This window comes from Equus przewalskii, chromosome 19, assembly GCF_037783145.1.
Source record: "Equus przewalskii isolate Varuska chromosome 19, EquPr2, whole genome shotgun sequence".
Taxonomy (NCBI): Eukaryota; Metazoa; Chordata; class Mammalia; order Perissodactyla; family Equidae; genus Equus; species Equus przewalskii.
In genome coordinates, this window is record NC_091849.1 from 22,672,090 (window position 1) to 22,793,919 (window position 121,830).

Genomic DNA, 121,830 nt, shown 5'->3' on the forward strand with positions numbered 1-121,830 from the left:
CTGAAAGAGACAAATGACAAAACAAGTTAATATCAGGAATTTACTCAAGCCGGAAAGAAGAAACAAATCACATTACACTTATTCCATGATGCATATTTTTTTTCACCATCTTTAAATCTCTGAAATCAGGATGTGCCTTATAGTTAGAGAAGTCTTACACTTGGCCTTGACCAGGTGGTGAGCAAGTAAGACCCTGGCCATATTGTTCACACTGTCACCACATGAGCTAGGATATGCGCATGATTAGTAGCTCATGTGTTAAGTTTAATTGACTTTTTAAATTAATTTTTTTAAGATTATACCATGGTTTAGCATTGAAACAAAAAAGTTTTAGGAATGCCTTAACCAATGTTTTGCTTACATTTTCCCTTTTACCTAAAAGAATGTTACATGATTAAAAAAACCTATGTCTAAATAAGTCAAAAATTTTAAAATTTTTAAAATCTGTATTATAGGAAAGCATTGTGTCATCATTTATTTGAATTTTTTTTCTTTGTTAGGGGCACATAAAATAATGAGGCATCTTGTAATCACAGGTATGTTAGATTGGAAGAAGCAGTGTCATTCTAGTCCCTAGGGTTAGCACTCACAAATCTCTCCTACAGCTTTCCATGTATGGCTGGAATGCCCCACCCCTTGTTCTTCCCTGGCAAATCTATGTCCTAGTTGCCATCATCATTTCTCCACCATAGAAATCAGTTTCCCAGTAAAGGAGGAAGCAAAGCCAGCAGCTTTTTTCTCAGGATCCAGACATCATCTTTTACACTCATCAGCCAGCTTTTTTTTTTGAGGAAGATTAGCCCTGAACTAACATCTGCCACCAATCTTGCCCACCCCCCCCCCTTTTTTTTTCCTGAGGAAGACTGGCCCTGAGCTAACATCCATGCCCATCTTCCTCTACTTTATATGTGGGGCGCCTACCACAGCATGGCTTGCCATTCAGTGCCATGTCCACAGCCAGGATCCAAACTGGCAAATCCCAGGCCACCAAAGAGGAACGTGCCAACTTAACCACTGTGCCACCGGCTGGCCCGAGCCGGCTTTGATTATAAGATACTATGGAATTCAAAAGTAAATTTACCTGCTGTAAAACCTAGTGCCAGGGTATTAATCAATAAGAAATTACATTTAGTATCACGATCTAGATTACCAGATTCATTTACCATTGCAGAAAAATATAATATAGTTTAGAAATGTTCCCAATAAGAAGGGTTAAAACAAAAATGGGGTCTAGTCAACTACCCATCAGCTAACATGGAACCCATTCCCTGTACTTGCCCGTTAAGTTATGCCATCCTAAAATAATACAATTTGGATCCTATGAGACCTTTCCGTAGGCATTAAGGTTATACTAAAATGTACAGATGCATCTCTATCACTTTCAAACTCCACTTCCATGTCTAGTAAACTGGGGAATGTCCAGACCATTTCCAACCATCCGGGAAAAGTGAAATTAAATTCTTCTTACATCATCCTAGATGATTCATATCTGAACATGGCTTCTCACTGTGTTGGCAGAGGGAGTAGAAAGTACTATGGCATATTTGATGACAAGCTGGGTTTTTAAAAGAGTAAATAAAAATTTAATAAATAGCACACCATGTCATACAAGGTTTTACTCTATTTACCTCCTCCAATTAAATTACTTTCAAGTAATTTTTCATCGAATTTGCTGTATCATTTTTGGCTGTTATCTAGAACCAATTCAAGCATATTATCTATGTGTTACCTAAGTATGAAGTGTACGTACATTTATTTTTTAAAGCATACAGATGTACACTTATTAAGGCCTACTATCTTCCTAAGCCAAAATCTTAAACACTTTGACAGACGCTAAATCTTTATAAAAAGAAAAAAATCCTGCCTTATGTATAACACCTTCTCAATATACCTGTAGACAGTATATAAATTTGGAGGCTGCACCAATTCTCAGATGTCACCATATACCACGTGTGTTCTTCAAAATAGAGGATGTTAGTTTTCACACTTTGATTCTGACAAATTCTTTAAAACAGCTGTGTTGTTCAGCAATTTTTCATCTACAGGTGCTACCAGACACTACTGATTTCAAAAATCATAACTGCAAAACAAAATGCAGTGGCAGGTGGGCATGCGTTTAGATTATAAGGATGGAGATGTGGTTAGATTCTCAAAATATAATCTAGTTGTGATAGTTAATTTTGTGTCAACTTGACTGGCCACAGGGTGCCAAGATTAATCATATTTCTGGGTGTCTGTGAGGGTGTTTCTAGATAAAATTAGCATTGGAACCAGTGGACTCTGTAGATGTTCGTCCCCAGTGTGGGTAGGCATCATCCAGTCTATTGAGGGCCTGAGGAGAATAAAAAGCAAAGGAACTTGCCACTTCATCCTGCCTCACTGCTTATGTGGGTACATCCCATCTCATCTTCTCCTGCCCACAGACTGGCATTGATACCATCAGCTCCCTGGGTCTCAGGCCTCAGACTCGAACTGAATTACACCACAGGCCTTCCCGGGTCTCCAGGTTACAGACAGCAGATCATGGGACTTCTCAGCCCTCTTAATCATGGGGGCCAATTCCTCATAATAAATCTCCTTTTATCCTATTGGTTCTATTTGTCTGGAAAACCCTGACTGATATACTAGCTGTGTTTCTGATGTCTAGATTAGGAATTCCCTGCATCATTGAACTCTGTCTGACAAACATGTGTTACAATAGTTACTAAATAAATAAGCAAGCATAGGAATAGTGCTCCCTCCTGTGGCCAAATTCCTTGACAATTTTCAAACACGGGAAATCTATCCCTTGCAGACCCCAGGGAGATCACGGCCCCAGACCCCAGAGCAGCCCACCTGCCACTGTAGGTGCTGTGTGTAAGCAGGAATATGATTTTAAAAGCTGGGCTTTCAGTCTGGGGTAATGGACACAAATAAATCAGGACACATGTTTAAGTCATAAAAACATAAAGGAGAATAAGATTTAATTCAGCGCTAGAGTCTGGTAACAGAAGATTTGCACTTTTTGGATGTCTACCATATGTGAAGAAAATGTCATCAACATTTAAAGGGCTATGTCTTTTAAAGAGAAAAACGGTCTTAGGGTTTGTGGATTCTTCTTATTATAAAATGCAGTGGTTCTCGATCAGGAGAGAGTGGCAGTGCCTGCAGACATTTTTGGTCATCACAACTCAGGAGATGGATGCTACTGGAACCTAGTGAGTAGAAGTCAGGGATGCGGTTAAATAGCCTACAATGCACACGACAGACCCCAGCCTCAACAAAGAATTATCTGGTCCAAAACGTCAATAGAGCTGAAGTTGAAAAACCCTGATATAAGAATATTCTACAATCCTTTTCATTCATATGCAATACATAAACCTTCAATTTATAAATAGTATTTATTAAATGCAAACCCAAATATATTTAGCTAAAATTCCAGCAATAAAGTCAAATTCAAGAAGGATGATTCTTATGAACTCAGTCGCCTGTCTAAATCTATTCTTTTGGAATATATATGTTGTCTTATAACGTAATATATTTATAACGTTTAGCCATTGTTTTTCAAACTAGAAAATACATTTGGGTGTTTTGGTTGCTAGCCACCATGGGATATAAAATCAGATATTCTTGTCCCTTGGAGAAATACTAGAAGAGTGAAGTTTAAACTAACTCCAGGTGGGTCTGAAATATTTTTATTAGAAACACAAGCCTGCTAGCAACAGGTGTGCTGCTAGCAGGAGAAAAGAGAGAGAATGGATTGACTGTGACATAATCATCTCCCCACAACCAAGGAAAAGCAATTCTTTTAGGACCAGGATCCCCAGCCTGGGATCCCTGAATCCTTAGGCTCTAAGAAAATAAGAAGAGTCTGAAAGCTATTTTCAACATTTAGAAATGACCTAATAACAATTGAACATTTATCTACAAGAAAATTTACTAGACTCACTAAAATGAAAAACTCAGGGTGTAGACACTTATTACACACAAGTTCATTTGAGCTCATGTAATATTGTAGGAATTTCTAGATCCTCTGGGAAAAAGTAACATAAGGAGTCCTTTGTGGTTAAACAAAAAGTTGGAAACTACTGCCCTGAGGAAAACTAGCAGTTGAGATGAATAAGTATGGAAAAGTAAAACCATACTCCAATATTGCACCGACTTTTTTCCTCCAGTTTATTACTTGTGGCGCTCAGTACAGGGCTCGCTCTATAACGATAAACTCAAAAAATATTCCGGCAGGGCCAGCCCGGTGGCCCAGCAGTTAAGTTCACACGTTGCACTTCTCGGCGGCCAGCGGTTTGCCAGTTCAGATCCCAGGTGTGGACATTGCACCGCTTGGCAAAAGCCATGCTGTGGTAGGCATCCCACGTATAAAGTAGAGGAAGATGGGCATGGATGTTAGCTCAGAGCCAGTCTTCCTCGGCAAAAAGAGGAGGATTGGCAGTAGCTGGCTCAGGGCTAATCTTCCTCAAAAAAAAAAAAAAAAAATTCTGGCTTAAGCCAGAAGTTTATAAAGGAATGAACCCCCTCCAGTTCAGAATGGTGGTGACAGTGGTAAGAAAGCCCCAAGGGAAACAATAGAAGGACTGGATGATGGGCCACACTTCTAAACCCGTCTCAGAGAACCTCCTCCCACATCAAGCCTGAGGGTCTGCATTTGCTTTTATTAAAGAGATTCATAGGTTTCTTCCTTATGACGCTTAATGAAAATTAGAGTTATAGTAACTTCCAGTCCCCTCACCAACACTGCTCCACCACCATAGTCCAAAGCAGTGTGCTTTCAGGGTAGCTCCACTATTTTATTTGGGGTTAGTACTGTTTAGGCTAGTACGTGCTAAGAAGAGACTAAGGGCCCAGCCACCTCAGTTTCCTTTGCTGGCTTCTCCTCTACGCTTGGTGGGTGTGCCTTGAGGACTGTGATTTGCACCCTTTCTCCTCACTCTCTCACACTCTCCTTAGGCAATTTCCCACACTACCATAGCCTCGTTTATTATCTAGGTGCCCAAACCCCTACATTTCTATATCTAGCCTAGACTTTCTTCCCAGCTCCAGACCAATGAATCTGTTTATTCAGTTGTATATTTACTTGGCAATCTCAAACTCAACAGGCCCAAAACAGAATTCCCAGTCTTTCCTCTAAACTCTTTCTCCCTTCAGGTTTCCCAAACTCAGCACATAACACCATAATTCACTATTTTGCATCTCCCAGAATCATGGGTTTCATTCTTAGCTTATGTTATTGAATGGATTGTGTCCCAGAATTCATATTTTGAAGCCCTAACCCCCAAGTACCTCAGAATGTGACTATATTTGGAGATAGAGCTTTTAAAGAGGTAGTTAAGTTACAAATGAGACCATGAGGGTGGACACTAATCCAATCTAACAGCTGTTCTTATAAGAAGAGGAGAATAAGACACACAGAGAAGCACCAAGGATGTGCACCGTGGAGAAAAAAGACCATGTGAGGGCACAGGGAGAAGGCAGCCAGCTGCAAGCCTGGGAGAGAGGACTCAGGGGAACCCAAACCTGCCTACACCTTGATCTTGGACTTCTAGCCTCCAGAACTGTTAGAAAATAAAATTCTGTTGTTTAAGACACACAGTCCCTGGTGTTTTGTAATGGCAGCCATAACAACGAAGACATCTTCTCCCTCTGACCAATCACCAAATCCTACCCACTGTACTTCCTAAAGTCTATCTGTTAGTGCCACCTAAATAACTGAGGTAAATACAGCCAGTGGTTAACATAGGTTAGCATAAGAGAAGCCATCTTACAGAGGGAAGCCAGGTTGGAACCGTAAATGACCCTGATCCACCAGACACCCTCTACCCCCTAACTTGTCAGTAATACTTTAGTTTGCACGTGGGCTAAATAAGTAAGCACCTGCTTGTGTGCAATATGCATACTCTGCTATTTTTGTAGCCCTGGCTAATACGTAGACCTCCCTATCAGGATAAGGTGATAACTTTGTTCTTTAAGTTTTCTCAGGAATGTAACAACCTTCAGGAAAGAGCCCCGTGCTGGTATCCATCACCTGTCACAGGAGAAAGAGATGCTCTGGCATCCCAAGGACTACTATATCAGATGTCAACATTCTGAGACCTCCCCTTTTCAGCCCATTTGCCCTATACAACTGCCTCAAAATTTTGTACTTTTAAGATGGTTCTTTGGAACATTAGTCTGCCATCTTCCCCCTTGCTAGCAAGCTGTAATAAAAACCCTTTCTCTCGTCTTGGGTGCCTCTTGACTGTTGGCTTGTCTTTGCAGTGAGTGGAAGACTCCTTTTGGCAGTAACACGTCCTCTCCCTATCCATTTCACCTGCCCTTGTCCAATCTCCCATCAAGTCATTTATGGAAGCCTGTAGCAGCCTCCCAATGGTCATCTTGCTTCCACTCTCACCCCCTACAATCCAGTCTCCAAAGAGAGGCCAGAGTGATCACTTGAAAATAAAAATGGAATCCTTTCCCCTAGTTTAAAATCCTTCGATAGTTTCCCCATTTCTCAAAGAATGAAATCAAAACTCCTTAACTTGGCTGACAAAGTCCAGCACGATCTAGCCCCTGCCCACCCCTCTGGGCTCATCGAGAATTATGTGAGCTCCACATCTACCGTGCTCCAGACGCAGCCACCTCTGATAGCTCTTTCAATGAGCAAAAACATTAGTCTTCCCACACATGTTTTTCCCTTGTTGGAAGTTTTTCTCAGCCTCTTCTCTTCATTTGGCTTATGTTGATGCATCCTTCTGGTCTCAGCCAAATTGTCACTTCCTAAGAAAGGCTTTCCCTGACCTCCCATGTTGGTTCACCTCTCATAAGTCTTCACAGAACCATGCGCTGTTCTTTTATAGTCCTCTTCACAAGCAAAATTAAACAATTATCTGAATAATCATGTTTTTAATGTCTGTCTCTGATATGGAAGCTCCTTGAGGCTAAGTATCACATCTCTCTTTTTTGTATTCCCAGAACCAAATGCAGTGCCTGGCACACAGTTGTTGAAGGAATGAAGAATGACCAGAACATATGATTACTTTCAGGAAAGACAGCTGAGGCTCCAAAGGAAGAGAATTTACTTCTCTTAAAGGCCCAAAATACTTTGAGAGAAGGCTTTGATTTGAATTCTGAAGCCAGATATCACTTTCTTTTTCTTTTTTTTTTTTTTTTGAGGGAGATTAGCCCTGAGCTAACATCTGTTGCCAATCCTCCTCTTTTTGCTGAGGAAGACTGGCCCTGATCTAACATCCGTGCCCATCTTCCTATACTTTATATGTGGGATGCCTACCACAGCATGGCTTGCCAAGTGGTGCGAGGATCCGCACTCAGGATTGAACCAGAGAACCCCAGGCCACCAAAGCAGAACGTGCAAACTTAACCCCTGTACCACCAGGCCAGCCCAAGATATTGCTTTCTTTAGTTCTAGTCAGGGATGACAAGATTTCACATGTTGAGGTATATGGGGTAACTATTTGGTTTCAAAACTGATTCAGCTTGAACTAAAGAAGCCTGACTTATGGCCCATCAAACGTATGTTGTAGATCTGCTTTAACCATTAAAGGAACGAATGCACTCTCTTAAGATACGAATGCATACTTCCCCTCCCACACCTATTGGTACCACCCTATCGGTAACACTTGGGAGTTTGAGGGAGATTAGCCCTGAGCTAGCATCTGCCACCAATCCTCCTCTTTTTGCTGAGGAAGACTGGCCCTGAGCTAACATGTGGCAGGCATCCCACATATAAAGTAGAGGGAGATGGGCACGGATGTTAGCTCAGGGCCAGTCTTCCTCAGCAAAAAAGAGGAGGATTAATGGCAGATGTTAGCTCAGGGCCCCACATCAGGGTCATTTTGACCTGCTAATTTGCAACCGAATACCTCTTTGAAACTTTGATGAATATGTATCCTGGGTGTGTTTAATGTAGTTCTTTGCTCTAAAAAGGTATAAAACCCTACTGAAAACCAACCTTCTCTGGAACACTAAGGCCTTCCCAGGTTGTAATCCTCACTCTGGTTCAAGTAGAACTCACCTTATCTCTCTTATCTGTAGAGTGGTTTTTGGTTATTTTTGGTCGACAGGGAGAATCCTTCTTTGCCTCTTTAGCTTCTGGTGACTTCTGGCGTTCCTTGGCTTGTGGCAGCATGACTCCAATCCCTGCCTCCATCTTCACATGGTGTTCTTCTAGCTGGGTCTGTACGTCCATATCTCCTTCTCCTTTCTCTGATAAAGACACTAGCCATTGAATTCAGGGCACACCCTAAATTCAGGATGATTTCATCTTGACATCCTTAACTAGTTAAATCTGCAGACTATACCTCCAAATAAGGTCACATTCTGAGGTTCTGGGCAAACATAAATTTTGGGGGACTCTATTCAACTTACTACAGACAGGGACTTTGTTTCATTCATTCCTCCATCCCTATAACCTAAAATAATACTTGGCATATAGTTTGTGCTCAATAAATATTTGTGTAATAAATGACTGCATTAACAAAAATATAAAAGAAGTGCAAAAGAATCAAGGGTGCTGAGGAATGTAGGTGCTCCCAATGAGGGGCCTAGGTAGGGTATCAGCACCAAAGTCAGTTACTAGATGGAAATTCCAAAGGGAATAATCTGAGAAGCCATCATCACACAACTCTTGGACCACTCACCCAGACAGAAGATATGAAAGGATTGTAAGGCTGAAGACTTAGGGGTAGATATTGTATGGAAGATTTGGAACAAGCTGTGCTGTAGGAATCCCACACCCACCACAAACATCAGGAGAAAGGGGTAGAAAGAGTGCTTGCTCACTCCAAGTCTAGCAAGAAGAACTACTTAAGACCCCTCCAAGAGGTGACAGACTCACACCTGAGCAAGGGATAGCAGCTCTCTGCCAGGGAGTAACTACACTCCTTCTAAAAGTGCATGGATCCTGGGGTACAGACATGACAATAGGAATATCAGCCTGGGGTTGTTTTTAAAAGTATTGTGCCCCAAAGAGCAGCATGTCAGGAAGAGAGGAATCCGGTGATTTGAGGCAAGAAGAGGCAGAAGCTGAAATTGATCAGGAGGGCCACTGCCCACATCAAAGGAAGGGCAACCAGATGGTCCTGGGAGGGGGGCGGGGTTGGAGGAAGGAGGTCTTCTGGGGAACCATGAATATGCCCACAATGAAGTCAGCTTTAAAATCTGCCCTGCCTATAGAGGGCATGATGCCATCTCTCAATAAACATTTTGGTTCATTCTCACTTTGTTTCACTGCTCCAGCAGAGTCAGAAACAGCAGCTGTGGAGTAAGAAAGGCCGTGGGAAGGGGTAAGGGGAGCTGCTTGGAATCCCTACCCACAACAAAAATTCCTATTTGCCTCCAGGCCCAACAAGGAGAGAGAGACCAAGTTTTTCCTTTGAATGAAGATTGAAGTGGTGATTAGTATATTGGGTCTGACATTGCAAATCACTGAACTGGAATTAGTATATGGAGTGAATGTTTTAAATTACTGAATTGAGACTAGAGTGAACATAGGACTGAGAGACCAGAAAAGCCATGGAACCTGCCCACGTTTTCAAGAGGCAGGAGAAGGACCAGCTCCACTCAGCAGGATTAAAGGGACGAAAATAAAGAGGCTTCTATGATTACACCGCATGAGTGCCTTGTGTTCCATGTACTAGTCATAGTGGTTTCAGATGATCAGTTACATAATCTGGGTTGGGTAGAGAAGGAAGAGCAGCCTGGAAGGGTTTGATAGCAGAATATAATCGTTGTGGGTGTAAAGCCCCCAGGAGGCTATGGTTAGAGAGTGGGTTATTGGTATAACATTTCTGAGGTCAAACAGTTCTGGGTGAGAACACAATGCAGACGGTGAGGCTGGGATTGGTTAATTGACGTTCTTCGGAGCTCAAGAGGTAAGGAAAGAGATCAAGGAATGTTAAGGCCAGATTAGTATATAGGTGCAGAAATCTTCTGGGATCCTGTCATGGCTTGGAATGAAAAGGAAGATGATGATCCAGGTCCCATTCCTTCCCACCCTACTAAAATTACTCCTATCAAAATCTCCAGTGTCACGCCCAACACAGGCAATTCTCGTTTTACCTATCAGTAGCATCTGATATAACTGATCACTTTTTCATTCTTGAAACTTTCTTCTCTTGACTTCAAAGAACCCACCTTCTCCAAATTTATTCCTTCTTCCTGGCCACTCCTTTTCATGTTCTTCTGCTGGATCCGTCTCCTCTTCTTGACTATTAAAGGCTGGAGGACCCAGAGCTCAATCATAGCAACTTTGCTCTTTACTGTCTCACTTCCTAAGAGATCTTACCCAATCTTCCAGTTTTAAATACTTCTATATAGTCCGAAATGTATTTATCTAGCTCCAACACTTCCCCCGAACTCCACACTGCTTACTTGACATCTAGGCTTAAATATCTATCTAGTCGAGCTCTCAAATTTAACATGTCCAGAAACAAACACCATGCCATAACCTGCTCTCCATCTAAACCTGCTCCTCTCCAAAATTCCCCATCACAGTAGATGGTACCATCATTGCCCAGTTGTTCAGGCCAAAAATTTTGGAGTCCACTTCTATGCTTCTCTTTTTCTTACATCCCATCTGCAAATCTCGTCTATTTGGTCTTCAGATATACAGGACCAAGCCCATTCTGTCTCTTCGCTACCACCTCCACCTTAGCCCAAACCATCACCATCTCTCTGCTTTCACACTTGCCTTTCTGCAATCTCTTCCCCACACAGTCAGAAGGATCCATTTAAACATAAATTAGATCACTACCTCTCTGCTCAAAGTCCTTCAGTGGCTCCTACCCTCCTCAGATTAAATTCCAAATTCTTGCTATGAATTACAAGGCCATGTGTTGGCCACATCCCAGAGTTTTTCTAAGGCTTTGCAAAGGTCATCTTAACAGGGCTGTTTCATTGTGCTGGGGGTCAAGTTTTTAAAAAAGAGTTATCACATGTTGTCTTAAGAAATGTGTCTGAAGGCATGTAATGTTTCTGAATGATGTATTTCAATCATTGAAGCCCCTAGTAAAATGAAAAATCTACCAGCTATGCTCTCTACACCTTGGGCTCTTTCCAGACTTCAACCCTCTGGGAAGCAATGGTTGAAGTCCTCCTTTGCCCTCATTGCTCAACTCCAACCTCCTCTCCTCTGTGAAGCCTTCTCTCTGTCTGCTGGCCTCCTAATCCACTCCCAGTCCCAATACCCTGCAGAAAAAATGGTTCTCTCTTGTGCTTCCTTAGCTCTACGGTCATACATAGGGATGGAATGGAAATCTCTGAAACTCGTGTCTGCCTTACATTACTACTGCAGTCGTGACAAGTCTATTAATTCATGCTTTTAAAATATGTGTCGATGAAAACAATCCATAAACAATCTATAAATGAAAATTTGGGTGAGTTTATTCTGAGCTGAAATCTGAGGACCATGGCCCGGGGACTTTCTTCCCGAAGGAAGAAAGGGCACCAAAGAAGTGGGGTGCACAGAGTGGTTATATACCCCCAAACAGGGTGTTTCACATAGGATTGAAATGTCCCTCCCACAATAGTCACCAGATTGCCCTGTGGGCACAGCACTTGATGGACACAGCAAGTAGTGGGTCTGCCATCTTGGTGGGCGTAGCAAGAGGCAAGTCTATTGTCTCCAGCTGGGTGGTCACAGGTGAGCGCAGCAATCAGTTTCTAGCCTAAGGAAAGATGCTTAATCCTTAAGGAGACGCCAACGTTGGGAGGGGGAGGGAAGTTGCACCTTTATCTCAAGGGCCTTTGTTCTTGCCGTAGGGAATCTCTAAAGCAGATATACAATGCATGCTCAACAGCCACGGTCAGGCCCTTTTGGAAAGACAAGGTCAGGCCGAGTTAGGTTTATACCAAATGGCTTCCTCATATTCTCCAGTATATCCTATTGCTTGCCATTTTTATTTGTCATATGCATATACGTATAATAGTGTAGTTAATCAAGTCTAACGCTCATTTATTCATATTTTAAGGAATGAAATTCGGATCAGTCTTAACAATGATACAATTAGAAAGCATAGTTTATCAGCGTTTTGTTCTTTCTTGGTGGTACATAACATAATGGTACTTTGAAATTGATACTACCTTACATGTGATTAAATGTGGAATATAAATCTTGTGCGTTTGTTTCTCAATCTTCACTAGCAAAAGTTTAATATAGCATTCCATATGACAGTTAATTATTTTTGCTAATTAAACAAATATAAATTGAGTAGGGAATGGGCATAACTTCCTCACTTTCAAGTTGCAGACTCAATCACATGTATGAAAATGCTCCAGAATGCAAAGCAGTATACACGTTGGGTCGTTTTTCACATTTAAAGATTACTAGTTAATGGAAATAACACTTTACGTGTGGGCCTGACCACTCCAAGGGCCCAAGGATCAAATCCAAGTGCGACAGCTCGCCTTACGGTGGGAAGCGCGTCCCACCCACCCCTCAGTCAGTCCCTCCACACCTTACAGGTACCGTCGCAGGTACAGGACGCAAACTCCGATTGGCGGCGGACACAAGGAGCACGCCCCCAAGGCGCCTTCGGAGCATGCGCGGAAAGTAACACGCTCGCGCGGCGCGCCCCGCGCATGCCCGGTACGCAGCCGCAGTGCCTTGGGCGCTCGCTCGCGCGGGGTCGCGGAGCGCTGGTTGCGCCGCCAGTGGCCGGCATGAAGGCTTGGGGTATTGCTGCTGCCTCCTCGTCGCTCCAGCGCCATGGAATGCCTGCGGAGCCTGCCCCGGCTCCTGCCCCGCGCGGTGGGGCTGCCCCGGCGCACTCTATGTGCTCTGGCCTTGGGCCTGACCCCCGCGGCTCGGCCTGTGGGCCGCGCAGCCGGACTCCTCGGAGGGAGCCGGGCCGCGCTGCTGTGCACGCCCCGCCGGCCCCGCGTGGCAGGTACAGCCGCTCCCCCCCGCCGCTCCCCTTCCCGCAGCCCTGGGACGCCGGGGTGGCGGTGACCTCAGGTCTCTGACTCGAGCGCCAGTCGGGCGAGACTGTGCCCCGTGCCTGCCAGCGTGCGACCGGCCCGGCCCGTGCTGCACGTCTCCCCGCCTCAGTGCTCTCGTGAGAAGGGTTTTTAACAAGAGTTTCACCCTTGTTCTTCACGGTAGTTCTGAGGTCACGACTGGGTTCATCTGCCTGAAATATTCTTATGAGTCTTCCTCTCTCTTCCCTGACTTCTGTCTGTTCCTTATGGACACGTTATGCATTTGTCCGGGTGCTCAGGTAAGGGGTGGGAACGCACCTAGAAGGGAGGCCCAAGACGTTGAGACTTCGTGGTAAGAGTTGCTCTTGGCAAAGATCTGACTTTGTTTTCCAAGGACTGTGTAACCGAACAGCCAGAGGCGTCAGCAGGGGCGGGAGGGAGGGAATCTGAGTTGTTATTTATGTTTTACCAAATGATAAAGCATGATGATCTGTTAACATTTTCACAGATATGAGAATGTGAGTGCTAATATTGCTCAGAAAAAAAGTCATTAAAACGGATGTCTTCTGAAAAATACTGCCCTGTCCTGAAATAAATGTTCCCAGTTGTGCTCTCAGAAGCCTCCCAAAGTAACTGCTGGTCACCACCTCCTTCCCTGCACTCATTGGAGAGTTTCTGAATTGGGTTACATCCCATATTCCCTCCTTTAATAATGCTTGGGAACCCATTTTCAGCCCATCTGATGTTTCAGGACAAACGTTGAGATCAGAATCTCCATCCTGGTAACGCTTTATCTAACTTCTGCCTGGATAGCAAATGCTGGTTTATACCTCTGACTTTTACGTTCATTTGGCTGACCCTTGTAACATAGTTAGTATTTTGTAAAAGGGAAACAACAAACCTCAGATGCTAACACATTACATGGTCATTAAATGTATGTAATGAGAAAGAATAAGATCAGAAATGAGAATATCTACACCTTCTGTGGAGTCACTGTGATTACTTTGGAAGCATAAAATAGTTGGTAATTTTTGTACAACTTCTGCCCATCTCTCTTATGTTTAGTATTTTAAAGTGTCCTTTGTCAGTCATTAAATTCTCTTGATTATACTTCACAACTCACTTGAACTCAGTCTAATCACATGTTTGAAGTAGATATATTTTCAAATAAAGATTTGTCTTCATTCCAGTTCACTGGGTTATTTCATAAGTATTCACCATAAAGTGATCTGTGAAAAAGAAGTTAATACACAGAAGTAAAATCTGTAGGTTTTATAATTCATAGGTCAGTCAGATAATCCTGATATTGGAATGCTGAAAGTCAGACATTCCTTGGATTTATAGCTTCTGAAATATATCTACCAAGATAATTTGTAAAAGAGCCTTTTTAAATTATGGAAAATTTTAATCTCAGGATACTGTTGTACATTTGTTCATCCAAGTCTGAGATAACAGTAATAATTAGAAAGGGAAAAGGGGGGTTAGAATCCGAAAATTATTCTGATGTCTCACTTAAGCCATTGCTTTTAAAAATCATCCCCTGCCAAACCTAACATAATCACCTACAAATATTAAAATTAACAAATAAAAGTCTTGTTTCTTTTTCCTGTAGGAAAAAGTTTCCAAAAATAGTGAAATAGTCTGAAGACTGCCATATACTATGAGAGCTGTATCTTAGCTATATGTGTAAACCAATTGTATGATCACAGGGAATTCTCTCATTCATTCTTCAGGTGAGGTGCACCGGTTTAGAACTTCTGATGTCTCTCAAGCCACCTTAGCCAGTGTATCCCCTGTATTTACTGTGGTGAGTATGTCTGGTACATTTGATAATGTACAGAACATACTTCTCGTGCTTATTAACTGGGTTAGACTGGTCTGCCAAGATAATAGTTTTTGTTTTATGATGAGTCATGTTACTTATAAGTCGTGTTGTCTTTGTCTTTTGCTTAGCCAGTGACTTGAGTGTCAACTCGATTTGGTTAGTAGCACTCTTGAAACTTTGCTAATGACTGTGGAGCTCTTCTTTTAATACTAAAACAAGTCGTCCAAGTCACAGTTTCAGATCTTCCTACTTGAATACTCAACATTTCCCCATGAATCTAATTAGAAGTCCTTGAAGGCTACTAGCCATAGAGGGGCTTGAACCTGTGCCATGCAATGTAATATATGCAGAAACATGGAGCCAGCCCGGTGGCGCAGCAGGTAAGTGTTCACATTCCGCTTCGGTGGCGCAGGTGTGGACATGGCACCTGTTGTCAAGCCATGCTGTGGTACACGTCCCACATATAAAGTAGAGGGAGATGGGCACAGATCTTAGCTCAGGGCCAGTCTTCCTCAGCAAAAAGAGAAGGATTGGTGGCAGATGTTAGCTCAAGGCTAATCTTCCTAAAAAAAAAATATATATATATATATACACACACATATGCATAAGCAGTTTGAAGGCTGCATGGTGTAGTGTTCGAGTGTATGCTTTGAAGGGTCATGATCTCTCCAACTTACTCTGAAATGGTTTAGGAGAAAAAAATGAATGAATAAAATAACAAGAATTAATAATGAATTAACGAGAATAATGTATATCACACAGACATTTAGAGAGAGAGAAATAAGGCCGTTGGGGCAAAAAGTTAACAAAGGGTGACTAGGTGAAAGTTACCTAGGAATTAGGTATAACATTCTTGCAACATTTTTTAGGCTTTTAGTTTTTTCAAAGAAAAAGTTTCAAAAAATAAGTGTGCTTGCTGTCGGCCAGAGTTCCTGTATTCAGATCTCAGCTCTGCCTCTTACTATTAACTGGGTGGACCTGCACAAGTGATAATAACATCTTTGTGCCTTAGTTTTCTCATTTGTAAACTGGAGATAGTAGTACCTACCTTGTAGAATTGTTGTCAGGTTTAGATTAACTCATATATCTAAAACCTTTAAAATAGCATTCCGTATAAGCCATTATCATTATTATTTAGGCTTATTAATACAAGAACTTTTTTTTAATAAACTGCACTGAACAAGATAATCCCCAGAACTGCATGTGAAAGTTATCACAGTTATTCATTGTTCTGGAAGAGTTGGCCAGTTGAGTTAAACGAGAATACAAAATCAGGTGTTAAATATTGAAAGAAGGTTCTTTGCGGGTTAAATCATTGTCTACCAAGAACACTTAAGAAAATCGATTGATACTGTTTGAAATAATGAGAGTTTATAAAATGAGCTAGTCAGCTCACTTTATATGTAATGTGTTCCATTACAAAGTAAACATTTTTTTAAAATCATAGTTTTTATGATCTTATTTTTTAAATGAGAAAAAAATCCCATTAAAAAATGATACAGATAAATTTTGAGATACGGAAATATTCAGCATATATTGTTAAGTTGAAAGTGGAGGAGAGACTGCAAAGAAGTGTGTGTAACCTGAATATATTTAATAGGAAAAAGTCTGAAAGGACATTCAGTAAAAGATTAGCATGATTTTCAGATTTTCTGCAGCAGATATATGTATTTATGAAATAAATTTAAGGAGGAAAGCTAGTCTGTATTACACCAAAAACAAAGCTTCCTTTGATGTAAATTTTTCTTTAACAGATATTTAATGGTATTCATTAAATACTGATCTTTGCTCATGAGAAGGAAGCTAAAATATGTATTATGGGGTTTTATTGTGTTATTGTTAACACAGCATGCACGTGTTTCCATAGTAGTAACCCAGGACTTGTACCTGCAACTGTATCTTAGAGTGTGTCTTTCTGAAAATGCATCTTTAATACTAATTAGTACAGCCTGGCACATAATGATTCATTAATTTTTTTTTTTTTTTGAGGAAGATTAGCCCTGAGCTTACTACTGCCAAGCCTCCTCTTTTTGCTGAGGAAGACTGGCCCTGAGCTAACATCCATGCCCATCTTCCTCTACTTTATACGTGGGACGGCTACTACAGCATGGCTTTTGCCAAGCCGTGCCATGTCCGCACCCGGGATCTGAACCGGCGAACCTCAGGCTGCTGAAGCGGAACATGCACACTTAACCGCTGCCCCGCCAGGCCGGCCCCTGGTGCATTAAATATTATTTGACCTTTCCAAACTTGACTGTGGACAAATATTATAGAAAAATGTTCCCTCTGCTTTACAGGAAATAAGTACATTTTCTGCATCATGTCCTTTCTTCAAACTATCAGAAGAGGGCTTTTCTGTAAATCTTAATTGATTGTGCCGCACCGACCAGAGAGACTTCATAGCTTCCAGTAGATACTTAGATTCACAAGTTAAGCCACACTTGGTCCCAGTCTTTTCAGAAGGATAAAGGATAGGAAATGCAAAAGGGCAGCATCAGGTGTTTCCTCTTCAAAAGAAGTCCTTGGAGCCATCCAGGGGCTTCTCTGGGACTCTGTGTGACAGCTCAGGCACAAAGAGACAATAGTCTCAGAGGTGGGTGTAAGAGCCACTATCGCTTAGAATCCCTGCACCTTCTAGTGCCAGTGTCTCTTGTAACCATCTCACAGGCACATCCAGGGCTCCCACAAGGAACATGGCCAATTACAAGAGCCACCACATTCGGACAGGCAGACCCTGGCTTCCCACCAGCTGTCTGTAATTGGTTCACTCTTCCCAATCCAGTGCAGTCTGCCATAAGCAATATTGCCTAAGTAGCAGCACTGATACTCCTTTATCACATTTCCAGGGGAACCAAGATAGAAAGTTAATCCGGTGTCTGATTTGTCCTAGCAAAGGAAAAAGGGGTTTTTATAACCCTTAATTCATAACTGAATTTCACTGAAAAAAAAACAGTTGTGGTTTATATCTGCATTTCAGTATTTGGGAGATGTTATCATAAAACCCTATGTATAATGCCATAAATAGGATACTCATTTGGGAGAAAATAATATTTTGTTGTTATTATCTCTCCAGACAAAATTTGACAAAGAGGGAAATGTTTCTTCTTTTGGTGAGTATCTTTAATTTTCTTCTAAATCACTTTTCCTTTTTAATTAGTGAATGAGTGGTCTGATGGATATCAGGAAGTTGTAGTGTTTTGAGTAGAATATTCTTTGCTTATATGGATGTGTTGAAGGAGATCTTTCTTCAGCATTTTTCCTTCAATCCTAATTGGAACTGGCAATACCTGGACTGTGCACATTCTCCCAGAATTGATTTTTTCTGTCAGGAGCAACTTTCACTCTAACAGGATGTTAAAGGAATATTTTGGAGAACAGAGGCTGGTGTATAGCTGGAGGAGAAAGACACTGTTTTCCCTTTTGTTTCTCTTCTTTACTCTCCCTTTCACAGCACGATCCTTATATTCATCTCCTCCTGTACCATGTTTAAGGCAGAATCACGTATTACCACTGACATTGCAGTGGCAGTGGGTGACAGAAGACAGCAGGGATGGGGCGCTGGATGGCAGTCTGATGGAGTTCTGCTGATGATTGCTCTTATGGACAGTTACTTTTTAAAGTGAAACCAAGCATTCCTTTACTGTCTGACCTCAGGTGCAGGTTTCAGATCTCCTGTGCACTTCCAACCCCCTTGTCCTTGCTGTTCCTGCTAGTGCTGAAATCCCAGTGGAGTATTTTGAGTGCTTTTTGCTCACTATCTCCTTCAAAATATTGTTCTGTCAGAGCTCTGTCACAGGTGTGGTTTGATGCTACAAGTTCAGATATTGCTATAACCAGTATCATTTCTTGAGCTTCCTCTTTTGCTATGCTTTCTCTTAGGTGATAAATTTAGTTTTCAAGTGGGAGAATCTAGTATGAGAACTGACTTAATTTTCTCATTTTGTATGAGCCCAAGAACAAAGAAAATTGAACTTATCTGTTCAGAGATTTAAAATACTGAAGATGATAAAGTAGTGAGAAAAAATAGAAAATGTAGTTCTATACAATTCATATTTTAAAAAGATGACCTGTCTGTAGAGCTAGAAATTGATACCCTAAGTTCTAATGATGTATAGCTGTGGTTTTTATATTGGTCCCAAGAGGCTTCTGCATATAGAGAAATCTTATGAAGTATGGATAAGAGGGAAAAAAAAAAAAAGAGTTTGACCAGATTTAGCCTGAGTATGTTTTTGAGGTAAAAATGGGTGTTAAAGACTCATTTTAGCTTTTGTTTCTGGTAGTAGTAGAAAATTATCTTGATGTTGGTGGGATATAAAAATTTAAACTCTTCAATTTCTTGGTTGAGCCCACTCTTTTTTGAAAATATTTCTTTTATAGAAAGGAAGAAAACTGACTTATATCAAGAATTAGGTCTTCAAGCTAGAGATTTGAGGTTCCAGCATTTAATGAGCATCACAACCAGAAACAATAGGATTATCATGCGAATGGAGGTAAAGGATTTTATTTTATCTACATTTCTACTGCAGTCTTCTAAAAGTTACTTCCTAGTTATCTTGATCAATATCTAGGTTAAAAGTAATTTTATAATTAAAAAAGCTGTGTGAAACATAAGATATTTTATAACAACATTTTTATGAATAGAACTCATTTTACATGGATTATATACATATGTTCAGCAGGCATAGCACTGCTCTATTTTATGTTGGAAAACTTCTGACTGCAGTCTCCATTCTCACTGCTGGAATTTAGTCTCTCATTTCTGAAACGATAAGAGAAAGAATTTTGATTTATAGTAGACATTTTCAGTTGTATGCAGTTATGTATAGTTATAGTATAACTTTAGCTACCAAGAACATATTCTGGTTTTCTGAATAGCCCAGGAATGTTCTTTAAAGTTTATAATCTTCAAATTTTTTTTAATTTTTTTTTTTTTGCTTTTTCTCCCCAAATCCCCCAAGTACCTAGTTGTATATTTAGTTGCGGGTCCTTCTAGTTGTGGCATGTGGGACGCCGCCTCAACATGGCCTGATGAGCAGTGCCATGTCCGCCCCCAGGATCTGAACCAGCGAAACCCTGGGCCACCGAAGCGGAGCACGTGAACTTAACCACTTGGCTACAGGGCTGGCCCCTAAATTTTTATTTTTATGTAAAGCTTTCTAAACTATATTGTGTCTTCCCCTGCCTACTCAGAGCACACCGAATATAATATGACTTTCGTTAGTGATTCGGAATTAATATGGGCATAAGTTATTTTGGTGGGCTAAAGTTTATCTTTATAATTCCAAATTAGCTCAATATGTTTTGGTGATATTTGAAAAAGGAAACTTTCCCATTTTATTCAAACTAATTATGATTAAACTAAATCTTTTCTAAAAGTCTACCCGATACATACTTTTAAGAAGACTATCTTGTTTCCTTTATTCCATATTTTTCTCACGATTATGCTAGAACTCTTAATAAATACATAATTTGTTTAATTCCATTTCTGTTGAGAGTAAATTAGAGATATTAAGACTTACATATATTTTAGGCTTCCTTTCTTTTAAAAAAAGAAAATATGTTTTGGGTTTTTTTGAAAAACCAAATAAACAATGAATTGACTTAGGCTTAATCCAAAATTAATAGAATATTAAATCCTATTTTATGAATGTTTTTTTCCTACAGGTCTACAACTTGCATATACATAAATGCATGTATACGTGTATGTATATGTGTACAAACATGTGTATATATATTTTTTTACAGTATTTGAAAGCTGTGATTACTCCAGAGTGTCTTCTGATATTAGATTATCGTAATTTAAATTTAGAGCAATGGCTATTCCGGGAACTTCCTTCGCAGTTGGCTGGAGAGGGTCAACTTGTCACATACCCTTTACCGTTTGAGTTTAGAGCTATAGAAGCACTCCTGCAGTATCGGGTAAGCCTGTTTTTATTTAGCTTCTTGAATTTGTTCTGGTGTTAAATTGCTATTGAGTAGGAAGGCAAGTCAGTATTGTTTCAATGGCACTTTCCCTGACCCAAACAAAACATCTCTAAGGGTCCTGTATAGGGAAATTACTTAATTCTTAAACTTTGTGACCCAATCAGATCTACTGTCTCTCTACAAACAGTATTAATATCTCTTTGAGAGTCATGTTATGACATTCAAAGAAGCACATTTCAAGTTGGCTGTCTTTTGTACAATTTTAATAATTGTATTCAGGGGTGATAATTCAAAATACTTAAAATCCTAAATATGCTATAAATGAACATATCAAAAGAGTTTTAAATGTATTCCATTTTATTCTCTAAATTAAATTGTGTATATTGTAAAACTGCTTACATCTGATAAATTTTATAGCACAAATCATTCATCATATCATCCTAATACTTTCCAAATCATTCTCTGATTTGTTTGTGCAATCCTTTGTTTGAGGCAGCTGCATGATGCCTCTGTTTGAGGCCTAGTTTGACATAGGAACCATGTGCAGTTCTTCTAATGACTTCTCTTTAAATTGATAGTCATTGGGTGTCTGGAGATCCTGTCAGGCCCTGAATAAGGATGGTCACTGCTTTCCTGGCCCTCACAAATCTTTCATTATCTTTTCTTCCTCCTACTAGTCAGGATAGTATTGTTCAGGAACTGGCTGCATGTAAGAGTTGGTGCTAGGGGCATGCTACCCAGAGTGGGAGAAAGAGAGGAGGGTAAAGGGGCCATGAGGTGGGTGGGCATTGGGTGAACCTGGTGCCCTTCTCTTGTCTGCCTTGCTGTACTAAGGGAGTAGGAGATGGCTATATCCCAGCTCTAGTTAATTGGGCAACAGCATCAGCTGGTACCAACCAATGAGATGGTGACTAGTTGGAGCCCAGTTACGAAGCAGGGAAAAAGCAGGAGAGGGAAAGAAAAGAAGGTGCAGACGTTGGTCAGTGACAGGCTCCATAGGCTGAGTAAGCTCTTAGGAGCTCATGCTGAGCTAAACAGTATATGCTGGAATTTATGTGATTAATGAATTTTATAGCTTAATTCAGTTACTGTTATGCTGTTTACCAACTGGTATGGAAGGATTTCAATATTTCAACAACTAGTATAGCTATATCAGTGCTTAACCTGCTGAATATCAATTCTCTGTGTTAACCTGAAGAAGAAGTATGCTTTTGACTTTACACTGATTTGTTTTATTTTTTAAAGTCCAAGTTATGTTTTGGTTTTCAAAAGAGCTTTATTCATAGGAATTTTAAACTATACTTTGTTTACAAAGTACATAAGTATTGTTTACCACATGTAAAGTTTGTGTTTTAACCACAGAATGGCAGGTTTTATTTTAATTAATCAATCCCCCATTCCTTTCATAAGTGCCTGTAGGAGAAGCCTCTTATGAGAGTGAATTCCTTATCAGCCTAGTGTGAGCCTAGTAACAACATTATCCGTGATTATCTTTTAACCCAGGAGATGTAGTGTGTGAATCATCTAGAATAGGCATTCCAGCAGTGACCATGTTCTGAAATGTTCCCAGCTTTCCTAGCCATTATAGATTTCTGTATTTAATCAGAGGATTCACTGACCCTGAGTGTTCTAAAAAGATTGTTTTAATTCTTATGAAAGGTCATGTTGTTATCTAGATCAACACCCTTCAGGGGAAACTTAGCATTTTGCAGCCACTGATCCTTGAGACCTTGGAAGCTTTAGTGGATCCCAAACATTCTTCTGTAGACAGAAGCAAACTGCACATCTTACTACAAAATGGCAAAAGGTAAATATGGGGGATTTACCAAGTTGGGACTTATACGCAAATATCTTAAACTTTTCTTTCAGTAGTCTTAACAGTGAAGTGTTGAACATGAATCCAGACACAAGATTAGTGTGATTATTACCTGTTGTAAAAAATACCAACTAGTCTTGCTAGTGGTAATGACATTTTTCACTTAATGACTTACTCTCAGTGCCTTCATTGCCATGTTTAGTTTTATTTCCTGTTAAAATTCTGTGTTTTGTCACTTTTTTTAAACTAGCAAAGTAGCCTAGGTGGGAAATTAAGCTAAAAGGGGCACTCAGACAAATGTTTACTGAAAAACTATTTTGCCTAAAATGCCATATCAGGCTCTTTTCCATGTGTGATCTCCTCTCGTCTTTTCAGCAGTTGATACTGTCCTCATTTTGAAGAGGAGAAAGCTGAGGTTTAAGTAACTTGTCTAAATTCACACAGCTGATAAATGGCAAATCTAATTCTCTGTCCCCCCATATTCCTTTTTGTTGTTGTTTATTATAATGCATTCCAGAATTTGAGTAATATTTTAATTAATTTTATCATAAATTGAATAAACATTCTCTCAGGGTTTGTACCCCCTAAAATCTCTTCAAGAGTTAGTGGTTAAAATTTCTGAATCATTAGTTCTTTGTCCAGAAATGTTGGAATGTTTTTATCAACTAAAAGTAAATAGTCCTTATATTATCACTGCCATATTTATTAAGAGTAAAAATAAATTACCCAACCAAAAACCTTAAATTTGCAATGATTGTATGTTTCTGAGATAAACAATATATGCAGAAATTTATATCATTGATTATTTTTACTGGTTAATGTAGTTTTGATTTGGGAATTGATTCTTAATCTGCATGATAAATACCAAAAAATTTTTTGTACAAATTGGTGTTTTCCGTGAATGTATAAGTGGTTCTACTTGATAAGAAAAAGGCACTCTTCTTCAAGTGAAATGTTGTTTAAGTTTATGTTATTGATCATTTCTATACAACTACTCTTACAGTCTATCAGAATTAGAAACAGATATTAAAATTTTTAAAGAGTCGATTTTGGAGATCTTGGATGAAGAAGAGTTGCTAGAAGAGCTCTGTCTAACCAAGTGGAGTGACCCACAAGTCTTGTAAGTGTGTAGTCATGCTTTGTTATGTATTCTCTTAGGATCAGTCTTCTGCCTTGTCTTCTTCAGGATGTGTTTTCATAGAGAACATAACATTTTTCTGAGATACAGAATATTGGCACTTTGGTCCCAGTTGTTTCACTTTTCCCCCTGCTATGTTTCATCTAATTCAATTTAACAAGGATATATTGAAATCCTGCTGTGTACACAGCACTGTGCTGGGCTGTGGTCATATAAAGATAAACACACCACTACCTTTATCTTTGGGGGACTGACCCCTGACATGGCTAACACCTCTACCCAACTAACTTAGAGTGGAAGTGGTGAGAAGTTCACATGGGGAGGGAAGGGGTGGGAGAAGGGGGATGAGTAAGACATTGGCACAGACTCTGTAAGTTTGTTCTAACATAAAAATGCTCATCTTAGAAACCTTTTATTTAGAAACCTTTTATCTTATGAATTTAGAAATCATGTACTCTTCTTGAACCACACTCAAGTTAAATGTTTACTTTTTAAATACCCAAAATATTTCATTTTTGTTCTTTGTAGACCTGCATTAGAAATTAATACACCTTTGTAATGTGTCTAGTTTCCACAGTCTGTACAGATTTTTAAGCATTTTGGGAAATTTGTTATCTGTATTCTAATCAAACATTAGTGTAAAAAAGCTATATAACATTTGGCATTGTAGCAGATAAGTACAGTAACAGAAAAGTTAACACACTCGTAACTCTTGTTTGCTTATTACGCCAGGCCATCTCTAATATGCTTTATGATAGAACTATTTTTTATGGAATACTTCATTCCCACTTCTCCTGGTGGGGGGGAAAGGGGTGGGTATATGGAAAAGGGAACAAAATAGCTATGTATTAACATTCAAACACATTTTTTTTGTATATGAAAATGACATTACATATTTACCTTAGAAAGGAAATGCTTTTTACGCTCATTTTTAGGTCTGGTTTTGTTTTATCTCATAGTCACTCGTATTGGATTTGCACTAATTCATCAGCATTCACACATTTGGACTTTCGTGTAACTGGTGCATTAGAGTCCCTTGGATTGGGGCCATGGAATATAGTGAAGCTAACTAGGCTGTATAGGAATAGAACCTGTGCCCTCAACTTAACCTGTGTAGTGTTTGGGATCAGTTGACAAAGTCACTCAAATGGCCTCAATCATAATAATAGAAAAGGCAAAGGCTAGTTTTTTCCCATTGGTAGCCAAATATGATATACTAATTCAGGAAGTTTTTTGTTGTTACATGTATGATGCACATATTGGGGACATGTTAATTATGTTAACTTTTTAAATTGAAGTGAAAAGAGCAGTACTGGAATTGACCACGCAGAAGAGATGGAGTTGCTGTTGGAAAACTACCACCGATTAGCTGAGGATCTTTCCAATGCAGCTCACGAACTCAGGTTACTGATTGATGATTCACAAAGCATTATATTCATCAATCTGGACAGGTAAGAAAGCATTATATAAAGCAATCAGTAAGTGCTTTCTTTATAAAATAATAATTATAAAGTAATAAAGCTTTTAAGGAACTGTCATTTTAGAAGGAATTATACCATCATTATAATCTATAACTACTACATGAAAGTGTGTCTTCTTTTTTTTTTTAAGTGTGGCCTTAATCCACGTGGCCTTTAATAGATGATTTAGTGCATCTTCTGTAGATAGTCAGTGGGCCTTTCTGGTCTAAATAAGTGTTCTCCTCTCCAGCCACCGTAATGTGATGATGAGGTTGAACCTGCAGTTGACCATGGGAACCTTCTCTCTTTCGCTGTTTGGATTAATGGGAGTTGCTTTTGGAATGAATTTGGAATCTTCCCTCGAAGAGGTGAGAATACTGTGTCATGTCAATAATCTAGGGGTTATTTTTTTAATGTTTTGAAGGTCAGTTTTTCTGAGGGATTTTAAAGAGAAAGTCTTAACACGTATATTCCCCCAGTGAAATAAAAGATGTACTCTACCTCATTTAAAATTCAGCCAGTATTGTTAGACCCTGTTATAACATAGCTATAAAGATAGCCGGGGTTACCTTATGTTTCTCAAAACATGTAACTACACGTGGGAAAGGCTTGAAGAAACAGTGTTATACAGTGAGGCTGTGTTAATGAAGGATTTTATTTTTTTTAATTCTTGTATGTCAGGCAGTATTCCTGGCAGTTGGCAGGCTTCATTTGGGCCAGTCATCACAGCTCTGAAGATGGATGTATTATCCCTACTTTTTAGATGAGAAAGCTGAGGCTCAGATATCCTAAGTAACTTGCCCCAAGGGCACAGAGCTAGAAAATAACAGAGTTAGGATTTGAACCCAAAGATTAGCACCTTCCACTTTGTTCTACTGCCTTTCCATATTGATATAACACTGAACCCCCAGAGCTTCATTTCATCATAGCCTTGTGTTTTAGAAAGTGTCTTACTGTAAGATTTCTGGAAATGAGTGTGAATATGCATTCGGCACATTCTTGCACTGGATTCTGTGTCCTAATTCATCTAACAGGTCTATTCTCTGTATCTAGGCTGTTGCCCTAGTCCTACCCACGTCATCTTTCAGGACCACTATGCACTTTTTAAAAGTGGTCTTTAAAAGAAGCAAATCTGGTAGTCATTCTTCTACATAAAACTTTTGAGTGGCTTTTGATGGCCCTTAAGATAAAATTCTCAACTCCTTGATCTGTGGGGCTTTTCCTGGTCTACTGCACCTGCGTCTCCATCTTGTCTCAGCTACCTTGCCTTCATTGTCGGTTTCTCAGTTGTTTCATCAGTATTGTCATTCACACCAGCTCCACACCTCTCTCCTCAGCTCCCACCATTTTTTTGCCTAGTTTACTTCTACATATCTCTCTGTTCTCAACTTCTGTGTCACTTCCAAAGAGACTCTTCACTGATTGCACCCCAAACCCAGCCAAGTAAAGTTACTCTCCTCGTTATATGTGCCCAAACAATCCCACACTTCCCATTTGCCATCTTCCTTAAATTTGCAGTTGTTCAAAGTCTGCACAAAATCATGAGCTCCCTGAGGCAAAGTCAATGTTAGTCATTTTTAATCTTCCTTATAATAAGATGTTAAAGAAAAATAAATGCAATACATTTGTTCATTCATCTCACAAATAAATTTTTGTGTCTATTTTATACTAAATTCTCTCAGCCCTGGAGTTATGATAGTGAGTCCTTGCCCTTATGGAGGTTACATTATAGTAGAGGAGAAAGTAAACAGATAAATAGGACGTTAGGTGATCAGAGCCGTAAAGAAAAATAAAGCCAGGTAAAGGGATAGAGAACGTCAGGAAATGGTGAGACAAGGAACATTTTAGAGAGAGAGTAGTCAAGGAAAGTCTTTCTGAGGAGGTGACACTTGAGCAGGAACCTGAATGAAAAGAGCAAGTGGGAAGAGCTGAGGGGAAAGTGTTCTAAGCAGAGGGAACCACATGTGTAAAGACTGAGGCAGGAATGAGCTGAGCATGTGTAAAGAACAGCGCAAAGGCCAGAGTGGTCAGAAGAGGGTGAGTCAGGTGGAGAGGGGGAGGGAATGAGGTCAAAGGACAGACAATTGTGAGATCATGTTGATTTTGTAGAGCCTGGTAAGGATTTATTCTATGTGTGATAAGAATCTGTTGGAGGCTTTCGAGCCCAAATCTAGTCTATAAGAAAGTTTAGAAGTTACCAAAATGTCTTCTGCAGCATAGACTGACCCTTGACATTCTCAAAAGATAACTTGAAAGACCTTTGCAAATTCCCCAATTTATGACTGCAGAACTTTTTGTACGAGTTGCTTTCTCCCAAATCACTTTTGTTAAGAATCATGTTTATGTACATATACTCACTTTACAAGCTAACTCCATTTTATACTAAACTGTTTTCTCTCACTTAATGTCTGTTTTCAAAAAAAAGGATTTTTAGAAATTCCTTTCTGATACTTCTAGCATTTCAGTCCTAGCTGTGGAGCAACCCAGTTGTAATGAGATATGAGTGGAAGGCTGTGAAAAGAGATTGCTCAGTAGCTGGGTAATTGGCTCCCAGAGAACACGATTCAGATCAGTGCCTCATCAGTTACAAATTATGCATCTTTAGGTTTCCTGAAGAATAGTTGAAACATGTTCGTTAAATTGAGGATTCAAAGGTCTCTGCTCCTGTATAGTTAGCGTTAATAGTTACAATGGTGAATCTAGGATAGGAAAAACTTTTATATTTTTACTTTTTATTTTAAGATGAATAATCAAAGAATTCCCATATAGCCTTCACCCATATTCTTCAAACACCTGACATTTTATCGCATTTGCGCTATCATTCTATCTATATATATATACTTTTTTTCTGAATCATTTGAGAGTAAGCAACAAATGTGATGCCCCTTTACCACTAAATATTTCTTTATGTATCTTCTAATCTTGTATAACCCCAGTACAGTTGTCAAAATCAGGACATGAACATCGAAACAATACTATTTTCCAGTCTATAGACTCTACTCAGATGTCACCACTTGTCTCAGTAGTGCTCTTCATCTCAGAGAAAAGCTGGATCACATGTTGCCTATGGGCATCTTTCTCCTGAGTCTCCTCTAATCTAGAGCACTCCTCTCATCCTTGTCTTTCATGGCCTTGACATTCACAAAGAACACAGGTCAGTTATTTGACCCTTGATGCTCTTTCTTTATTAGATTCTGGTTATGCATTTGTTAGTGTGTTCTTTACATTGAATCCCATCAGGAGACACATGATGTCGATTTGTCCCATTACTGTTGATAGTAATCAACAAAAGGAACTTTCTTTCCTTTAAAGTTACTCTTTTCTCTTTGGAATTAAGTGTGTTATAGGGAGATACGTTGACAGTATGTGAAAATACTGTTATTCATTCATTTTCACCCTCTAGTTTAGCATCCACTAATTAATCAAAAATTGATTCATGCCTGAATCATATATTACTCTGATGGTTACCAAATGGTGATTTTTCTAATTTCATCACTCCTTCTACATTTATTAGTTGTAAAGTAGAGCATTCTGTTCTCTTGCAATTATTTATTCATTTATATCAGTATGGACTCATGGGGTCTTATTTTTGGCAATGAGCTATAATCTCTTACTGTCATTATTTGTTTATTTTTATTATTTTATTTATTTTTTCCTGAGGAAGATTCTCCCTAACCTAACATTTGTTGCCAGTCTTCCTGTATTTTGTATGTGAGTCACTGCCACAGTATGGCCACTGATGAGTGGTATAGGTCCATGCCCAGGAACCGAACCTCGGCTGCCGAAGCGGAGCACACCGAACTTAACCACTAGGCCACGGGGCCGGTCCCTATCATTATTTATTTTGATGCTCAAGTTATCCTGTTCATGCTGGCTCTTGAGTGCTTTTGACATGTCCTCATCAGTTTTTAGTGCTTTTTCAGCCTCTGACACATCAAGATGTTTCTAGGCCTCTTATTTCTAAGTGATGTGGATAGACTAAATGGTAGAGAAGATAAAAACCAAGAGTTTGAAAACTAGGTACTTAAAAACTCAATACTGCAGGGCACGCCCGAAGCCGAGGGAGCATTGTCTCCAACTCTCAGACCGACTTGTCCCTTCCCTTACTCTCCTAGAGGTCTCACAATGTGCTGTGTGTGTATTTTAATGACATGGAATTTTGAGCTTGTTTGCCTCTGACTGACTTACCTTTCAAGTCTTTGATTTATAGGGGATTACAGAACCAGTCTGCAGCAAAGAAAAACAATAACCTGTGTATGCTAAATCTTATTTAAACAGAATTTTTACTTAATAAATTAGGGCCTTCTTTTTGGATAACTGAAAATGTGTTTACCATCCAAAAACAGTTAATTCTTGTTAGCACTTGTCTTCCTAATATGTTATGTCTAACATCAAACTTCATGTTAAAAGGAGGCAGATTTCTGCTTGATATGACATGCATTTCTATCAGCGATAGCTGATCCTTGTCTAACAGGCTGCCTCGAGGGAAAATGAGCTCTTGATCACTGGTGCTAACCAAGCCATGGTTGATAACCAACTAGTGGCATAGCTGTCGATGGTATTCCTTCCCTGTGGGAGAGGAAATATCAATTCTGTACATAAAGGCATGAGCTAAAGACACTGCAAAAATATTACAGTTTTGAAAATGACAGTGAAGAAAAATGTTTACTGTAAATCAGAGGTTCCTAAACTTCGTTGGTTCATGATGCTTTTAGTGTCTTAGTAATTTTTTCACAGCATCCCTAAACCAAAAGTTTCTTTTATTATGTTACAGTTTTTTTCATGTTATGTTACCTAACAGTTAACTGTATGAAGTAGTTAGGTCAAGACAACCTAAGAACAGTACTTCTCATGGTATTCCACAGATGTCACTGTGTTTCCCTTGAAAATTTAAAATATTCTGGGGGGCTGTGATGCATAGGGCACCTTAGCTCACAGTTTGGAACTGTGGCTATAAGCAAAAAATTTAAGTTGTGTGTCCTATGTGATTATAACTATTAATTTGGCACGTAAACAGAAAGATTGGAAAGACACACACAGTTTGGCTTACAGATGATTAAAAATATTTAAACCCTTTTAAATCATGTTTCCGTTTTGACTTATTTTCTGATTCTTAGTCTCTGAGTGCTATCAAGGCATTTGTTCTTAGCTCCTTTCTGTAGGAAGGAGCTGTACAAAGGCTTCTTTTAGACTTTGGGGCAATAATAATTGAGGAAATTTCATCTGTAAGGAACCTAGCCTTTCGTGATTGAAATTAACTGTGTTCTTCTTTAGGACCATAGAGTATTTTGGCTGATTACAGGAATCATGTTCATGGGAAGTGGCCTGATCTGGAGGCGTTTGCTGTCATTCCTTGGACGACAACTTGAGGCTCCTTTGCCCCCCATGGTATGAGGGGTCTGGTTCACAGCAGTGTAGTAGGGTGGTCACAGTCTTCGGTTCTGATGTCAGACAACCTGGGCACAAGTTGTCACAGGCTTTGTGACCCTGTCATTTAATTTTTCACAGCCTCCCTCAGTTTTCCCCATCTGTCAGTTAAGTCATTACCACCTGCTTCATAGTGTTAATGGGAGAATTAAATAAGATAATGTGCATCAGGCACTTAGCACAGTGCCTGGCACAATAAAGAGCTTAGAAATAATTTATTTTGTGTGGAACACTGTGGCGAGCATTATACATTTAGAGAGATATTAGTAATTCTGGCGCAGGCTTTGTCATAACCAAAATTGAAATGTAGAAAATGTAGTGTTCTCATTAAGATAGGAAGTTTGCCTCCCTTTTCTTCTCTTTCCACTCATAGTCTGCACACTGGAATAAGTACTTCAGACACTGACACATGGCTGGCAGGCCTTCCCTCATTGATAGTTACATAATATATCATTTTATTAGTGGCTTTTCTTTTAAGAAAGACACAAACTAAAATGAATTTTCCTGCTTTACTTAGGTGGCCTCTTTACCTAAAAAGACCCTTCAGGCAGATAGGAGGATGGAAGTGAAACACAGCTTCAGGCCCGATGGACTTGCATCAAGCAGGAACCTCCTCGCAAACCGTTAGGAACAACCCCATGGAAACTGAATTGTTTTTTATGGTAGTCACAGTAAACTTGTGATACTCTTTTATTACTTTCTTTTGTAGAGTCAGAGTCTTGAAAAAAATCACTGATATGTAAATTATAATGTCTGGTGGTAAAAAATACTATGGCAGTCACAATACTGGAACTTAATTGCATTTTCAGAATTCTGAGTAAAGAAGCAAGGTGCTTGCTTTGTAAAAAGCCAAAACTCTATTTCCTACAAACTGAAAAAGCTATTTTTATAGACATAATGTGAGGCATAGAGTGATTAACTTAACAAAAGAATGGATTGTTGTATAGATTTTATTTAATTTATATGTATCAAGAAAAGTGCGATTTCATGCCGAATGAAGCCTGGAAACTTGACAAATCCACAGTTACATGATCAGGTAGGCGTAGTTTTTAGTCAGTACAGGGAATCATGTTCTTTTGAATTCCCTCACTTTCGGGTGACTGAAAAGCTAGCAAAATATATATTAACTTTAAAACGAACTCTGGAAGTTTGTGCTTTAAATCACTCCTTGATATAACCTTATTTTCTTGTATTTGCCCCCTTTTTATATAAGGTGAATGAAAAGAAGGAAATGATAATTTAACATCAGCTTTATATGGATTCCAAGTAATCAAGATTTCACTTTCTCAGCCCCTGAAACTGTTTTTCTTCGCTTGGCTATGATTAAAGGCTTTGGAAGTAGTGCTGAAAGGAAATGTTTCCATTCTACTCCTGTTCTATAGCTGCTTTGGTCATTCTCTGATTTTTAGAGAGATGGATGTGTCACCCCAGCCACCCCGCAAAAAGGAAAATGTGTGTAGTCCAGCACCTCAAAAGTTCACCACTGGACTTCCTAAAACAAGAGAGTTAGGTAAACTTCAAAATTGTGATCCTTTTTGTGTTCACAATCAGATTGGGGTTTAAGACAAATGGCTAATATTTGTAAGTCTCTAAGCTGCTATCCTACTTGACATCTTAACCACTTTTTTTTATATTTTCTGGAGGTTAAATACAGTTATGCAGTAGAACATTACAGTTATACTTGCCTCCAAAAGTAGCATACGTGAACAATTCCAGAGTTTCCAGAGCAGCTCTTGCACTACCAATGTAATAATTAAAGAACGTGCATACCCTAAGATGTCGTATGGGGAAGTTTGGGGTCTGTTTCCCAAGTGGTTTGGTGCTAGGAATAAAAATGCTATTCCAGCAGCTGATTTGAAAGGAAACAAATGCAGTTACAAGTGAAGTTTTCCCCGCTCCCGTGTGTGGTTGTGAGCAGCCATTAGAGGGAAGCTGGAGAGTAGAATGGCAGAAACAGGCCAGGCTTGTCTTGGGTACCAAATGGCCCACTTGGCACCTCTGGGTCAGGAGCACACTTCATCTGTGGCTGTCAGAATGTGAACACACAGCACTCTAGCATCATAATCTGTGTGATGATTTTCAAGATCAAGTACCTTTGATAATACTTAATTTCACAGGGCACTCTTCTTTGGCACACACACCTCAAAGCACTCTGCTATTTTTGGTCATATGTTATCACTGTAAAACAGGTAATAAATATTACTTAATTGTGACATAGGAAGAATTGGAAGCCCAGAGGGCAAAATTTTATTTGACTGAGATCAGGCCTAGGATAGACTTTTGGTCATTTTTCCTTGTAGTGGTACTGACATAGTTTATGGGCTTGAATAAAATAATTTTTTTGACGAGTCATGTCTCATCCAGAAAAGGGAAAGTAAATGCAGCTACCTCATAAGTCTGATAAAGGGAAGTTATTGATCATTTATAAAACTCTTAAAGGTGGTTAGATCAAGTATGGTCTCAAAATGTCCACCTGCTCTGCTTTGGTGATAGCAGGGTGCATCCTACATTAAGGTTCTCTTAAATGATGAAACAGACTATGCCAAAAAAATAGGAACATCAGCGGTTTTAAATAGCCTGAGCACATAAACTGTTTGAAAGTGAAGTGGTAGAATACAAACTCTCGGTTATGTGAGTAGGCAAGCATATCCCGTTTAACACGTACAAGTGAGTACAGGGAGTGGCACTCTTAACGGGCTTGGTCTTTGGAACACCTCTAAGAAAATGTGGCAGAAGAGTGTCATTTTAGGATGCTATTAACACTTGCTTTATTCTTGATAAATATAGACTGATGACCACTAAAACAATTTCATAGTAAAAAGCTGTTTATTTTGGTGAATTACTTTGAGTTGTACACAATGTTTGTTTTTTGAAATTGCAATATTAAACTCACTTTACATTTAGGATTTGCTTTCTTTCCTTTCGTTTTACCTATGGAGGTGGTCCAATGGTGGTGCGTGGAATAGGGAATAGAGACCTGAGATTATTTCCAGACTCACTGCAAATCATAATTAGTCTCTTGGGTCTGTGATACAAAGGCATAAAACAATTCTCATCTTAAAGTTTTGAAGAAAGTTTTTACATATACAGATAATTGAAAGACAAAACTTGTAAGTATGTAAATGTGTTCTGATATCTTGAAGTAAAGATGATTTTGAGTTAGACTGTATTAACTTCAGATTTGTGTTACTGAGATTGCAACCCTACACGATATTTCCATTTTTGTTATTAAGCATTTCAGAATCAGTGCTTACAACCACAGTTAATACTTAGGGGAGCGAAAATTTAATCCAGCTATGGGAATGAGACATTACACTATCATCTATTAGGGGTCTTTTGGATGCCAGAGTTTTACATATTTGCCGTATAGGTTGACTTTGAACAGTAGGAGTACAGTTTCCATCATTTTTGAATATGAGGTTAGTATGGTTAAATGTCCTGCATGTAGAGATTTTAACCTTCTCCACCTGGTGCTTGCTGTCTTGTATGTTCAAGCATTTAGAAAAATATAAATCCTCAGGTAAATAATCATCAGTTTAAACATAGGCCCTGTCGTTTAGTGAAGCACAATAACAGACAGTTTCCATAGTAATGGCAGTACGAAAGTATGCATCCTCATGAAGAGATCCGTCCTGAGAGAAACACGCCTTTACTGAAATGCAGTGTCAGTTTGTTCTATACTCTGACTTCCCAACTCATAAGTGAGTACAGCTAAGTAATTTCTGGTCCCCTAAAAATAAACATCCTGTTAGTTAAAAATAATTCTTCAAATAGCTTGAGCTGTCAATAATTACCCAAACAAGACCAAATGGTGTTTCTGTGTACTCTTTGCTGTGCCATAGGGAACTGTGCAGCTAGCATACCTCTGTAAGAAAGATGAGGCCGTCCTGGGAGTGGTCAGGGGGTGCTCACTAGGCCTGTGCCTGGTTGTTCTCCTATGTATACTCACCTTATGCTCACAGTTCTAACTCTAGTAGCTTTCTCTTGATTTCTTATTTAACCTTACTCTTCAGCTGGATTCCTGTCTCCTTTGACCAGTCTCTACTCTGCCTCTGGAGAAGCTGAGAAGGGTTCTCATTGTCTGTTATTTTCTCCTGCTTTTAGTATCATTTCACTAGTGTCAGAAGAAAGAGGTTTTTCCCCGATTGATACAGAATCAACTACGTACTGTTTCCAGATAATAATGCCTGCAGATTCTTAGTGAAGCTGAAACACTGCAGTCCATTCCTTTCCCCTATACGCCGCACTGCAGGGCTGGCAGGTGACATCCACCTCCCAGAACCAGCCCAGGAACGAGAGAAGCCGCGGCCTGCGTCACTCCTCGCGGTCCCTCCCTTACCCAGTCCCTTTGTCTTAGGCCAGATCTCTCCTTTCTGCGCTAGTTCTGTTGGCACAACATGCGCCACCCTAATGCAATGCAGGCTCCTCGTGGATGACTTAGAACTAGTGGAGAGTCACTAGGTTTGTCAGCTGTTACAACAGCCACTTCTACAAAAGCGTTGGAGGGCACAGAAAGAAAGGTGATAGGGTTTTAGTTCTTCTCTTTGCCCTTCACCATATGAAACATTGGAAATGCAATAATCCTCATTAAGCCAGGGCCATATCATTCACAACAAGGGATTTTGCAGTTGTGAGGGTATCCCTCCCATACTTTTCTCCTCACTGTACTGTTCTCCAATTTTTTTCTCCTGTGTAACATGCTTTCTATTCACTTTGATTGGAATGGATCACCAATTTTAAAAGGACATTTTTAGGAGAATTGTGTACAGAGGTTTTCCTAAGAGGTAAGCACAGTGAAGCCTCTCCAGGCATCAGAAAGACATAGGTGTTCCCGTGGGAGAGGAAGTGGTTGTACAGCAGGGCTGAGCACAGGCGGTAAGTTAGGCAAGAAGAAAGGTTTAGATGCAAAGGAAGCGAACTTGGGAAGGGGACCTGAATAATGGGCTATTTCACATACTTCTGATGTGGTCATAATTTACTGTATTTCCAGATAGTCTGGCTGTTAGCATGTGTGTCTCCACTCTCGGGAACCACCCTCTATCTAGTAGGATGGAGCAAGGCTCCACTGGATGTGTCACTTTCTCTACCAGAAGGCTCACCCTGGAGATGACTAGGCATGAGAGAGGGCAGGGCAGGTTAGGAAAGCCAAGTGAAATCTTTAATCTAAACCAAGGCTATAGATATGAAGCGCCCCCGAGAGTCTGGCTCCCAAAGAACTCCTTCCAGCAGCAATGACAACTTGGTTCTGTAGAGGACACAAAACAGACAGAATTTGTTATTCATTAATAGCATCTCTTAAGTCCCTGCTGCAGTCCAGGCAGCGTGTTTTGCTCTGGAGATAGAAACATGAATAAGACATTGGCCAGACCCCGGGGCTTGAAGTTAAATGCCTCTTTCCCTTTGTTTAAATACCACTTTCTCAGATCTATAGGTTCAGAATACCGCAGCTGAGGATGGTCACTCCAGTCCCTTCTCTAGTACATAAAGGATAAAGGAAAAGTACATCGGTGCATGTTTGTTCCCAAATTCTAGTTGTGGTACAGTGCAGACAGCATATCTGGGATAAGGAGGACTTCCACAAGGGGCTGCCTTTGTGCGTGTGTTTCCGCCACCTCCTGCCGCCTCTGCTGCTTGAAACTTTAGGAACCATCTTTCAGAATTGCCTTCAAAGCCTGCTACAGGTTTTTAAACATTTTCATTGGGGGCAAAGCTACATACTTTGAGGTTGGATTTGGTTTTCGGAAACTGCCAAAAGTTATTCTGAACCAAGGCTGGTAAACGAGATGTGGGTGACCAAACTGGCTGATGGTGTTTTGGTCAGAGCAGGGTGTGACCAGGAAACAACCAGACCTGTGAAAATAGTTCCTCAGTGACTTAATTGCGAAAACTACAGATGGAATCCAGAAATAATGGCTAGCATTTACCAACCCTTTACCATGTGTCAGCTACTGCGCTCAGCCCTTTGCTTGTATTTTTTATACCCCAGTGTCAATTAAAAGGAAAAGTCTAGTCCTGCCTCCCTCTTATTTATGGAGTTATTAATTTACTAAGTTTGCCTCTAGTTTGGCTGTGACCCAAGTCTCCTCTCCATTTCCTGGTTAAACCATATTCATTCCTAAAATCATGTCTTCCCTTGCTTCCTGCCCTCTCTCTGCGTAATCAGTGGACTCATCTTCCCAGATGCAGCTCTGGCCCCAGGGCCTCTGCGATCCTTCCTGACTCCACCAGCTTAGACTCAGCTGCAGTTGCTGTCTGAGGGCCCTTGGTTCTTCATCATCATATGTTGACCAGGGGGGTCTTAGGGTCCTGTCTTGCTTTTCCACCAAGACCATAAGCACCTGGGGGCAGGGACCATGTCTTCCTTCTCTTGTGCCCTGTAATACTGCTTATAACACACGCTCATCAGTTAACTGCCTTGTCAGAGCGCTTGAGCTGACTGAAGGCAGCCCCACAAGAGGCTTCAGAAATACACACGGTAGCAGCACCCGTCTGTTAGTATCAACTTCATTACTTAATGCTCACATATAGAAAGGAAAAGCAATCTTCAAGATCACAGCTTTTACTCAAGTCTCAGTAAAAGACCGTGATCACCTCAGATTGTGTCCATTTTTTAAATATATATGACCTCTGATTTATCTTTACACTCAGAGTGCTTCAGTGCCCCCAATCTCAGCTGTATGTTGAGAAAGTGAAATAATTTTACTGTTGACCCAAATGAATGATAATTAGGAAGGTGAATTTGCAGTTTTGTACAGAAAGGAATCAAATATAAATTACTTTTAGATGATCTATGCAACTCTCCTCAGTTGGTATAAATAATGGTTGAAATCTATAATTTATTTTATTTTTTTGGTAAAGCGGATTGGCCCTGAGCTAACATCTATTGCCAATCTTACTCTTTTTGCTTGAGAAGATTGTCACTGAGCTAACAACATCTGTGCCAATCTTCCTCTACTTTGTATGTGGTATGCCACCACAGCATGGCTTGATGAGCAGTGTGTAGGTCGGAACCTGCAAACCCAGGCTGCCAAAGTGGACTGCATGAACTTAACCACTATATCACCAGGCCAGCCCCTGAAATGAATAATTTTTGTATAATACATGGGTTCCTGATAATATCCAATTTTTGGAAAACGAATAAAATTTTAAATGCAAGCCAAGCTTATGATATAAAGCATTTCTGTGACTAGACCTTTTGAGAATCCTCCCATAAACTTAATAATCCATCTTTTTTTGTTGTGGTTAACCCTAAATTTTTGCTGTCAGGCTCGCCTATAAAATGAGTTAAAGCAAGGGCCACTTGATGTCTTCGCCACTAGAGGGCAGTTTCACCAAAGTTCTCATAAGCCGGAGCTGGGTCTGCGCAGCATCGTGTCTTACAGACCTGAGCTGTGTATACTCTAAACCATGAAGGTTTCCCCAGCCCTTCATCCCGCAGTTAATATTTAGTGTTCACACTACTCTTTAGCATTTAATGCTATACTTATTTGCATTTTATTTAACTTCTCATGTATATAAATCTTATTTTTCCTCAAGAGCAGGGACTTTGTCTTCTTGCTCATTATAACTCTCACAGCCTAGCACAGTTCTGTGATACCATATCCTAAAATGAATGAATGGAATCAGTGGCTTAGCAGTACATTTTAAGATAAAACCCTTTAACCTTCTGTATCAAAATTTAAAAGGTGCACACACTTTGATCTAGCAATCTTCCAAGAATTTCACCTACAGGAATATTTGCACAATTATATAAAGATACAGATGCAAGAATGTTCACTATGGCATTGTCTGTAATAAGAAAAAAAGTTGGAAATAACTATGAGTAAATGGCAATGGGAATGTGAACCAAGGAAATAAAATATGGTGCATCCAGACAATAAAATACTATGCAGCCATTAAAAAGAATCAGATGGCTCCATATGTATTTGTCTGGGAAGAAGCATAATATAGTACATGAGAGTGAAATAATGACAAGAGGAAATGTGTCTTTATATGTTTATCTGTCTCGAGTCAGACAAAAGCCCAGTCTGGAAGAAAACACACCGAAATATTAACAATGGTTATCTAATATGGCAAGGGTCAGCAAACTTTCTGTGAAAGAGCCAAAATAATATTTTAGGCTTTCAGAGACATCAGTCTCTGAAGTACCTAATCACTTGCCCTTGTAACAACAGCAGCCAGAAAGAAATGAACAAAGAAGTTTTATGTTCCAATAAAACTTTATTTATGGACACTGAAATTTGAACTTCATATAAAATTCCTGTGTCACACAATAGTCTCCTTTCTCTTTTATTAGCCATTTAAACATGTAATCATTTTTAGTTCATGGGCTGTTCAAAATCAGGCAGCACTCCACAGCTGTAATTTGCCAACCCCTGCTGTAGAGGATGAAGTTGGAGGGGGAGAGAGGGGAACTTTTCACCAAAAAAGTGATGGGATTGTGTGTGAATGTTACTATGTTTTTGGTGTTCCTGTATTTTCCAAATAAAAAGAAAATCTAATATAAACAAAATGAGACCATCGCCAAATCCCCAGCCTTAGGACAAATAGAAATATCAAAGGAGGACCGTCTCCCTACTCACCTTTTCCTTTGATCTCACGGTGATCACAGAGCTCCCAAACCTTGAGCCTGCCTGTAAGACACGTTCATTGTCTGTTAATGGCTCTTTGAGACATACCATAATATTTTATCAGTTTAAAATAAGGGGAAAAGGCAATTTTTGTAGTTTTTCTTCCTTCATTCCTTCAGGAGGCACTTACTTCAGGAGAAATCAATACGTATTGGGCCTGAAAGAAAGAAAATGGTGAGAAGGGGAGACTGTTAATATTATTTCCATTCATGTGAGTTTTTTTAACCAATTTTAATTACGCCCTTACATTCACATTTCTACATTTCTAGAAAAGTGCATGCCTTTTGACTCCAGAAATTTCACTTATAGGAATTTAGCTCAGAAACACAGATGTATAAAAATGTTGACATGTAAATATCATTTATAACTGAAAATTGGAAATGGACAAAGTGACTAATAATAGTCAATTAAGTAATGGTTCAGTAAACTATGGTTTATCTACAGATAAAACACTAGGCCACCAGTAAATATATTGTATAAGAATATAGGAAAGCATAGAAAGATGTTATTGGTAGGTAAAACAAAATCAGGTTACAAAATTGTGCACAAAATCATGTGCAATATGATCACAATTGTTAAAAATATATACACACACATAGTTTAATGGTTAAGAGTACGCTTTAGAATCAGCTTTTGGTTCAAGTCCCTGTTCTGCCATTTCCTTTCGCAGCGTGACCTAGAACAGCTTCCTCTGATCTTCAATTTCTTGATCAATAAACAGGCATAATACCAACTTAACAGCTTTGATGTGGAGATTATATTTATATATATATAAAGTGCTTAGCATAGTACTAGGCACAGAGTAAATGCACAATAAATGGTAGCAATTAATTTCTTAGAGAAAAACCTAGAAGGATGCACATCAAAAGGTTAACAGGCACTCTGCGGAGTGGAATTCTAGGTAGATGATTTTTTATTTTCTTCTTTGTACTGTTTTGTATTTTCTAAAATTTTTACAATAAACTTTCATTAATTTTGCAATTTAAAAATAATATTTTAATTTAAAAATAAAAACAGCCAAGTGTTCTAGGCCCAGGAAACTTAAGGAAACCCACCTGAGAAAAGGAGTAAAGCAAAGTAATAAAACAGGAAACGAGAGTAGGAGTTTTAGTGACACTCCAATGGCCATGGCCTGTTTCCTTCTGCTAGGGTTCCTAACCGAGCAGTGGCAGGCTGTGAGCAAGGACCAGTGTGACAGCAAGTCCACCTGGACTTCAGCTATGGGGACAAACGTGGCAGAACTGCAAGAATGCAGGCAGCTTGGGCCTGCAAAACACAGGTGGGTGACTGTGTCCTGACCCCAGGACTCTGAGTTCAGGTAAAAACTGTCAGAGTTCTACCGGGGACACGATTTAAAAAGGAATCAGCAAGCAGCTGACCTTTCCCAATATGGTATAGAATTTTGTATGAGAACATTTTACCTTTTCTTCTGGACATGGAGCTATCCATGACTTGCATTTGCCGGTCATGTCGCCAAAGGTGGTCTGTTTGCCATTGTATACATAAATGCGGCCATCTTCTCCCCCAATGAGTCCAGAGGTTAAATCTGCTATCCTCAGTGGGGCCGCCATGATGATTTCATCTGTGAACAATTAAAACTAGCAGAAGCGAGTGTCTAACTCTTCAATGTCATCCTTTCCATTGTTCCACTACTGGATCCAAACCCACCCTCCCACAAACATTATTAGTGCATCCTTTACCCTGATTTCATCCTGACACAGTCACCGCCGTCTCTTTCCTGTTTCATCACGCATCAATAACAATTGATGTGGATGACTCTCACGTTACCACCTGCAGGAAGTTCAACTCACTCTTGTACATCCAGCTCTGGTCTTAGCTGACTCCAAATATATCTAAATGCCCTTGGGCCACTGGGCTGTCAATTATGAGGGCAGAGCCTAGATGACCCAATTAGGGGACTAGTTAGTTTATTAGTCAAAGGGACTCATTCTTCTTGGCCAAAGGCACTTTTCCTTACCTACCTAAGCCATCATTATCCAGGTCACTCAAGTGCAGAACTCCACCAAATCGAGAGAAGCGGCGGTCTCCACTGAAGGTGCTGAGCAGAGAAGGCTGTGAGTCAAGTGTCAGCTCATACATCCGAGTGGTTCCCCCTTGGTGCAAGGTCATGGTCAGGAATGCCATTTTAGACACATCATCTGAAATAAACTGTGGTATAGTACCTGCTGCCATCGCAAGAGTGAAGATAGGATGTCAGGAACTGAACAGAGTCCTGTTCTTGCTTCTTGTTTCTACACCACCAGTGATGCAGACCACTCAGAACCCCACAGGACAGACGGTTTTAGTGCTGGTCAATTCTGGTCATTAAGAAGGTACAGCCAACTTGGGCACCAAGACCCAAATGCTGGGTAAGCTCAGTGATAGCCCATCAGACAGGTGTTCCTTCTTCTGGTCTTACTCCCTCCAATACATTCTCCACAACTATCTTGTTTTTTTTTTTTACATGCAAACTGCATCCATCACTCTCCTGACTTACAACCCTTTGGAGAACGTCCAGATTCTTTGCAAGGCCTTATATAGGCTCACAAGACCTTACAGAATTCTGACTCCTGCTTGTGGCTCTAGCATTGTTTGGGGCCACTTCTCCCTCTTCACTTGTACTTCACCCATAACGAATTTAAGCCGCAGTCCATTACATTTCTTACATTCGGGCCTTTGAACACGATGTGTTATCTGCCTGGAATGGACACCCCTTCCCCCAACCCACTCACTCTTCTGTTCACACCCCTCTGGCTGCTAACTCCTGCTCCTCCAGAAGCTGGCTCAGGTGTGCCCTCCGCTGGAAGGCCTTTCCTTACCTCGTTGGTCTAGAGTAGGTGCCGCTCACACTGCCCACTGCCTGCCTAGGACCCATTGCAGGGTAGCATCGTTTTCTGTTCACTCGTGTGTCTCCTGCATCAGGCTGTCAATTCCATAAGTGATGGGACCGTGGCTCAGTAGCACAGTGTGCTTAGTAGTGCATTGCTTGGTTTAAGTACAAGTACTACATAAGTGTTTTTTGAATCAGCAAATTTTGAACAATTAAACAACAAAGCTAGATCTTTGCCCATAGACTTAATCCTTTGGAACACAGCCTTGATATCAGAAATGGGTACCTTTTCCAAAAAATGTAATGGCATCCTTGGGTTGGGGTTGATGGTCCTCTGAGAGGCTTACTGTGAACCAGGAAGTGTGGATACAATCTCGCATCAGTGTCTGCCTATATCGTGTGTAAAACTAAGGTTACTGATTTGACTCTTTTCTTGGACGACCTTCCCCCCGTGCCCTTGGTTACAGCTGATCATCAAGTAGAAGCAACTGAGAGCTCAAAGCAGAGCCAGCAATAGTAATCAGAAATAAAAGCTAGGAAACAAGAAACAGTACTTTAAAAAGCTTGGGATTCTGAGGCTCAGTAACATAAGGATAAAGAACATCATCTAACACGACAGCCCCCAAGAGAACAATGTTTTAATAAAGCATAGTCATTAATATTCAGGGTCAAAGCCCCAAATATCAAGAGAAATTGAAATGAGAGAAAATCCTTATTCCCTTTTTCTCATGCTTCCTTGAGGGAACTTGACCTCCCTGGAGTGACCAGGAATATAGTAAAACTAGGAGCTCTCAATCCACTCCCTGTCCCCATCTTGCCCCAGGGAGGAGTGGGACGGGGGCTTCTCCCTCTGGCTCTGCCTGCCTGCAGGATGGGCTCATCGGTGCTGGTTCTGCTTCATGTGGGAGCGCACATGGGCTCCGCCAGGTCTGCTTTCCAGATGCAGGCCTGAGTCCACATCTCTCTGCCACTGCTACCGGGCCTTGACACGTGTACATGTGCCATGCAGACGCAAACTCTCCCTCAGGAAGTCACCCCGAGGTCGCGTTGGGCAAGCACTGGGAAGCCAAATGCAGCTGCCCGTCTAGACCGTGTTCTCCTGTCCAGTTTGTAAAAGACGCATATTTTGCTATCTGAATGATTCGTAAGTCTGCTTCTCAAATGGCTTCAAATGCACAAAGATGGGGAAAAGTGATTAATTATCACTCCCAAACCTCTAATATTCATCACTGTCTATTAAAGTAGGATACATAATTTAGAATAATTTCATCAAAATTTTGCTTTAAATTCTCAGTTTAAAAAGAAAGGATTAAAAGGAAATGAGTTATCAAGACATGAAGATATGAAGGAAACATAAATGCATATTACTAAGCGAAAGAAGCCAATCTGAAAAGGCCACATTCTGTATGGTTCCAACTAGATGACATTCTGGAAGAGGCAACACTACGGAGACAGTGAAAAGATCAGTGGTCACCGGGGGTTGTCGGGGAGGAAGGGATGAACAGGCAAAGCAGAGAGGATATTTAGGGCAGTGAAACTATTCTGTATGATACTCTATTGATGGATACATGTCATTGTCCATTTGTCCAAACCAACAGAATGTGGAGCACAAAAAGTGAATCCTAATGAAAACTACAGACTTTGGGTTATAGTGATGTGTCAACGTAGGTTCATTGATTGTTACAAATGCACCACTCTGGTGCAGAAGGTCTGTAGTGGGGGAGGCAGGACGTGTGTCAGGGCAAGGGGGTACGTGGGAAATCTCTATACTTTCCACGCAAGTTTGCTTTTAACCTGAAACAGCTCTAAAAAAAAGTCTCAAAAAAAAAAGGGAGGGTGCTTAAATTTCAGATGCTTAAATTTCAGCCATTCAAAACACCTCATTTCCCTGATGATGCAGATTAAACAATGGATTATCATACCCTTTGTAGACAATTAAGAAAAAAACCCCAAGTTAATGCTTTAGCATTTCTTTATCTGTTATTTGAGTAATAAAAGTAATTCAGCAGACCCTTGGTTTTTAAAAAGGCTATATCCTGAGGCCTTTACAAATTCCCAAATCCTAGAATGCACTATAACACAGAATTCCTTCCATAATGCTTATACTTTCCAGCTAAAGACCATTCTTTTAAGACCTCAACTTTGTCTTCATTTCCATCATCAGCACTAGCCTTTGCGGTTTTCTTTGGGGATTTTTTTGAACATACACATAAGAGTTTTAATTACTTCTCAAGAGTACCTGTACTTAGAGTGGCAGCAGGAACCAACAGAGCTCTTGTAAAACACAGGTGCCTCACTAGCCGGACTCCCTCCCGAGCCAAGGGAGGGAGGACACTGCCTTGCAGTGCGGTTCACACTTGCAACTCAGAAAAACTATAAACTCTAAGCTACTTAACTTTCAGGATTACTGTGTAATAGTCAAACTTAGGAATGCCAAGATTTTTCTTTTTTTTGAGGAAGATTAGCCCTGACCTAACATCTGCTGCCGATCCTCTTTTTTCTGAGGAAGACTGGCCCTGAGCTAACATCCGTGCCCATCTTTCTCTACTTTATATGTGGGACGCCTACCACAGCATGGCTTGACAAGTGGTGCCATGTCCGCACCCAGGATCTGAACTGGCAAACCCCAGGCGACCGAAGCGGAATGTGTGCACTTAACTGGCACCACTGGGCCAGCCCCAGAAATTTTTTAAATGTGATTATACAAGGTGTGGAAAATAACAAAAAAAGGAGTATTTTTTCCTGGAGAGAGAGTGATATATATATATATACATATATATACATACATACATATGTATACACACACATACTTTAAGCAAAATGGAGATTTTTGCAGATTATGAAATTGTATATTCTTCTTACATTTAGGCCATTTCTGACTTTTTGCTCATATAATACTGTGATAAATATCCTTCCCCACAGTTCTGAATATTCTATGAGAAGAGACTCCGAGAAGTGGTCCATAGAGCATCCAAGGGAATGAGTATTTTTAGGGCCCTTGCCATTTGCCAAACCTCTTTCTAGAAAAGGTTTATCAGTTTATGTTTCACAGCGATGCATGAGTGCCCACCTCACTTCACCCTTGCCATCACCGAGTACTAACTTTTTCATCCTGAAGTACTTTGCAGTTATTAGCACCCTAAAATCCCCACTAAACACTTAAACCATTGTGTATGTTGGCCATAGTCTGACCCAAAGTTTCTGAGCCAGAGACGGGGGACAGGGAGAGAGGGACGGACTGACATACTCAAACCCCAGACTGCCACCCTCAGGGGCTCCCTGAAAGTCGATCAGATTTCTCAGCTGTTGGCTAATCTGTAGCATAGAACTGTAATTCCCACATTGCACATGACGGCGCTCCAGTGAACTCACGAGGATGCTGCAGATAATTTGAATCTCAAAGGTAACACAATGACATCTGTCTGACGTCGCATGGACCACTGCTGGAGCCAGTTCACAGTGTCAACTTTGCGTCCCCACATTCCTTTCAATGATGTCATATCTTTGCAAAACTGGGGTTGGGGAGTTGTTGCGGTAAAGTGCAGGCACCACGAGAAAATCATTGCGTATTGGAAATGAGGGTCACGGTGTCTAATCTGATTTGAGAAGTTTGAGAAGTTGTACAGTGCCCAGAGGAGCTAGGATGTTAGGACATCAATACAGCATGTGCGACCAGTTCAGTTGCACAGGGCCCCGTGCTTGGCTTAATGCCCTCCTGTCACTGACTTGAGATGCAGAATAATTTTTTAACAAAATGCTCTGCATTTTGTTTTGTACTGGGCCCCACAAACTATGTGGGTTAACTACAAGCAAAATACACATAAAAATGGGAAAATTTGAACAAGATTAGTGAATTGTATCAATGTCAATAACCTGGTTGTGACACTGTTATGGTTTGCAAGATAATATCGCTGGGGAAAATTGGATAAAATGTTACATGGACTCTCTGTATTATTTCTTACAACTGTATGTGAATTTATAACTATCTCAAAAAGGTCATTTTATATATAGGTTATTATATATAAATTAACATTTTTATTTTATATTTTATATAATATTTTATAATACAGAGAAAATTCCTGACACAGTAAGGGCACCAAAACCAAGAAAGTTTGGGAAGCTCCAATTCACAGCACTCCAGTAGAAAGAATGGTGAGGCAAATAAAATCAGTAATATGTGTGGAAAGAGTTTAGAAAGCAGTACCTAGACTCTGTGAAAGCAAAAAGAAAACCTATTCTAAAGCGAAGTCAGCAAGTTCTTGATGTTATAACGCTGTGATTTCATACAATGAAAAATTTAGCCATTCCTCTGCCCAACCCACTTCTGCTTATTATGCAAAAATATTGTATGAAACAAAAATATTTCTGAAAAGTAACTTAACAATATGTAATAAGAGCCTTAAAAAAGATTAGACCCTCTTGGTCCAGAATTCCACCTGCAGGAATCTAAAAAAACTAATCAGGAAGGCAGTCAAAGATTTCTGTGCGTGGATGTTTAATGATAGCTTATTCACAATAGTGAAAAATTGGAAACAACCTAAATTTCCAGCAATAGGATGATGTTAGTAAATGTTAGCATAGGCATATGGAAAAAATGTGATACCAGTATCAAAAATCAGTTTTAGAAGAATATTTAATAACGTGAGAACATACTCAAGGCATAAAATAAAAAATCAGGTGTGAAAATTATATAGTCTGAGCTTAAGTTTTTAAATATCTGGGTAAGGGTGACTTTTTTTCCTTCTATATCCTTCCTTGTATTTTCACAAATTTCTACGATAAACATGATTCACTTTTATTATCTTGGAGGGAGTAGACTTTTGTTTGTTTGGGGTTTTTTTTTTTAACTCTTTTCCATAATCAAAATAATGGTTTAACATATGCCCTCAGAGTGGACCTAGGCCTGGTGAACTGATTTATAAACTTTGCTGAACTCTAGAGTCTCTAGCCCCAAGCTCAGTGGGATAGGAGCTTTAAAAACACACCAAGTTACTCCCACATGTGATTTGAGGTGGTTATTATAATCTGTATTTTGCAGATGATGATACTAATGTCCAGGGATGTAAGTAACTCCCCAACATCAATGAGAAAAGGAAATATACAAAGTCAGGTCTGTCTGGCTCCAGATCTCATAACTTTCCCCCCATATGACATGGTCAAGGAGCCACATGACTTAGAAGAAGGAGAGTTTCATGATGCATGACCTACCATGAGTTGGGGCTCCAACCAGCAGCACTTGTGTCCGGGTCCCATTCACCATTATGTGGCCACTTGACAGGGAAGTACCCAGTTTCCCCATTGCCTGTGAAATACAATAAATCAATATAGAACAGCTAAGAAAATTTTGTGGTGCCACTCTCCTGGGAAGGGAAGGGACTGCCATACCTTGTCTCCAGAAATGGTAAACCAGCTTTGGCAATTTGGCGGGAAATAGCCATACACCCTTCCGAGGCTCTGTTTCTCATCACGAGTGCGGAACAAATGGCCCAGACTGGAATGAAGCACACTGGGTTCAGCTGCTGGGGCACAGGATTAAGAGCTGGCCAGGTATTCAGGTCCAAGGAAAGACAACACACCTCATCCCAACCCGTGTCCCCCTCCCTGTATGCTCTTGGTCCTTGTGATCCTAGGCATAGGAGTGGGTGAGATTTCAGAGTCAATCCCAACATCAAGGTTCTCCAGATACAAGACCCACCATTCTGCCTCCCAATTGACAGCAAATACAGGGATGCCTACTGTTATGGACTGAACTCTGTCCTCCCAAATTCATACGTTGAAGTTCCAACTCCCAGTAGCTCAAAATGTGACTGTATTGGAGATAAGGTCTTTAAAGAGGTGATTATGTTAAAATGAGGTCATTAGGCTGGGCCCTAATTCCATTTGACTTGTGTCCTTAGAAGAAGAGAGAAAGATAGCTGGGAGGGACACAGAGAAAAGGCTAGTGAAGACTCAGGGAGAAGGCGGCCATCCACAAGCCAATAAGACTTCAGGAGAAACAAACACTACTGACAGCTTGATGTCAAATTTCTAGCCTCCAGAACAGTGAGAAAATAAATTCCTGATGTGTAAGCCACCCAGTCTGGTGACCTTCGTTACAGCAGCCCTGGCACACTAATACACCTATCTTTCTCATTTTCATACTTCTAAGGAGAACTTGCAACTTGTCCCAGAGCCTAAGCTTTTCCTTGAAGGGTTTAAGGATTTCTTAGCCCCTTTCTCTGAACCCCACACTTAAAGGGTTCCCACAGCAGTAGGCACCTGCCCCTTGTGCTCATTGCTCCCTGGGCCCCAACATCAGCACTCACCTGCTAGCATTCTTCCAGGTCGGGCTCCCAACCAACAGCAAAGTTTTGTTGTTCACAAGGACACCGTGAAGGGAGTACCCTAGCCAGGCAAAGTCGTCCTCACCTCTCACCATCCAATTGGCTGCCTCCACATTCAGCTGTTCTACACAAGACAACCGGTGCCTTTTACAATAGGAAGACTACTGGAGTGGAAAGAGTGGGCCCTTTATGGAGGCTAACGAGAAACGGGTTCATTCTGCTGAGTTTTTGCCAGAACTCTTCGATGCCCCAATGCTGTTCCAAGGGCCCCAACGTCAGAAATGGATCTGACACTTCACATGAGAAGTACATTTCTAGAGCTCACTTCTGTGGAGTGGAGGATGCTATTTAAAAAGAGGCCTTGTTGGACACGTTAGAGCATCCCTGGGATGTTTTAGTGTTTCTACTCCTACCCAGGGAGACTATGAGAATGACCTACGAGCCCCCTTTAGATCTGGATCTAGAGGCTGGATCCCCTTTTGTGTATTCAGTGATGTCCTAGCACTTACCAGAACATCTGTAAGAGTGAGAGACTGTTAGAAAACGTAGATGAAATGATAGGGAATGAACCCATATGTGAGAAGTCACCACAGCTGTCTAGAGCAGCAAAGGTCTCCGCCCCTCTCCCCAGCAAGCTCTACCTTTGTTGCTCTGGCTGGGGCCAGAATAAAATGCAGCCACGATTCCCTTCTGTCTCCCGCCACCTGGTGCAAAAGGGGAGCCAATCACCAGATCGGGCTCGCTGTCTCCATTCACATCTGCAGCCAGGAGTGTCCAGCCCAAGTTGCAGTAGACGTCCTTAAGAGGAAACCAGGTTTTACTCAGCCCTGGAGGCAATTAGGATGCAGGGAGTTCTAGTTTTTCTGCACCTGGCCGAGGTAGTAAACATACCTGGCAAGAGATGGTGATGTTGGGGGAAGACGACATTCTTCCTTGTTTGGAACCGAAGTAAATGTACACTGCACCCTAGGCAAGGACAAACCGCAGGGTGGTCATAAGGCTCGGGTGATGACCCGAGAACCTTAAACAGCCAGACAAAGACAACCGAGGATGAAATAAACCACCACCAGAGCCCCCTGTGGTCAGGAGCTTGGTGACTGAGAGAAACCTCTCCTGTGCATTGCTGCTGGGTGGAAACATTTTTTTTTTTTAAATCTGTCCCTTCCATCAGACTATTAGAGCCCCTAAAGCAGAAACTGTTATTTTTATCTTTGCCTCCCCAGCGTCTTGCTCAGGACTTGCCATCCCTAATTGTTCAGCATATTTGCAGAATGAATTATTTAACTCCTCCCCTCTTGAAGGCCCAGCTGGGTTTCTGGCCCAGCCCGTTACTCCTCTGAACGCTAACAGACCGTGTAGGTACATTCGTTAGCCTGGGACACATGCTGTGCTATTATTCTGTGTTATGAACCAGTTCCTATCTTGTAACTTGCCTATCTCCATCCTCATTCATTCTGTAAGCAGTTATTTTCCATCATGAGCCAAGGACTCGGTACACAATGATAAATAAGACCAATCTCTGTCTTCCCAAAAACCTGGTAAATGGGCGATTATGTCATCCCAGTGTGGAAGGGGCTGTTATCAGGTGCAAGCACAGGGTGCTATGTGGGGACATGTCACTCCTAAAGAACAAAAGGGGAGAAAGGGCTTTCCAGGCAGAGCGAGCTGGATGAACAAATGTGCTAAAGTGAGAGAGTCTGATGGGTCAAGGAGATGACAGATCCTTTGCATGTCCAGAAATAGTGAGTGAGGAGGGAGGGGCAAGAGGTGAGCCTGAGGTGGGTGGAGGGTAATGAAGGGCCTTTGACCTCACTGTCACACATGGTGTGCAGAAGCTCGTGCCCTGCTATGGTATGGAGCACACGTGGGAAGAGAGCCCTGTGGGCCAGGCCCCAGGATCTGGGGACCAGGGTGGGTTCTGTGCATGAGGGAGAGATCCAGGGAAGTCGCCTCTCTGCTGTGATGCCAGGAAGCTATGGATTGGCTGGAACTCCCCTCTCCCCTCACTATTATTCAGCATCATGTAGGGAGGAGGTGGGAGGGGGGAAGAGTAAAGTACCTGGTGGAACTGGGAAACGTAAGGCCAAACTGAAGCCAGGGAGCCAGGATCTAGGTGCTGCCAGGTAACCTGAGGTCATGTCAAGAACCTGAATGGGGGGCCTGAGATCATCTCCCCACAAACGCCCTGCCTGGCACATCTGGCTCTCTGCTAGCACTGGCCTCCCCTCCCATGGCTCCTCGCCCCCCAGTCTGTTCCCTCTCCACCCACAGCAGCAGCCTTACTTTGTACGTGAGCTTCTCGGAGCCCACCGAGGGGGCTCCCACGGCCAGGTCAGGCATGCCGTCCTGGTTAAAGTCCAACACGGCCAAGGCTGAGCCAAAACGACCTGAGGGCTGAAGAGGCACAAGTGACTTCCCCTGGGCTAAGGCACAACCTGCAGAAGAACACTCCTGACTCCCTGGGAGGAGAGAGGCCTGGGGACCCCACCTGGCACCAGAGGGCTGAGGAACAAAATTGCAGCAACCTGTAACACATCCTCTTCACGCCAGTTGAGTAGCCCCGCCCTAAGGATATCTTTGGCATGTCTGTCTGCCTTGAGGGGAAGACGAGGTGCCAGAGAGAAGAAGGTCAGTTCTTATAAATTGTAGGTTTTTAGAAAATGGTCTAGTGTTCAGTATGCCCCACATTAAGAACCAAACTCCTCTTGGAAAGTATCCGAAATAATAATCGCATAACACCAGCAACAGCTGCTAACATTCGCTGAGTACTCAGGATGTTCCAGAGTCGCACTGTCTGTGCAGTAGCCAGTAGCTAAATGTGGCTATTATGTTTAAATTTAAACTAATTAACCTTAAACAAATTAAAACTCAGCTGTTCAACTGCACTAGCCACATTTCAGATGCTCAAAAGCCAACGCCCTTAGTGGCTCCCGCATTGGACAGCACAGGTATAGAATATTCCTATCATCATAGAAAGTTCTACTGGATGACACTGCTATAGACACTGTTCTAAGCACTTGACATGGATTAACGTAGGTATTTTTATTATCCTTTCATGGTTTACAGATGGAAAACTCAGGCCATTCGGGGACAATTTTCTACCAAGGTGGATTTTCTAGATCTTTCTTCTACTGTCTAGAATCAGCCTAGACTTAAAAGTGACTTATTAAGTTCTTCTATTCTTTCACAACTTACATAATGATCAATAGTCTTGCACAAGGTGTTTGCCACATAACACACATGCCCCAGAACCCACATTTATTATTTATTGACTAATCACTCTACACCCATATGCAATGGCGTCTATGAACACTGCCCATTTCTACAAGGCAGGAACTTGATAAACAAGAAAGGATTGCTCCAGGACACAAAGGGGCAGGGTGGGGGCCAATAAGTAGGGACCCCTGCCAACTGAGGACGGGTTCATTTCATCACCATCAGCTGCACCATCAAGCCCTCCTGGGTGTTAGCCAGTCACTCCCAGAGAAACACAGAATTTGAAAGCAGACAAATGCTTGCGATATCTCTTAATCCTCCACTTTATAGACAAGGACACAGAAAGGGTGATTGCAGACCAGAGCTAGAGTGCAGGATTTCCATCCCTAGTCATGCCTTAATCTGATCATCTTCCAAATTATCAAAGATCATAAGGAGAAGAAAGCATGGAGCCACTGCCTTCCTCACCTTGAGAGAGTTATCTTCCACAGGAAGCAGCTGCCTCTTATTCCCTGTCTACAGGAGCCCAAAGGATTATTATACCTTATACAACAATCTGACAGGGGAGTGGCTTTGGGAATAAGCAGCAACAGAAATGGGTGGATTTATTCTGGAACTTTCTCATGTGGCATCAGCAGGTTCCAGGAAATGCTGTCCTTCTGTGGTTGTGTGACCTCCCACAGTGGCCAGTCCACTTATTAATACCTCTTGGACTTATGGCTCCTTTCATTGGAGCCTAAACTAGACCATAAACCACTGACCTTTTCCTTTCTTAAAGTCTGTCCGTGCAGGCCGTCTTATTCTGTCTTCACAGCATTAAGGCAGAGGGGCTTGCCTGGGACAAGAACCGTGATCTGACCCAAAATCCAAGGTTCCTTCCCCCCGTGCTTGATAGGCAGAGCATGCAGTGCCACCAAAGCGCCCACACTCATCTGTCACTAGTAGCAGTCCCTGCCTGCCTTCCTTATTGTTCTCGTAAGGACTAAGGCCAACGACGTCCTGGAGGAAAACCTTCCAGTAGTGCTCCCAAGAGGAATGAACACTCAGATTCCATGAGGAACATTTGTACAGTCGTGGCGAGGTTTTTCTGGTGATGAATAACCACTTAGAACAAAGGAATGAAATCTGAACAAAGTCTGGAGTTTCGTTAACAGCAATGTATTAATGTTGGTTTCTTAATTTTGAAAAGTATGTCATAATTACGTCAGATGTTAACATGGGGAACAGCAGGTAAAAGGCATATGGGAACACTCTGAACTGTCTTTATAACTTTTCTGTGAATCTAAAATTCTTACACAATAAAACATTTTTATTAAAAAAACAAAATAAAGTGAGATTTTGTATTTAAGAACTCACATCCTGATTGGCTAAACAAAGCAGTTCTAAATCGTATGTGTGTTTTCGGAAGGTGTTAGACTAAACACTCAAAGTTAATGATAGAATGAGATATAAAGTGAACATGGGTTTTTTTTAAAAAAGATTGGCACCTGAGCTAACATCAGTTACCAATCTTCCTTTTTTTTTCCTTCTCCTCCTCCCAAAGCCCCCCAGTACATAGTTGTATATTCTAGTTGTAGCTCCCTCTGGCTCTGCTATGTGGGACGCCACCCCAGCATGGCCTGATGAGCGATGCCATGTCTGCGCCCAGGATCCGAACCAGTGAAACCCTGGGCAGCTGAAGCAGAGCGTGCAAACTTACCCACTGGGTCATGGGGCCGGCCCCTGAACATGCTTTTAAAAATGAAAAGTGCTGCACAGATGTAGGCCACCAGCTGTTACTGTCATTCTTATTATTGGTTATTCATCCTGGAGAATTTGCCATGAAATGCAGGCAGTGGTTTATTGACCCTGGAAGGGAAAATATCGTCTGGGTGCCTCACCTCGAAGCCCTCCAGGATCCCATGGGCCTCCTGGTCCAGGTCCAGGTCGATGGGGGGCAGGCCCAGGTCGTTGCCATAGAGGAGGTACACTCGCCCGATCTGGATGTGGCCGGGGCGGCTGTAGCCTGGGGCACCCACCACCAGGTCCCCATACCCATCCTGGTTGAGGTCAGCTGAGGTCATTGCCCTGTAGGAAGAGGAGGGAACCCACTGCAGTACCTACTGAGAGCCATGGGTAAAACTGTCTCCTGTTTCTTCCCTTTCTAGAATCCAGCACTTTAATTTCCTCTCATTAAATTTTTCCATCCTGCATGACCATTGTGAATATTCACTTCTGAGGTTATTTTGTGTGATTCACAGTCTTGCTCTTCAAGAAAAAACAACAACAGGGGCTGGCCCCGTGGCCGAGTGGTTAAGTTCGCGCGCTCCGCTGCAGGCAGCCCAGTGTTTCGTTGGTTCGAATCCTGGGCGCGGACATGGCACTGCTCATCAGACCACGCTGAGGCAGCATCCCACATGCCACAACTGGAAGAACCCACAACGAAGAATACACAACTATGTACCGGGGGGCTTTGGGGAGAAAAAGGAAAAAATAAAATCTTTTAAAAAAAAAAAAACAACAACAACAAACTGGAAAAATCGAGTCTTCTGGGCATTTCTGGACCATATTAACCTGAGCAGATGAAGAGCATCCTCACAAAGCATCGTGTCCCATATGCAAACCCAGAGCAGCCAGAGCACAATCCTGGGCTCAGCCTGAGAACTGAAATTCACCTCCAGCCAATGGCACAGGCTGCTTTCTGATTGGCTCAGCTCATTTCAATCTGTTACCTGATCAAAGACAGGCTTGTGTTAAGTATACCATTTTATTTCTACCCCAGCTACATAGGGTGCCTTGCTCTGGGAAAAAAATTAAATGTCCAACATGTTTACTGGACGTTTCTAAAGGAGATTCCATGTCCTACCAGTTACAGAGATGGACAAACCAAGTCAAAGGTTCGAATGTCTCTGTTGGGGCTGGGAAGACCAAAAGTCACTGTCTGTTTTTATCCTTGTAACGTCATCAGATTCCAAAATATCTGTAACATTATAACTCCAAGAATATTAAAGCTTTACAAATATTCCATAAAATACTTGGTTGTGATTCTTTAATAAAGTGAAAGGTCCTAGTATGTAAACATATTTGGCCCAATTTTAAGGAGATAGTTTCATCTTCATGATAGCTTAACCGCTAAATTAACAATGTTTTTGTTGGTGATGAATTGATTGGAAAAATAAGTTGCTAACAGCTGGCATCTAAAACATTTGTTGAAGAGCTGAATGAAATTAAAACTGATGAAAACATTCATGAATTAGATAAACTTATACCTACCAACCAAGCCTCGCATAGGGAAGTGACAAGAAGTAAGATGCCAGCGGGCTAGAGATGTGCTTCGATGGCTGGTGAGAGCTGCCTGGAAACATTATCTGGATGTTCCTCTCCAGAGCCTGGTACATGAAGGACAGGGGGGAATCCTGAAAGGAAAAAGTCATTACAGACAAATCAAGGCACACAGGGTAATCGACAAAGCTACTGTTTCCTGTCAAAAGCCTTGGACTTTCATGAAGAAAACAAGTTTTTACAAGTGCTAAGAAATAAAACATCAATTCCTATAAACAAGTAAGGTCTGTTCAAACAGGCAATTAGAAGAGTGAAGTCCTTACCCCCAATATGCACTGAGAGAAGGCAGTTATAGCCCAAGCGGTCAGAGCTAGCATGGGAAGAAAGAGTTAGCTGGGACTCAACCCAACTAAATCAGGATGGTCTGTACCAATGTACCAACCTGTAGAACATAACTGCACAAAATAATTTTTATGGACTAAAATTTTGTAGACGGTAAGTCCATTCAATCTAGAACTATACTTCTATTTGTGTATACATATATTTTTTCTTCTTCAAACGAATGAACTAGAACATCAGGATGCCAAAACATCTTCCAAACCACACCCAAATTAAGATGCTGTTGAAAACCTGGAGCCCTTGTTCGAAAGTTAATTTTAAGGCAGTGCCAGCAGAGCGTTAAACCAAGCATGGGGTCCTTCCAAGCGTGATTAAGGGGCCCTTCTGTGTGACTGCACAGGTTGCACACGATGAAGTGGTCCCTGCGTAGGCCCCTGCCCAACTCCCAGAGGCATCATTCACAGTGTTGTCTAAACCCTTCTGACATTAACAGCCTCCCACAGTCCAATGCCTGCTTACCTCCCCCACCTTCTCAGAGTAGCTTGCATCCCTTGTCTGTGTTACAGGCAGACAAGAATACTCAGATTCCCAAACATCACGAAACTTTCCCAACCCACTGCCAGAAACACATGCTCACTGATGAATGCTATCCACTATTCAAGGCCTAACTCAAATGCCACCTCCTCCATGAAGCCTTCTCTGCTATCCTCCAAGATAAAATTTATATGCTTGCTATCTAACTACTCCCCTACTCCACCACGGTATTTGTTGCATTCTACTCACATATGGTTATTTTTATATTTATCACCCCTATTAGACTGAAATTTTCTAAAAGTCAGAGTCTATTTCTCTTTCGTCTTATATCCCCACCAGCAGAGTCTGGCCCTTAAAAGATGACCTCCTGTATGAATTTCGTATGCAGCAGTGAGCCTACAATCCTGCCAACACACTTTGCACTAAGGACAAAGCAGGACTGGCCTGGGGGCCCAGGGCCACCTTGGGCTCCACCAGACTCGCCAAAGGCCACTGAGGTCCAGACTCACATCTCAGGAAGTCTCTGGAACAATCCAGATTTGGAGGCCAGGGATATTTGCTGGCCTGGCACATGCCCAAGTGACTTTCAGTGAACGATTAAATAGCCAGTGACCCTACAAGATATCATCACAAGAAATCTCATATTCCTCTTTCTCCATTAAAAGTAGAAAATTCTCACCGAGATCCAGGAATTCACGGTGAATAACACTCCTCTTTCGGTGTAGTTGATATTTTTTCTAATATCTTTAGTGAGGGATACAGTCAAATTCCTATGAAAATAATTTTTCTGTACTTTTGAGCTGTTGAAAAAAGAGCAGTAAAATAGTTAAGACTGAGAAAACAACACTCCCCGGAAGACTGAGTTGATGGATATAGTGAGGTTAACCACAGGTTAAAAGACCACAACATTTTAACATCTGAAAATTGAAGGAACAGCAACACAAAAAACAAAACTGTAGAAAAATCTCCATGGGAGATTCCACAAAATCTTTTAGTAAATGCATTTCCACAGTTTAAAAGCCTGTCCTTATAAAAAATGATATTTCCTATCATCTCAAAGTTCTGTAGTGTGAAAGGTTTGAATTCCTTCCGGATTACTAAAAAATCAAAGATATTTCAATATTTCACACAAACAGTCAAGAAATAGGTCTCTAGCTGTTTGGGAAACCGATATGCAGATGTACTGACTTATCTTAAGGACGTGCTAGAATTGATGATACAATTAAAATACATTTTTGAATTCATATACTTTAACCAGCCTATAAACCAGATGACTAGAGGAGCCAGGCAGGCCTCAGAAGTGACTGAAGTGGAAGCCAGGCAGCAGCAAGGAATGAAGGGGGCCCTGCCTAAGACACCAGCGAGTGGAGGGCTTCTGACAATCTAGAGATTGCAAGCCCTGTCTAAAGGCATTCAATCCAATTAAGACAAAAACTTAACTAATTCAAATAAAGCAAGCAGTGAGGGCTTAACTGAACACTTTCTGCATATTTTCAATTCTTGTGAAGCTCCAGACTCTCTCACCTTGGGATCTTTCGTTGCACTGCCCTCTTTCTGAGTATCTAACTCTTGTGCACCCAGCTGAAACATCACTTCTTCCTGGAAAGCTCTCCTGTGACTGGGTAGGACACTCTGTGGTACGTCCCCAGGGCACCCCCTACTTTTCCTTCCTAGCTCTTAAGAGTACAATCATCCCTCAGTATCTGTGGGGGATTGGTTCCAGAACCCCCCCATGCCAAAATCCACGATGTTCAAGTCCCTTTATAAAGTGGCGTTGTATTTGCTTATAACCTACGCACATCCTCCCGTATGTTTTAAATCATCTCTAGATAACTTATAACACCTAATACAATGCAAACGCTATGTAAATTGTTGTTATACTGTATTGTTTAGGGAATGACAAGGAAAAAAAGTCTATGTCTGGTCAGTACAGATGCAACCATCATAGGCCTTTGGATCCACAGTTGGTTGAATGCACCGATGCAGAACCTGCGGATACTGAGGGCCAAGTGTGTTTACAAGAAGTTATTCAGAGTCCATCCACTCGCCAGCCCATACGTCCTGAGAGCAGGAGCTGTTTCTGTCTTGTTCACAATGAGGTCTGTAAAACCTAAAGTAGTTCCTGGATGATGAGGAAATACTATTTTATCATCTGTATTATGTTATTGTTATATTTTATTAATAAGTATTTATAATATTAATACAGTTATTAAGTGCATGAATGAATGGTTGGTGGTTGGTACCTGACTCCCGCAGGGAATACCACCTCTTAGAATACAAATCAGGCCCTCCGGCCCTCTTCCTCAGAAATTACCAGAGAGGTCTTCCCCCCACCCTATCTCTTTGATAAATACTCTTTCAGGGTGAAGTTTAGGTAAAGTTTATAAGCAATAACAACAACAATGAAAGTGATGACACTATTAACTACCATTTAATATTTAGTGAGCAATTTCCTAATGTGCTAATTGCCTGACATCCATTCTTGCACATACTAAGCAACTGGTTTAAAATCACATAGCTGTCAATGGCAGAGCTGGAATCTGAACCTCTATCTGTCAGTCTATAAGTCCCATGCTTTCAGTGTCTACTGAGCACCCCTCCGGGTGAGACGTTCTTTTTCTGTGAACAGTTTTGGAATGCACTTACCCCCGGGTGCTGGATCGCCGGCCACCGCACACAATGAACAGAGGGTTCTCAGGGAGGTTGCAGTCACTGGGGAAATAGTCAGATGAGTCAGGCATCTTTCTACCTTCCTCTCAAGGCTGAATTTTACTGAGCACTGATGGTGCACTTCAAGCACCTCCAAAAGTCTAAGTGTAGGGTGTTCATTACTTAGCCAGACAGGACCGGGAAGAGGCCCCAGTCCTTCTCGATGAGGGTGGCTGAGCTGACCACAGGTGGTATTATGGCAAGGAGGACTAGTTGCTGGAAAAAGGAATTCAGAAAAGGAGCTGGGAGGAAACTGAAGGCAAACTGCTCCTATCAAAGTCATTCTTAGTGGCAACTTTAAGCAAAGGAAAAGGTTTTTTCTTGAATTCTCTTTTCTCCACCACCAAGATTCAGGTGGCAGCCTTACAACATTAGCACTACAGTTACAAATATTTTGGGAGTCATGTAGAGTTCTGGCTGGGAATATACCATTATTTCACTATTTTGTTAGGAAAATATACTATGAGTTTCAAGTAACATAAGTTTGCTTTGGAAGAGAACCTATTATGAGTAAATTAAGAAATACTATAATATGAAAATATATTGTTCTTTCTGCCATGAATTTATTTGTGTTGTCTTTCTTTGAAACCTGCTCTAAATTTACCATAAATTCTGATGAATCTTTCTTTGTATGTGCATGTAAACACACAACAATTCATGGAATTTTCTACCACGGTAAATTAGGACAGAGGTCAAGAGACAAGGAATATGCTCCTTCTCAATTATTTCCTCCTAATTAAAGAATAAAGTACAGCTCACATCTTCTTTCCTTAGCTATTTGGACAACGTAGCCAAAAACAAACACCAAAACTGTTTCCCACTTTAAGGATCATTACACATGGACTTTATAAAACAAATTCAGGTCATTCACTCTAACATGGTCCCTCCAATGTCAACTTAACTTCCTTCTAATAAGAATTATAATACTAATAGCCAACATTTGTTAAGTGCTTACTCCATGCTAAACCCTTTACATAAGTGACCTCATTTACTTCTTAAAATAACCCTTTGATAAAGATGGAATTATTACTGTCCCCATTTTACAGCTGGGAAAACAAAACTTGGGGAGGTTTAGCAACTTGCTTGGGATAACTCAGTAGTGAGTGGCAAGTCTCTTAAATTTCAAAGTCCATCCTCTCTAAATTCATATGCACCTAAAAACCATGGCTATAAAAGGGGAGCTTAGGGATTTTACTTGAAGTTTATCTCATTATTAAAAATGACATTTAGGGGGCTGGCCCCATGGCTGAGTGGTTAAAGTTCTGCGTGCTCCACTTTGGCGGGCTGGGTTCACGGGTTTGGATCCTGGGTTCATAGGTGCAGACCTACTCCACTTGTTGGCCATGCTGTGGAGGTATCCCACACACAAAGTAGATGAAGATGGTACCGATTTTAGCTCAGGGCTAGTCTTCTTCAAGCAAAAAAAAGAAAAAAAAAGGGAGGAGGATTGACCACAGATGTTAGTTAGCTCAAGGTGAATCTTCCTCACCAAATAAATAAATAAATAAAAGTGACATTTAGGGGACGGCCCCATGGCCTAGTGGTTAAGTTCGGTGTGCTCCACTTTGGCAGCCCGGGTTTGCAGGTTTGGTTCCCAGGCACAGACCTACACCATTCATCAGCCGTGCTGTGGTGGCAACCCACACACAAAATAGAGGAAGATTGGCACAGATGTTAGCTCAGGGCAGATTGTCCTCAGCAAAAAGAAAAAGACTAATGTAAATGTGTTTTTAATCTCTGCCAAATTGTTACTCACTGAGTCATTAAAACAAGTTTAACATTTACTAGGCAAATATCAAATTTATCGAAGGAAATTTTGTTGAAATCAACACCATATACAATTATGGTTAATATTATTTGAATACTAACAAATATTTTTAATGGCAAAGGAACATCATCTGGTGTATAATATCCCAGAGCTATGCCTATATAGGCCACTGAACTTATAAACCCCAACCCTCCTATGATCCTTACCTGGAACAGACACCTCCTACCATAGAACCCTCTCTCCCACTGCTGTGGCTGCTACGTAAGTTTCCCACCCCGCCCTTTCCCTGCCTCAGGTGCTGCCTCCAGTGCTCCCTCTCTGGACCCCATCCCTACCCTGCTCAGCCCAGCAGTGTGGGAGGGGCTGCGTACTCACTGGTACTGTTGGAAACAGGTTTTGAGGGGAACTATGGCTCTGTCAGACCATCAAGTAGATTCTGTGAGAGCGGAAAGGTCTATTACAGCTGGAATTGGGGACGATCCCACTCTACCCTGGCCTTCTCGCCAGCTGAGTCTCTGATCATTGTCCTAGGCATGCTGGCAAGGAGCAGCAAAGGAGCTGGAGGTTGAGCAGCTGTCCCATCTGGATTAGACGTCAAATTCCAACAGAAGGCTGTGCTTTACAAACGCATTCATTTCTGATTTTATTTGGGGGATGGGGGGCAGGTTAGGTAAAGTCCCCTTTGAAACCCTCGAACTCAGAGGTCAGTCGGGATGGAGAGGAGGATCGCCATGGCCGTGGTGGAGCCTGTGGAGAGCTAGCACCTCGCTCGGCACACAGCATGGGTTCTCCCAAAAGAAACAGATGGAGCAAAGCAGGGGAAGCTGATTCCCTCCCACCTGAGCCATTTCTCACAGACCACAGATTTTGCAATAACTGTCTCTCTACCCTTAAAACATGAGAGACATCAGCAAATCTAACCAGATGGGTGCTAATCAGAGTTTTGAGATGACTGGTTTTCCATCCTTTTCCCTCTTGAAGATAGGACAGAACTTCAAGAGACATTGTTTTCATTTGATCAGTTGAAAACCCTGAGATTTATGTCGGGGATGGGGGTAGCAAGGCAGGGAGTGGTTGGTAGAAGAAATAGAGTAATTCACCTGGTCCCATTCTCTAACATGAAGCTCGTGAGATGGTAAATTTTAGTGGACCAAAACGCCATATCATCCAGTCCTCCAAGGAAATATTCTTGGAATTGTTCCACCAAAAATGGTGACTTTCTAGAATAAGTGGGATAAAGCTATGGCAAAGGGAAAGAAAAATAAGTACACAAATTAATAAGGCGCTTCTCCTGCTACCTTTATAACTAAGATTTTGAAGAATGAAGCTTTTACCTTGGAAATAGCTAGCATCTCACCATACCTGCAACGTAAACAATAATTTGGACTGTGAGTTGTGGTTTCCACAAAGAAGTGAAGCAAATAAAGAAGAAAAAGCTCCACCCACACGCATCCACTATCATATAACTGCCTTTTTGAATAAGCAAAGTCCATAAAGCCAAAATCCACTCACAGGAAACGAAAACATCGAAAAGCGTGTTAAGGAAGTCACAATAAAATCAGCTGCAAATTTTCCTGCGGGTTACACTTACATTTCCAGGAACTGAAGGTATGAACAGTCAACAATTGCATTTTTCGTGATGACTTCTCGGCCATAGAGTTTCTTATAAATTTCCAGTAGATCTTCAGTGGGCACATACCTGAGAAAAGCACCGGAATAAGAGTTGTTTTGATTCTGAAGATGAAGATAAATAGCATATATATATATATAAAAGCATATATATAGCAAACTTTAACAGTAGCTACCAGTTATTCCATGATTATTGTGCCAGACACCATGCAAAGGGCTTTACGTGGACCATTTTTTTAATCCTACCAACCCCAGGTGGTTGGCACTATCATATTCCCAATTTGCACAGAGGACGCTAAGGCACAGAAAAGTTAAATAATTTGCCCAATGCTGCAGAGCAAACAAGTGGTATCTTTAAATATTTATGAAGGTAGGCTCAAAGATAGGAAACTAACTACAAGGTATAAAAGGGATGTTTAGCTTTGTCAATTCAGAGTTCAAGGAGCAATATATTTTTATTCTTTTTAATTTAATTATTCTCAAGAATCATTATTTTAAAAACCCCAAAAATGGCTCTGCACCCCAAGCGTCTGCTTTTAGAGTACACAGTGTAAGGTAATGAAAAGAATTCTAAGTCAGGCTTTTGCTTCACAGATATTAGTTATTTCAGTTGGAAGAAGAGCAGCATCTTAAAATTAGATTTACAGAAAATCATCTTTTATCTTCATTTCAAAAACTTTAGAATATACCAGACAAATCGTAATCAATAAAACCTGATTTTAGTATATTTACAACAAAGAATCTACTGAGATGTCCACTGGAATGGTCCTCCCAACAAAAAGTTTAAAAGGTTTGACAAAAATAACAAAAATATTTTATTAGATGAATCACCAAGCTAGCAAGAAAGTGAAAATTTTCCAAAGGCCAAAACAAACTGAAACTGGAAACTTCAGGAGGAAAGTGAGTAGAAAAGTCAGCTTTTGCCCTGAGTACATCTGCCAAAGCCTGGGAGGCCAGAGGTTTTTTGATGGCTGCGTGCTATAGCAGGAGACAGGAGAGAAAGCACAGGAACCACCCAAAGTGGACCATCTCTGGGGAAACTACATTAAAAGCTACACTTTCTGGATGAGTGTTAGTGAGAAGTAAATCCAACATACAAAAAGCTACAGCAATGTCTTCATCTTGGCAATGGATGGGCGGGGAGAGGTATCTCTCCCCCTGAGCTGGTAACCACTACCCAGCCCCATGAATGTTTTGTCCTGCATTGGTGTTATCTGTGTAGTTAGAAAAACTTCAAGGGTTGAAGGAAACTTAAAGTGGTCCCAGGTTAATAGTGCCTCAAGGTGTGACCGTGGGTCCTCCAGGACCAGTTCAACTGACCCCATCTTATCAACAGAGTAAGAGTGATTTTTCAGGAACTGAGACCCCTTTGTCCAGATCAGGCTGGTTGAGGCCACCAACCCATCAACAGGTCCTGCGCAAATGCTTGATAAAAAAATAAGTGATGTTTGGACGTCAAGGAGTTAAAAACTCCCCCCTCAGATGGTGGTAATGCTGCCATTTTGTGAACACGCATACTATGAAGAGGCATGAAGTTTGACTACACTTGCACAAATCATTACCTCACTTCTCCTTACCTCCAATCATCTATGTCCACACTTCAAACCACCCTGTCCTTCATCCTATAAATTGTGCCCCAAGCCTTGGATCAAGGAGACAGATCTGAGAGCAATATACCTCCTGTTTCCTTGCAGATAGATCTAACAATAAAGCTGATTTCTTTTCCTGAAAGTTGATGCCATGAAATACAACCAAAAGAGGACCAGTGGAACTACAACATCTGCTAAAGTAGACTTGAAGGCAATAAGCATTATTAGAGATAAAGAGGGTCACTATATCATGAGGAAAGATTTAATTCACCAGAAGGATATAAGATTTTGAAACTTAAATGTGCCTAATAACATATCTTCGAAGCATATATATATATATATATATATATATATATATAAAACAAACTTTGACAGAACTACAAGGAGAAATTGAAAATATCCACCATCGTAGGGGAGATTTTTTAACAAATTTCTCTCTCAATAATTGTTAGATCAACCTGATAAAAAACATATAGTAAGACTATTAATAGCTTACAAATCCTTTGATTTGAATAATAAATTTAATAAGCTTAAGCTAATAAGCATACATATAACAGTTAGCCAAAAGTTGGAGAATTAACATTCTTTTCAAGCACATATGAAATATTTACAAAAATTGATCACATGCTAGATTTTAAGTCAAGATTCAATAAATTTCACAGGAACCCAAAGAAAGCAAAAAGAAGAAAATAAATATATGAGTAAAAAGTAATGCAAGATAAAAGGAACATAGGATAAATAAAGCTAAAAGTTCATTCTTTAAAACAATAAAATTGAAAAATTAGATGAGACTAATTGTTTAAAAATATAAGGGAAAGCAGTATAAACAACATGATGGGTAACAAAAGGAACATGAGTACAAATAAAACAGGAGAAAAAAGATAAGAAGAAGATATTATGAACAATATTATGCCTAAATGTTTAAACATTGAGATAAAATGGAAAAGTACTAGAAAAATATAGAACTTCTTACGAAAAAAACTGAAAAACTGTACAGTCCTATATAGTCCTATAATCATTAAAGAAGTTTTCTAAAAAGTCCCTAGAAAGAAAACACTGGGTCTAAGTAGCTTTAGAGACAAGTTCTACCAAACAGTCAAGGAATCAAAATTCTCATCTTTCACAGACTTCCAGAGAATAGAGAAGGAAGGAACACTCCCCCACCTGATTTCATGAAGTCAGCATAACCTTGATACCAAAACCAAACAAGGACAGAAGGAAAATCACAGTGCAAGCTCACTCATAAACATAGATGCAAAACCCTTAAACAGCAAGAACAGATGGAACAAATATAAAAAAGGTGATATATCATTACAAAATTGGTTTTGTTCCAGGAAGTAAAGTTGATTTAATATTAGCAAATAAGTTAGTATAATTCACTATATTAACAAATTAAGAAACAACCATCTCAACAGATGCAGAATAAGAGTTGAATACATATGAAATTAATGTATAATAAAACTACTAGCAAACTAGAAATAGAAGAAATCTTCCTTAACTTGATAAAGGATATTCATAAAAATCCACAGCAAACATTACACTTAATTATGAAATCTTGAAAGCATTCCTTTAAGATCAGGAACCAGATAAGTATGTTCAATATCACTACTTCTATTGCACTAGAAATATTAGCCAGTGTGATACAGCAAGAAAAAGAAATGAAAGGTATAAAGATTGAAAAGGAAAAGCAAAAATTGTCATAATTTATAGATTTTATATCGTAATTCAAGGGAATCTCCAGATAAATTAAAATTAACAAGATAGCTTAGAAATGTTGCTAGATACAAAATCAAAATTAGGAAGTCATTTGCATGTCCATATACCAGCAAATCAATTAGAAAATATAACTGGTACCAAAAATTACCATTTATGGTAGCAAATAAAAATATAAAGTCTCTGCAACTAAATCTAATAAAACATGTAAGGTCTTGATGGAAACATTTATAAAACCTTAAAGTCATTAAAGGAGACAAATAAAATATATAGCATATATATGGATAAGAAGACTCAATATTACAAAATTATGAATTCTCCTCCAATTGATCTCTATATTCAACAAAATTCTAATGAAAATTCCAACAAGGCTTTTCTTGGAACATAGCAACTTGATCCCACCACTTATTTCAAAGAGCCAAGGCAAAAGAATAGACAAGGTACATCTGAACAAAAAGGAGGACAGGTTGGGAGATCTGCCCTAATAAATGTCAAGACGTACTGTAAAGCCACCGTAATTTAAAAAATCAGTATTGCTCAGGAATAGTCATGAGACCAATAGAATGTGATAGAAAACCCAGAAACTGGCGCACATGCATAGGGAATTTTAATTTATGTCAGAGAGGGCATTACAGATCAGAGAGGAAAGGGTAGATTATTGATAAACAGTTCTAGGACAATTAGTTATCTCTACAGGAAAAAATAAAATTAGATTCTAACTCAGAAAATACAAAAAATTAACTCCAGGTAAATTAACACATAAAATTAAGAAATAAAACTATAGAAGCTTTAGAAGGCTAAGTACAAGAATAACCTCATGCCCTCAAGGTAAGGAAGGATTTCTTAGATAAGACACCAAAAGTACAAGTTACAAAGGAAAAGACTGATATATTCAACAACATCAACATTAATAAATTCTGTTTCAGATACACCATAAATAAGTAAAAAGACATGCCACAAACTGTAAAAAGATAATTGTAACGAATAAAGGATAAACAAAAGATCAGAAGCTCTAATATACAAAGAACATTCACAAATAAATAAAAAGAACAACCCAACAGAAAAATAAGCTAAAAACTGAACAAGATGGTCACTTAAAATCAAACACAAATGGTCAATAAAATATGAAAAAATGTTCAAGCTCTTTAGCAATCTGGGAAATGCAAATTAAAACTTTAATGAGATACCACTACATACCAAATGATAGAAAAACTTCAAAGGTGAACAATACCAAGTACTGGAAAACGCAGAAGAAGCAGAACTATTATGCAAAGCTGATGGGAGTCTAGAGTGGGAAGACCATTTTGAAAGAGTCTAGGGTTACCCAGTTAAGTTAAACATGCATAAACCCTACAACCCAGCAATTCCACTTCTGGTGATGCTTACTTGAGAGAGATTCCTCTCTGGTGCACAAATGTGTGTACAAAAAGGTTCATAGCAACGCTATGTGTAAAGCAAAAACACTTAACACTGCTTACATATCCATCAACATTAGTCTGGAGTAGTTCATTTTGTTATAGACACAACGGAGGACCACACAGTGGTGAAATGAACAAACTACAGCTGAATATATCAATACCATTAAATCTCAAACATAATTTCAAGCAAAACATTTGCAGAATACATACTGCGTAATTCTACTTACCTAAAGTGAAAACCTATATTTTACATATGGATACATCCATATGTAGTAAAACTATAGAGAAAAGCCACCAAATGATTAACAGGAAACCTAGGGTAGTGGCTACCCCTGGTGGGACAGAAGGTGATGTGCTAAAGGGGGAAAGGCAAGAAGCTTCTGAGGACCCAAAATGCTCTGTTTCTTAAACTGGGTGGTGGCTACACAGGTGTGCATCATCATATTTTATGTATAATTATACATTTTTTATATGTTTGGTATAATTCACAAATGTTTTTAAAGAAACTACTTAGACTAATCTGCAGTTTTACTTCTCAATTTGCAAATGCAGAAGACTCCTAATTACATTGTAAGTTATATTTTCTAAGAAAAAAGGAGCAAGATCCTAAATGCCATTAGCTATCACATATTTAAATGGACATTGCAGGGCAGCCTGCACTTAATGCCACTTAATGGCATAGTGGTTAAGTTCACACGCTCTGCTTCGGTGGCCTGGGGTTCGTGGGTTCGGATCCTGGGTACAGACCTACACACCGCTCATCAAGCCATGCTATGGTGGCGTCCCACATAGAAGGACTTACAACGAGGATATACAACTGGGGCTTTGGGGAAAAAAAAGAAAGAGGAGGATTGGCAACAGATATTAGCTCAGGGTCAATCTTCCTAAAAAAAAATAATAATAAAAATAAAAGTAAGTAAATGTACACCGCTCTTACCAGTGCCGTGAGAGGTAATTAAAATTAAACTCAAATTGGCTCAATACATCTCCTCCTAAGGGATGAGAAAAATATTTACATTTGGTGGATTAGTGACAACATATAGCAGGCTTCTTTTACCACAAATTTGCACAATCCAGTTGATTAGTTCTTCACATTGTTACAAGTTTCTGTTCATTTTGTTCGGTATAGGCATATCTTTAAGAAAAAGTGATCTCCTAAAATTGTAGCTAGTGAAATATGAATTAAGAAAGGATCACCCATATAACCAAAATGTTTTTTACTTTAAGGAAAGATGAACCATAAGAGTTCTTTTAAACCAACACCACTCACCATCTAGTTTGTATATTTAAAAGTAATTTCCTACAGAAAAAAAGATGAAGTTTACCAATTTAAAGCTAATGTATTAGTAGACACTAGGTAATGACTTTTAACCTAATATAAAAGCTTTTCTAAAATTATGATACAAGTCAATGATAAAATGTGATTTTTTTAACCAAAAAAATACCCAATCTACACAACTTTTCAGCAGTACATCTCCATGTTAAATGAGGTATCTGTGTACTCTGAATGAACTACAACATTCAAATAGAAAGCAGTATGTGCTACTGGCAAGATATGATTTAAAAAACATGTATTTAATGTACAGTATTGACTTCATTACAAGTAGACTATAACTACTGCAAAAGGAAATTTGGCAAGTACATATAAACAGTACCAAAATCACCAGCCGAATGTGCCTCAGGAAAGGAGCCATGAAAATCAATCTGAAAAAGAAAGAGAACCAGATGGTCGACATCACAAACTGTAGCCCAAACTCCTACCCCACAATCAAGCGAGTAGTGGGGAGACGACAGCCTAACCCAAGGAATTGCTGAGGATGCATAATGGACGGACTCAATTTTCAAAGAAACAATTTTATTATTTTATTTCTTAATAAAAAATTATATTGGCAGCTGAGTTGTACACTTAATGTCTGGTAAGAGAGAAAGCTACTGTAGACCTTTGTATATAATAAGATATACACAAAATCTCTGCTGAGTCTAAGCTTAAACTTCTCACAGAATAATATTAATATCGATGAATGACCAGAGGGGGCTTCCAGAAGCTAAGTTACCAGATAAAAGCATAATTTTCAATTTGGCAATATGGCATCTTCATATAGAAAATTAAAGAGGAAAAAACAAAAACACGTGGAACTATTACTTTTAAATAGAACCAAATAGTAGGTATTCATGTCTTATTAAGATACAGCTTGAATAAAATAAAATTTTCAAACATTGTTTGTGGCTAAACCAGAATGTCACTTCTATTGCTGTTTTCATGCATGTTCGTTGTTCCGCCATGTGGATAAATTTACCCAGGTAGCAAGAAGAGGAATGCATAGAAAAAGATGAAAATCTAACAAGTACCACTTTGGACAAGAAGTCTTGTTTCCACATGACATCTGAATAACCTAAAGTTTTCCTTTCCTTTAAAAGGGTTGGTTTGGGATCTTGGGTATGACAGTGTCGCTCTCGTAAAGTCATTAACCTTAAAGATAGGTACTCACATCTCCCATGGTCCTGAGGAATCCTTGTTCGATACCCAGGCTATGCCAGCTGACATCGGCCACCATGTGAGAGGTAATTCCAAACAAGAAAGCTACCAGTTTCTCTGTGTCCTGCCAAATCAGCAAGTTAGAGTCACGTGTGTTTGGGTTATTTTATAACAATCCTATGAAAAGTTTCAATAAGCATGAATTCGTTTCCATTATTGAGACTTAAAAAAAAAAAATCAGAGGCAGGTACATTGTAGTTTCGAGTTCCCCAAAAACCACAAAATTGAAATGTCTTTTGACTTTTTGAAAAGTTTTGTAGTACCTTGGAAGTGCTTGAATTAATTACTATTGGAGCAAAACGACCAAGTGACATACTCCAAACATTTTTTTTAAATAATTTATTCAAATATTAACTAGCCATCTGCCACTTCCCAAGTACTGTGTTTGGTGCTGAAGGTACAGTGGTCAATAGCCCTCGCAGAGCATGGGGAGGGGGAGGGGTACAAATGGGGTAAATGCAGGTGAAAAACAGGACTTGGCAGGTCTGGAACTGAATTTTTCAGGATTAGAGGGCCATGCCTACCTTCTCCCAAGGAAGGGGGTAGTTCTCTCGGATATAATGAACGCTCGCATTAAGAAATGGAGTCCAGTGCGTGCTCTCAGACACGTCATGGAATTTTCCTGACAATAACAAAAGCAGGCCAAAGGATTCTTTCTTAAAAAGTTGGAAATTCTCAGCCAAATTCCACCCCCGCCTGCTGCACTGCTGCGTCCCTCCTTCTCCTTCTTCCCTCCAAGCCTCTTAAATTTCTTCTGTTGATGTTCAAGGAAGCTTCTAGAACACAAGAGCCAGCCGAAAGTGAAAGGGGCCTAAACTGGCTCACAGAATCTCTATCACCTGGGCTGCAGTAGAGGCTGGAAGCATTTACAATTTCTGTGCCCTGAAGGTAAAGAAATAAGTTATTTTCGTGTGTATATGTGTGTGTATGTGTTTTCAATCCTCTTTGTCCGTCACAATACCTCCCTAATAGCAGAAAAAACAAAAGCAGATACTGCAAGGGCTTTCAAGCATTTGGATTTATAATAATAGTTTTCAAATGGCACAGGCCCTGAGCATCACCTGAGTGGGCCACTGGGTGTCCCACGGAGCTTTTTATCCCCACAGGAGGGGCAGGAAAGACAGGAACTGGCACCTATTCTAAACGTCCAAATGCCACAAATTCTTCATGGGATGTCAAATGTCACGAGGGCAACGGAAAGCAAACTCCAGAGTTCAGGTCCCTCAGCTCAAATGTTTTATGCTGCCGCTAAAGTAAAAACAGCCTCACTACCTTTAAATCATGGGTTTTTCTGAAAATGATTTTCAAAGAACTTATAACTAAGAATTTTGATTTTCTCCAACAGTTTTCCCAGAGATAAAACTTACAATTCTTATTCTGCAGAATACAGTAAAAATCCAGAATTAGTGGTAGCTCTTTTGACAAACCTCCACATAACCAAACTGCCATTACCCAAAGCTCTCTGTTTCCTCTGTAAATCATACTGACTGGGAGCAAAAGATCCAGCCCACATCCCACCCCCACACACGCTCCCCACCCCCACACCTGGCAGCCAGCAGGCCACTGCCCCTAGGCAGGAGCGCCTCTGTCCCCACAGCTGTGCCTTAGCTTACTGAGTATCAGCCAAGTTTGTTTCTAATCCTGTTTAAGCCAGGTTGTCCTTGTTATTGTTACTATAGAATTTAATTCAATATTAGGTAAACTGAGGAAACACAAGAGTACAAAAACAAAGAGTTGTTTCTTCGGCAACTGAATATCTAAGAAAGTTAAGTGCTTCGGGAAGATGTAAGAAAAGTGAATTACCGAAAAAGAAAAAGGGAACTTCTGCTGAAATGGGTATGGATGAGACAAAGAGAAGATTGGCAAAAATTCATAAAAATATAAGAGAAATTGATATTCAAATCCCTTGCAATCATTATATATTTTATATTTCTTTCTAATTGACTTTTTTGGTTCAGTCATATACTGGTCCCAATCTTTACACCTGATAAGAGGAGAATCTATGGGTTTATAAAAAAATGGAAAATGCTAGATAGTTTTCATTCCTTTCCAACTCTTCTCAGAACCTTTATTATTGTGTGTTATATCTGTCTCTAAAAATGCATATGTTAAGTAATATTTCTCAGATTTAATTGACAAAAAAACCCATTTTTCTTTCTTTTTTATGTAAGATAACAAGGAACTGTAAAAATCTCAAGAGACATTTGAGCCCCCTGAAGACAGTTTGGGAAATGCTAAATGAGATACAATAGGTTAGACACAGAGGAACCGCAACACGCAGGCAAAATTATAGGATTGAGAAATGATAGCTAACAGACCAAAAGGGAAACAGGAAGAAAACCACTTACAAATATGAGAAATACAAAAGTTTAGTTATCCAGGATCATAACCATAGGAGTGAGCAGCCTTAAATATTTCACTGACCCTTGAGAAATTAAAACAAAAGATGGGGGCAAGAGAAAAGAAAAAGACAAAATGGACTCTGTGTGGCTAACTGGGATTTAAAACCGTCTGGTGACCATGCAGGACAAAGGAGCAGTCACATACTCTGTCCTCAGGAAAACCACAACCCGTACCTGCAGGAGTGTTCCTTCCTGATGGACGGCCAGAAGTCTGAAAAAGCTGATTTTAGAACAGCAGTTTCTATAGAGGAACTGAAGAACCAGAAGGCTTTCGGAAAAAAAAAAAAAACCCTGTGGTCTACCCCGAGAGCGTACTTTCGATTTGTTCTCAAGGCTGCATCTCCCTGGTTTGCAAACTGTATGAGCAATAAAGCTTTCCTGATGAAACTTTTGTATTCTACATATTTTTGTTGATACCCTAAAGGCATCACTGTATTACTTTAAACAAAAAAGGGGGGGGATAATGGCTGATGACCCTGAGACTCCAAAAACCGTTTATGCGATGATCTAGTGTACTGGATGTCTTTTGTTCACCCCTGTTGATCCACTCGCCATCCTTTTCCACCCTGCACAGTGCCTCGGAGGTGACCTACTTCAACTGGCTTCTTTGCCCTCTGGCTTTGATTGGGTTGGGTTTGGCCAATGGAGAGAAGCAACAAGTCACCGGAGAAAAGGAGGAGAGACAGGCTGGGGTATTCATTCTCCCAGCTCCACTTCTGTGGGGTCACAGTGAGCTAGCTGTGTCCCTGACTGAAGGTCTGGCCCCCATCAAGCGTCCCTCTCCACACAGCTCTCTGTCAGCAGTTCCCGGAACTGCTCCCTCCCCTGCATAGTCTATCCCTTACAATTTTCTTCCATCCTGTTCATACCTCTGTAAGTGGTCCCCTTATAAAAACTTCCCTCAAATTACTCAGTCTGAATGTGCCTGCTGGGGCCCTAACTGATACACTCATAAGCCCAGTTTACTGATAACACTTCCTTAGACTTGCATAACACTTGACAAAATACGCATTAATACCAACAAAAATCCAGTAAAGGAGCAAAGCAGGCACCATTTTTACTTTGTTACAGATGTGGAAACTGAGACTCAGCATGGAAGTGACTTTTTCAAGGTCACATGTTAACAGACAGTATAGAAGGAACAAAAACTCAGACCTTAGATCTCTTTCAAAATGTTTTCTCTTCTGCCACAAAGCAGTAAAGCAAGTAAGGGCATTTAGAACCATTGAAGTTTTCAGAATTCCTATGCTTAAGCAGATAAGTGTTGGTTAAATGGAAAATGCAACTAAGTGAACTAAGTCATTGACCAACAATAGTGGAAAACAGAACGTGCTACTTTTTAAAGCCATAACCATTCCTATTAACCAGGTAAAAGTGACATTGTTTGGTCTACAAATCTTTACCTTACCTCCTTCACAGATGCTGGGGTAAAACGCATCAGGAAACACAGATCCAGCCTGATATGCATCCTGGTGTTCAAGTAACAGCTGGGGAGCAGCAAAATATAGAGATTAGGGGGCCAGAGTCAAGAGCCTGAGAAAAGCAGGCCCAGTCCATTTCCAGCTATGGGATGCTAGAACAATTTGGGGTGGGGGGAAGGGAAGTAGTGGAAGGCAGGTGGGAAGCTGAAGGGGTAAGGAAATAAATAATAAAAATTTATGCATAATCCAAGACAACACCCTACCATATACAACTTCAGGTTCTTTCCCATCAAACATAGACAGTCTAATCAAGAAATAGCAAAAATTATGTATTTGCATTTCACCTCCTTTCGTTTTCTCTGTCTACCAGTAGAGCAGGATTTCCCTAGGGCTAATCTAGGGTTGGTTTGTGGTAAGATTTTCAACAATCCAGTGAAAAAAATCAGTGACATGAGAAAAATATAAACTTGCTTGTGTACATAATATATATACATATATATACATATATGTAATCAGTTTAGAGTTACCACCTGTGCTTTAGAGTCAGATTATGTCCTCTGTGCTTTTGGAGGGTTAAAAAAATATTCTTTCCTTTTAAAATGATGTAAAAGTAGATGGTAGAGATTTTCTTTTCAATGTTCTTCCTAAGTTGACTGGCTCACTCCATTCCTTTCTGACCCCCTTATGGTGTGCCCGGGTGCACGCTGGAGTCTAGAAAATGAAGGCTACATTTCCCAGCCTCCACTGTGGATCCCACCTCCCCCTTTTGCTTCTTCAGCTAGCATGGAAATGCTTGGTTTTTCCGCAGCAGAAGTAGAGGGGGCCCAAGCGATCACAGGCATTGTACTGGGCATCCATTTTGCTAGTAAGGAGTATGGCTGAGGTAATGAGGTCCCAGACCCAACAGTCCAAGTGGAGGCTTGTTACTTTCCAGACCATGTAGGAGCCAGTTGGACCTGGAGCCGGCAAACGGGGCAGCAGGCTGTCTGACTAGGCACAGGCAGCAGTCCCTCAGCAGGCCAGGTCTGTGTGCTGTTCTGGGAGTCCTTTCTGGACACACTACAGCCTGCTCCTCCAATTCTCACAGTTTGTCAGCATTGAACTCCCTGATTCTTGGTATTGAGCCCCTCTCCGCCTAAGCTAGCCAGAGGGATTTCCACAATCTGCCTACAAATTCTGATTGACACAATGGGCAAAGTAAAAGTTTGGCAAGCCAACTTTTAAATTTTTATTGAAAAGTCCTTATTGAAGAACTTAACGTGGACCATCCACGGAGGCAACAAAGAAATACCTCAAAGAACTTAAAATATAAGGAGATACAGAATCATCTGTTTTTGCTTTTCCAGACAGCATCCCATTCCCATCTTCTAGAGACAGAATTACTCTCTCCTGAGGAGAAAATCCATTCCACACTGATCAGGTGGGCTGACCACAGGGGTACAAGGCCAAGGTATCCACCCCCATCACAGTGTTTGGTCCAGAGATGCGTGTTTGATCAAAGCTACATCAGTTAGAGCCCTCTCCAAGACTTCTCAGCTGGAGCTATGGGGAAGACGCCCTCTTCCTTTTGGGGATTTTAAGCTTGGAGGCTGAGTCCCGGATGGCCAGCGTCCTCCACATGGGGAGAGACAGAGCACCATCAGACCTCTGGGTCCAGCTCTGCCCCAGGGCTATCAGTCACATGAACCAATAGTCTCCTTCTTTTCTAAAGATAGCTCAAGTTGGACTTTTGTCGCTTAAAAATAATAATTAACTTTATTGAATATTTACCTTACCAGCCACACTGTTCTAGTCCCTTTATATGTATTAACACTTGTTGAATCTGCATCTCCCAGTGAGGTAGATACTGTTATTTAACATGAAAAATAATTCTGAAGTAAATTTTGAAAACTAAATGCATCAGGAAACTGCTGGGGGGAAAAAGAAGAGTCCAGAAGGAAGGTATATCGTTCAAATGTAGAAACATTATTAAGCCATAGAAATGAAAACAGTATAACATTGAAAGCTTAAGAGACAGATCAATGAAACAGAATAAAGAGTAAAGAAACAGACTCCAGCATACATAATAGCTTAAACCATGATAGAGATGAATAAAGGACGGAGCAATCAACAAATGGTAGTGGCACAACACCATAGCAATGAGTATTCCATTTTTGCATAGGGAATCCATGCATAGCCTAGGTGACATTGACTTGAAATTAACATTATCATTAACAGGTCACTGGATCCCTATTTTACGCCAAAATAAATGCAAGATGAATTGGAGAGTTAAATGTCAAAAATGGAGCCATAAAATTAACAAGACAAGATTTAAGTGAATAATTGTATAACTCTCAGAGTGGGAATGATTTTTCTAAGCAAAACACAGGCAGAAACCATAAAAGAAAAGATTTATGCACTTAACTACATAAAAATTTAATTGTTTTGCATGGTAAAAAGCACCAGAAAGAAATTTGTGAAAAATAACCATGAGAATCATTTGATAGATGACAGGTGAATATCTTTAATAAGCCATACTTATATCAAGATAAAAGGATAAATATCCTTATAGGAAAATGAGCAAAAGACATAGGCAATTCACAGAATAGGTAATAGAAATAGTCAATAAACACTTGAAAATATATTTAACCTCATTAGTAATAAATAATTAAAATGTCAATTAAACCTATAACAAGATACCATTTTCACCTACCAAATGGGCAAAAATTTTAAAAATAAATAAAAAGTAGGCCCTAAAAGTGAATGTTTCCAAATCTGAAGGTGTTTATGAAGAAATTTCAATGAAACATGAGCAAGGAAGGATATTAACCTTTCCTCGGTCACATATGTCCTGCTTGTTTTGCTTTCTCATTTGTTTCTGGGCCAAGCGGATTCAGCTTAGCAGTGCCAGGCCCGAAGGGATTTGCCAAGCCTGGTCAGGAAATTGATCACATACAAGGAGACTGAGCATGTAAGAATATATATTGAGGGGCCGGCCCCGTGGTGGAGTGGTTAAGTTCATGCACTCTGCTTCCGCGGCCCAGGGTTTCGCCAGTTCAGATCCCCGGTGCGGACATGGCACCACTCATCAAGCCATGTTGAGGAGGCATCCCACATGCCACAACTAGAAGGACCCACAGCTAAATTATGCAACTATGTACCGGGGGGATTTGGGGAGAAAAAGGAAAAATAAACTCATTAAAAAATAATAATAATATATATTGAAAATAATGGAGATTTGTCACCATGGGAGAAAGAAGTTACAGATATGGACACAGAGAAGGCTAGAATAAATCTTGTGGTGATGGATTGGAATTAGAGATATTTTTGTGTGAACTCACGGTTTTAAATAGGTAGATAGACACAAAAGCCAACTTGAAGCCAAATCTGGGACAATTTGAGCATCAAGATAAATGATAGTAATGTAACATAAACCACTGAATAACGTAGGAATCCATGAATGTATACTGATATAAATGAATATATAAATGAAGAAGAAGGAAAAGCTATGCGTTACAGCAGAATGTCAACCAATAAATGTAAAAGGGATGATGGAATCAGATAAACACAATTTGGCAACCATCATAATCATTATTTCAGGAAAGAACTCTCAATGGATGCTAAAACTAGTGGGTAAAAGTTTGATGAGAAACAAGATACTTATATACCCTTAATATATCTCCCCACAAAATATTTACTTACTAATTTGAAAGTAGAAAATACTTATTAACTTTCCAGTATAAAAATGTGGCAGACACCATCTTAACCAAGGGATACAAATTATATCACTAGGACTTCTGCTTCCAGGAAGATGGAGTAGATGTATTTTTCCCTATTCTTCTTGCTAAGTACAACTAAAAACCTAGGAAATTGTACATAAAAGGAACATAAGACTACTTACAGGTGGAGATAAGTAAGCAAACTGGCCAGGGGACTCGAGACCTCAGGAATAACACTGTGGTGAGTTCTCTGGGTTTCTTTTTACCTATGTCCCAAACTGGATACTGAAAAAGCCAGCCACATAGAAACCCCAATGGGCACAAACCAAAAAAGCCCCAACCAAAGTCTCCTCTTGCTAGCAACAGGACCAGGAAAGGGGCAGCCTAGCAAGACAGAAAACTTCTAGGCCATAACCTCTACTCCAACCAAACATCACAGAAAAAACTGTGGCTCCACCCTTACCCGCCCCCCTCCCCACCAGCTAAGGCCAAATGGGGAGCCTAGACTTCCCCCCTCACCAGACTACAATGAGATGCCCCAACATCATCCTCCAGCCGCTACCCGGGAGTGCTGTCAGAGAAAGCCACGGAGGGAGCAGACTTTCACCCCCGATGTCCGGGCCCCCACCCCTACCCTTCAGGGTCAGTGGAGACCATGAGGAGAGCCTGGACATCCAATCCCAACTGGCAGCAATCAAGTGCCTCTCCCCATCCCCACTGGGGTGGTGTGAGAAGAGGCCCAGAGGAGATCAGGATGTTCACCACCACCAAGCAATAAGAAGCCACCCCTGCCCTCTGAGATCAGTAGAGGCCATGGTGAGCAGCAGTAAGGAGGAACTCCCACCCCTCGCACCAGGGAGGCATGAGTGGAGGCCTAGTGTGGAACCTTGACTTCTACCCACAGTTGGCAGCTAGGAGGTGAGGTCTCTCCCACCCCTTCCCCTACTGGAGTGGTATCAGAAGAAGCCAACTAAAACAGGAGATTTAAATAAGGTCCAGAGTTTCATAACCTAATACTTTAAATGTTCAGATTTCAACCAAAGATCACTCATCACACCAAGAACCAGGAAGATCTCAAATAAAAAAGACAATCGACAGATGCCAACATGGAGGGGGCAGAAATTTTAGAATTGTCTGACAAATGTTTTAAAGCAGCCATCAGAAAAATGCTTCAAATAATTATAAACACACTTGAATCGAACCAAAAAGAAAAAATAGAAAGTTGTGGCAAAGAAATAGAAGATATAAAGAAGAACCAAGTGGAAATTTCAGAACTGAAAAATACAATTGCTGAAATAAAAGTTAACATCACTAAAAATGGTACAAGTTGACATTGTAAGCCTTCTGACATCATGCAATGAGAAAAATATAGCATCACTTTGATGTTCTATGATATTTCTGTCAAAAAATAACCTTTCGGGTAATCTATTATGAGGAACCATCAGACGAAACCAAATTAAGATGCATTCTACAGAGTCACTGGACAGTATTTTTCCAAAATATCAAGGTCATTAAGGACAAGGTAGGTCTGAAGAACTGTTCCAGGTTGGAGGAGATCAGAGGGAACTGACAACTACACACAAACACATGATCCTGGATTGGTCCTAGAACCATAAAGATTATCATTGAGACAACTGGTGAAATTTGAATGAGGCCTGAGGATTGAGTGATAGTGTTATTTCAATGTTGATTTCCTGATGGTGATTATTCTACTGTCGTTATATAGGAGTGTCCTCGTTTTTAGGAAATACACAATGATGTGTTAAAGGCTAATGAGCACCACACCAGCAACTAACTCTCAAATGGTTCAGGGAAAAAAAATCACTATCCATAAATAGTGGATAAAAAGACAAACATGATAAGTGGTCAGCAACTGGGGAAACTGGGTAAAGGGTATATACGAATTATTTGTCTAATTTTTTCAACTTTTCTATGTATTTTATATTATTTCAAAATAAAAAGTTAGAATAAGGAATTGGTTAAATAAATTATGGTACATTCTGGATAACAGAAAAATATGTGATTGTTAAAATTATTCTGAAGATCTCTATTGACATGGAAACGTCTCTGACATAGTAAAGGAAAAAAAGCAAGTTACAAAATAGTGTGTAAAATGTCATCATTTTTTGGAAAAAAGAAAGTGCTAATAAATGCAGAGAAAACGCCAAAAGTGAAATAACACAAAATGTTAACATTGGTTTTCTCAGAGAATTTTTTTTTTTTTTTAACAAATTGAGATTCTATTAGTTTTATCACCAGAAAAGACAAAACCTATTCTCTGGGTGGGGAGGGAGGGGTAGGGAGAGGGGACAGCAACCAACCAAGTAACTACCATTGCCCTGATTTCATGGTTAACGTACCACATTCTGTTTATTCTCATAGAAAGAAAGTAAATTTCAGGGCAATGATGACAACCAATCTGAGGTCAGCTTGGTTCTTACAGTTCTTATAAACTAATAAACTGATTTTCTCAGCTTTATGCATGTATCCCAGGGCCAAGAAAACTCAGATCCTGAGTGTGCAGATCTGGCCGAGATATTGCCAGCTTGTGGGGATCTGTCCACCCTGCCAGCTAGCATCCTTCAGCCCACTTCCCTCTGTATGACTTCACCAAACTATACCAATGAATGGAGGTCACCAAATAGCAGGTTTTAGGAGGGAGAAAGAGAACTGCAAAGATTCCCGCAGACAGAAAATAAATCAGAGGTAAAGTGATCCCTATCTGTCTTCATAAGTTAAAGGGGAAGTGTGAGTACTCAGGAAACTCGGTCATTGCCAATGACGACATCAGAATTTGGGTTAGGATCAACACTGAGGGGAAGAATCAGTGTCCATATGATGAACTTTAAATTAATGACACAAGCTTGAATACCTCTAGTAGAAAATCACTCTCCACACGCTGAGGATTGATTGTTCGAATGATGAATTAGGCAGATTCTCACTTCCCTTCCTCTTTCCTGCCTACATTCTATCAGGGTCAGTGAAGATGACAATCAAACATAAATGATGTTTGTTCCCAGAGGGCTTGTTAAATTGGCGAGTCAGGAAGTTGAAACTAATGACTAAAAGTGGTTTGGGGATATAATAGATTTCAGTTATTTTACCATCTTGCTTTCCATACTGGATTATCAAGTAATAATTTGTATTATCTAGTAATACAAATTAATTAAATCAAAATTAATAATTTGGGTTATCTAATAATAATTTGATCCAATTGCGATGTCATGAAGGAATGTTAACTATTCTTATCAAATATAAATACTTAATAAGTATTGTGATCACAAAGTATCATTTAACTATAGAACTGGTGTATCGGGCCAGAATGGGTTCAATTACTTTGAGGATGGGTAAAGGTAAGCCATCAAAGAGTCCGACCAAGACAGCAGGAGAAGTTGGAAGGAGCATCTCAAAGCATGCTTCTGAATAAATACTTCCTTCTTGTGATGGTGCAATTTGTATACAACACACAGAGACAAGAAGTGAAAAATAAATCTTTTATCTCAGGGATGACCTCTCTTTAAAAAAACGAAAAAGATGTACCACTTAAAAAAATTCTTTCCAATACTTTTTCAACTTATGATTCATATCATTACAATATTTCAATTGTTTAAATTATGCATATAAGATGTTCAAGGAGCACTGGAGGGGACATTAATCTTTAAACCCAAAATATTAATGTTTTATGAACACATAAAAATGACTCAAAATTCACATTTAAGTATCTATCAGGACCTTTATTTGCCAGCTACAGAAGAAAGTTAATGCACAAGGAATAAAAGAAAAAAAATAGATTTTATACCTCTTTGTAGTTAACACTCCCATCTTGAAGGTGGAGAAATTCCAGAGCTCTGTGTCCTGAGAGAAATAAATACATAAAGCAATTAAGTCCAACTATAACTGAAAACAGAACTTACCAGAGATCATTTTAAAAGGAAAATATATAATGGTGTGGTTGTAACTGTCAAGGAAGTGGGACATGAAAATTAAGTGCACTCACTTGTAATCTCCATTTGCATGATTAGAATCATGCAATATTTATATTATAATACCAATCCAATTTGCATAGTGATTTAAAGTTTCTGCTTAACTAGCTCTATGACCTAGGGTAAGTTACTTAACCTCTCTAGAGCCTCGGTTCCCTTCTATGGAAAACTGAGTAAATAATACCCACCTTACGGAAGTGTTGATAAAATCACAGAAAGTAAATGATAAGTGACAAGCACAATGGCTGACACATGCTAGGAGATTAATAAACAGAAGTTATCACCATCATGTTTTGCCTCAATAATCCATTGAGGGAGATTCTAGGAAAAACCTAAGCAGGAAATACAATACAGGGCCTAAACTATGGACTGAATCAATGAGCCTAAAAAGTGTTTTCATTATTGGACCACGTTAGAAAGACAAACAAAACCTCAGAAGGCCACCTGCTCCACCCACACGCCCACATACACACACACAGACATACCCACATCCTGAATCATCTTAGAATCACCAGAAAAGCATTCTTTATGGAGACATATTCAAAGGTGATACCTTATTTCTAGTGTAAATCACATCCAATTTTTTAATTCATACAACAACAAAAAAATACAGCTACTACTATAAGCATTAATACCTGATTTGACAAGTTCACAGCCCACTCAAATAACCTGCATGTGGGGTTCCAGTAATTTATAAACCCAAATCACTGAATGAGGCCAATTCTAATTAACTAACTCACATTTATGTAACTCACATATATATAGGCCCTCTATAAGAAGTGAAAATGTGAACTAAGATATTTATAAAATCATCTAAATTATTAGTAAATAAATGTTGGAATTGTAGGGTTTTTTAATAAAAATCCTAAAAATCTGTGCAGATTAGGAGTTACCTTCAATTATGTTCACATACACGTTATATAATATATATTAATGCTATATTAAAGATATATGTTTAATATGTATTAACCTATTAGGAACTTTGGCACCCACTGAAGGAAAGCAGTTATCTAGTTTTATTAAAATTTCAGATTTCATCTGTCTTGTAAACGTTTAAACTCTAAGGATTAAAAACTTGAATATTTCCATTTGTTTGTTCTTCAGCCAACTTACATTAACATTTTCAATTTCATACAACTTAGAGTTGGAAGGTACTTTAGAATTCATCAAAAAGTTCAACCCCCTCATTTTACAGAAGAGGAATTGAGAGAGGAAGTGAATCGCTCAGAGTCACAGATCTATTTTTGGCAGAGCTGGTGTTAGAACCTAAGATTCTCTTTTCCACTGTTTCCTGACTCCCTTTTAGCAATAAATGTTTTTTGGAAAGAACACTGGACTAGCTAGCTGTCAGGACACATAACTAGGCCAGGCCACTGATAAGTTAGCTGTGAAACTCTCTAAGATCAATTTCCTCATATGTAAAATAAAGGGACGGGACTCTGTGACCTCTACTGCACCTCCAAATGGTAAAATTCTGATAAGGTTCTTGCCCACCAGAACTCAATATCTAGGTCTATTTTGCATGAATACATTTTCATATTTTCTTTGTAATCTTGTCTGTTTTGCACCTTCTAGAGATGGCATAGTTATATTGTTATTGTTTTTGTCTAAACTAAAGAAAACCCAGACATGAGGTAGGTCTGAAACTAATCTGAAAATTGCTGTAGGATATAATCATATCTAATTATATTACAAGTTGACTCACAATTTCCACAAGCTAAAAGATATTACAAATACACTTCACATAAGAACCAAATCTTTGTGCTACCGTTCACCTGGATCCAGATAACTCTGCCTTTGCCCCTGAACCTGTGGGCAGTACTGTGCCGGCCTCCCCGACTCCTGTCTTCATTCTGGGCACCTCTAATGCCAGTGACCACTCAAACGCCCTTACTTCCTTGTCCTCCCTGAAGTCAACTACCTTTAAAGCCACTTGACTCAGGGGACCCACTCCTGTGGCTACACATGGCTCTTTAGATAAACTTGGGAATGTGAAACAACGAAAAGAAATTCCTCACTCCTATCATAGACCACCCATCTTTCTCCTCCCCCATTGTGTCAGTTCTTCTGCTTCAGTGGTAACCTCTAGTTTGTCCAGCTCCGATTTCCCCAGCCAGAGAAACAGCAGGGGACCCTAGGATCAAAGATGTGTCAGTTCTCCAGCTTCCCACCCCTCCACTGAACCCACCCCCACCATCCCCAACCCTGGACAACTCCAGTCGTGCCTTTCTCCTCTCCGCTGCCCCACTGCTCAGTGCAGTGGGGGAACTCATTAGCAATACACCTAATAATGTCTTTTGACAGATTTTAGTGTCCTTATCACCACAACAAGCTGCCAGCACTTACCTATTTCTATGTGTGTTGAAACGCCACATGCTGAACCTCTAGGGCAGAGAGAGCCCAGTGCAATCAGCAGGGCCGACCAGAACCTGAAAGCAGACATGGCTGTCATTACTCACTGCTCCTACGGTGACGGCAAACGCCAGAGCTGCTGCCGCCCCGAGAGCAAGAGCCAGGCTCAGACCCACTGCTTTCCCTCCAAGCAGGTCACTGACTCGGCAAGTGAAGCCTCACTTCAAAATAATATCATTTTCCAGTAAAGTCAACTGTTTAACTACTGTTTAACTTCACCAGAACAGTAAACAAACTCCACCTGGGAGAGAAAAAAGCGATAAATTGAAATCTAAAGGCCTCTAGGTGGAAGCATTGCCATCTTCAGACCGAGATTTCCTCTGGATTTCTTTTCAACATGAAATTTGCATGAAGACACAAGCAAAGGTGTCTCCAAATCTTTGCTTTCTTACAAAAAGACCCACCTGTCTAATATTAATAGTCAATATACTAGACGGCCTCACCTTACAAGGGCTGATGGCTCGTGCATCCTTTCCACACACGCATTTATCAGGTGGCCTTGCTTCCTTGGCCTCCAAAGCTGCAAGTGCTTTTATGACGATCAGCTGCAACCAGCTTCCCTTTCAGTATTTGGCAACAGATACTGACACTTGTGTGAGATTACACAAGAGCAGCCACTTCTGGTCTCTCTACCCTGGCTGTTCGTGTAGAGTTTATCCAGAGCCTGTTGCCTGATCGGATTCCTGCAGCCCAAGCAAAGATGCTGATTCCATCTGGCTGGTGGGGATGGTGGGGAGGATTTCAAACCAAGAAACAAGGACTCAGAAAATCAGAATATACGTCTTATGAAGTATCTAATTGATAGCGCTTAATCCATGGGAAAAATTAAGTTCAGCTCTTCATGGAAATGATGGTGATCTTAAAGCTCGAATCACGCATCTTCCAGATTGAAAGCAAGAAAGGAGATCCTAAAAGAGTGGGAGGAAATGGTATTTATTCTCAGGTTAGCCCAATGGAAGAGAAGAATAGGAGAAGATGGAATGATTTGAGACCTTTAGGTATCTGCCAAGTGTCACCTGTAACCTTAACTCAGCCACCTGCAAAGCCCCAAGGAAAGGAACCCCCAGCTCTCCCTCTCCAGAGGGCGGCAGGCCCAGCTGCTCCTGACTGCTTTTAGGCCAGAGGCCACAAACTCATGTGTTTTGTTTGGCTAACAGAGTGTTTTATAAACTTAGGCCAACTTCTTTTGAATGGGAAAATCCTCACAGAAATCTAGATATCTAGCTCTCTTTAAAAAAACAAACAAGGCGAACCTCCTGAACTGACATTCCCATGTGATATGACAACCAGCTGGCGCCGAGGAGCCAGCTGCCCCCTAGACAGAGCGTGCCTCCCCGTGTCCTCCAGGCCCCACCATCCACACAGTGTGTTCAGATTGCCACGCCCCTTCTGGCCCCCAGAGGCCGTGCAGTTTGCCTCCCCCTCACTGTGGGCCTTCCAAAGCCTGCAGGTGGGGTGGTGGCAGTTATAGCTTCGGGCTTTTGTAAGCACAGAACGTGCAGGAGTAGTCACTCAATGGTAACAGTAAGAGGGTTGCAGAGTCAACAGGGAAAATCAATGCTGCCTAGAAACGATATCCAACCAGACTTAAACGAACCCATCCAAAAAGCACCAAGGAAGGAAATGGGTTCAGCAACTAAGCAATACTAATCCCAAATTTCTCATTATGTATTTTTTTGTGTTTTAGGTTCAGAATGACTTAATTTTATGCATATAATAAAACAGAATAATAGGGAATTATTTGCTTAAGGAGGATAGTGTGATGTTATGAATATGGGCTTTATGTGACAATACTGCCTGAATTTTTATGAAGTTTGTAGTATTTTTATAACTGTGAAAACATCAAAGACTTTTAAAAGAAAATGAAAATATAGCTCGCAATATTAAGAAAACTACTTTACAAATAATAAGCGTATAGAATTATTTTTCTTTCCACCCCACCTCCCTTTCCTAATATGGGTGGCTTTGTTATAAATGAGACAGCATGATTCTACCACTTAGAGCTTTTCTGGAAATAAACACACAAGTTGAGAAGAAAATATGCAGCTACATTAAAAGGACAGGGCTCATACTTGAGGGCTGTGGGGCCTCAGGGTTCGTTTGGATCCCTGTTCTGCTACAGTCTACCTGGGTGACCTTGGGCAAGTCACTAAAAATTTCTTTGCTTCAGTTTCTTTACCTATAAAATTATCCATAAAAATAGGGATAATAATAGTGGCCACCTTATAGGGCTGTTGTTAAGATCAGAGGAATAAATACATGTAAAGTGCTTAGAAAAGAGACTGGTGTACAGTAAGTGTTCAATGCATGTTGATTATTATCATTCAAGAGAAATTTTCCCTTTCCAAAAGAGTCACCTTAGATTTCTATTAACTATTTTCATTACTGAATTTTAAAAGATTTAAAAATATTTTTATACTCGGGTATTCAGTAATAGATCTTTTATAACAATTTAGATATGTGTATAAAGCAAAATTGGGTTGAGTTTTTGAAGTGAAAGTGGGTCTTCTTAGGTGCATAAATGAGATGCAATTTTTGTTTATTGATTTATTTATTTTTGCTGAGGAAGATTTTCCCTGAGCTAACATCCGATGCCAATCTTCCTCTTTTTTTTTGTATGTGAGCCACTGCCACAGCATGGCTACTGACAGATGGGTGGTGTAGGTTCACACCAGGAACTGAACCCAGACCCCAAAGCACAGCATGCTGAACTTGACCCATAGGCCACCAGGGGCAGACCCAAGATACAATTGTAATACAATTGAGATAAAGCAGAATTTCAGCTCACTTTTATAAAAGTCTAATATGTGGCTATCATCATAGTGCCCTTGGAGAAAATGGGGGAGAGGATGGAGAAAGGTGAGAATCAGGAGGTGCTGGTGCCCAGGACAAGGGCAGGCTAAGGAGAAAGGGAGAAATGGTCCCTGTCACCTAGTGGTCTTGTCCTCCAAGTCCCTGGTAAGCACACCCAGCCAGGCTCTGGGGGGAACCAGGGCAGCCTAGAAGACAGGAGCCAGGAAGGAATTGTTCCCACTCTGAATGGGGCCTTACAGAGGGCACAAGAGAGGGAAGAGACGGGGCGGGCGACATCATGAATTTCCTAGGCTGGAGGCATTTTTGCCTTTATGGGCCCCTTCCTTCATAAAAATAAAATCATTACATCTGCATTGGTATAAATATTAATATACTTATATTCAAGCTAAAAGTTCACTTTTTTCTTCTGATTTTATAAGCTAAACATTTTTGTGTGCCCCTAAAAGTACTGTGGGCCCCTTGTATCTACTGTGTCCAATGGAGAAGTCAGCTGGGAAGGGGAGTGGGCACCGTTTGAAACAGGACTTTAAAAAGATAAGCAGATTAATTTTGGATCAAGAGAGGCAGCCACAGTCGACTTCACTCTTCTGGGCCTCGGTTTTCTCGACAGAACTATTTCCACCAAGCCGGTAGAAATCAACTTTCAGTAAAGCTCCCTCTACAGGCAGCAGGTGGAAATACGCCAGCTCCCCAGTCGCGAGTGTGATACCCACTGGCAGACACCACCCTATCAGGACTTCCCTCTCCTCCCAATTCCTTCAGTAGGATACAGAACGGAGTGAATTCACTCCTTCTAATCCAAAAGGCTAAACTCCACTGTTCCCACTTCTGTCAGATCTGACGGACTCAAGGCTGGGTCACGCAGACTCAGCCAAAAACAAAATCAAAATCTAAAGCAGTGCCTCGGCATTTTGCAAATGAAAGTCCAATGCCCTAGAAAAAGGTGAAGAGCCCACAGTCTCCGGGAAAAGCCAGCAAGAGACTCTCAACTCAGTAGGAATGGAGAAGGGGAGATATGTTGAAACTAGTCATCCTAAATCAGGGCATAGACGTGGGCTTCATTTGAACCCACAAATTCCGAGTACGGGGCTGCTATTTTTATTTTTATCCTCATTAAAGTCGAAGCTTCTTTGCTGCTTCCGGAGTTTTAGGCCCAAGACTAATTACGATTATACTTTGGTCGATTCGACTCTGACAAATGGTCTCCTTGACTAGTTGGCGGCCTAACTTTAATCTTACTAGTGGCTTGAACTAGGCCAGCTAGCATGACTTTGAACGTCGTACTGAATTTAATGCAGCAACTGTCCTGAGCGTTATGCTTATCTCAACAAACCGATGGGGTAGGTATTGTTCCATTTTTAAACAAGAGGACTCAGGTTTAGTAATTTGTAGAAGGTCATACAGCTTGTGAACGACAGACTCTGAGTTTAGAACCAAGCCTTTTTGTCTCCAAAGGCGCCGTTACAGATCAGGGGCACCCGTGCTCCCAAAGAAGGAAGAGAACACCTAGACCCACACCCAGAAAAGCATCGAGGAAGAACGCTGAGCTACACTTCAGCCCCTCAGAGAACCCTCACCCCAAACCCTAAGTGCGCAGAAGCCGCGGCGATGAAGAAATGTGATCATGCCCTTAGCATCGGGGCAGCCACCAGCCCATTCATAGACCAAGCGCAAATCCCAGCGGCGGGGGATGCCCGTTTAGGGGAATGATGTGGGGAAGGGAGCAGTTCTCCTGCAGCGGTTGGCGGAGTATGGAATAGTTGCAGACAAATGAGCACCCGAGAGGGGGTAAGGCGACGGCAGCCCGCAGGTGCAACTCCAGGCGAGCCTTCCCATCCCCGGCCCCAACCCTCCCCGCGCTGGGGGCACGTCCCGTCCGCGCAGCGGTGCAGCGCAAAGGTCGCGGGGAGAGGGCGCTGCTCGCGTCTCTGCAGCTTTTGGCCAGCATCCGCCGCCGCCTCGCTCCTCTCGCTGCCCGCGAGCGACCCCTGTCCTCGGAGGAGGGCGCTCTCTTGCCTGCTTCTTGCTTCCGTCGCTGCCTCCCCGGCCATGGCGACCTGCCTGCGGCTGCGGCGCTGTCAGGCTCCGCGCCTCCCGCCCGCGTCTCCGGGCCGCGGCCTCTGCCCGGTGCCCGTCGCGCGGCCCGCGCCCGGCCGGGCCTCGCTCCGCGGCTACGCCGGGGCCCCGGCGGGCCTTCCCGCGGCGCTGCTGCGCACAGATGGCTTCGTGGGCGGCCGCTGGCTCCCGGCCTCCGCCACCTTCCCCGTGCACGACCCGGCCAGCGGCGCCAGCCTGGGCATGGTGGCCGACTGCGGGGCGTCCGAGGCCCGCGCCGCGGTGCGCGCCGCCTACGAGGCTTTCTGCAGCTGGAGGGGGGTCTCGGCCAAGGTGAGTGCGCCCCGTGTCCAGGGGGCTCTGCCCCACAGGGAAAGCTGCTGCGTCGCCTCCCCCTCTCCTCATTTCTGCGGGATACACCGTGCGGAAAATCAGAGAAACAAGAAACGGGATGATCAACAAATAAGTTTGGAGCGTCGGCTTTGTGCCAAGCACTGTGCCAGGCGCTGGGTACACGGCCCTGCCCTCAAGCCTCATAATATGTCCGGTGGGGCGGGCAGAACGGGAGCACGTAATTACAAGCGAGCCGAGTGTACAGTGAACAAATAGAGGGTCCTGACGGCTCGTGGCGGGCGGGGTGCGGTCAGGGAAGGTAAGAGAACACGTGGCTCTCCAGAGCATCTGAAATACCACCCTGGCTGCAGGGAAACCACGCGAGGGCCTGCTCCAGCGGTCTGCAAGAAGGCTGATAGTGCTCTGGGCTAGAGCCAGTGAAACCGGAATCGAGAGAACTAGGGTAAGAATCAGGCTTTGCACAGGTGAAGGGAGAAGTCCAGGGCCATTCTCCAGGTTTGAGGCCTGACTATAGAAATACTGCTATTAACTGACACAGAAAACACTGGGGAATTGGGGGCACAGGAAGGGGATGTCAGATGGGGAGAGTAGAGTAAGAAGAATACTACTGGCGGCTGGCCAGTGGCCAAGTGGTTAAGTTCTCGCCTCCATTTTGGTGGCCCAGGGTTTGCCGGTTCATCCCACACAGAAGAACTAGACTGACTTACAACTGGGATACACAACTATGTACTAGGGCTTTGGGGAGGAAAAAAAAAGAGGCGGATTGGCAACAGATGTTAGCTCAGGGCCAATCTTTCTCACCAAAAAGCATACCTTAAACAAAAAATAAAAGAATAAAACTAAGAAATCTTCTTCCTCCATTTGTTAAACGACACCTGGAGCCAGCCCAGTGAAATCATTTTCTGCCCTGTCCTTCAGCATCCTCCCTCTGAAGATGCACGTCCTTCAATGAGGTCCAAGTCCTGAAGGGGGGTCTGAACATTCATTCATCCATCAGACACTTACTGAGCACCTCCTGTATGCCATGCACTGTTGGAGGTGCTTGGGGTACAACAGTCAACAAAAGAAAGATCACTGCCCTTAGGGAGCTCATGTGGGGGTGAGGGGCAGAGGGGAGATCTAACCTGTAAATGAAACATCATGTCTATGCAAATAAGTATATTGGAAATGATAAATTCTGGGAGAAAAAAGGTAGAGCAGGCTAAGAAGATCAGAGGCCAGAGAGAAGAGGCAGGGTCCAGTATACATAGTGTGGACAGATGGAGTGGCGTGTTAGGGCTCCTTGTGTTCAGGTCACAGCTCGTGTATTCGTGTGTTCTGAGATCTAGCTCAGGTGTTACTCCTGCCATTGAGCTGTGAGCCCACAGAGCCTCCCTTTATTCTCCTTTCTCTAAACCCACAGCTTGCCTTGTCTTGCACTTCCTGTTGACATCGTTTGCATTGCATTGTCTTTTTCTTTTCACCAGCTTTACGACCTTGTGAACTCCTGGAGAAGTTGGTGGAAAGAAGGGAGCTAGCATTTGTTGACCACCTTATAAGCTAAGGCATTAGTTTCCTATGGCTACTGTAACAAATTTCCACAAACTTTGCAACTGAAAACTCAAATTTATTCTCTTACGTTATTGGAGATCAGAAGGCCAAAATGGGTTGGCAAGGCTTTGTTCCTTCTGGGAGCTCTGGGGTTTTCTTGCCTTGTTCAGCTTCTAGAGGCTGCCCACATTCCTTGGTCACACATCACTCCAACTTCTGCTTCTGTTGTCTCCTCACCTTCTCTGACGCGCCTTCCTCTCTCTTATAGTGATCCTTGGGATTACACTGGGCCCACGTGGATAATGCAGGTTAGTCTCACCTCAAGATCCTTAATCACAGCTGCCAAATCCCTTTTGCCATATAAGGTAACATATTCACAGGTTCCAGGCATTAGGATGAGGACATTTTTGGGAGCCATTATTGTGCCCACCACAGCTGAGAGCTGTTCGCAGCACTTTACACGTGTTTTATTTAGTCCTTTCAAAGGCCCTGTGAGGTAGATACTTGATCCATGTTGCGGAGGAGGAGACTGGCTGAGAAAGGCTCAGAAGTCCCCATCCGTAACTTCATTCCTGCCCAAGTGGAGGATCTGGGATTTGAGCCCCTGTGACTCCATCACTGTGAGCCTCCCAGGACCCCTGTCTGGATCTCGCACATTCGCGCAGCTCCTCACAAAGGCTGCGGTAGTTTCCTGGGGTTGCCGTAACAAGGGACTACAAATGTGGTAGTTTAAACAACAGAAATTTTTTGTCTCCCTTCTGGAGGCTAGAAGTCCAAAATCAAGGTGTGGGAAGGGTCAGTTCCTTCTGAGGGGTCTGAGAGAAGGATCTGTTCCACCCTCTCCCCTGGGCCATCTTCTCCTTGTGTCTTCCACATCATCTTCCTCCTGCGCTTGTCTGTTTCTATGTCCAAATTTCACCTTTTTATAAGGACACCAGTCTTATTCGTTTAGGGTCCACCCTCGTAACCTCATTTTAACTTGATTACCTCTGTCAAGACTCTGTCTCCAAATAAGGTCACATCCTGAGGTGTTGGGGGTTAGGACTCCAGTATATCTTTTTTGAGCAGCCACAAGTAACCGGAACACGGGCTTTGCATACTGGAGGTCATTGCTTGCTTCTCCGGGTTTCTCAGTTCAGCCTGGACATTGTTGTCTGCCAGCAAGCAGAATCTACTTTTTATTCCTACGGTTCTCATGCTGCTTCATGCTCTTCTCTCATTTTCTCTCAGACCAAGTATGTGCTTTATTTCTAGCAGGCCATTTGCTCAGATAGTTCGTTTCTTTCTCTGAGCCAGGCCTTCTAGATTTTCGTCTTTTGCCTCTCACCCAGAATAAGCCACAGCACACTGGCCTGTAGTCATCAGATTCTTAATTGGTGTTGCACAGAGTGAGGGTAAACAAAATGAAATTACTGTAGTAATATGGTTTTAGGAGATGTCGATGCCTCTTCTCTGGGGGTTGAGATTTAGAAGAGTTCATCTCAACGACAGCCTGGAGGGGTGAGAGAAGGCAGCTTGTTAGCCTCTCTGAAACAGAGAAGGGAAAGAACCCAGAGAAAGATGGTTAGTGTTGTTTATGCAGGCTCAGACTCCCTGCTCATGAGTGGAGTGAGAAAATGATTAAAATCTTACACCTTCTGAACGGATTAGAACCTCAGAATGACAAACCAGGTGTACTCATTACTGTGGGCAGCCCTTCGGGCAGGTAAGAGTAAACCAAGGATTCTTCTTCGCTTCAGATACACCAGTTCAGGTGCGAGAGGCTGGAGCTCTGGGGCGCATCCTTCTTTAGCGGACCTCTGTGTGTTAACCTGGACTCTCTGGACCCTCTTTTGTTTAATGGCTTTATATAAATGAATTCCTTTTCTAAAAAATGTTTATTTTTTTTAAGAAACCCATAATATTCTTAGTCTTACTAATCCAATCTATCCTTTTATCCATTTTTCATGATTTGGAAATTTTTTTAAATTGTAGTAAAATATGCATAACATAAAATTTACCATTTTAGCCATTTGTAAGAGTACACTTCAGTGGCATTAAGTACATTCACAGTGTTGTGTCTGGGCCATCTTCTTCTTTTTTCTTTTTTGTGGAAGATTAGCCCTGAGCTAATATCTGCCATCAATCCTCCTCTTTTTGCTGAGGAAGACTGGCCCTGAGCTAACATCCGTGCCCATCTTCCTCTGCTTTATATGTGGGATGCTGCCACAGCATGGCTTGACAAGCAGTGCCATGTCCGCACCTGGGATCTGAACCAGCGAACCCCAGGCCGCTGAAGCAGAACGTGGGAACTTAACCGCTGCATGGGCCCTCTTCTTAAGTGTGTAAAACCCTTTCTTATGCCTCACACACCCCACAACCCCCACCCTCGTCTGTAGGACAAATCAAACTTGCCAGTGAATTGTTAAAATAAGGGACTGTACTTGAGGACATTATGTTGAGTGAAATAAGCCTGTCGCAAAAGGGCAAATACAGTTTGATTCTACTTATGTGAGGTACCTAGAGTCGTCAGATTCACAGACGCAGGAAGTAGAATGGTGGTTGCCAGAGGCTGGGGGAAGTTATGGTTGAACAGGCACAGAGTTTCAGTGTTGCAAGATGAAAAGAGCTCTGGAGACGGATGGTGCTGATGGTTGCACAGCAATGTGAATGTACTTAATGCTACTGAACTGCACACTTAAAAATGATTAAGATGGCAAATTTTACATTATGTGTGTTTTACCACCATTAATAACAATAATTTTTTAAAAGTAGGGAACTATACCTTTGTGTGGTGAAATTGAAGTTATTCATATTTACATAAACAATAACAGCTGTTTCACAATTTGTGACTTGGTACACCCCTCTAGATGCCACTCGAAAGTGGATCTTTATTATTATTTATCAGGGAAAGGTCTGTATACCTGAAACTAATATAATATGTCAGTTATACCTCAATTTAAAAAAGAAGGGGCCGGCCCCGTGGCCTAGTGGTTAAGTTTGGCATGCTCTGTTTCAGTGGCCTGAGTTTGGTTCCCGGGAGCAGACCTACACCACTCATCAGTGGCTATGCTGTAGTAGCAACCCACATGCACAATAGAGGAAGATTGGCACAGATGTTAGCTCAGGGCAAATCTTCCTTAGCAAAAAGAAAAAAAGAAGGAGAAGACGAAGAAAGGCTAATGTGCATCTCCCCAAGAATGAGACCACACAGTGAATATTTTAGGAAATTGAAGATTATTTGATAGTGCCTCTTTCACTTGGTGTTTCACTATTTCTCTTTTTATTTCTTTTTCAGGAGAGGAGTTCATTACTTCGGAAATGGTACGATTTAATGATACAAAATAAGGATGACCTTGCCAAGATAATTACAGCTGAAAGTGTGAGTTCAGGGTTCTAATTTGCTGCCCTGAAAAATTGAAGAGTTTTTAGACTAAAGCTTGGGGAAGCCGCTGGCTTCAGTGCTGTTGTGTACCTAAAGAAAATGTGAATTCCTTGCCTAACAATCAGATATCAACTAATTATTGTGCCAGGCACCAACTTTTTCTAAGGAAGCCAGGCACTTACATTTGCTAAAACAAAATTTATATGTTCTAATTTACTCTTTAATAATATGCAAGGAATAGATTTTGAGTGGAACTGTGTGAAGCCTGCTTTTTCACCATTCCAGTTTTTTTCTACATGACTATTTTCATTGATTTTTCATGTTATTTTTGTCCATTTAGAAATGTATCAGTAGTTTCACTGTAGCTGTAATAAATTGCACTGTGGTCACAAAATTTAGAAGATATTAGAAGGAGAAAAAATTAGAAGATACAGTTCTAGTTGTTTCCTCCTAATTTGTAAAAATTGAAAATGTAAATGATGATCAATTGTGGTCTAAAGTGGCACGCATGCTTTTTTCCATCACCATTTGTAATTCTGCTTTCTGAAATTCAACCGAGGTTAGAAATCTCTCAACAACCCTGTGGGTTTGTCATGGGAAATTTTTCTATGCTGCTTGCAGCCTTGAAGAATTTAGAAACGCAGAGTCATGCTCTTGTTAGAAGGTAGTGAGTGTGTCCTTTTCTGATCTAATTTAGGGCAAGCCCCTGAAGGAGGCACAGGGAGAAATTCTCTATTCCGCCCTTTTCCTTGAGTGGTTTTCAGAGGAAGCCCGCCGCATCTACGGAGACGTTATCTGTATGCCCGCCAAGGAAAAGCGGGCCCTGGTCCTCAAGCAGCCCGTTGGTGTGGCTGCAGTCATCACCCCGGTACGTGCAGCCTCCACAGGATCCCAGGGGAGGAGCGTGAGTAGGGACCTGGGACACAGCTCGTTCTTCCTTGTGAAGAGGTGTGCTCAGCCTGATAGTTTTGTCACGTGGTCTTGGTTTCCTGATTCCTTTGCTGGATGCAGAGGTGTGTTGCTTGGTCCTCTGTGATAATTCGAGGTGTGGTGGTGGCGGCGAGTGGAAATACATGTTTTGTAATGCCCACAGACGTAGGATGACTCACAGGAGGACCTAGGGCTTCTCTGACTTGGCTTGAAGACTTCTGGGCATTGCCTAGCACATCTGAGAAGATCTCCTGGTATTTATCATTTTTTTAAAAGACTTAAGATAGGACACCTTTGTTAATGTGCCATAATTTTAAGAAAATTTGATGCTTAAGTTATGGTTATCAGCATCAGCAAAGTATTTGTGTACCTACCAGCAGGCACTGGGGCAGGTCCTAGAGGTCAAAAGGCTAAGAAATAAGGTATTGTGTTTGCCTGGCTGGGGGTGCAGTATACTTATGGGGTGACCAGCCTTTCTTGGACCTATGTGCTACTAGGTCCCATATTAATTTCTCTGCAGTGTCTACCAGCTGGTTCTCAAGACTACTGTTCTTTCCCTGCTCAGCATAGTTACAGGCAGACATTCCTCTTACTGCCTGGACTGACTAGGTTTGAATCAAAGCTCACTGTTTACTAGCTGTGTGACTTTGGGCAAGTTACTTAACTGTTCTGTCTCAGTTTCCCCAAACCTGCAAATGAGGATAATAATACCAACCCTATTGGGTTGAGATGAGGATTTAATTAATTATAATTTAAAAGTGCTTAGAACAGTGCCTGATACAGAATAGGCATTATACAAGTATTTGTCAAAATAAAATAAAATACTGTTAATATAGATATGTAGATGCCTGCAGATATCTTTCTATAAATATATATAGAGAGAGGGAAATAATAAATCATCTGCCATTTTCCAAATCTCCTTTGCTGATGTTTTTTCCCAAAGGGTCAGCAAACTGTGGCCCTCAGGCCAAATCCAGCATGCTGCCTGTATAAATAAAGTTTTATTGAGACAGAGCCACAATCATTGATATATATATAGTCTGTGGCTGCTTCCACATTACAACCACAGAGTAGTTGCAACAGAAACTGCACATCCTACAAAGCCTAAAATAGTTACTATCTGGCCCTTTATAGAAAAAGTTTGCAGACCCCTGGCATAGATAATTTTGTACTGTTGTAAATTCTGAAAATGTTTCTCGTCTTTGTGAGCCTTTGTCTCCCAAGTCCCTCTAGTTGACAGGTGTGGGGTGTTCTGAGAGCTCACCTGTGCTAGAGCCAGAGGACAGCTTTGCCAGGCAGTTGTGCAATGGAATTTGTTGACTGACTTCCAGACTTATGTTCCTTTGAACTGTGGGCAGTGCTTTTCTCACCAACTTCTTCTGCTCTTCTGACCCCAGTGGAATTTTCCCAGCGCCATGATCACGAGGAAGGTGGGGGCCGCCCTGGCAGCTGGCTGCACCGTGGTGGTGAAACCTGCCGAAGACACGCCCTTCTCTGCCCTGGCCCTGGCCGAGGTGAGCTTCTCTCCCTGGGTTTGTGCAGAGCCGACAGAGTCCAAAAAAAGATATGTATCTGGGACAAAAAGAAGCAGTTTAGAAGCCTGCCTCTCCTCCATCACTGTGCTGGATGATATTATTTTAACTTACTAGTAATTGTTATAAGTCAGATGTTGCTCTTTTTAGAAAAAACAATGCATGGGGGATTTTCTGACATCTGTAGGTAATGTATGTTTTAGGCTCCCCTAAAAATGATATCTATCCATCATTTTTCTTAAGTAGGCAGTCCTAGTAACATGACTAAAATGGGGGCATTTCTCACATTTACGGAACCTCATTCACCACTCCCTTCTCCACTTCAGTCCACGTTCAGTCAGATTTTGTCATTCTTCTGTTTACAACCCTCTAATGGCTTCTCATGTCACTCAGAGTAAAATCCAGACTTCCTGTAGTGACCTTCAAGACCCTATGAGATGCCACGTCCCCAGCCCCCATCCCTCTCTGCCCTTGGCTGTCGCTCCCCCTTTCTCCTCTGCCCCTGCCACTCCTCAGACCACACCAGGCTCTCCACCGACTCAGTTTTATGCTTGCTTTTCCCTCTGTCTGGAAAGTTCTCCCCCAGGGACGCCCGGGACTTGCTTCTTCATGTGTTTACTCAAGTGCCACCTTCTCGGTGAGTCCTCCCCCGGCCACCCGATTTGAAAACCACAGCCTAGAACTCTTGTGCTCCTGGTCCCCTTCTTGGCTCTCTTTTTCTTCCCATAGCACTTAGCACCGCCTGACATACCGGATATTTGACTTCGTTGTTCTGGTAATTATCTGCCCCCACCAGAATGGAAGCTCTGTGGAAAGGGGAACTTGGGTCTGTTTTGCTCACTGCTGTGTGCCAGAGCCTAGAACAGTGCCTGGGTATAGGAGACAGTCAGTGTTTGTGGGAGGGAGGGAAGGAGAGAGGAGGACGGAGGAAGGGAGGGAGGGAGAGGAGGAGGAGGAGGGAAGGAGAGGAGGGGGGAGGGCTTTGATGCAGTTAGAGCCCCTTTGAGTTTGGGTGTCAGTTTCTGACCTCAGCCCTTCCTGGGCTGTGACCTCCCCCTCCTTTGGGTCCCTTGCTGCTATTTTTGCCCTTTTCCCTGTGGTCAGATGAAGGAGGTTTTGAGAGACGAGACCTAACCATCCTCAGGGCAGCAGCAGTTACCTCGCTTGCTGTTCTAGCCGCTCAGGGATCTGCTGCGGCCCCAGACCCAGCGCCCAGAAACTCCTGTCCTTGAGGGCCCTTCACCAAAGGGCACCTGATTTTGGAGGCAAATCGGTCGTTTTAGTCATACAGAAGCATAAACTGAAGGGAAGTCTTTTTTTGGATGGGCTTGAAATAATTCTTAAATCTGTGCGATGTAAGTTAATCTTTTTATTAGGCTCCTGTGGCATAGGTATGGTTATCTGTGTATTTCCTACAAATTACGATGTTTAGAACCAGTAACGATCTCTGACTGTTAGACCCCCACTTGCTTACAAAGTTTATCTGAAAACACATCTATGTTGATTGGAAATGTTAAGAACCACAGTTTTTAAAACCTCTATAAACTGAGAGATTATTTCAAAGGAAGATTGTCCCTGAGCTAACATCTGTGCCAGTCTTCCTCTATTTCATGTGTGGGACCCTGCCACAGCATGGCTTGATGAGTGGTGTGTAGGTCCAAACCCAAGATCTGAACCCGTGAACCCCGGGCCGCCAAAGTGGAGCATGCGAACTTAACCACTACGCCACTGGGCTGGCCACTAAAGAATGTCTTGTAAGTCTTCTTTTCATCTGCAGGTTCCCCTCCATCCTTTTCTTTGCCTTACAATTTACCTTTTGAAGAAACTGGACGTTTGACCGGTAAAGTCCCATATCTGGGTTTGGGTGACATACCATGTTCCCCTGTCGACTGCACTTTCTGCAGGTTTGCAGCTGCACCCAGATGCTTCTTCAGAGTTGGGCTCCATCCCTTTTTGTGTCCTTTTGTCCGGAGGCGCATATGTCTGGTTGTCTCTGCTCTCATGATGTTAGCAGCCATTGCTGCTCAATGCTGCTCAGTCTGTTAATTCATTAGGAGTTGCAAAAATGGTGATATTTGAATTCTTCCAAAGGTTTTTTTTTTCCTAATGAGGAAGATTGGCCCTGAGCTAACATGTGTTGCCAGTCTTCCCCTTTTTGCTTGAAGAAGATTGTCCCTGAGCTAAAATCTGTGCCAGTCTTCCTCTATTTTGTATGTAGGATGCTACCACAGCATGGCCTGATGAGCAGTGTGTAGGTCTGTGCGCAGGATCCGTACCCGCGAACCCTGGGCCACTGAAGCAGAATGCACAGATTTAACTATGCCACCAGACCCGCCCCCTGAATTCTTTCATTTCTTATTCATTTATTCACTAGACTCCTTCTATAAAGCAAAGCATCCCGTCATCTCCCATTTGGTTACCCAGTGGTAAGTTCATACGGGAAAGGCAGTACAAGTGCTCAATTCTTTCTTTTTATTAAAGTTTTTCAAATTAATGAATCTATTCCTACCATCTGCCTAAAGTTTCCAATTAGTTTGTTTTTTAAGTATCATATGCTAATAGATTTTAACATATTTGATGAGTTCCAGTCTGTTGTGGTTATTTTGCTTAATGAAGCTCAAATGGCCCCCATTTTTGGCCAATGGCAGCTCCTTCACGTTGGCTCTTACACCTGTTAACATAACTCCAATAGTCTTTGAGAAGTTCCTTGCTATCTAATATGACAAGATAGTTCAGGCTTATTCTATACATTTCCTGCCCCTCCCCTGGGATTATCCATCTCTGCAGAAAGCTCTTGTTTCCTTTAGTAGGAAATAATGTTTTAAGTGTGCACTGGGGCTCAGGGGTCTTCATTGTTACTAGTTGGTCATTGTTTCTGGGCCTTTTCATTGAGCAGGGCTAGGAAACACCTATATGTGTACACACACTGAAATACTGCATGAATTCATCCAGAAACTTCCAATTCAAATTTAGTGCTATAGGTACTTCTATATTTTATCTCTGTCTCCTCCTTTCCTGGGTCCCAAGGACTTGGGTGGTGACTGAGTTTGAGCATGCCACAGTTACTCGTTTGCTTGTCACACATTATACACACTGCAACTTCTGAATATTCATCCTAATATCATCACCGATAGGCCTCCTGAAAACGGTTGGATATTTTTTATTTTAGAACAGTCTTAGATTTTCAGAAAAATTGAAGAGATGATACAGGGACTTCCCACATAGCCTACACTCAGTTTCTCCTATTACGAGCTTCTCACCTTGATATGGTGCACTTGTTACAATTGGTGAACCAATATTGAGATGCCATTATTAACTGAAGTCCATACCTTATCCAAGTTTCATGAGTTTTTACCTAATGTCCTTTTTCTGTTGCAGGATCCCATCTAGAACAGCACAGTACATGTAGTTGTCGTGTCCCATAGGCTCCTCTTTCCTATGATGGTTTCCCCATATTTTGAGAAAGTTACAGTCTCTACAAGTCAGGGCCGTACCATTACCTACTGCATTTTCTCCCTTTAACCCTCTCTTCGACCTAGCTCACAAGCAGCTATTTAGTGCTTACCACCAATGCTTACGTCAGGCCTCCAGTCATTTTGGTCCTATGAACCTTGTTCCCTGGTACACTCCTCAGGAAGGGGTCATGGAACAATATCCTTAAATGTTGACAACAGTCTGTGTCCATTATGTTTCTAAATCAGTGTTGCTGGAAATAAAATCCTTGGTTCATGTTTTCTTTACTCGATTGTCTTCAATGTATTCTCCATTTTCTTCTGATGGGAAGTGTTGCTCTTGAAAAGTCTGATCATAGTCTGAATTTCTTGCCTCTATAAGTCAGCTTATAGTTCCTGCTAGTTGCCCTAAAGTGGGTTTTGTCCTCTTTATTTTTTATTTTTTTTATTTTATTTTGGTGAGGAAGATTGGCCCTGAGCTAACGTCTGTGCCAGTCTTACTCTATTTTGTATGTGGGATGCCACCACAGCATGGTTGATGAGTGGTGTGGAGGTCTGCCCAGGATCTGAACCTGTGAACCCCTGGCCACCAAAACAGAGCATGTGACCTTAACCACTATGCCACCAGGCTGGCCCCTCCCTTTATTTTTAAAGACCAGTAATGTCACTAGAGTCTGTCTTTGTGATGATTGTTTTGGGTCAATACTCCAGGTGTGCAGGGTGATCCTTCAATGTGTAGGTCCAGATGGTTTTTTAAATCTCTGGAAAGTTTTCAGAATTTGTTCTTTCTCCTTGGTTTGGTTTTCTTCTTCAGGAACTCCTATTATCCATATGTTTTATCTGTTTTGTCACTTTCTCTTGTATCCTTTTCATGTTTTCCCTCATTTTAAAAATTACCTTCTTTTCCACTGCCTATTTTTCTTAAGGTACTATCTGTTGTGTTTAGTTGTTCTTATGTTTCTTCTAGTTTGCTTTTCATTTCTGAAAGGATTTTTTTCTTTTCTTTCTAATTCTTTCCTGTGTTCATTTCTAAATCTTTCTAATTCTGATTCATGTTGTTCTTTTGTATGTTGGTACAGTTTTCATATCATTTTTCACCTCATAGTTATTTTTCGATTGGTTTTGTGGGCCTGTCTTTCTGGTAAGTTTTTCTTGTCTATGAGGATGCTTTTCAGCTCTTTGTTGTCTTTTTTTTATTTCAATATCCTTGTGTGGGATTTGACATTGGTATTTTTCTGAGAATTTCATTTATTTTTATATGAAGTTATTTTCCTAAACTTTTAGGCAGAGGCCTGGGTTGAGCTAGCTTCTTTAACTTCCCAGAGTGCCTTTGGGTGTCTTGCTCGCTGAGATTCCCCAGCTCCATTCCCTTCCCCACTTTCCTCTGGGCCCTCTCCTCCTTCATTGCACGCTTCCCTGGCAATGTTCCCTCCGTGCCCTTCAGTCCTCATTGCAGAGTCCCTTGCACTCACCTATTATCGCATTGGGCAATTACAGCTCCTGTTCCAAATCGGCCTGCCCTGTGTTTCCTGAACACCTGTGGGCTATTTGGGGCTCTCTGTTATCAGGTCCATCAGACAGCCTTTTACCTCCCTCTGTATCTTCTCATGAAGGTGCTGGTGCTCCCTAGCTGTCAGTGGTGTGTTCCCACCCACTTATAATTGGCAGTTTGTGGAGATGCCTTGTCATCCAGTGTTTTGTGCCGGTCCCAGTCTATCAACAGTACTAGTAGCTCGAAATGCGTGGGCGTGCTCACCTGGGCCCACAACGAGCTGCTTACAGACATTTCAGCTTTCGGAACCAGTGATGTGGCTGGACCAGCCCCTCTGGTTCTTATGATTGCGAGATACCCTCAGCAAGAACTAGCAGGAAACTTTGGAAGATAAGATTTATTACTCACATGGCCTTTTAGGTGTATGGCACGCCCAAGGCCACACAGTGAGGTTGTGGGGAGAGAGGAAGAGAGCACAGGCTTGGGCCTGAGGTTCTGCTTTTATTGGGATCCAGCGTGGGGGCCTAGGTTTCTCGAGTTCACTCTTTATGGTGTATTTAAAACATAAGAGCGGAATTAAAGCACAGGAAGGCAAAAACGACTGGCCGAATGGTCAGTTATCTAAGCCAACCAGAGATCTCTAAAACAAAAGGAGACTGCAGGGCTGGAGTGGCCTGGCTGTTCATCAGGTTGTGTGGCTGGCAGTGTGTGGATGGCCGTTTTTTAAGTGGATGCCTCAGCAATCACAGCTAAGTCAGACCTCTGCTTTACAATTAGAAAAACCCAACTCTCTGGCGCTTACACAACATCCAATCTTATAAATGTTGTCTCTGATATTTTGGTTTGGCTAATTGTTCTCTCTCTGTTTTTTTTTTTTTTTTTTAAATTTTGAGGGGATTTAGAGATTCAAAAACTCTGCTTCTCCTACCATCTCAGAATCCCCAGTCAGATTTGTGCAATAAGTTAATTGTTAACAGGATTCAGAAGTCACAATAATTCAGGGTATGCCTCCTCCAGAGCGAGTCGCCGTGGAAAGAGCACGAGTTTCCAGGTCAGGCAGCTGTGGGTTAGCCTGCTGGTTCTGTTACTCCCTAGTGTGGGGTCTCGGCCTGACTCTCCCTGGGCCTCCCTTCCCTCCCCGCTGCTCTGGAAATCGCCTGTGGGAAGACCTTGCCCACCACCCTGCACATCGTATGTAGGTGCTCGGCAAATGCCCCTCTCCACTCGCTCCCCTGAATGTACAGGTGAATCAAATAGCTTTTCTTGGACTCTCCTCTGATTTTTCTTGGGAAATAAATCCAAGATGTGGGGTTTTTGATTTTGAACAGAAATGGCATTGAAACTTATGCTCTAAGAAATGTTAATTCAGTGATGTGTAACAACACATTAATATCACCTTAGCACTATTAGGAATCTTGTTTCAGTTCCAAATATATTCTTATTCTATCCCCACTGTTAGCTTAATTCTTTTCCATCCTTTGTGGATTGAAACATCTGCTTATTTCTCTTTTCTGTTTTTTCAGTTTCATCATTTGCTGTCACATGTTTGCTGTTTCTCTTTCTAGCTTGCAAACCAGGCTGGGATCCCTCCGGGTGTATACAACGTCGTTCCCTGCTCTCGAAAGAAGGCCAAGGAAGTGGGTGAAGCGCTTTGCACTGACCTGCTAGTGTCCAAAATCTCCTTTACTGGCTCCACAGCTACTGGAAAGGTATGTAACTTAAATCTCGAAGAAAACAAATGTTGTTCTAACATGTTCTCTTTATAGAGTATAAAAATACTATTTCATCTTTTTTTTGCTGAGGAAGATTCGTTCTGTGCTAACATCTGTTGCCAGTCTTCCCCTTTTTGTGCTTGAGGAAGATTAGCCCTGAGCTCATATTTGTGCCAGTCCTCCTCTACTTTACATGTGGGTTGCCACCACAACATGGCTGACCAGTGGTGTAGGACCGTGCCTGGGATCTGAACCCATGATTTGATCTTTATCAACTTTTGTAGCAAGATTTCCAGTAGACTGTTAAAAGCTCTGTCAAATGAAGTCGTGTCTGATTATCTTCTGGAGATATTTTGGATGGTGTTCCTTATCGTTACATGACAGAGGCTCATATTTGACAATATGGAAGGAGTTAGGGTGGCGAAGGTTCCCGTTTTTGTTGTATGTGAAGTGGCTGAAAGCTATCCGTTGTATTTCCTCAATTCTGGAATGCGTGTTTCTTTCATAATCTAGAATGAAAGATTCCAGAAACACAGAATTGATGTTGAAATGGATGTCTTAGAATTGAACAGAAATTGTATTTAGTAGCAAGGTATTTACAGAAACAGAAAGGTCTTTTTTTTTATAGTTTTTTTCCTTAAATGTTGAAAAGTTGCTTCCCCAAAACTTCATGTTTGTGCCTGTGAGTGGCTTTTTGTTTATCCTTTTAAATGTTCAGAAGAGAAAAAGGCAGAGTAGAACAAAAGTTTTTATTTCTGGTATTTCTCTCCAGATAGTATACTTTTTTCTGCTAGTGTACATACACACATAGATACATGTATGTTATATATGCCAGACATGTACATAAACATATCAGATAAAAATAGTATAAATCAAATCTGAAAGTTTTTGTGAAACTGGTCATTTTTAGACACTGTGAGAAGCAGGAAGGAATAAAGCAGTTTTAGTAATTCCCAACTGTAATCACTTTTGTCATGCCATAAACTCACGCCCAGGGAGTGACGTTTTGGGAGCCTACCGTTCATTCGTACCACAAGCAGACCTTTTAGAGGTGTAAACTGCTATAGCTCTGATCAATGGATCTTATGATGCAAACTTACTCTCAGAGGGTTTCAAGCATTGTTAGGAAGCAGTTAGAGAAAGAGAGAGGCCTGGGAGAAAGGGTGGTAAAACCTTCGCCATTCAAACCAGAGACATTCCCAGGATGCCGGGCAAAGGCCGGCAACTCATTGCTCTTCCTCACTTTGCTCAGCAAACTGTCACCGTCTGACAGACCTCCCAGGAAAATGCTAACTGTTTTCCTTTAGGCACAACTTTACCTCTTAAATTATTTACCCAGGACAATGATTGACTGCGGGTGGCTTAAAAGGAAAAGTGATAGGAATCACCAGTTAAGAAATAACGACTCTGTATGTCCAGGGCTGCTTCTGAGCTGATCTTTCAGAGGACCAGTGGCTGAGCTCCTGCCCTTCAGGCACAGAATCTTGCCTCTGACTGAACCCCGTAGTGACTGAACCCCATCCAGCGAGCCTGTTCTGGAGATGCCCGCCCTGGCCTCACCCCCTTCTAGGGGGACCACCCCTCCTGGGGCCTGTTGTGGGGACAGCAGCTGTGTTTTATAGCACATAGCTGCTTGTCTCGTCCCACACAGAGACTTGAACCATGAGTGATCATTTGACCTGAGGAAATCAGATTTGTAGGCTGACCAATGACCTAGAGCAAGTGATCCAGCCGAGAAAGATGAGCGGGGCTGTCACATTCCCTCTCCAGGGCTTTGGAAGCTGAGGTCCCCAGAAGGTCAGTGGTGGGAACCAGAGTGGAAAAGATTCCTCAGGAGGTGACAGGAGTGCAGGCAGTACTGCAGGGCCATGGCAGGCCAGTGCTGGGTTCAGGCCATGGTCCTGAGGGCTGAGAGGGGAGAAGACGCGGTCAGACAACACAGAGCGCAGTCAGACGACACAGAGCAAGTGCCCATGGAGGAAGGGCACCATGAGACAGGTCCTGGGCCCAAGGCCAGGTGGACACGAGTGACCCAGAGTGAGAAAACTGAGGAAAATCAATGGCCTGACAGATAACATTTCTTAAAAATTCAAAACAGAAATAGCTGTCTTAAGTCCAATATAGAAATATGTTTAGTCTTCAAACTTGTATTACTTTGTTGAATGGTAACATTTCCTTGAGAAGATCGTTACTATTTAACTGCTGCTATTAATTTCACATCCGGGCACGTAGAGAAGTACCTGCACAGAAACATTCTTCTAGCTGTTCTGAATTTTGATCAAAAGCCCTGTTGTAAAACCTATGACTTCAGGGTGTGCGTCACTAGGGGGCCATTCCTGGAGTGACCTTGAGCTTGTGACTACTGTCTGTTTCACTTGAACCGTCTTTCCTGTGGCTGTGACTGGGCAGAGACCTGCTATCCTATAATAAAGTAGTTAAATGTCCCCAGGCAGCTTTCCTAGGCCATAAAAATCTCTTACTGGATATTTAAAGCCTATTGAGTATCAAAAAACCTTACCATCATGCGTTGAGCCAGCAATGCTACTTCTACAAATTTATACTGAGGGAATAATTGCAGTGTTATTTTTAATAGCAAGGAATTGGAAACAACTTAAATTTCTAACAGTCGGAGGTTGAATAAATAAATTATGGAACAGCTATGCAATAGAATACTATGCAGGCATCTAAAGGAATGTTCTAGAAACACATATTGTTTAAAATTATGGAACAGCCATGCAATGGAATACTATGCAGGCATCTAAAGGAATGTTCTAGAAACATATTGCTGATGTGAGGGAATCTTCACATTATAGCATTCCATTAAAGGAGCAAGGTATAAAGTGTTGTGAACATGTTAAGATGTTCCAGACGTGTGGTTAATTGGGAAGATAAAACAGGTTACAAAACTGTATAACTCTACCATCCTATTTTCTTTTTTTTAAAAAAAGGTACATATACATGAACCTGTTTGGCCAAACTCTAGATGGATATACCTTAAAATTTTATCAGTGGTAACCTATGGGTTGTGGGACTCTGGGTGATTTTATCTTATCTCTATATTATGATTTTTAAGTCTATTAGCATATAATTTTTTTGCAGAGGTAGTATTCCTATATAGTTCAGGAATCAAGACAATATAAACATGTTTAGGTTGAGAAGCCTTACCCCCTGACTCCCTCCCTTCTACAAGTAATTACTTTGTTTCTTGTTATCTTCTCAGTGTTCCTTTATCAAATGCAAACAAGTATGAAGGTATGTTCTTGTTTTTTCTAATGCAAAGTGTCATCCCATCTCTACTACAGTGCACCCGGCTTTTTTCACCCTTGGGTACCTTTTTGAAACAAAGGCTCACCAGACCTGGTAGCTGATTTCGGTGCTTACAGCCTTCTCTTCTCTGCCTACAGATGCTCCTGCACCACGCAGCAAACTCCGTGAAAAGGGTCTCCATGGAGCTGGGTGGCCACGCCCCGTTCATTGTATTCGACAGCGCCAACGTGGACCAGGCTGTAGCAGGCGCCATGGCATCTAAATTTAGGAACTCTGGGCAGGTGAGTCCTGGAGCATTTTTCAGCGTTTCTGTGTATGTGTATTTTACAAAGATCCTAACACCTTACTCATCTCCTGGAAGGAAACCTTTGGGTTCCTGCCATCGTGCCTTCTTTCTTCCTTTGCTCTTTCAGCAAATAGGTAACCAGTGCCTTCTTTTGCTAGGACTCAGCTAGGCTTGGAGGGTCCCCAGAGAGAAGGTAAAGTCGCTGGCTTCAAGGAATTTTCTGAACAGTGGATGTCTTTTAATCGAATTGTTCTCTCTTCTCTTCTTTCCTCTATTGTTTGAGTCTGGTTATTTCCAGTGTTTTTCCCCCCATTGGACTTTTCTCTACTGAATAGGTATAATCATCTCTAAGACACAAAACTGCCTTGAAAGGCTAGGGGTTGAGGTCCACAGTCTCAAGGAAAAGAGGATGGGAAAAGGTTGAGATGGTGCCTTCAAAAACTCAAAGCCCTGCTGCCCTGGTCTCACTCCTCCTGAGATGGATGGGCATCCTAGACATCCACCACAGGGTGCTGCCCAAGGACCAGCAGTGCCAATGGGGTGTCCAGGTTGTCCTTGGGAGGGTGACGGCCTGAGCTCACACCTGCATAGGAAATCCTGTAATATTAGATCTGGCAGAAACCTTCAAAATTATCTGATACAAATCTTGCATTTTACAGACGAGGAAATGAAATGCTAGAAAGACTAATTGATTTGAGGTCATCCCTCCTGGAGTCTTGTCTCCCAAGTACTATCCAGCTGTTGCCGGGATCCTGGCTTCCTGCAAAATATTCTTAAGCACTTTGTCTTAAAGTACCATCAATAAGCGGTTTTAAATGCATTCCAGAAACGGAATAAAAACTCCTGAAAGTTTATATTGGGGAAAAAAAGGTGAAATGTTTATAATATTCTATATTAAATGGTTTTCATCTTTATATTGGCCTTTGGTAATTAGTTTTTCCCCTTTCACATAACCTACATAAATTTGGTTGTTTCAGAAATAGATGTGTTTCCTTTTAGAAACACAAAATCCCAATGTGCATAACCTTCAGAGTTACACTCCAGAGCTACAACCCTGGGGTATGTTGTTTTATGCCAATAAAAAAAGCACAGGACACAAAATTATATACCTGTTTCTATTAGAAAAATACACAATTAAGAAAAAAGCATAACCAGAGGCACTCACAGCTAGAATATACAACTGTCTACTGGGGGGGCTTTGGGGAAAAGTAAAAGGAATTACAAAAAAAGAAAAAAGACAGGAAGGAAATTTATCAATGACAATTGCACGTCCTGTAATGTGGTTACATTTTATAATTTAAAAATATTAGATCTAATCAGAAAAAAATAAGGGTCTTTTCAAATTTAGGCTGACATGGAAAAATGGTCTTGAGCCCATTTTCGAAAGGTCAGATTCAGCCAAACACTCCGAAGTTTTAATAAGCTAGAGGATGTACGTTAGCCTGCATCCCTCTGACCTCTGCTCTCTGTCGCTGCAGCGTCCGTCTAGCAGGGAGTTACAGTGTTTGCGTTGGTTTTTTCTCTCCCTGTTTATTTCATAATGGCTTATTTAGGCCATCAAAAACCTGAGTTTGTTGGCTTTTTTTTTTTTTTTGCACACGGATGTTTATAGTTGCTTACTTGTTTAGCCACAGAGGTATGGCGGCTGTGGAGGGGTTTGGAGAAGAATGTGCACTTACTCAGTGCGTTTATCTTTAGGGCCAGGCCCACATAGGGAGGAAAACGGCAGGTCGGACACCTGACAAGAACCCCCTGGGAAAGTGTCTTCACCTTCAGAGAGGCTGCAGCAGGTATCCATTTATTGGTTGGGTCAGTAGCTTCTGACAAACTGTCTGAGTTTTTTGTTTTTTTCTGTCTAGACTTGTGTTTGCTCAAACCGTTTCCTGGTGCAAAAGGGTATCCATGATTCCTTTGTGAAAAAATTTGCTGAGGCCATGAAAACATACCTGCATGTGGGTAACGGATTTGAGGAGAGAACAACTCAAGGCCCATTAATTAATGAAAAAGCAGTAGAAAAGGTAAGTTCATGTTATTATCCGTTAAAGTCAATTTCATGGTTTTGATATCCAACGCTTAACTAGGAAAAAACACTGGTAATGTGTCTAGCGAGGCTATTTTGGAAACAATGAAGAAATTGGAAAAAAGTGAATTTCTCCCAATTTGTATGAATCAAGTGGCCTCATCTGGTCATAAGCTTTTCCAGCTCTGTCATGACACTGAGTCCCCATGAGGTCTGTCACATTAGATCTTCTACTGCCCTCCTTAAATTTTCTCTAACTGTGGTGATAATTCTGTCCCTCACTCTCTCAGGAATTAGGATCTTGAAATACAAAGTTCTTTAGTTTTTTGAACACCTGAAAGGAAAGAAAGACCGGTTGTGTTTTTGAAATTGTTTATGTTTCAGCTGAAATGTTGGCTGACATTGACAACAAAATCCCCTTCCAGAAGAATCCTTGAAAGCATCCCCTTAGGGAGTTAGAATAGCAGAAGCCACATTCGGATTTAGACATGGCAGGGAAGACTAACTGCCTTTAGGAAGGATTTGTTTGTTCAAAACAATGTCTCAATCTAGACTACTAGCTAGGTGAGATTTATTTCCTTATTCTACTGTTTTAAAAAGATAATCCTGTTTCGAGTTGCTTACAAGGAACTTCCCTGTAATACCAAACATCTAATCTACTCCCTAGATAAATGTCTCCTAGTCAAAAGGATTTTAATAGAATAATTTAAATCAGACAGAAAACGGAGGCTGGAGATTTTGTTGGGGAAAGAAGGGAGAAGAGTGGCCTGAAGTGGGGCACAGCCAGCATCCTGGGGGTCACTCGAAGAACCCAGATCAAGTGCCAGCCAGGTCAGCACCCAAGTGGGAAGCACAGCCTCACTGCCGTTTGTCCGCCTCCTGAGGGCCAAGCCTTGGAACGGCTGCCCCGACCCAGGGGTCGTCAGGTCAGCTGAACCCACGTCTGTTGCCTTCCCCGCTGGAAACCAAGGGAAGCATCGAGGTTTGACAGTTCTGCATTTTTGATACCACCTGCATTTTTGAGGTGACTTTGGACCCTGGGGACTTGATTGGCCAGTGAAGACAATTTGGGTCTGTACCAGCTGTGGTTCAAGTCCCAGAGTGGCGGTTCTTAACCTACCCTGTGTCTGTAACAACTGCAGATGCCCAGGTCCCACCTGAGGAGATTGGGTGTGACTTTGTCTGGGGTAGGGCCTAGGCGTGGGCTTTTTTTAAGTGCTGCAGTTATTGCTAGTTTGCCAGGCTGGGAAACTGTTGTCCTAGAGATTTTCTTGTTTGTTTTTCTCGCCAAGATGAAGATGCAGACGTTGCTCTCTAGAGGGCGCTATTTTCTAGGACTTCAAGCAACTACAGATGAAGGATTTCTTTTTTTGGAGAGTTTTGTAGAAAACACCTTGTCTGAATCCATTGTGTTGGCTTTAGTATACACACAGTCAGAGGGTAAATTCCAGGAAAAAAAATCGCACATCACGTTTAATATGACAAGAAAAGGCCAGAGCATATTCCCTTTGGGTACAAAGAGGTGGGTCCTTATAAAGTATGTTAAATAGAATTATTTTGAGAGGTATAAATCATAGGAAGCAGGCCATCCTAGCTAATGGGGATTTGTTGCGACAGCAGACTATCAGAGCATTGTAGGGGGTGAGGATTTAAAAAGGGTGAGTCGGGATGGCAGAATGTGCCGGGCCTGTATTTATCTCTTCTGAAATCGTATAGGGCCTTCAGCTGAGAATGGGAGGAGAGGGAGGACTCCAGTGGAGCTTCTGGAAGGCAGAAGGGATGGCGTTAACAGAAAAGTCAAAGCAGCCGAGGCATGCCCAGGGGAAGCCTGTGGAGAAATGGGTGCCGTTTTTTAGGATGGAGCCTTTCTAGAATTAGCTAGAGTAGAGAGTAGGAATGAGAGGAGGGGAGAAATGGCACTCATGGGTTATACTTTTCACAGTTTTCTGGGTCATTCGCACACCACTCCTCCCCACCATCACCACCAATACATATAAGGCAGCAGAGGGATTTGCTCTGGGCAGGAAAATATCTCTGAAGAAATATAACAGCCTGCCTATGAGGGTGCAGCTTGAAGAGTGAGAGGAGGCGCACCAGAACGGGGGTCCCCTGCCTTTGCCCTGTGGGGCAGGGGGCTGCCCCTAAAGTGAAGCCTGCCAAGTCAGAATAAACCCAAGTCCCATTCGTTCAGCGAAGAGACTGGAAACAGCAAAGGCCACCCACGCCACCCACGCCACCCACGCCACCCACCTAGGTTAATCAACCCAGTCCTTCATTAGAAAGATGAACAACCAAGGATCTTGACACCTTTAGGGCAAACCCTCAGCATATGAGAGGAAGGGTCAGGAAGAACAAACAGAACAGCTGACCCTCAAGGAAGCAGATGAATCTGGGAACAGAAAGGAATTTTCCAAGACCCTAATCGTGTCCTCCAAGAGCTTTGAGAAGATAGTACATCTGTATAACAAGAGCAGGTCCTATAAAAGTGAAGCAAGGAGAATAAGAAAGAGTTTTTAGAAATTAAACACATGACGGTCAAAATGTTTTTAAAAATCAGTAGATGAAGATGGAGAACAGAATCGAGGAGAGCTCTTAGAATTTAAAGCAAAAGACAAAGAGATGAACAATATGACAAAAATGCAAAAAGAAATCAGAATTAGAGGTGAGGGGGATATCCATTTTAGTAATAAAGAGTTCTCAAAAGAAAGAATTGAGAAGATGGAGGAAAACAGCATTATAGAATAAAAGATAAAAACTTAGAGCTGGGGGAATAATCCTTCAGATGGAAAGATTTCACTAATTGTCAAGTAGAATGAAGGAAAAGAGAAACCCAGATATATTTTGCTAAAACTTTAGAATGTCAGGAACATGAAAGAAGATGCTAGAAGCTTCCAGAAGGGGGAAAAAGCTACCCACCAAGGAGTGAGAACCATTGTTGAATCAGGCTTTTCATCAGTGACACTAGAAGTGGAGAAGTGTACTCAAAGTTCTGAAGGAAAATTATTTTGGATCAAAGTTCCATCATCAACTGAATTGTCAGTCCTCTAGAGACGTGAAGTGTCAGAAAACTCAGAGGAAACCACTCTCAGGGAAGCTTTTTTGAAACAGCTACTTGAGGAGACTGTATAAAACAAAAATGAAAGCAAAGTCCAGGAAAGAGGACAACGTGGCATTCAAGAACCTGGAAGTAACGCAGGAGAACAGTAAGAGCAAATCCTGGGAAACAGCTGGGCATCAGGCCCAGAAAGACGCGGTGCATACGTGTTAGACTGTCTAACAAACAGTGAGATCAGACAGCCGAGGAGCACAGAGTAGGGAGAAGGCAACACTGCACATACCACGGACGCTCTTAGTGCCCCTGATCTCTGCATATTTGATTCTTTCTACCTAGAAGGAACTAGGGTACATTTCTTTTACCCTATTTTTTTAAAAAGTTACAATTTTCTGCAGTTTAAACATTCAAAGAGATTGTATCATTTCCAAACTACCCACAACCAACTTGCCCAAGGGCTCTTGTTCTCTTCACACAGGTAGAGAAACAGGTGAGTGACGCAGTCTCCAAAGGGGCCACTGTTGTGACGGGCGGGAAGCGACATCAACTGGGAAAAAATTTCTTCGAGCCGACCCTGCTCAGCAACGTCACCCAGGACATGCTCTGCTCTCATGAAGAGACGTTTGGGCCTCTGGCACCGGTTATCAAGTAAGATCATCCAGCCGGTAGGAAGACTGGAGAAAGAATAGAAAAGAAAAAGGAAACCTAGAGAGAAATCCAGTTCATGGGCTGTTTTGCAGCCTGGGTTGGGGAGGGGCTGGCTAGAGAGGCAGAGGGCTGTGTTGTGTCCATGGAAGAGCCAAGATCAATTTATGGTTTAAAAACAAATTTTGTTATTGCCTAGGAAGAGCACAACATTTACCAAACTCTTTACTTTGCCCTCTTACTTCTTGCGTTCTGCTGAACTCATTTTTCTTCTTAAGGGAGTACATCCTCAAAGAGTTCTTTCAAAGGAGTCTGTGGGAAATGAACTTTCTGTGTTTTTATATCTCCCATTCACAAGTAAATAGTAATTTACCTGCATAAAATTCTAGGTTCCATGCTTTGAAGATACCACTGCTTTTGCTTATTTCCAGGGTTGTTCCTGAGAAAGCTAATGTCTGGTTTTTGTTCCTTTGAAGGGATCTGCTTTCTCTCTCTGGAGACTTAAAATTTCTCATGGTCTTTGACATTCTTAAATTTTACTGGTGTGGCAACTTGTGAGCTTTTTCATTCTGAGGTCCTAATGTCTTCCTTTAATATCTAAAGTGTTTTTTTAGTCCTGGGAAATTCTTGGTCCTTATTTCTCCAAATATTTCTCTTCCCTCCATTTATCCTTTTCCAGCTTCGAAGTCTATTGTAGTCATATTTTCACTTTTCTTAACTCTTGTTTGTTGCCTCCATCTCTTCCTCCATTCCTGGTGCCTCCTGAGAGACATCTGCCAGCTTAGTAATTCATTCTTTGGATTCACTCATTCTACTATCCAACCCATCCACCAAGTTCTTTATCACAACAATTATCTTTTTCATCCTTGCTCTCTCCAGTTGGTTCTTCCCCATAACTGATTCTTCCCGCTTTATTATTCTCCCTTATTTTACGTGGATACTTTTCCTTTTCTTACATTTTTATTCTGTTCTGTTATATCTGCCTCCCCTGGTTTAGGTTGTTCTGCTTATCTTTCTTGGTCTTGGAGCCCTCAGATGTCTTGTGAACTCATCTTTAGCCCTTTGGACTGTTAGCAGCCTTGGCTAGTAATGTCTGCTTTGGGATTGTAGTAAAAACGTTAGCCATTAGTTTGTGCTCCTTCTGATGCATTTGGAGGGCAAAGGGTGAGCCTCAGGGTGGGAAATTCTAGTATTAAAATGTGGTCTCAACACCTCTTCCCTGCCCCAGGTATCCTTTGCCCCAAGGGGTATTTTGCATAGAGTAATGGGTTGGGGAGAAGGGGCCTCTAGTTCATGCTGCCCCTATGCTTGTTTTGGATCGCACACTTAGCCAGCTGGGCTTGAGCACTGCCTGGGTCCCCCACTGCCCTGAGCTGGTGGTGCTGCTTTTCTGCCCATAGCAACATAGCATTGGTCCAGGGATCCAGGTCTGTAGGCAACAGCACCTGAAATTCACAAGTGTGATGGGGGAGGTGCAGCCCCACCTCCACAGACCACTTAGAGCTCTGGCCCATCTCACCCTCTCCATGAGTGGGCCCCAGCTCTCTCCCACTTGAGACTGTCATTTCCCTCCAGGATCCAACCGCTTTGTGGCCTCCAGAATTTTTTGCCTTTTTGGCAAAAAATTTTTGGTTGAGGTTTTTTGAGCCATGATTTTCTCCTCTCCTCTAGCATCTCCAGCATCATGTTCCCACAGAGAGCTGGCAGCTGGTGCTGCCTGTGCCATCTTGTCCAGAACAGAAATCTTTCTTATATACTTTGCCGGCTTTGTTACCATCTTGCGAATGAAGTTTATATATTAGTCCACCTTTGGAGAAATGGACCACTTGAAGGACTTTTATCTTCTTTGTTTTAATAAAAATTTTTAATCCAGAATGTGAACTTGATGTTTTCACAGGACATCAAAAGGATGCAGTGGTTAGGAATGCAGGCCTTGGAGTTGAATTAGGTGTAGATTCAGGCTTGGCTGCTTCATACCTGTGTACCCCTGGATGAGTTAACTTCTCTGAGCCTCAGGGTCCTCATGTGAGAAAAGGGATAAGAACTAGTTCCTGCCTCACAGGGTAGTTATCAGGTTTAAATGACATAATGTACGTAAAGTGCTTAGCACATTGCCTAATACCATTATGGTGGTGGCGGTGGTGGTGATGGTGTAAATAAAAAATTAGGGAGGGAGACCCAGTTGATACCAGTGGACTCCAGTCTCACCACACCTCTCCTTCTGGGGCACAGAGTGGTGAGAGCACAGCTCTAGCGTTAGCGGTTACACCGGAAAGGTGAAAATCCTCAATGATGCCACAACTGATGATGTGACTGCTGTGTTTTTGAGGGACGGTTGGGGAATGGGGACATTGGTCATGCCCTGTTTTTCTATTCTCCCGTGGATAGAATAGCTTGCTATATTCAAGTGGAGAGGGAAGCCGTAGGAGACACAGCTGGTCATCCTTGGAACAAGTGATTCTCTTGGGGTCCCCTTCCCCGACCTTCCCTTGCCCAAAACTGCCTTCTTTTCTCCCAGGCTTCTAATTGTATTGACTGGGGCCCAAGGCAGCCCAGCCCACTCTGCCTGGTGCCTTCAGAGAGCTGCTGGCCCCCACTGCTGGCCGATCTGCTGCTGGCAGAATTAAGGAATTGGGATGCTTAGAACCGTTTGCCCCAGTTACAATTCTGGAGCAGCAGAAAGATGCCACTCAAATCTTGTTCCAGAAATAAAATGATAAAGCTGGGAGAGACCGCAGAGGGCTTTGGTGCTAGCACTCCTTGATTGCAGAGAGGAACAAGACTCCCAGCATGTCACACTGTTAAGAACATAAGTGGTCAAGCTCAAATCAGAACTCTGGCCCGACTTCCTCTGGACAGTTTTCTTTCTACTACCTTATGGTTGCTTCTAAATTATGTCGTTGTCACAATTGTTATATATTCTCAGTAGGTAGCAGGAGCAGTAATCCTTTCTTAAGGCATTTTGTTTGACATTCTGGATGTGCCACTGTTCCCTGCACATCAGCCTGCTAGTCTCTTGTTGCCTTAAAAGGGATGAACCGGTGTCGTTCTGTGCACGCCAGCCTTGAATGCTGAGTCATCGCAGTGCGTGGTGCTGTTTTCCTCTGTACTCTGCCCTGGGATCTCTTTGCTAAACTCTGATCTGCCCCTTGCCGTTATTTGGGAACAAATCAGGAAAAAAGGCAGCGGTTTTCTTTGTTCTCCCTTACAGATTTTGCTGATGACCCCTCTTAACTTTGGCAGGTTCGATACAGAGGAGGAGGCGGTGGCGATCGCTAACGCGGCTGACGTTGGGTTAGCAGGTAGGCGTTGGTCCTCGCTCGGTGGCAATCGTAACCATTTCTTGAACTGATGCTGGGGTTTGCCTTCTAAACATCGCCCTGGGTTTTGAGAAGGAAATTTCACTGGAGCAGATGTTTTGTTGCTTTCCAAGGGGCAAGGACAGATTTGTGCGAATTCAGGTTCCTTTGCCTTATCTCCCAGGTTGCACACTGGGAGCTCCCTGGGGAGAACTGGGCGAGCAATGGGAGAAGAAGCATTGCAGATTATTCTAGAAACGCACGCACCCCTTAAGTCCCGTGTTCTTAGAAGCTTGATGCCTAGAAATTCCAAGTGCTTTTTCTCCCATTTGGCCTGGCTTCTGGAAGCCTGAAGAAAAGAGGAAGTCCTAGACCGAGGGCACCGGCAGAGAGCGTCAGGGACAGTGAAAGGAGCAAAGACAGCACGTGCAGATGGAGCTTCACTGAGTGGCTGCCATTCTGTTAGTGTGGAGAGGGTCACGGTGGCCCCAGTATGTACCCTATTACCATGACAAAATTATACAGGCATAAATGCGCTCCACAAAATTTATTTAGCATCCACAGTGAACGAAGTACTGAGAAAGATACAGAGACGTAAAGATAGAGCTACAGCTCTGTAGAAGCTTCCCCTCTAGGTGTAGGAGGACTCCTTCTAACTGTTTGTAAAGAAGAAGGATCAGAGCCAGCCCTGATGGCGTAGTGGTTAAAGTTCGGTGCATTCCGCTTCAGTGGCCCAGGTTCAGTTCCCAGTTGCAGAACCACACCACTCGTCTGTCAGCAGCCATGCTGTGGTGGCGAATCACGTAGAAGAACTAGAAGGACTTACAACTAGAATATACAGCCACACACTGGGGCTTTGGGGCGGGGAAAAAAAAAGAGGAAGATTGGCAACAGATGTTAGCTCAGGGCAAATCCTTCCCTGTAAAAAAAAACAGAGGAAGGATCAACATGCTGTGGAGTACCTCTCCCCATGCTGCCTGCTCCAGGAGTTTTCCTAAAGCCGGGTAAGTGTGTGCATGGGTGCCTCTGTAATGTTGAGTCAGTGTTCTTTTCTCCCCTACTCAATGGGATGATGGTGGAGGAAGCCCCAGCCTGAACTAGGTCATAAATCATGGGCAGGACTCTGATTGTGCAGAGATTAGAGCAGAGGGATTCTCGGCAGAGGGGACCAAGGGAGTTTAGAAGTGAAGTAAGAGAGTGAGGAGAATTTGGAGAAGGTGGTTGGTGATTGGAGTAGTGGAAGGTAAAGCTGAAAATGTTGACTGAGATCACAATAGGGAGGGTTTGAATACCCACTAGAAATTTAATCTTATTTTGTAGATAGAAAGGTGTCCCCGGAAGGTTTGGGCAAAAATATCACAAGGATAATCTAACAGAGGCGTGCAGGCTGGATTGAACAGTAGACAACAGGAGCTGGGGAGGCCATTGGTACAGTCCTCATGGGAGACGGTGAGGGCACTAGCAGGAGTGGAACAGGAGCAGAAAGATGATTTCAGGACCAACTGGGGGCTCTATGTGCTTAGGAGCAGCGAGGATTCCAGGCCCGAGTCACTAGACAGATAGTCGTCAACGGCATCCTCAGCTTCAAACATGGTGTCTTTAATGACTATTCTACATGCCATCTCTGTCCTTTATCCCTATGACAGGTTATTTTTACTCTCAAGACCCAGCCCAGATCTGGAGGGTGGCAGAGAAGCTGGAAGTGGGCATGGTTGGCGTTAACGAAGGATTGATCTCCACTGTGGAGTGCCCGTTTGGCGGCGTGAAGCAATCTGGCCTTGGGCGAGAGGGGTCCAAGTATGGCATTGATGAGTATCTGGAACTCAAGTATGTGTGTTTGGGAGGCTTGTAGGATTCTTCAGTTCTTAAAAAGTAAAAAAGGAAGCTTATCTACATATAGGAGGACATGCCATCCATTACTTTAAATAAACTTATAGGTCATCTGGATTTGAATGTTTTAAAGCTCATCCAGTCATTGGAATCTTAAGCAGATACAAATCCTACCCCTCCCCTTGGCTAACTAGGGACCAATAGATGCCACATGCCTGTGACTGCAGACTCCTCATGAACCAGCATTGGGTTTATAGATTGAAGCCCTGGAACCCACCACAACCCCATCTGTCTCAGAGCAAGATGCAGCTGGCCCCTGTAGCCCTGTCACAAGGGCTTGATCACTGCCTGGTGGATGACATGGCCATCTCCCACGTGGCTCTGGAGCTTAGATCCAGAGGGCTACCGGAGCGACCCTGAGTATGACTGTCAGCCTAGGGGGCGGGGGGGGGGGGGGGCGGGGGGGGTATGACACCCCTGGCAATCTGCCAGCTCAGCGCTAAAGACACTTGCTGTGTCTTCAGAGGTGTTGCTGCAGAGGTTGAATCCATCGTTTTTAAGACTTCTGAAATAGCACAGAACTGCCTGTGCTTCTGTGAGGAATGAAGGAGCATCTCTCCCTTTTTGTGGATGACTTTTTAAACTGAAGTCTTCATCATCCTAAATTGGCTGCTTAAAGATGGTATTTTCATTTCTGTCCGTTTTCCATTTCATCTTGTTTCCTTTAGGAAACCAGCCCAGGTATAAAGCACAGAGCAGCCAAGGCAGCCCGGTAGAGTGGAAGGCACACACAGAATGGCTCCTTCACTGAGGAGTAGCTTTGTTCTGCGGGCATGCTGTTCAGCAGCCGCCCTCCCTCATGGAGAGTGGAGATTCCCTATATTCCTTACTTAGCTCAGTGGAATGTTGTGAGCCTAAGAAAAAGTAAAAGTATTTGCAAAAGAATGAAAATTCGATGTAAGTACAAGAGCCATTATTGTTACGAGCAGCATCACCCGGCCCCTCTTGGGTATCCCACAGTGGCTTTGCCAAGAGAAGGGGAGGCAGGGGCCCACCCACCCACCCGAGCCTGAGTAAGTGGTTGTCCCCTGCAGCCTGCTCCTTGTCCTCACGAGGGGCTGCTGCTTCACCTCCAGAAGAGCAATAGCACTTTCACCACCATAATCTCGAAAGGAAAAAGGGCTTCCATAATTGCCAGTTCACCTTGTGGGAGAGGCACAAGACCTTGAATTTCAGGCCCCTCTTATTCAATAAGAGTTTTGACAGTTCACCATTTAAAAAAACAAAAAGAAAAACCCTGTGACTGGTGTTTCCTGTCACTCCAAAGAAAAACTCTGATTAAGAAAATTCTAGGCTTTTCTGATGGGTCTCCCACCCATCCTGATGTACGGAGGAAAAGGAATAAAGGCTGTTCCAGGCTGGACAGGCAGCCATGAAGCTCCTTCCTTTCCCACTCTACCTTAAATGCAGAATCTATGACATTCCCTGGATATTCTGGGTAGTGGAAGGGAGACATCAATGAAAGTACTGCTAGAGGCAATTGCTCCTGAACCCCACCCAGTACTTAGCATTCCTCCCTGAGCCACGGGGGAGCTGTGGTTGTGTAACTCAAGGTCAGCAGTGTCCCTGTGCACAGGGACGACAGCCAGTCTTGGGGCTGCCTTGCATTTAGCCTGGATTATGCCACCCGGATCCCGAGGCCCAAGTCCACCTCCTAGTGTCATGCATTGCCCAGGCCCTGCCAAGAACCGCATACATAGCATATTCACAGCTGATTTCTAGGTTTTACCTTTAGGTCTTAGGTGGTTTTATATATCATCCTAATTACTTAATATTTGGGTGTGTCCATCTGTTTTCTATTAACAATAAAAATGCTGTAACATTTTTTAGAAGTCTGGAATACTGATGGTTGGAGGTGTCTGGGGGAATGACGTGCACATAAGTTTGTAACTTTGTAAACCAGTGGATTCCTTGGCTGGGTGGCAGGTTGTCAGGTTCTTTGTATATTTGGCTCACAGGTATATAAATTAAAGGCCAGAGACTCATTGCCATATCTTTGATTAATTTTGTAATTAAAATAATTTGAAAAGGAAATAGCTTTACTGTTTGGTAAAATTTTCTGGGTTGGGAGAAGAAAGAAAAGAGTTTTTAAATGAACTTTTGTTGGTTATTTTTTCAATAAAGTAACCATATGTGATGGATGGAATTTTTTTTTAAATATATTTTACAGCATGAAAAGGACCATTAGACTGGGGGTTGACAAACTACAGCCCACTGGCCAAATCGGGCCTGCCACCTGTTTTTGTACAAAGCGGAGCTAAGAATGGTTTTTATATTTCCAAGTGGCTGGAAGAAAGTCAAAAGAATAATAATATTTCATGACACATGAAACTATATGGAATTCAGATTTCAGTGTCCATAAACAAAATTTTATTGAAACACAGCCACACCCGTTCATTTACTGTATGATCTATGGCTTCTTAGTTGGCAGAATTGAGTACTTGCAACCAAGACAGGATGGCCTGCAAAGCCTAAAATATTTACTCTTTGGCTCTTGACAGAAAATGTTTGCCAACCCCTGATCCATACCGAGAGAGAGATTGACCTTTCTGCGTTTATCAGGCATTATTTGTTTTTATTGAACACTGACTGTGTAAAAAGTACTTTTCTGGGCATTGTTCCAATAAATTCTCATTGAAGACTTCCCAGCAATTATCACATAACTCAAATGAAATTACCTAGATAACGAGTCTATTGGCCTTAAAAAAACGCTTCCTAATTTATTTCCCCAGCTAGGCAAGGATTCTCATTAAAAGAGCTCTTCTGTTCTCTTTATCCCTTTGAGTGGCTTTTAAATACGATTTTATGTCAAATGCTGTTTCTTCTACTTTTATTCTCATGGAAAGACTCAGTGAAAATGAAGATCAGAAGCACAGTGCAAATAAATCTATTTTATTCTTAACTTATATTGTTAACTTTAATTTGTGCCACATGACTGCCTTCTCTGAAGGCTGGAGCCCAGGGTTTTCATTATTCATGTGTGGCTATTTCAGATAGCAGTTTACTTGAATAATATTTATGCTGTGATTTTTTTCATGCTGTATTTTGTGAGATAAAACTTGGGAATAAGTGTAACAGGAAGTGTGTAAACATTTTGCTTTTTAAATGTGCACATTACTCATTTTCCAGTTTTTAATAATTGTGTATGTGTATCAGTGTCTTGTCAGCATGTGTGTGCGTGTGTGATTAATAAATGTTGAATTAACAGAGTTTCCTATTTCTGTGTTAAGGTTTCTGATTGTGGCTTTTTGTCTTGCCAGTTCATCATTTGAGTTTGTCTCGGATATTATTAGACCTGTTCGGATATGTATGAAGGGTAGCAGAACATGTCACCCCAAAATATGCCACTTTGGCACAAGGATTATCGTGAGCTGAAGGCAATTGAGAAGAGGCAGAGACAAGAATAGCTCTCTGCCCTCTCCCTATTTGCCTAGAAGCAGGATGTAAATTTACAAAGGTGTCCCCCCCTCCCCAGAGGGACAAAGGTTAATCACAGAGACACCTCTAGACCCGTCAGCCTGGAAAGGGCCCCAGAAGAATCTATAGAACAGATTTTACTAACTAGCCTTTATCTCCGCCCTTGGAAGCCTACAACTGCTTTCCATTGTTAGTCATTTCTCCACAAATTTATTGTTCTTTGTTGAAGATGCTGTATAAGCTGGAGTTCTAAGCCACCTCTTTGAGTTACTCATGTTTCTCTGGTTATCTTCCATGTGTCCAGGAGGTATACATGTTCATAAGCTTCTGTTTGTTTTTCTTGTGTTAATCTGTCTTTTATTACAGACGTCTCAGACAAGAACTCAGAAGGGCAGAGAGCAAATTACTTTTCCTCTCCTGCCTGTGTAAATGGTGCTCCCTTCCCAGAGAGCTGCTAGTCCGTGAGTGCCTCGGGCCAGGAGCCTGCCTGTGAAATTTAGTACCCTAGCATCTACAGGAGGGCCCATCCATGGTCATGCTCATTAAATGTTTGCCGAACTAAACTGAGAATTTACCTGATTTGCAGATGCGGCTGCCTAAGAAAGGGTTGTACCCAAGTCTTTTAACTTTTTATTTTGAAATAAACATACACTCACAGGAAGTTGCGGAAGTAATAGATTCTTGTATACCCTACACCCAGCATCCCCCAGTGGTTAACATCTTACATAACTAACACAACATCAAAACCAGGAAATACATGCTGTTAACACAGGCTTTATGCCAATTTCAGCAATTTTTACATGCACTCATTTGTGCGTGTGTGTGTGTGATTATATGTGTGTGTGCATGTACTTGTACCGGGTTTTATCACCTCAACAGACAGATTTGTGTAGCCACCACCACAATCAAGATACGGAACTGTTTCATCAACACCAAGGAAATCCCTTTATAGTTAGTTAGCTTTGAAAGTACAATCACTTGGGAAGGTTTTTTATTTTTTAACTTTTCATTTAAGTGTAACGTACATGCAAAAAATGGTGCATAAGTGAATAAATGAACAGCCCGCTGAATTTTCACAAACTGAACACACCCCGGAACCAGCACCCAGGGCAAGCGGCGGAACCCTCCCAGAATGTGTTGTGCCCCTTCCGGAATGACTGGTTTGCTTTTCAGTGAAGTCTGTGGACTGCAGGTCTCTCTTGAGGGCTACGTGCTGGGAACGTCTCACTTTTCCCCCCAAGATCAACAGGATAATGCTTCAGCTTTGGGGAAACTTTAACTTTTATGCTAAGTCTTAGGCTAACTCAGACTTAGCGCAGAACTTTTTTTTTTCAGTAATGGAAAGTCATCACTGTTGAGATTATAAAGGTTTGATTCATTTACTTTGGGAAGCATGGTTTTGGTCTCTCAGTAAATGAATACAGAGCCCTTACAGGACTGAGGATTCTCCAGGAGCCATTTACTTATTTTCGCTAAAATACAAGAGTCCCACCTCCATACCAGCATCTTTACCTCCACAAGTATTTACCTCACTGAAGTTCCTAATGGATTAGGTTAAATGACCTGGAAAGGAGGGGACTGGTTTGAGGGAGAAAAAAAAATCCCCCCAAATGGATATATTGTATGATTCCGTTTATATGAAACTCTGGAAAATTCAAGCTAATCTATAGTGACAGCAGATCAATGACTGGGGAGGGAGAGATGACAAAGGGTCACAAGGAAATTTTATCTTGATTGTGGTGATAGTTTCACAGTTGTTCATACTTCAAAACTTACGTTGTATTCTAAGTATGTGCAGTTTATTATGG

At 41.6% G+C, this 121,830-nt stretch overlaps 3 protein-coding genes across 7 annotated transcripts; 2 read left to right on the forward strand and 1 right to left on the reverse strand.

The window, feature by feature from the left end:
- Positions 1–12,404: 12,404 nt before the first annotated feature.
- Positions 12,405–33,403, forward strand: MRS2 (magnesium transporter MRS2). The gene is made up of 11 exons (XM_070584166.1): positions 12,405–12,878; positions 14,643–14,716; positions 17,808–17,844; positions 19,112–19,224; positions 20,480–20,653; positions 22,336–22,466; positions 23,479–23,595; positions 24,912–25,064; positions 25,324–25,441; positions 30,348–30,461; positions 31,018–33,403. Exons 1-11 carry the CDS (start codon positions 12,698–12,700, stop codon positions 31,126–31,128), a joined length of 1,323 nt encoding a protein of 440 aa, XP_070440267.1. The 5' UTR covers positions 12,405–12,697; the 3' UTR covers positions 31,129–33,403.
- Positions 33,308–83,819, reverse strand: GPLD1 (glycosylphosphatidylinositol specific phospholipase D1). Of its 5 annotated transcripts, none has more exons than XM_008513509.2 (26): positions 83,355–83,819; positions 82,846–82,928; positions 80,316–80,371; positions 72,806–72,884; positions 69,520–69,617; positions 68,949–69,059; positions 68,115–68,163; positions 67,397–67,451; positions 61,702–61,809; positions 61,445–61,472; positions 61,211–61,350; positions 58,280–58,345; positions 56,313–56,433; positions 54,752–54,894; positions 53,380–53,566; positions 50,567–50,677; positions 49,175–49,249; positions 48,925–49,081; positions 48,266–48,407; positions 47,346–47,451; positions 47,169–47,262; positions 41,113–41,289; positions 40,552–40,712; positions 39,261–39,287; positions 39,083–39,133; positions 33,308–35,745 (listed from the first exon to the last, which is right to left on the reverse strand). In XM_008513509.2, exons 1-26 carry the CDS (start codon positions 83,378–83,380, stop codon positions 35,659–35,661), a joined length of 2,538 nt encoding a protein of 845 aa, XP_008511731.1. In that variant the 5' UTR covers positions 83,381–83,819; the 3' UTR covers positions 33,308–35,658. The 5 variants fall into 5 exon arrangements, with proteins under 5 accessions (XP_008511731.1, XP_008511732.1, XP_070440265.1 ...); XM_008513508.2 differs by lacking the exon at positions 33,308–35,745 and adding an exon at positions 38,701–38,971 and having other exon boundaries at positions 83,355–83,510; XM_008513510.2 differs by lacking the exon at positions 83,355–83,819 and having other exon boundaries at positions 82,846–83,177.
- Positions 83,820–87,480: 3,661 nt separating this feature from the next.
- On the forward strand, positions 87,481–119,815 carry ALDH5A1 (aldehyde dehydrogenase 5 family member A1). Its single transcript, XM_070584165.1, has 10 exons — positions 87,481–88,113; positions 92,942–93,025; positions 93,726–93,896; positions 95,356–95,472; positions 102,000–102,143; positions 105,551–105,694; positions 107,559–107,717; positions 111,250–111,419; positions 114,660–114,718; positions 116,362–119,815. Exons 1-10 carry the CDS (start codon positions 87,496–87,498, stop codon positions 116,565–116,567), a joined length of 1,872 nt encoding a protein of 623 aa, XP_070440266.1. The 5' UTR covers positions 87,481–87,495; the 3' UTR covers positions 116,568–119,815.
- The last annotated feature ends 2,015 nt before the right edge of the window (positions 119,816–121,830 follow it).

Excerpts from the sequence above, each read along its gene's own strand:
- MRS2 (XM_070584166.1), top strand. The coding sequence starts at position 12,698 with ATGGAATGCCTGCGGAGCCTGCCCCGGCTCCTGCCCCGCGCGGTGGGG. Across the intron at positions 17,845-19,111 it reads GGGAAATGTTTCTTCTTTTG|AAAGGAAGAAAACTGACTTA; the intron begins GTGAGTATCTTT and ends TTTCTTTTATAG. Across the intron at positions 22,467-23,478 it reads TTACTACAAAATGGCAAAAG|TCTATCAGAATTAGAAACAG; the intron begins GTAAATATGGGG and ends CTACTCTTACAG.
- GPLD1 (XM_008513508.2), bottom strand. The coding sequence starts at position 83,380 with ATGCACGAGCCATCAGCCCTTGTAAG. Across the intron at positions 54,895-56,312 it reads CCGTGAATTCCTGGATCTCG|GATTCCCCCCTGTCCTTCAT; the intron begins GTGAGAATTTTC and ends TTTTCCTTTCAG. Across the intron at positions 41,290-47,168 it reads GGTTGGAGCCCCAACTCATG|ATGATGTGTCTAAAATGGCA; the intron begins GTAGGTCATGCA and ends AGTTTATTTCAG.
- ALDH5A1 (XM_070584165.1), top strand. The coding sequence starts at position 87,496 with ATGAGCACCCGAGAGGGGGTAAGGCGACGGCAGCCCGCAGGTGCAACT. Across the intron at positions 102,144-105,550 it reads GCTCCACAGCTACTGGAAAG|ATGCTCCTGCACCACGCAGC; the intron begins GTATGTAACTTA and ends CTCTGCCTACAG. Across the intron at positions 114,719-116,361 it reads GGCTGACGTTGGGTTAGCAG|GTTATTTTTACTCTCAAGAC; the intron begins GTAGGCGTTGGT and ends TCCCTATGACAG.